Raw genomic sequence first — 140,533 nt, forward strand, 5'->3', positions numbered from 1 at the left:
CATCTTTTCCTCAGCACAGAGTTGTATCCAGCTCCAAAATTCCATTTATTCCCATCAGGAAGCAGAGAAATCCTAGAACATCCCTCAGTTAATAAAATCAACATTTAGAATATCGGGATTTTATTCCCTTTTCCTCCTATCCAAGCAGATATTTGGAGTCATTTCATGGAAAAGCTGCCGTGATTCCAATCGATCCCGGCCCCCTTTCCAGCAGAACCCACAGAATTTAAAACACTTCCAGCTCTGCCTTTCCCTCTGGAGGAAGATGGGAATAAATCCTGGGAGCTGGCCATAAATCAAAAATTAATCTCCCCGAAGCGCCCGGCCTGTCCCGATCCCTCAAACAACAAAACAGCGGGAATTTATCATGGGAATTCATCCCGGTGCCTGCCAGGGGAGGATGGATGAGGGTGGAAGAGCAGGGAGTTAAAAAACATGGAAAAAACCCATGGAAATCCTGGATTTTCCAAGGAAAATCTGTCCAGATTTTTGTTTGGATGGGAACAACTCCGCAGTGAGCAGAGCTCCAAGGAATCCTTGGATTTTGTGATGTGGGAATTTCATGGGAAGGGGCAAAAGGGGAACAAAGAGCTCCATGAATTTCCCAAGGGTCTCCAAGGGTTCACATTTATTTTTCCAGAGTGGGAAGCAGAGGAGAACCCCAGGAGCAGCTCCGGAGCTGCACCTTCCTCATTCCCACATCCCAAATCCCAACGGATCCAACCCAAACTCCGGCAATTTTTAAGCTGATTCCTCTGAATCCCAAAATAGCTTTTCCCTCCCCACAATTCCCAGCCTTTTTCGCTGCTTTTCCTGCAAAAAATTCCTTTTGATCTTTATTTTTCCCCTCCGTCTCTTCAACAAACGAAGCCCACACTCAGCAGCAGGAATAATTCCCGCTGGAATTACTCTGGGAACCTCTGGATAAGGATGGAGTTGTTCCATCTCCTAAAAAATAAAAAAGATGGATGAAGGAATTAAAGGAATTTGTTTAAATAATTCCCTGGAAGTGGCTTTGGAGTCCCTTGGAGCATTTGGTGACAGCTCAGACACTTCTCCCCCAAATTTGACTTTTATTGGAGATTCTCCTCCTGTTTGGAGATGGGATTTTTTGGGATGTTGCTCCCAAATACTGGAATATTTTAAGGAATGGGATTTAGAAAGTGTCGGGGCTCCGAGGCTGCCTGGGTCATTTCCAAAGGATCCATCCAGTGCTTCCATTTCCTTCTTTCCCACCCCAATTCCCACCAATTCCCATCCTAATTCCCATTCCTTCCCACTCATTCCCACTCCTTCCTGCCCATTCCACTCCTTCCCACCCTAATTCCCACTCCTTTCCACCCTAATTCCCACTCCTTCCTGCCCATTCCCACTCATTCCCTACACAAATTCCGACTCATTCCCACCCCAATTCCCACCCATTCCCACCCTAATTCCCACCCATTCCCACCCTAATTCCCACTCTTTCCCACTCATTCCCATTCCTTCCTGTTCATTCCCACTCATTTCCATCCCTTCCCTTCCTTTCCACCAATTCCCATCTCTATTCCCACCCCAATTCCCACCCATTCCCACCCCAATTCCCAACTCTTCCCACCCCAATTCCCACTCACTCCCATCCATTCCCACCCCAATTCCCATCTCTATTCCCACTCCAACTCCCACCCATTCCCACCCCAATTCCAAACTCTTCCCACCCCAATTCCCACTCCCACCCATTCCCACCCCAATTCCCACTCCCATCTATTCCCACCCCAGTTCCCACCCATTCCCACCCCAATTCCCATCTCTATTCCCACCCCAACTCCTACCCATTCCCACCCCAATTCCCATTCCCTCACACCCATTCCCACCCCAATTCCCACTCCCATCCATTCCCACCCCAATTCCCACCCCAATTCCCACCCATTCCCACCCCAATTCCCATTCCCTCCCATCCATTCCCACCCCAATTCCCATCTCTATTCCCACCCTAATTCCCAACTCTTCCCACCCCAATTCCCCCCCATTCCCACCCCAATTCCCATCTCTATTCCCACCCCAATTCCCACCCATTCCCACCCCAATTCCCATCTCTATTCCCACCCCAATTCCCACCCATTCCCACCCCAATTCCCATCTCTATTCCCACCCCAATTCCCACCCATTCCCACCCCAATTCCCCTTCCCTCCCATCCATTCCCACCCCAATTCCCACTCCTTCCCTTTCATTCCCACCCCAATTCCCATCTCTATTCCCACCCCAATTCCCATCCATTCCCACCCCAATTCCCAACTCTTCCCACCCCAATTCCCACCCATTCCCACCCCAATTCCCACTCCTTCCCTTTCATTCCCACCCTTTCCTACCCCCATTCCCAAGGATTTCCGCGCCACCATCCCACATTAACCCTCGGAGCCCGGCACGTTCCTTTGCTGGATGCACAAACACGAACTCATTAGCAGCGCTAATTAGCAGCTCTAATTAGCGCGATGCTCCAAAGGGAAGGGAAATGAAGGAGAGGCGAAGGAAGAGACGGAGCAGAGGGGGGAGGGATTGGGAAGGGGGGAAAAAACGGGAATACAAAAGAGAAAAGGTCGGGATGAAAATAGAACCGGGGTTGTTCCCTGGTTCTGCTCAGCCGGGAACAGCTCCAGGAAGGATTCCTGATATTCCCAATATTCCTGATATTCCCAATATTCCCAATATTACAAATATTCCCAATATTACAAATATTCCAAATATTCCCAAGTCCCAGCTGGAGCTCAGCATTCCAGGGAATTCAAACTACCAAAGAGGAGTGACAGAGAAATCCTTCCTCTCCCTCCTTCCTTCATCTTCATCCTCCTTTCTCCTCTTCCTCCTCTTCCTCCTCCTCCAGGTACAATAATCTGGAGTTTACAGGATCCAAATTCCAGCCGGGATGGGTTGGGATGGGAATGGGATCCATGGGATGGAGTGGGATGGGATCAATAGGATGGGATGGGACTCATAAATTATGGGGTTGATGTTTTCCCTGTTTTTTTTCCCTGTTTTTTCTTTTTGTCCTTGTCCCTGTTCTTTTTCTGCTGTTTTCCCTGGTTTTTTTCCCCTGTTTTTACCCCATTTTCCCTGGGTTTTTTTCCCCTGTCCTCATGCTAGAGCTGCTCCGACAAAACCACTGGAATGACAAACGCTGCCCTCGCCTGCGATTCCGCTCACGGCGCACGCGAAGGATTCCTGACCTCAGGGCCCTTTTTGAAGGCATAAAAATCTTTATTTCCATCCCTCCCGATGACTCCACAGCCATCAGGGCTGTTAATTGCCGAAACATTCCAAAGGTTGACAGAAAATTGCTGGAATATTCCAAAGGTTGACGGAAAATTGTGGATCAACGGCTTCTCCCGCCTCGCCAGAGGAATAATTGGGGACCTGGAGGTTGCCCCACGTGTCCCAGCCCAGCTCATCTTTCTGGATTTGGTGGCTCGGTGTCACAATGAGAATGTGGATATAAATCAGTGGGAATGAGGCAGGGAATGGGAAAGTTGGGATTTGGGGATTTACGGCATGCTCTGTGATGTCCACAGGGGTTTGGGATGATCCATATGGACACAGATCCAAACGAAACCATTCCTGTGGCTTTATTCCCAATTAAAAAGCCTCATGATGAGCTCCATTCCCATCAGGTGGGCAGGAAAGTGGGATTTTCCCGTGCTCCAGACCCTAAATTGGTAAAAAAAATCCCATTTTGGGGGGGAAATTGGTTGGGACTTAATTAGGGAGAAAAATTGTGTTAATAAATCCAACATTTCATCCTGGAAATGCCTCTCCTGTAGGATCTGGGCTCTCTCCTGCCTTTCCTGTAGGACTGGGATTTTTTTCCTGCATTTCCCATAGGATCAGGGCTCTTTTCCTGCTTTTTCCAGAGCCCCCAGCAGGCCTGGAGTGAGGATTTGATTCCCAGCCGGAATCTGAGCAGCAGCAAATCAAGGATTAATCAGGTGCTATAAATATCAGCGTCCCTCTCCCATTCCCTTCCAGCAAACCTCAGGATCTGTGCATTCCCAAAAATCCCCTCAGATCCCTCCCTTTATCCACCTTTTCTCATTCCACATTTTTCACAGCTCGTCCAAATCGCAGCCACAGGAAGAGAGGGGAATTTCAATTCCCAATTCCTGGGCACTGCGTGTTTAACAGGTGGATGAACTTCCAAGGATCCTCCAGGTGGATGAACTTCCTGAGGATATTCCAGAGCCCTCCATCATCCTGGAATTCCTGGTTTCCTGCATCCAGGAGCCCCCGGCGTGGCCATGGCAACTGGTTTTGCTTAAGTGCAGCTCGAGAGCGGAGTTAATTTTAGATGAAGTGAGGAGGGAGCTGCTGCAATCCTTGGATTTCTCCTCCCAGAATGATTCCCAGGAATTCCTGCACCACGGCAGCCGCCTAAACTTCATTATCCAGGGAATAATTCATTATCCGTGGAATTACAATGAGCTTTGGGTTGGGAGGGGCCTTAAAGATCACGTTCCCACCCCAAATTATTTAATTCTGACTGATCTGTGGAGTTGATCCTGAGGAAAGGGAATTATCTGTTATTCCCTCAGTTCAGGAGGACATTTTGGGGCTGGAGCGTGTCCAGAGAAGGCAATGGAGCTGGGAAAGGGTCTGGAGAATCCTGAGGGAGCTGGGGAGGGGCTCAGCCTGGAGAAAAGGAGGCTCAAGGGGGAATTTCTGGCTCCCAGCATTTCCCAATGTCTGAATTCCCAACATTTCCCAATGTCTGAATTCCCAACATTTCCCATTTCTCAGAGCCTGAATTCCCAACATTTCCCAGTTTTCAGTCACCAATCCCCACAAAGGAGCCAAATTTCTCCTCCGTGAGCTCCTCCAACTCCGTTTTTTTCCATTAATATTTTGCTGATGGATTTCTTGGCTCCCGTGCTGGAGCCAAGAGCCAAATCCAAAGGAACTTTTGGAGAGAGCTTTCCAGAAAGTGCATCCAGAGCTGCCCATCCCCAGCAATCCCAGAGCCATCCCGCTGGGAAGGGGAAGGGACGGAAGGAAAATGGAGCCAGAGCTCGGAGTTCATCCCAAAAAATCTCCTCCCATGCATCTGCTGCAGGAGTCATTCCATCATTTATTTTTAAAATCCAAAGCTGCTCACAAGGAAATTTTCCAGGTCAAGTTTGTCCATGGAATTATTTTCTGGGAGGAACTGTCTCTGTTCCAGCCGTGCCCCAACAAATCCGAGCCGGTGCTCGGGGTAATTCCATGGGAATAATTCCATCCTGAATGGTTTGGGAGCATCTCCAAGGATTTTCCATGAGTCCTGAGCTTCCCAAAAACCCCAGGGTGTCGTTGGATGCATGGAGCTGTCTCTTCCCAAAGAACACTCTGCAGGATTTGCCCTCATTAATCCTCACCCTGTCATTAACCACAGCATTTAATTAATAAATTAGCATCTGGTTAGGCACGGACAGGACGTGGATCAGCAGGAATGTGTCTCCTGAGGCCGTGGATCTGCTGCAGTGTTGGGAATACTGGGCAAGGACAGGAAAATCCCATGGGAAGCGGCGTGAGATGGATCTGGGATGGTTCCACTGTGGTCATCAGCCAGGATAATTCCTGGGTTCCGGAAAAGGAATCTTCACCAGGAGCTGAAGCACCAGGACACAAGGAATATCCTCCCACTGCCAGAGGGAAGGGATAGATGGGATATTGGGAAAGAATTCCAGGCTGTGAGGGGCTGGGATGGAACTCCCTGAGGAGCTGTGGCTGCCCATGGATCCCTGGAATGTCCAAGGCCTGGTTGGATGGAGCTTGGAGCAGCTTGGGACAGTGGGAGGTGTTGGGGGAGGAATAGGATGAGTTTTTGGGATCCTTCCTGCCCAACCCATCCGGGGTTAATGCCATTCCAGCCGGGAAAGGAGCCTGGATGCATCCCAGTTCCAGCAGCAACATTCCCATGCTTCCATCCCATTCCAGAGCTGTTCCCTCTTTCCTGAGACCTCAGGATGATCCCAGCCAGGATCCCAACCCTATCCCGGATTTGGGATTAGCAAACAGGGGATTTGGGATTTATCCCTCTCCCTGCTCCATTTACAGCTCATTTCCCTTTCACCTCCGGCTTTCCTGGGAATGCTCTGCCGGTGTTACAAAACCCAGGATTTATTATTCAAGGGAAGGAGTGGGAGAGAGGCTCGAGATGCGAAGCGCGGGAGCGATCCTTAATCATCCCCATCATTAGCTAATTGCCGGAGCCGAGTCCATTCCGAGGAGAACATGGAATGCTAAATTTAGACGGAGCATCGGGATCTATTCTGGGGGATTCGTGCTCTCCCCGCCGCGGATTCTGCCTCCTGCTATTCCCAGGAATGTCAACACCGGGGACTGGAGGAGCAGCGCCAGCCTCGCCTCCCGTGGGCTCCCGGCAGGAGTTCCTGGGAATGCGGGAATGCGGCAGGGCCTGGGAAATGGGTGGAAGAGGATCCTGATGGATCCTGCACGTGGATTTTTTGGGGAAAAACATGTTCCATACACGGTTCTGATGGTGCCGTGTCCAAAAGCACCTTGGGATGGGATGGGATCCATCGGATCGATGGGATGGCATCCATGGGATGGAATCCATGAGATGGGATGGAATGGGATGGGATGGGATGGGATGGGATGGGATGGGATGGGATGGGATGGGATGGGATGGGATCCATGGGATGGGATGGGATGGGATGGGATGGGATGGGATGGGATGGGATGGGATGGGATCCATGGGATGGGATGGGATTCATGGGATGGGATGGGATGGGATGGGATGGGATCCATGGGATGGGATCCATGGGATGGGATGGGATGGGATGGGATGGGATGGGATGGGATGGGATGGGATCCATGGGATGGGATGGGATTCATGGGATGGGCAGGACAGAATCCTGCCCAGTGCTCCACTGGAGAGGAAAATATGGATCCATTTTCCTCCATTTCTGGGGTCCCAGCCTGCTAAAACTCCTTCTTCTCCTCATTCCCTGCTCCCCATTTTCAGAGCCGTTTTCTAGGTCCTCCTGGAGACTTTCAGATGGAGCTCCATCAGCAGGGCTGGGATTCTCCCACACCCATCCCAGATTCCCATTTTTTCTATCATTTTTTCCTATCATTTTTTCCTCCAAAGGGCAGCAAAGCCTTTCGGAGAGGAAAGGCCAAGGAAAGGGAAATGAGGGGGAATGAGCTGTAAATGGAGCAGGGAGAGGGATATCCCCCATTTGCTTATCCCAAATCTGGGGTGGGGTAGCAGGAAAAGCAGCAAAGCCCTTTGGAGAGGAGGTCAAAGCAGGATCTCCCACCTTGATCCCTGATTCCCATTTTTTTCCATCGGCAGGGCTGAGATCTCCCACACCCATCCCTGATTCCCGTTTTCCTCCCAAAAATTTGCCTCTGTGGCCACGCCCCCTCCTCTCCCTGTTCCCCCACCTTAACCCACACATTCCAAATTTTTTGGGAGCCTCGCAGGAGCTGTGCCGCCCCTTCCCCTCACACCTCCCATCCCTTTGGATGCTACAATTCCCGGGAAAACTGACGGCATTGGGGGGGAGGGGAAAAGTCAAAACTTAATAAGACATTAAGACAACAGATTCATTAAAAAGTCGTTAATCCCTGTCAGGAGCAGCTTTAATTAACAAATGCCAGGAACTGCGGCACTGCCACCGCTCCTGTGACCACCTGAGTGCCGCTAATTAAATGCCAGTTAAAATTCCCCGGAATCTGGCAGCGCGTTTTCTGCCCGCTGCCAAGATTTTCTCCGCAGCCTCCGAGTTCACCTCATTTGTCATTGTCCTCCCCGTGCTGGAGCACGGGGGTTCTTGGAAAACATTCCCAGCTTTCTCCTCCCCTTCCCAAGAAAGGCTGTTTGCTTCTCCACGTGTTTTTTTTTGCCAAATTTCAGTTTCTTCCTGGATTTTTGGAGCTGTGGGAGTGTTGGCTGTGCTGTTTCCCATGGAATATCATCCTCCTGGTGCTGGGATAAGGTTTAACAGGAGATGTCCCTGCTCAGGGGCTCAATGACCTCCCTTCCAAACCATTCCATGATTTTGGGAAGATTTTCTTCATCCATGGCTCCTTCAGCATCCACAGCCAGGAAAAATCCTCATTCCTCCTCCTGCCCGTGGGTGACAGCTCTGGTGGGACCCTCATTCCCTGACAATGCTCCTTGGCCTTCCCAAAAATCCCTTGGGGAGGAAATGGGGTACATCTGCCCCGCTGGGAATGTTGGGATTCCCTTCCCTTCCCTTCCCTTCCCTTCCCTTCCCTTCCCTTCCCTTCCCTTCCCTTCCCTTCCCTTCCCTTCCCTTCCCTTCCCTTCCCTTCCCTTCCCTTCCCTTCCCTTCCCTTCCCTTCCCTTCCCTTCCCTTTTTTCCCCCTTTTCCCCTTTTCTTCCTTTTTCCCTTTTCTGTTTTCCTTTCCCCCATTTTTTCCCTTTTCCCTTTCCCCTCCCCTTTCCCCTCTTTTCCTCCTCTGAAAACATTCCCAGAATAACGATATTTTTTTTCTTTCCCCATTTCCAGCCTCCTCCCCACTTCCCCGCCGACCTCTGTTGGCAAAATCAAACGGAATCGATTTTTCCACAGGGCTCCCGATTTCCCGGAGTCATTTTCCCTCGCCCTTTGATGTGATGATCCAAGGTGTCCCCTCAGCTGCACAAACTCCTCATCCATAAAATCCACGGCATTCCCACGCTGGGATTTACATAACAGGGACACTGGAGGCATCAAAAGGAATTGGAGATGAGGTTTAGGAGCAATTACAGATCCCGTGGAAAGGAGGGAGCGGGAAGGGTGGACACGGCAAACACTGGGATGTTCCTGTCTCTCTCGGTGAATTTCTCCTGTTTTACCCCAAAATTCCAGCTCCAAACACCCCAAAGTGTCCCAGTTTTCCCTGGGAGTGGCAGCAGATGTGCAGGGACACATCTGGAAGGAGCATCCTGGAAGAATTCCTGGAATGTCACCAACCCGGCACAGTCGGCTGAGCCCCAAAGAGGGGACAGGACCCAGGGTGGTTCTTCCCGAGGGGATTTGCAGCTGGATACAGCTGGAAGCACCTGGGATGCTCCAGTGCTCCAGGAAGGGAATGAGGTGATGTTTAATCCCAGAAATCAGAGGATCACTCCATCAAGCTCCTCTGGAATTTAGGAAATGAGTTTGGAAAGCGTTCCCAGCATCCAGTACCAGGGCCTGATCCAAATCCATCCACACACCCAAATGATTCCAAATAAAGCCTGGATGCCATGGGCCAGATCCCACAATGGAAATCCGGGGCAGATTTGGGATCACAGGATCCCTGAGAGGGAAAATTCCCCATAAACCATCCCAAACTCCCCGTTTTTTGCTGCTCCAGAGGTGGAGCTGAGCCCCAGAGCTGGAATTTTAGGGTTTCTCCTCTAGGATCAGAATTCCTGGACTCCCACACTCCTCTTCCTCACACCCCAACCCTCTCCCCACCCTCAAGGCTTTCCCTCAGCCTAAACAAACCCGGGGATAAATAATCCTGAGGATTTGGAGATGCTCAATCGCCATGGCAACCCTGCAGGCCTCCTCCTCCTCCTCTTCCTCCTCCTCCTCCTCCTTTTCCAGCCAGGAGCATTCCCAATCTCCCGCCACCTTTCTGGGAACTGGGACAAACTGGGAGCAAAACCTCGTCCTGCCCAGTCTGAGCCTCATCAGCCCCCCCAGGATGTGCCAAAGCTGTGGAAAAACATTTCCGTGCCCCCCAAAAAAGCACATCCCAGGATTTTCTCCCATTTTTTTTTGGAAATCCCAGTAATAAGCCATTCCCTGGTAAGCTGGGGCAGTGCCAGGATGGGAAGAGCAGAGCCAGGGAATGTGAGTGAGGAGGAATAAATAAATTTGGGGGTTTGTAAACACGGTTTTGGCCTGGTTTAGTTGGGATTTATCCCTGTCCAGCCTCCAGCGGGGGTTTGTGAGGAGCCAGAGGAGCCTGGAACTCCGGGATGGGTGAGAAGGGCTGGGAAAAGGAGAGGGAGGGAAGCTTCAAGAATGGGAATGGGTTGGACTGGAAGGGGCCTAAAATTCCAGTTTTAGGATTTCCAATGATCCCATTTCATGGGCAGGGACGTTTCCACCATCCCAGGTTTTTCCAGCCTGGCCTTGGACAATCCCAGGGATGGAGGCAGCTCCGGATCCTCTGAGAATTCCGTCCCAGCCCCTCTCCAGGGAGGAATTCCTTCCCAAATCCCACCCGGGTTTGTGACACTCAGGTGTGTCCCACAGCCAGGAGAGAGGGACGAGGTGGCTCCCGTTGCCATGGGAATGGTGGCACCGCCAGCGCGGGCTCTGCCACCCACCCGGAATGTCCCCAGGGGGAAAAATGTCCCTGAGCAGAGCCCCGGGGGAAGGGAGGGAAAACAGGGCTGGGGTGAGGGGATCCCTGGGACGGTGACACCCCCGTGATGGTGACAGCGACACCCCATTGTCCTGTGTGACAGTGACACCCCCATGATGGTGACAGTGACACCCCATTGTCCTCTGTGATGGTGAAACCCGTGATGGTGACAGTGACACCCCATTGTCCTCTGTGATGGTGACACCCGTGATGGTGATGGTGACACCCCCATGATGGTGACAGTGATGCCCCATTGTCCCTTGTGACAGTGACATCCCCATGACAGTGAGAGTGACACCCTCATGATAGTGACACCCCCGTGATGGTGACAGCGACACCCCATTGTCCCGTGTGACAGTGACATCCCCATGATGGTGAGAGTGACACCCTCATGATAGTGACACCCCCATGATGGTGACAGTGACACCCCATTGTCCTCTGTGATGGTGACACCCGTGATGGTGACGGTGACACCCCCGTGATGGTGACAATGACATCCCATTGTCCTCTGTGATGGTGACACCCGTGATGATGACGGTGACACCCCGGTGATGGTGACAGTGACACCCCATTGTCCCCTGTGACAGTGACATCCCCATGATGGTGAGAGTGACACCCTCATGATAGTGACACCCCCGTGATGGTGACAGTGACACCCCATTGTCCCCTGTGACAGTGACATCCCCATGACGGTGAGAGTGACACCCTCATGATAGTGACACCCCCGTGATGGTGACAGTGACACCCCATTGTCCCCTGTGACAGTGACATCCCATTGTCCCCCATGATGGTGACAGTGACACCCCACTGTCCCCTGTAATGGTGACACCCCTATGATGGTGACAGTGACACCGCATGATGGTGAGAGTGACACCCAGCTGTCCCCTGTGACAGTGACACTCCTATGATGGTGACAGTGACACCCAACTGTCCTCTGTAATGGTGACACCCCCACGATGGTGACATCCCATGGCCCCTGTGACAGTGACTCCACACTGTCCATTAATAGAATCCCCCACATTATCCATAAAAATCCCCAATTTATCCATTAAAAATCCCATGTCATCCATTTAAAATTGCCCCCCGTTATCCATCAAAAATTCCCCTTCATTATCCATTAAAAACCCCCCAAGCTGTCCATAAAAAAACCTCATTATGCATTAAAAAAATCCATGTTATCCATAAAAAAATGCCATGTTATCCATAAATACCCCCATGTTATCCATAAAAACCCTCATTATTCATAAAAAACCCCCCATGTTATCCATTTAAAAAATCCCATGTTATCCATAAAAACCCCCATATTTTCCATTAAAAATCCCATGTTATCCATAAAAAACTTTCATTATCCATAAAAAGACCCCCCCATGCTATCCATTAAAAAACCCCCATGTTATCCATTAAAAAAATCCCATGTTATCCATAAGAAGCCATCCTATCCATAAAAAAATCCCATGTTTTCCATAAGAAGCCATCCTATCCATAAAAAAATCCCATGTTTTCCATCAAAAATCCCATGTTATCCATAAAAAATTCTCATTATCCATAAAAAATTCCCCCCCCCAAGGTTATCCATTAAAAAATCCCATGTTCTCCATAAAAAAAACCCATAAATGGGAGACCCTACCAGGTGTGCTCACCCTGGAATTTCCTCCCAAGGTGGGCCTGAAGATGTCTGAGAATGAGGAAAGGATAAATCCCAGCCCTGGCAGAGGGAGCCGCTCCCATCTGGGCTCTAATTCCACTTTTTCCCGGTTTTTATGGGATCGGCCCTGATTTATGGGCAGCTTTTATGGCAGCCATAAAGCAGCCCCAAAATGCAGAGAATAAAAGGAGCGGAGGAACATTTCCCATTCCTGGATCATGGAAATTCCAGAGGATTCCAGGATCTTTCCATGGGGGAGGTGGGGATTTGGGGAGGCTGCTGTGATTTGGGATTGGGGTTAAAAGTGGGATTTGGGAAGGGGAAAAAAGGAGGGGAATTCTTGGGATGTGGGAAGAGAAAGGGACAGGATTTGGGAATTCATCTCCACCTTGGGAAAGGGGACGGGATCCCACTCCCACCCCTGCCACAGGGGTGACCTTGGCTCACCCCAAATTTATGGCAATTAAATTTGGGATGGGGGAGCAGAATTAAAAACGGGATTTGGGATGCCTGCAGGGTCCCTCCATCCATGGGGTTTCCCTGATCCAGAAGGGAATAAAAGGTGCTGGAGGCCTTTTGTTCATCCAGGTCTGGTAGAGCTGAGCTTGGCTGAGCTTGGCTTAACCCCCTAAATCCCGTGGTTCTCCAGGAAAATTCCTCAGTGCACTCCCCCAGGACCTCACCTCACGTCCTAAGGGATAAAAGAACGGGAATGTCACGACCCCACAAGCGTGAAAGGGAAAAACCCGCTCCAGACTCCGAGATTTTATTTTTTTCCTGGTTTTGAGGAACATTTTTAACCCTTTCCCAGGGAATATTCCCCAGGTGGAACCCGGAGCCGGCCGGGGGAGAAGCGCTGTCGCAGCAGGGAGGATAAATCAGAGCCATCTCGGCTGCAATCCCACGCAATTAAAACCTGGATCGGGATGTGCTCGGCAGCCTGAGGAGCATCTCGGGAGCCTCGGGAATTACTCAGCCTCTGCAGCAGCGCGGCAGGAGCGGGGCGAGGCCGGATGGGGCACGGGCAGGGATCCGGGACACCTGGGAGCGGCTTCTCCATCCCTGGGAAAGCCTGGAGCAGCCAAAATCCGCCTGGAGCATTCGAAATCCACCTGGGAGGGCTTTTCCAGGAGCTCCACAGAGCCTTCCATAGGAATTTGGGAAATTTCAAAGGGAATTTCCCTGCCAGCCCCACAGCACAGGGGGCTGCAAACCAACCCCTGCTCCCGGGCATGGGCACAAAATCCACCCGGAAAGGCTTTCCCAGCCCTCCAAATCCACATGAAAGGGCTTTTCCAGCCCTCCAAATCCACCTGGAAGGGCTTTTCCAGGAGTTCCACAGGGATTTGGGACATTCCAAGGGGCATTTCCCTGCCCGCCCCACAGCACAGGGGGCTGCAAACCAAACCAACCCCTGCTCCAGGTGCCCCCAGCCCTGGCAGCGGGAACGGGCACAAAATCCCCCTGGAAATGTTTTCCCAGCCCTCCAAATCCCACTGGAGGGGCTTTCCCAGCCCACCCGGAGCTCCTCAGCAGTTTCCACAGGATGCTAACAGGATCTGGGAGAAATAAATGGGAATTTCCTCCCGTGACCCAGCCCCGATTTTTCCTTTTGCTGTTGGACAATCCTGGAGGGGCCGGTGCAGCTGAGGCTCCCCTGACCTCAGGGACGCTCTAAAGCAAAGCCCGGCTTTAGTGAGGCTGAACCCGAGCCCAGCTCGCGTTAGGCGCCTGCGGAAGGGCTCTGCCGAGGGGGGCGGGCAGGGACTCGATGCCATTGAAGCGCTGCCAATTAAATCAGGTCACTCCGAGCGCTCTGCGAGCTCTGCTCGGCGTGTGCGCGGCCCCGCTCCAGCCCCGAGCTCCAGCCCCGAGCTCCAGCCCCGAGCTCCAGCCCTCATCCAGCCCTGATCCAGACCCCAGCCCTGCTCCAGACCCAAATTCCAGCCCCGAGTTCCAACCCTGACCCAGCCCCCAGCCCCGCTCCCGCCCCAGATTCCAACCCTGACTCAGCCCCCAGCCCTGATCCAGCCCCAAATTCCAACCCTGATCCAGATCCCAGCCCCACTCCAGCCCCAAATTCCAACCCTGATCCAGACTCCAGCCCTGATCCAGCCCCAAATTCCAGTCCTGAGCTCCAGCCTCGAGTTCCAACCCTGATCCAGACCCCAGCCCCACTCCAGCCCCAAATTCCAGTCCTGAGCTCCAGCCTCGAGTTCCAACCCTGATCCAGCCCCCAACCCAGCTTCAGCCCCGCTTCAGCCCCAAATTCCAATCCTGATCCAGCCCCCAGCCCTGCTCCAGCCTCGAATTCCAGCCCTGAGCTCCAGCCCCGAGTTCCAATCCTGATTCAGCCCCAGCCCCACTCCAGACCCAAATTCCAGCCCCACTCCAGCCCCGAGTTCCAGCCCTGATTCAGCCCCAGCCCCGAGCTCCAACCCCGAGCTCCGGCCCCGCTCCTGTCCCAGCCCCGTTCCAGTCCCACTCCAGCCCCAAATTCCAGCCCCGAGTTCCAACCCTAATCCAGCCCCCAGCCCCTCTCCAGCCCCGCTCCGTCCCCAGCCCCGGGCTGGAGCCAAGCCCCGGCTTCGCTCTCCAAACCGAGCATGAAACGGGCACTCGATGGCCGCTGTCACCTCCCCCCTCCCAGGGCCCTCTGTCCCTCCCCGGGGCTGGGAAAAGCTTTTCTGGGATGCAAAAATAAATCTGGGGGTGCTCTGCTGCCCGCACCCCAAATCCTGCCCTTGTCCCAGCCCCACAGCTGCCGGTGACAGGTCCTTGTCCCCGTGTCACGCTGGGTGTCACCGTGGGTGGGGTCTGTGTCACCCCTCTGGGTAACACAGCTGGGCAAAATGCAGATCTTCCCCAGTTTTTTCCCAAGGTTAAGATTTCCCTGAAAATGGCTTTTTTGGGAAAACGAGCCCCGGGCAGCGCGCCCTGCTTGGGGACAGAGCCGGGAAACCCGCGGGGTGGCCTCGCTGTCCCCTCGGCAGGGACACGGGGCTGGCGGGGTCATCTTTGGAAATGTCGAGAAATCCCGATGGACAGAAGGAGATCTGGGACACAAATCCCAAATTTGGGACACAAATCCCAAATCCACCGAGCGTCCCCTTCCCCTCGCACCCACCGCCGCAGCCCCCGGGCTGGGCGACCCCCGTGTGCGGGGAGGGGGCGGCGGTGGCGCAGCGGGAGCGCTGCGGATGCCGAGGGCCGGCTCAGCATCTCCGGGAGAGCCTTCATCCCTCGGCATCATCCCCCGGGAGAGCCTTCATCCCTCGGGAACATCCCCCGGGAGAGGCCGGAGCCGCAGGGGTTAAGGCAGGAGCTGCCTCGGGTGGGTGGCACGCCGTGGCGACAAGGCTGGAGTGAGGAGGAGGAGGAGGATTGGGGAGGGAGGGGAGAAGGAGGAGAGGGAGGAGGAGGAGGAGGAGGAGGAGGAGGAGGAGGAGGGGGAGCGGGGACTGTGCGGCTGCGAAGGCGCCGGGCGAGCGAAGGGTGAGGAGCTCTCCCCGCCGCCTCCAGCCCTGAGGGTGGCCGGAGGGTCCTGCTGGCCCTGTCGCCGTCCTCAGCGACAAGGACAGACCCCGCCAGCGGTGACAGCTCCGGAGCCAGCCGGCCTTTTGTCTGCCAGATGCGCGGGCAGCTGTGGCGGGGGGTGGCAGGCGGTGACAGCGGCGCCGGGGGACGGGGACACGCTCGGAGGGTGAGTTGGGGGCCACCGCTGTGGTTTTGGGGTTTTGGGGCCGGGGGTGACTTTGAGGGGGGCTCCTGCGCTCTGCAGCAGCGAGCCGGCGCCTCCAGCTCGCTCGGGGTTGTTTTTTTTTGCCATTCCAGAGCTTTGCTTTCCCTGCTCGATGCTGGGTTTGAGGAGAAATGGTGCGTTTGGAAATAAACGGGGTGGGGAAAAAAAAAACAAAAACAGGGAACGGATGGAGAGCGGCGCTCCGGGAGGGGATGAAGGGACGGGAGGAAGGCAGGGATGGCTCCCAGGTACCGCGGGGTGGGAGCCGCATTCCCGCTCCTGGAAACTCCTCCGGGATCCGGCGGATCCTCGGCCCGGCGCGGGTGGGAGCGGGGGGTGAGGGCGGCGGGGCCGGGGGTGATGCGCTGGTCACGGAGCCGCCGGCGGGGCCGGGATCCAGGGATGCTGCCAGGATGCGATCCGGGCGGGAGCGGCGCTTCCCGGGCGTTAACCCCTGGGTGCCCGAGCGACGCGGAAAATGTGACGGGAGGGACGTTGGGTGTGAAATAGAGGAACAACGCGGTCCTTGGGGCTCCTGGCCAGCCCTCCTCCACCTGGGGACAGCCGGCCGAGGAGGGGGGGGACAGCAAAGGTGATGGCAAAGGACGCGTCGGGAACAGTCATTTTGGTGTCATTTTAATGTAATTTTCCTGCTTTCTGTGCCGGTGCCGTGTTTACCTCCCCCCGCTGCCCAGCCCTGCCCCTCCCTGCCGCGGCTGCACCCGCCCGCAGTGCCCGGGTCCCTGTGCCAGCGCCCAGCCCTGCCCGTGGCCGTGCCCAGCCCTGCCCTGCCCGGGTCCCTGTGCCAGCCCTGCCCGGGGCCGTGCCCAGCCCTGCCCGGGGCCGTGCCCAGCCCTGCCCTGCCCGGGTCCCTGTGCCAGCCCTGCCCGGGTCCCTGTGCCAGCCCTGCCCGGGGCCGTGCCCAGCCCTGCCCGGGGCCGTACCCAGCCCTGCCCTGCCCGGGGCCGTACCCAGCCCTGCCCGGGTCCCTGCGCCAGCGCCCAGACCTGCCCAGGGCCGTGCCCAGCTCTGCCCTGCCCGGGGCCGTGCCCAGCCAGCCCGGAGACCCCCGGGCTGATCCCCAGAGCCGCTCCGGGAAAGGGCTCGGGGCCGGCAGGGACCCCGCGCTCCGTGTGCGGCCGATCCAGCCCTGCCCTCGCCTCTCCTGGTGCTCAGCCCGGCCCTGGTTTCTCCCAGAGCCTGGAGAAAGGGATGGGAGCGCCCAGGAGGAGCGGGAGAAGCCCTGGACACGCAGGGCCGGTCCTGGTGGGAGCTCGGAGGAGCCGCCGGGAGCGGCGTTCCCGGGGATGCTGTGGCTGGAGCTGCAGGTGGGCGCTGCCGTCGGGATCCGCTCCCTCCAGCCTGGATGTGCCGGGGCTGTGGCAGCTCCGGAGCCACGCGCGGGTGTCACCTCTGTCCCCTCCCTGTCCCCTGTGTGTCCCCTCCCTGTCCCCTCCTCGCTGGTGCCGAGCCAGGACCCAGCCCTGCCTTTCCCGGGCACAGCCCCTGGAGAAGCCGGGATGGGAATGGCTCATCCCGGCCCCCCTCATCCCGAGCCTGAGGTGGCTCCGGACACGATTCCCTGTCCTGGGGATTGTCCCGGGATGTCCCTCAGGTCACTCCAGGGACACGGGGCAGCATCTCCCGGCTCCAGACCGGGCTCGCTGTGCTGCAGGATCCCGATCCCGCCCTGCTGAGGCTTTTCCTGGCATTCCCGGCTCTCTGTGTCCCCTCTGCGGGCAGCAGGAGTGGCTTTGTCACCTGCTGGCATCCCTGGAAGTGGCAGAGCAGGATCGGGATCTGAGGGCTCTGCTCCTCGGCCATTCCCAACCCTTTTATTTGGCTGGGATCTCCCTTCCCATTCCCAACCCTTTTATTTAGATGGGATCTCTCCTCCCATTCCCAACCCTTTTCTTTGGCAGGGATCTCTCTTTCCAATCCCAACCTTTCTCTTTGGCTGGCATCTCTCTTCCCATTCCCGTTCCCATTCCCATTCCCATTCCCATTCCCAACCCTTCCCTTTGGATGGGATTTCTCTTCTCATCCACAGAGGAAAACCAGGAGCTGAGCCGTGCCCAGAGCCCCGGCAGAGCCCTTGGGATCCCTCTGGCACAGGGAAAAGGGCCAGGAATTCTGCAGGACCCCGATCCAACCCCATCCCGGCCCCATCCCGACCCCATCCAGCCTCAGCGGGGCTGCAGGAATTCCCTTTTCCCAAAACCGCGGGTATTGAGCTGGAATTGCCCCCTCGGGGGTTCAGAGGAGCCGTTCCCATTCCCATGGAATCTCAGATTCCCACGGAATTCCGGTTTCAATCCCAGAGCACTCCCGCCGCCCTGCCCAGCCACAGCTCCTTCTCCTGAAGCCCAGAGATCGTCCCTGCTCCAGCTTTCAGCTGGAAAAACACTTCCCCGCCGTTCTGGGATGTGATCCTGGATTTCCTGGCTAGGACAGGGATTGGGGGGATGCTGGGAATGCCCAGAGCTGGTGCAGGGGAGTTTGGGAGTGTCACCTGTGCAGGTGAACCCCAAACACGAGGCTCTGCCCCTTTATTCCCAGATTTCCTCCTGGATCACCCTGGTCATTAATGCTTCTTCCCTTCCCTGGGAGACTCCATGGAATGACATTCCCCATGTCCCACCCCTTTTTTGCTCCCAAATCCCTTTTCCAGGACATGAAGCAGCTGTTCCCACTGTCTGTTCCCAATCCCAAGCCCCTAGAGTGAGGGCTGGGATGTCTCTCTCCCCCATGACTTTGGTTTTATGGGATTATTCCCAAGGGAATAATTCCCAGCTTGGAAAGGAGAATCCCAATCCCAGTTGCTGCTTCCTGCCAGGGCACCGGGATAAGCAGGAAAATGGGATGAATTCAAAATTCCTGAAATTTGGGTGCGTTTCCCTGTGGATAAAACCCCACGCTGGGATTTTGGGGTGGAATTTTGGGATCGGGATCGCCGCTCCTGAGTCGGGGGATAAACCTGGATAAACCTGGCAACTTCCAGCATCCATTTATCCAGGACTCAGGTAGCCTCTGGAATTCCCAGCAGCATTCCAGGCCATCCATTTATTTATGGAAAGCTTTGGAAAATGCGGATCCAGCAGCTGAATTTTAGGATTTTTTTGGGAAAATCACCTCGGGAGCCTTTGCTGTCCCCTCTCCATCCAGCCAGGAGTTCTTGGGGATCATTCCCATGAAAATTCCCACAGGTTCCAAGGTGGGATAGGGGCTGGAAAACCCCCTCCAAATGCTGGCAGTGGGAGCTGTTTGCAAACACTCGGGGAAAGCAGGAATTGCGCGGCGGCTCCGTTTGGAGCGCGATCCCGGGGAACAAATAAATATGGGAAAAATTGGGATCCATTCCCAGACAATTCACAAAGGCCTTAATTGGGACTGAAGTCTGGGGCTCCTCTCACCCAGACTAGATCCATCAATTATTCGGGAATAAATGATTTGGGATAAATTATTCGGGATCAGTTATTCACCAGCTCTGCTTGGAATTAAGGCTGGGTTTTCCCCTCCAGGAATGATCCTGGATTTTCCTGACCCTCTCCAGGCTCCAGAGTCTCCCAATCTCTGTTAAAAATCCCATTTTTAATGGAATTTATAACGATCTTAACAAAAATAATCAATCCCAGGTGAAATTTGAGGGTTGGTGCTTTGTCCTTCCCAGTGGACAAAATGAGGAGAATCCAGGCTGGGAAAAAAATTGGGATTTTTGGGGAAGAGAGAGGCTTTAATAAGGAATTTTAAATGAGGAATTTGGAATCAGCAGGAAAAGGGGTTTTGCATCTTAACCATCTTTTCCCAAAGGATCAGAGCAGCCAGCTCCAGATCTTTTTTAGGAAGGAAAAGCAGCAGCTTCGCTTCCCTGATTCCCAGCAGGACCTTTGGGAATAACGATGGGGGAAAAGCATTAAAAATACGAATTATACCTGGAAAAAAAAGGGGATTTTTCCAATTTATGATCCTTAAAAAAATGCAATTTGGTTTGTGCCATTCCGAAGCTTTTCCATCATTTGGTTGTCGACCTTTCCAGGACGATCCTTAAATTTCAAGGAATATTTTGGCTGCTCCAAGCGGCATTTGACGCCTCATCAAAGCCTCTCCCTTGCCTTGAAATCCCCCAAAAAAAAAGGAAATGGGGTGGAAGCTTTGATCCCGATTTGAAAATTGCTGCAGAGCCCGTTTTTCCCAGGAATGTTTGGATTCCCATGGAAAATTTTGAGCTCGGTCCCATTTCTGAGTCACTTTTCCCAACTCCCACGAGCTCCTGGGATTGGTTGTCCCAGTCCTGGCTCTGGGGAGCTCCGGCATTCCTGAATTCCTGGAGTTTGGTGGGATCCATCCCTTTGGAAGCACCCAGGGCCAGTCCTTCAGAATTCCAGGTCCCCGAATTTCCATCCACACTGGAATTCCCTTTCCATGGAATTCTTGTTTAAAAAAAAGGGGATTTCAGGGGCATTTTCCAGCTGTTTTTATGGCTCTTTAATAATTCCTTGGCTCGTTTTTTTCCCAGTAAAATCCTCTTGGGCAGGGTTGTCCTCCCTGGCTTGGCCATGGATTTTCCCAGTTTTCCTGGAATTGTCAGGATGCTGAAAAGATGGGAGAGCAGGGATTTGGGAGATGGATTTGGGAAAGGGACTTGGGAAGTGGATTTGGAAATGGATTTGGGAGATGGATTCATAAAAAGGGATTGGGAAATCGACTTGGAGAAGGGATTTGGGAAATGGATTGGGAAATGGTTTTGGGAGATGGATTTGGTTCCATCAGCAGCCCTCGAGGTCTGTCGGGACAGGGATCAGCTTTTCCTGCTGCATTTTCCAGGTTTTCCCATTTCCTACTGCAGAATCCCTGGAAACTGAGGGATTTTTCCATGGGAATGAGGGGGATGAGCAGCTGGGATGTTCCTTGGCTCTCCAAATCTTTTCCTTCCTGCTCCAGAGCCATTCCAGCTCCAGCTCCAAGCCCAGCGGTGTTTGAGCTCATCCCAGTTTTTCCCTCCATGGATTAATCCCCTTTTCCCTCCTCTCCCAGCTCTCAGCAGGATGATTTCATTCCAGATAAGCTGGAAACGGAATTTACCGGGAATCAGGGAGGGATTTTCCACCCGGTGGGCGCAGCATCCACATCCCGCTGGAAAATCCCTCTCGGGGAGCGGCTCAGCCCCCAAAACCCCATCAAAGCAGCGCTGCTCCATCCCCTCCCCGGCTCCCCGAGCCTTTCCAGAGGGATTTGCCTCCATCCCACGGATCCGCTCCGTGCCCGGGGAGGGGGTGAGGCAGCCCCGCAGCCCTGCCTGCCAGTTGCCATGGCAACCGTAGGTTTTCCTTAGGATTCCTAATGACTCCTTGGCATCCGCACCGATCCGCGGCTTCTCTTGGGGATGCTGGGGGTTGTTCCCTTTCCTTGGCGGGGCTGGATCCGCTGGAAAAGCCTGGGTTTGATATTTTCCTGGGTTTTTTACTGCTGGAGCTCCCCTCCTTTCCGCCCTGACCTGCAGCCAGCGATTCCAGACTTGGAATTTGTTGGGAATTGGGAGCCGGGGCACCTTGGGTTGTCCCCTGGCAGCAGGACCTCGTGTCGTTGTGGAATTCCAGAGTCCTAGTGGAATTCCAGAGTCCTTGTGGAATTCCAGAGTCCTTGTGGAATTCCAGAGTCTTTGTGGAATTCCAGAGTCCTTGTGGAATTCCAGAGTCTTTGTGGAATTCCAGAGCCCTGATGGAATTCCAGAGCCCTGATGGAATTCCAGAGTCTTTGTGGAATTCCAGAGCCCTGATGGAATTCCAGACTCCTTGTGGAATTCCAGAGTCCTGATGGAATTCCAGAGTTCTGATGGAATTCCAGAGTCCTGATGGAATTTCAGAGTCTTTGTGGAATTCCAGAGTCCTGATGGAATTCCAGAGCCCTGATGGAATTTCAGAGTCTTTGTGGAATTCCAGAGCCCTGATGGAATTCCAGAGTCCTTGTGGAATTCCAGAGCCCTGATGGAATTCCAGAGTCCTTGTGGAATTCCAGAGTCCTAGTGGAATTCCAGAGTCTTTGTGGAATTCCAGAGCCCTGATGGAATTCCAGAGTCCTGATGGAATTCCAGAGGCATCCTGGCCCTGGAGGGATCCCAAGGGTGGGATTGGCTCCTCAAGGAGAATCCTGGATCCTGCAGACATGGCTGGGATGTGATTCCAAGGGTTTTGGTCATTCCAGGCCTTTCTGGCATCCAAGGAGGCCAGAATGCTCCAGGAGAAAAACAGGGAGAGGCTTCCCTGGGATTGGGAATGGCTTTGATCCCACGGGTGCCGCCCTGAGCTGGAATTCCGTGGGAGCAGCCCTGGAATTCAAACCCTTTGACATTCCCAGGAACTCAAACCCTTTGACATTCCCAGGAATTCAAATCCTTTGACATTCCCAGGAACTCAAACCCTTTGACATTCCCAGGAACTCAAATCCTTTGACATTCCCTGGAGCTCAAACTCTTTGACATTCCCAGACATTCCTGTCCTTGGAGGGGGAAGGGAAAAGGGGGAGGTCTGGGGGGAGCTGCTCTGCAAATGAGGCGGCGTTAATGAGGAATTAATTATCGATCTTTCCCCATCCGCTGGGAAGGTCACAGGGAATGACACAGCAGCGTCCCTGCTGTGGCCTGCATGGAGCAGCGCTCCAAAATTCCAATTTTATGGAATTTTGGGGGGCTGAGCCCTTCCCTGGGCTCCCAGAGAGGGATTTTCCAGCGGGATGTGGATGCTGAGCATTCCCACTGCACCCACGGGATGGAAAAACCCGGCCTGATCCTGGCAAAATCCCACAGCTCCTTTAGGGAATGGGATGGGATGGGATGGGATGGGATGGGATGGGATGGGATGGGATGGGATGGGATGGGATGGGATGGGATGGGGCAGGAATGCTGGGGGCTCCCAGCTCCCCACAGTTCCCAGTGACTGGAGCAGTACTGATCACAGAATTCCCCAAAATCTGGAAGCAAATTCCACTTGGAAGCTTTCCCTGGAACCCTCAGCGACAGCTTCCAGAGGCTGAAGGGCTCTAAATTATCTCTTGGGAAGGAGATCCTGGGGATGGCTCAGGAAAAACCAGGCGGGAACAGCCAGGAAGGGCGTGGGGCAGGAGGGGAATATTTGGGATATTCTGGGAATGCACCTGTGACCTCCCTGCCTGCATAGGAAGGGGCTGGATTGGGAAATTCCACGGAATTCTGTGTGGGAGGAAAAACGAGCCAAGACTCTGCAAATCATAAAAAAAAAAAAATAAAAGAGGTGTCAGGGTGACAAATACCCAAAAATCAGATTTTTCGTCCTTCCCCACGTCCTTTCTTCCTAGAATGTTCTTATTTGCCGTTGGAAATGTGGGATTTGGGAGCGGGGATCCGCAGGCACAGCCGGAGTTCAGCTCCTGCTGCAGCCCGGAGCCGCTGCCAGGAGCTGGAGCTGCTCCCAAAAACGCAGAGAGCTGCAGCCCAGCACGGCTCAGGGGGGGTGAAAAACATGGATCTTCCACAGGGAAGGACAATCCAGCTGAAATTCCATCTCCACAGTCCTGGATCTCTCCAGGGGAAGAGCTCAGCCAGCTTTTTCCCCCCCATGGAATTTGGGCAATTCCAAATGCTCCAGGTTAACACCATGGCCTGAGGATCAGCGATAAAACGAGGTGGTCCAGGGGCTGAAAATCATGGATTTGAGACTTCTGGGCTGAAAATCATGGATTTGAGGCTTTCTGGGCTGAAAATCATGGATTTGAGGCTTTCTGGCTGAAAATCATGGAATTGAGGCTTTCTGGGCTGAAAATCATGGAATTGAGGCTTTCTGGTTGAAAATCATGGAATTGAGGCTTCTGGGCTGAAAATCATGGATTTGAGGCTTTCTGGGCTGAAAATCATGGAATTGAGGCTTTCTGGGCTGAAAATCATGGAATTGAGGCTTTCTGGTTGAAAATCATGGAATTGAGGCTTCTGGGCTGAAAATCATGGATTTGAGGCTTTCTGGCTGAAAATCATGGAATTGAGGCTTTCTGGTTGAAAATCATGGAATTGAGGCTTCTGGGCTGAAAATCATGGAATTGAGGCTTTCTGGCTGAAAATCATGGAATTGAGGCTTTCTGGGCTGAAAATCATGGAATTGAGGCTTCTGGGCTGAAAATCATGGATTTGAGGCTTTCTGGCTGAAAATCATGGAATTGAGGCTTCCTGGTTGAAAATCAGGAAAATCCTCCTGGTTGGAAATCATGGATTTGAGGCTTCTTGGCTGAAAATCATAGATTTGAGGTTTCCTCGTTGAAAATAATGGATTTGAGTCTTCTTGTCTGAAAATCCCTGGGGATTTATGAACTTTTGGAAAGGCCAAACTCCAAAAGCTGAATTTTGGAGAAGGGACCCCCAGCCCAGGGACCTGAGCATCTCCAAAGCTCCCTTGGGATGGGATGTGCGATCTTTAGGGAATGACTGAGGCATCCAAACTCCTCTGGAATGTGCAGTTTGAGGCCGAGAGGGCCAAATTCTGCCCCTTTTTCCAGGCTGGAAGCTGAGCCTGGATTGGGGATGCCACAGGAACCTGTGGGAGTGTTTGGAGGGGGAAAACCACAAACAAAGCAATTCCAGAGACAATTCCATAGCTGAGACAACAATTCCAGAGGCGAGACAACAATTCCAGAGGTGAGACAATTCCAGAGGTAAAACAATTTCAGAGGCAAAACAATTCCAGAGTCAAGACAACAATTCCAGAACCGAGACAACAATTCCAGAGCCGAGACAACAATTCCAGAGCCGAGACAACAATTCCAGAACCAAGACAACAATTCCAGAGCCGAGACAATTCCAGAGCCAAGACAACAATCCCAAGCCCTGGAGCACCCGGATGAGCACACCAGGCTGATTTCCCAGCCCTCCTCATTAAAATCCAGCCAGAGACAGGCAGAGAAGCACCGAGATAAGAGATAAGAGGCAGCTGCTGCCCCCGGGTTCCCGAGGTCTTTGCGGCTCCCGGCTGCGTTTTTATCTCCTGGCTGCCTCCCAGACTAGCAGGAATAACAGGAATCACGTTATCGCCCTCTCCCTGCCTGCCGAGATGCAGGAGGATGCGAAAAAAAAATAAAAATCCCATCCTTGTGCATAAAACAATGATTGAGAGGAGAAATCGCTGGAAAAGGGGCTTTGGAGCGGATTCTGCCCATCCTGGTGGCTCCAAACCCTGTCCAGCTTGGCCGTGGACACTTCCAGAGGTGGGGAAAGCTGTGCCAGGGCCTCGCTGCCCTCATGGGGAAGGATTTCTTCCCAAAATCCCATCTAAACCCACCCTCCTTCTGCTGGGAAAAGCTCCAAGGAAACGCTTCCAAAGCCGCTTTTCCCGAGCAAAATTCCCGGCTCAGACCTCAGCAGGGACTTTGCCTGGTGTTCCCCAACTCCTGGAAATGGTTTTTTTAGGGAATAACATCCCGAAATGGCAGCTGGAGGCTGCTGTGAGGGACACAGGATGGCACACGATGGGGACACGTGTGGGGACATCACTGTCCCATGCTGTGTCACCTCGGGGGTGGTGTTGGGTTTAGGGGGGTGAAGCTGCTGGAAAAGGGGGTGGGAATGGCCTGGTATCCCAGGAAAACCTTCCCATCCCAGGAACAGTCTCATAATTCCAGAAAAACCCTCGTAATTCCAGGGAAACTCTCATATTCCAGGAGCAGCCTCGTATCTCAGGAAAACCTTCCCATCCCAGGAAAACTTTCATATTTAAGGAACATCTTCCCATCCCGGAGAAACTTTGTATTCCAGGAAAACCATCCCATCCCAGGAAAACTCTCCCATCCCAGGAACAGCCTGGTATCCCAAGAAAAACCCTCATATTCCAGGAAAACCCTCCCATCCCAAGAAAACTTCCATAAGGAACACCTTCCCATCCCGGGAAAAATTTTGTATTCCAGGAAAACCATCCCATCCCAGGAAGAGCCTCGTATCCCAAGAAAAACCCTCATATTCCAGGAAAACTCATTTCCCAGGAAAACCTTTCCACCCCAGGAAAACCCTCCCATCCTGGCATTATCCACCTCAGGAACACGCACCCCTCAACTGCCGAGCGCCAAAACCCCCTGGAATTTCTGAAAAGGCCCCAAAGCCACCAAGTTTTCCCAGCGGCAGCTCCTCAATCCCATCTCCCATCTCCAGGCTGGGGTTCCGGGAGCTCGGGGTTTCCATGGAGCCGCGGCGGCCGCGGGGCTCAGCCCGGGCATACAGATGAGGGGCGAGGGGGGGCGGTTGCCACGGAGCCGGCGACACTCGGGGCCCTTTGTCCCTCTATTTATTTCTCCTTTGTCCCTTATTTCTCCTTCGTCCCTTCATTTATTTCTCCTTCGTCCCTTCATTTATTTCTCCTTCGTCCCTTCATTTATTTCTCCTTCGTCCCTTCATTTATTTCTCCTTCGTCCCTTCATTTATTTCTTCTTCGTCCCTTCATTTATTTCTCCTTCGTCCCTTTATTTATTTCTCCTTCGTCCCTTCATTTATTTCTCCTTCGTCCCTTCATTTATTTCTCCTTCGTCCCTTTATTTATTTCTCCTTTGTCCTTTTATTTATTTCTTCTGTTAAAAATAGGTTAGAAAACTAACAGTACATGCTTAACAGTTATCAACTACTTCACAATGGTTTCTAACCTATTTTTAACACTTCTTCGTGCCTCTATTTATTTCTCCTTCATCCCTTTATTTATTTCTTCTTTCTTAATTTATTTCTTCTTGTTCCTTAATATCTTCTTTGTCCCTCTATTTATTTCTTCTTTCTTCATTTATTTCTTCTTGTCGCTTAATTTCTTCTTTGTCCTTTTATTTATTTCTCCTTTTCCTTTGTATTTCTCCTTTGTCCTTTTTTATTTCTCATTTTTGTCCCTTCATTTCTCTTTTGCCCCTTCATTTTCTCCTTTCCCCCTGTGTTTCTCTTTTTTCGTGCATTTCTCCTTTATCTCAGTATTTCTCCCCCTTTCCTGTATTTATTTCTTCTTCCTCTTCATTAATTTCTTATTCATTTCTTCTTCAGTTTGCTCCTTTCCATTAATTTTAGTCCCAAGTTTCCCCAAATCCACCATTTTCCCTCAACTTCCCATCCTGTGACTCGCACAAACCCCTGGATTATCCCACATCCAGGATTTCTCCCAGCCATCCGTGCTGCAACCCTGCCCTGCGCTGGGAAAAACGGGATAAAATCCAATTATGGATGAAACCAGCAGAGCCGGGGGGGTTTTCCCTGGAAAACCAGGGTTTGAACCAGGTGCCTTTCCCAGGATTTTCCCCCCTCACTGCTAATGCTCTTCCTTTTCTCCCAGTTTGTTCCTTTCCATGAATTTTGGTCCCAACTTTTCCCAAATCCGCCATTTTTCCACAAGTTCCCATCCCATGACTCACACAAACTCCTGGATTATCTCATATCAAAGATTTCTCCCTGCAACCCTGCCCTGTGCTGGGAAAAACGGGATAAAATCCAATTATGGATGAAACCAGCAGAGCTGGGGAGGTTTTCCCTGGAAAACCAGGGTTGGAACCAAGCGCCTTCTCCAGCGTTTCCTTCACACCTCAAAGAAAATAAATAAACCCCCCCAAATTCCTCCAAATTATTTATTTTAAGGAGAAAAGATTCGAGAGATATTTGAACAGCAGGAGACTTTTACAGACCTGAAAACGCCGGAGCACTTGAAAGGAAAGGTGTGGATCCATCAGAGGGAAGCGGGAATCGATGGATCCATCCTTTCCTTTCATGCTGGTTCTGCAGGAGCTGCTTTAAAAGCAGCGGGGAAGGAGGGAAAAGAGCGGAGATCGATCCGGGAGGAGCTGATGTGGAATAAACTCGGCTCAGGAGCCCTTTCCAGGGAGAGCACGGCGGGGATAAAACTGAAACTTCGCTTTTCCCACTCTTTTAATGGTTTTTTTGTTGTTTTTTCCCCTGCTGGGTGAGAGGCTTTTAAGGGAAGAAAAGGTTGGATTGGGGTCAGCATGGGGTGGGAGAGCTGGAGGAAATAATGGAATCAAAGGCTGGACTGGGAGAGGGGCAGGAGGTGCTGGGGGTTCAAACCTATCCCAGATTCCCCCAGAGCATTCCTGATGTTTGGGGGATGTTATTCCCTAAGGAATATCCCATTGGAGGACCCCAAATGGGGCTGGAGCTTCTGGATGGGGGAATTTGGAGCTGGGGAGGATGAGGAGCAGGAAGCAGAGCCCACAGGAGGATGATTCCCATGGATAATTATTCCCACGGAAATTTATTCCCAACTCTTGCAGCTCTGGCTCTGCTCAGCCACAGATCCAGGGGGGGCCTGAGCAGACTCCATGGGATAATTCCACCAGATTCTCTGGGATGAGAAGGCACAGAAAATGCCATGGATATAGAATGGAATTCATGGATTTGTTTCGGGAATCCTGGGAAGATTCCATGGCATAATTCCACCCAGATCCTGTGGGATGGGAGGACACAGTTCAATCATGGATATAAAGCAGAATTCATGGATTTGTTTGGAGGGTCCTGGGCAGATTCCAGGAGATAATTCCAGCCAGATTTTCTGGGATGGGAAGGCACAGAAAATGCCATGGATATAAAATGGAATTCATGGATTTGATTTGGGAAGATTCTATGGGATAATTCCACACAGATCCTGTGGGATAGGAGGGCACAGTGAATGCTACGGATACAAAATGGAATTCATGGATTTGCTGGGCAGTTTTGAGGGCACTGGGGGTGTGCCATCCTCAGATTTTTACCTCCCCAACCTGTCCTCTGTCCCTGTCCCTTGTTCCCCACAAGCCCAAACCCTCCTCTAACCCAACTTTGCTGTTTTTCCAGGAATGACCTCAAGGAGAAGCCCGGAAGATGCAGCCAAGCAGGGCAACAACTCCTCTGGGGAGGAAGAAGAGGCCCAGCTCTGACTGAGGTGCCCCCAGCACTTTGAGCTCCCATTTTGGGGGCGCCAGGCAGGGGCCGACCCTTCCAGGGGCTCGCATGGAGCATCTCCCGCCACGGGCGCCGTCCCCACCTCGCCGTCACCGCTGTCACCCTGTGGCCAGCTCTGGATGCTCCCTGTGACCTTCAGCAGCCCAAAATGAGAGGCCTCCAGCCCAGCTGCCTCCTGCTGTGCGTGGTGGCCGCCAGCGCCATGCCCACGGTGCCCTGGCGGGTGGCGTGTCCCCCGCGCTGCGTGTGCCAGATCCGGCCCTGGTACACGCCCCGCTCCGCCTACCGCGAGGCGGCCACGGTGGACTGCAACGACCTCTTCATCACCTCGGTGCCCCCGGAGCTGCCCGAGGGCACGCAGACCCTGCTGCTGCAGAGCAACAACATCGCCAGGCTGGAGCAGGGCGAGCTGGGCTACCTGCGGAACCTGTCGGAGCTGGATCTGTCGCAGAACAGCTTCTCTGACGTCTGGGATTTTGGGCTCACGAACATGCCCCAGCTGCTGAGCCTGCACCTGGAGGAGAATCAGCTCTCTGATCTGCCCGACAGCAGCTTCCCGGGCTTGGGGAACCTTCAGGAGCTCTACCTGAACCACAACCGGCTCCGCAGCATCGCCCCCCGCGCCTTCGCCGGCCTGGGCAGCCTCCTGCGGCTCCACCTCAACTCCAACCTGCTGAGGACGCTGGACAGCCGTTGGTTCCAGATGCTGCCCAGCCTGGAGATCCTCATGGTTGGGGGGAACAAGGTGGACGCCATCCTGGACATGAATTTCCGGCCCCTGGGCAACCTGAGGAGTTTGGTGCTGGCTGGGATGCAGCTGCGGGAGATCTCGGATTACGCCCTGGAAGGGCTGAGGAGCCTGGAGAGCCTGTCCTTCTACGACAACAAGCTGGCAGATGTCCCCAAGAGGGCCCTGCAGCAGGTGCCCGGCCTGAAATTCCTGGATCTGAACAAGAACCCGCTGCAGAGGGTCAAGCAGAGCGACTTCACCAACATGCTGCACCTCAAGGAGCTGGGCCTCAACAACATGGACGAGCTGGTGTCCATCGACCAGTTCGCCCTCATCAACCTCCCCGAGCTGACCAAGCTGGACGTCACCAACAACCCCAAGCTGTCCTTCATCCACCCCAAGGCCTTCCAGCACCTTCCGCAGCTGGAGACGCTGATGCTCAACAACAACGCCCTAAGTGCCTTGCACCGGCAGACGGTGGAGTCGCTGCCCAACCTGCAGGAGATCAGCATCCACGGCAACCCGCTGCGCTGCGACTGCGTCATCCGCTGGGTCAACAGCACCCGGCCCCGCGTGCGCTTCATCGAGCCGCAGTCCACGCTGTGCGCCGAGCCCCCCGACCTCCAGCGCCGCCACATCCGCGACGTCCCGTTCCGGGAGATGACGGAGCAGTGCCTGCCGCTCATCTCCGCCCGCAGCATCCCGGCGCGCCTGGACGCCCAGGTAGGTGACGACGTGGCCCTGCACTGCCGGGCGCTGGCGGAGCCGGAGCCGGAGATTTACTGGGTGACGCCGGCCGGGGTGAAGCTGCTGCCGTTTGGGGACGACGGGAAGTTCAAGGTGCACTCGGAGGGGACGCTGGAGATCCGCGGCATCGCGGCGGGCGAGGCCGGGCTCTACACGTGCGTGGCTCACAACCTGCTGGGCGCCGACACCCGCGGCGTCCGCGTGCTGGTCAACCGCTCCTTCCCGCTGGGCCAGGCCGAGCTGGAGCTGCTGGTGGTGGATGTCCAACCCCACCACGTCCTGCTGGCCTGGCGGCCGTGCCTCAACGCCGTCTCCTCCAACCTCACCTGGGCCAGCTCGGCGCTGGGCGCGGCGCTGGGCTCGGCGCGGATCCCGGCGGGCACCCACAGCTTCAACATCACCCGGCTGCGCCCCGACACCGAGTACCGGGCATGTCTGCACGTCACCTTGGTGGCATCGCCGCTCAGGGTGGCCTGTGTGAGCGCCAGGACTAAAGAGGCCAGGCAGGGCATGCCGTGGGGACAGGGGACGCTGGTGACGGCGCTGCTGCTGTGCCTGCTGCTCCTGGCGGTGGCGGTGAGCGGCGGATCACGGCGGGAATCGCTCCGTGGCGCCGGGGCCGTGCGCGTGGTTTATCCTGTGCAGCCCCGGGGACACCTCCTGGCCGTGGAGGTGCAGGCGGCGCCCCTGGAGTGCTGAGGGAGGATGGATTTTGGGGAGGTTCGGTGGGGTTTTGGGGTGGGTGGGGAGGGGGAAAGGTTTTTTTACCAAAAAAAAAAAGACAAATGCTGGGAAAAAACTGGATTTTGTGGACATGACCTTGAGGAGCCTCAGGAGCCATGGGAGAGGAGCCTCTGGTGGTCCTGGATTCGTGTGGAGGGGCTGGATTTGGCCGTGGATCCCAAAAAAACCCCGCTGGGAAGATGGGAGGGGATGGAGAACGCTGTGGGGACGATGCCCCGAGTGGGTGAAGAGCCATAAAAGGAACCCCAAAACTGCGTCCCCCTGGCACCAGGGACACCCCAGAGGTGTCACCTCCTTCGCTGGACAGTCCCTGCTTTGGAAATACAGAAAAACCCTAAAAACCCCGTAAAAAAAGAGGTTTCTTCCTTTGGGATCTGTGTTGGGTCTGGGGTTTCTTTATTGGGGTTTTTTGGAGCCTTGGGATCATCAAACAAAGCAACCCCAATGTCACCTCCCTCACTGGATAGTCCCTGCTTTGGAAATACAAGAAAAACCTTAAAAAACCTAAAACAAAAAGGTTTTTTTCCTTCGGGATCCATGTGGGGTTTGGGGTTATTTTGGGATTTTTTTGGAGCGTTGGGATCATCAAATCAAGTGTCACCCCCTGATCTGTCACTGCTGTCACCTGGGGGGAAGCAGGGAGGGAGGATTTGGGACAGAAGAATGGGAAAGAAATGGTGATGGTGACACTTCCCTGTGGGGCTGGATGGATCCTGGATGCCACAAGATCCCAGAACTTTTGTGGATAAAGGGAAAAAAACAGGAAAAAGAAAAGAAAAATAGAAAAAAAAAGAGGGGAGGAAGAAGGAAAAAATCCTGGGAATGCTGAAATGCATCTGGAGGGGTGCAAGGGGCATCACTGGGATTTGGGACAGCGGGAAAACTTGGATTTGTGGGTTTGGGAAATCAGGAAAACCAACTCCCAGTCATGGGAAGGTGTCCCTGAGCATCTTTTCCAGCCGGGAATGTGGATCCTGGAATGAGGGAGAGCAGCAGGAGCTGGGTGTGGGTGCCCTCTAGTGAGCTCTGCCTTCTCCGGGAGTGCTGATCCCAAACAACAGCTGGAAAAGGGAGAAAAACTCCACTGGGAACTGCCACAGGGATGGGGTGGGGTGGGTGATCCCATGGGAATGTCAGGAAATGGGACTGGAAATGGGCTGGAGAACAAAGGTTCACATCCAGAGGATTTGCCGCTGCCATTCCTGAGGGACTCAGCAAACATTGGATGGGGAAAAAATTTCCTAAAAAGGGGGAAAAGTCTGCCTGGAAAGGAGGAAAATATCTGTCTGAAAAGAGGGGAAAATCTGCCTGGAAAAAGGAAAACATGTATTTGAAAAGGGGAAAAATCTGCCTGAAAAGGGGGAAAATTTTTGCCTGGAAATGGGAAAAAATTGCTTGGAAAGAGGGAAAAATGCTTGGAAAGGGGGAAAAAAATCTGCCTCAAAAGAGGGAAAAAAATCTGCCTCAAAAGGGTGCAAATGGGGCTTTAAAGGAATTATTTTATCCCTCAAAACAATGTGTTTAATTTTTAAGCCAGTTTTCAAATCACTCAAAAATGATGATTGTTTTAGCCTAAAGGATGGGTGAGGGCAGGTGGAACATCCCAAAATATCCCAAAGCTGCTGGAATTGAATCCTGCTGGACAGAGGTGACACAGAATAGATTTAAGTATACAAAAAAGAGAAGAAATAGAAAATAAGGAGCCCAAAAAGAAAGAAAAATATAACATTATTATTATTATTACATCTCATTTGTGACCTGAGAGGTGTGGATTATAAACATAGATTTATTTCCCATCTGCAAGCAAGGAATTCTTCACCCTGCCGACCTTAATAAAAAAATTAGGAATAAAGTTCTTCTTCTTCTTCTCTCCAAAACAAATCCCCTGGCCACCCACCATAAATATTTATTTCTGTTTTTAACTCTCAGTTCCAAAGGAATTGCACAAGTCGGGATTTATGGGGAAATAAAACATTCCAAAGGTTTCATTTTTTCCCAAATCTGCTGTTCTTGGTCAGGAGAAAGAATCCCAATGGGAAATGGGGAAAATTTCCAAGCTGGGGTTTTGATCTCGAGGTGAATTCCATGGAAAAGTGGATCCTGAAGAGGATTCTTGGTGGGATTAAATCTTGGTACTCTTTGGTTTCACTGGCTGAGCTCTGGAATCGGGGTTTGAGTGCAAAAATCTTCATTTTGGGGTTATTTTAGGTGCACAAGGTCCTGCTATCCCATAAAGATCCTGATGGCCATCTTGATCCTGCAGACCAAACTCTGGAATTGGGGTTTTTGTGCAAAAACACCTACTTTTGGGGTTATTTTAATACTAGAAGGTCCTGCTAGGCCATGAAGATCCCGATGGCCATCCTGATCTCCTTTCTGCACACACTGAAACTGGGATTTGAGTGCAAAAATCCAAATTTTGGGGTTATTTTAAGAAGATCCTGATGACCATCACGATCTCCTTTCTGCACACACTGAAATTGGGATTTGAGTGCAAAAATCCAGATTTTGGTGTTATGAAGATCTTGATGACCATCGTGATCTCCTTCCTGCACATGCCGTAATAGAGGTTTGAGTGCAAAAATCCAGATTTTGGGGTTATTTCATGAAGATCCTGATGACCATCATGATCTCCTTTCTGCACACACTTAAATGGGGATTTGAGTGCAAAAATTCCAGATTTTGGGGTTACTTTAGGGGCAGAAATCCTCCCTACCCCATGAAGATCCTGATGACCATCTTGATCTCCTTCCTGCACACAGGACACGGCGATCTCTTCTTCTTCAGCATCCTGGCACACCTGAAGCAGGCCACCAGGTGAGCAGTCCTTCCGTGGACAATATTCCCATCCCGAGGCCTGTGCTGGCACAGGAAGCAGGGATTCAGCAGGGTTTTGATGCTCTCCAAAGATTCCACCTCCTCCTCTTTCTTCAGCTTGGCAAAATCCCGATTTTTCCCCTCCTGTGCCAAATCCAAGCACTCGATGGAGCCGCCTGGATCCACGTGGGGTTTGTTTTCTCCCAGGAAAACGTGTTTGGGTTGGCCAGCCGGGGCTGAGATCGTCCTCCTGCAGTCTGGGACGTCCATCCCTTCATCCTGCTCCTGGCTTTCCATGGAACTGATGTTGGAAAGGGACAGGGAATGGGGCAGTTTGGGGCAGTCCCTGTACCAGTCCTTGCGCAGGGCCCAGCAGCGGAAGCAGTACCTTTTTCCCGGGGAGTTAAATTTCCTGCACTTGGAGCATTGCCAGCAATCCTGAGGGATTTAAGGCAAAGAATTCCAGCAAAAAATCAATTTATTTTTTGGGTATTCCTCATTTTAGCCATGTGGGAAAAGTAGCAAGGAAGTCTCGTTAAAAAAAATTTATTTATGAGTGATTTATAAGCTGGAAAATCAACATTTTGTGGCTTGGGATTGATTCATCCCAGATCTGTCCCTCGTGAATTCCTCTCCTTCCTCTCTCCCAGCCCTCTGGAAGAATCTAAGTTGGGGCAGCTTATTTTTATTTAATTTTAAAAGAATTTTAAATATTTTGCTCAAAATTCAAGGGGAGAGCTCCTGGAATATGGTATGAATTTATTTTCCAGGCTCACTCATCACTTACCAGCTTTAAATCTGCACAATTAATGGATTAATTAATTAATTACCTCACAGAAAAGGGCAGGACAAGTGCGCAAGCGCAGAGCCAGGACTCAGCTGTCCAAAGTCAGGGACACGCCCATTTATTCCAGGCTGGAAAATTCTGCTAAAACCATTACAATTCTGCTAAAAACCATTAAAATTCTGACTTTTTGAGTGACTATAAAGTGCTACTTGAGATTTCTAAGTTCCTTCCAAGGACAATCCTCCAGATTTCCATCCAGAGGACAACATGCAATTAAAATCTTATTAAATCATGCCTGGGTATCAACATAACTTCACCCAGCCACTTTTTCTTTTTGGAAACCCACAAGAAAATCAGCTTTTCCCACCCCAAAACCAGCAGCAGATGTGGGATGAGCCCTTCCAGCCCCAGGTGATCCCAAGGAATTCCCACCTCAGAAGCAGCCTCTGTGTCCGTGTCATCACTCAGGCACTGGGAATCCTCCAGCTCATCCAAGCACACATCCTCAGGTACCTGGAAATCCAGGAAAGCATTGTCAGAGGTGGAAATGTTGGAATATTCCCTATTTATAATTTGCCTGGTGCTGCAATTCCCAAATAAATGATTACAGCATCACCCTGCTCATTAAATCACTTCTAAAAGTGAATTAAAAACTGTTTTTGCAATGGTTCTTTTGCATAATGTTGGTAACTTTTGGTGGTTTACCATGATCAGATTCTCCTCTTTGAGTCTTTAGCTGGACTCAATTTTTAAAAGCCTTTTCTAAACTTAATTCCATGGTTTTTGATTTATAACTCTTGCAGATATTGGTTAGAAACCCACTTAAGTCGCTGCGAGAAGTTTAACTCATTTTCAATTGATTTTATGCCTTGAAAAATTGAATTTAAACCAAAACCCAAGCAGGAAAACCATCAAACACATGAGGAATGGTGACAGCCTTTTCTAAACAGGATTTAGCCTTTCCAAGGGCAGCATGAGATGAATTAAAACAGAGAAAACTGTGCCAGAGGTACCTTGGTGTCACCTTCTGTGACCTCCTCACAGTCCAACACTTCCACCTTGAGCCCAGCAGTGCCCTGGTCCAGGGGACACTCATTGAGGAACCACAGGTCATCAGTGGTGTCTGAAACTATGGCAGTGTCGATGTCCTGAGGGGAAAAAAACCAGGAAAAATCATTTAGGAGCAGCTCCACATCCCTGTCCCATTTTCCTCTCCAACAACCTCCAAAACCCCAGGCACCTCACTGCCCTCAGACATTCGTTCTGAAAATTTCTGCCTCACAGGTCCCCTTTTTCTCAATTTCCACTTCACAGGCCTCCATTTTTAAAATTTTCCCCTCACAGATTCCCTTTTTTCCAATTTCTACCTCAGAAGTTCCTTCTTTCTCCCTCACCAACTCAGTTTTTCCCAATTTCCACCTCACAAGTTCCCCTTTCTCCAATTTCCACCTCAAAGGCTTCTCTTCTTCCAATTACTTTCTCACAGGCCCTCCTTTTCCTAATTCCCACCTCAGGTTTCCATTTTTAAAATTTTCACCTCACAGATTCTCTTTTGTCCAAATCCCACCTAACAGGCTCCCCTTTTGCAACCTTTCCTCAATTTCCACCACGTAAGTTCCCTCTTTTTCCAATTTCCTCCTCACATGTTTCTATTTTAAAGATTTTCACCTCATAGATTGCAATTTTTTCCAATTTCCACCTCCCAGGCCCTCCTTTTCCCAATTCACACCTTAAAAGCTTCCATTTTTAAAATTTTCCCCTCACAGATTCCCCTTTTTTTCAATTTCCACCTCACAGGCTTCTCTTTTTCCAATTTCCACCTCTCAAGTTCCCCCCTTTTCCAATTTCCACCTCACAAGTTCCCCTTTTCCCAATCTTTTCCCAATTTCTACCTCACAAGCTTTCATTTTTTAAATTTTTACCTCACAGATTCCTGTTTTTCCAATTCCCCCCTAAGAGGCCCTCCTTTTCCCAATTCACACCTCACAGGCTTCCATTTTTAAAATTTTCCCCTCACAGATTCCCCTTTTTTTCCAATTTCCACCTCACAAGTTCCCCTTTTCCCAATCTTTTCCCAATTTCCACCTCACAGGATTCCATTTTTAAAATTTTCACCTCAGATTCCCTTTTCCCAATTTCCACCTCACCATTTTCCCTTTTTCCAATTTCCACCTCTTCCAGCTCAGCCACCACCCTACAATGTTCCAATTTCCACCTCACAAGTTCCCCTTTTCCCAATCTTTTCCCAACTTCCACCTCACAGGTTTCCATTTTTAAAATTTTCACCTCACAGATTCCCTTTTCCCAATTTTCACCTCACAAATTTTCCTTTTCCCAACCTTTTCCCAATTTCCACCTCACCATTTTCCTTTTTTCCAACTTCCACCTCTTCCAGCTCAGCCACCACCCTACAACGTTCACCCCAATAAAAAAAGGGGCAACTCCTGAAATCCAGGCACCTCTGAGGGCCCTGAGAAAAGAGTTTAGTTGATTTAAAAAACATAAAATTCACCAACCACCCAATGGGAAAGGCCCAGAGTGGGGAAAAAGGCTGGAAATCCTGGAGTGGGAAGGGAAAAGGGAGAAAAAACCTGAATATTTTATTTCCTTGACAGCCGAAAGAGGAGATAAAGAAGACAATCTTTTTACACACCTGGTTAGTCTGAATATCCGTGGATCCATTACTCCTGGATTTGTAATTGCTTCTGAGATTCCCCAAAAACCACCATGGCAGCCCAGCCACATCCCACTCCTCAAAAACCAGGTCCAGCTTGGGCTTTTTGCTTTTGGAGAGGTTTTCTATCAAATCACTGTCTGCAAGAGCCAAGCACAGTCCAAGTCATTGGGTAAGAGACACCAGCAGAGACAAAAATTGGGCTGAAATCTGAATTTTTTACTTTTTGCATCAGGCTGAGAGCTCTGGGGTTTGGATCCTGGGATCCCAAACTGAGCATTCCAGGATCACCTTGGATCACCCTCCCTCCCTCCAGTGCCTGGAGTTTCCAAGGCACAGCCAAGGCTGGTTTGTAAATCCAGAGAATTTTCCAAGGGTTTCCAAGGCTGGTTTGTAAATCCAGGGAATTTTCCAAGGCTGGTTTGTAAATTCAGGGAATTTCCAGCTCTCCCATTTGAGCTGGAAACAAGGAGCTGCTTTTCCAACTGAGGTTCATTGAAAAGAGAGAATAAAAAGTAGAAAACCAGGAAAATTGCTCCCAAAATTTGTGAACTCTCCACAAGTGATGCAACAAAAAAGTCCCATGGGGAAAATGTCAAAATATGACAGATCCACCCAAAAATTCCCATTTTTATTCAGTTCCCTGCTTGGTTTGCAGGGAATGACTGCAGCCAGCCCAGCCCGGGTTCTGTGAGCTCAGGAGCCTCCCTTGGGAAGGGGGATGGATCCAAAGATAAATTCCAGCATTTTAAACACCCTCCAGCAAGGTCTGGAAGATTTTTTTCTCATGACATTACTCAGTGAGAGATGGGATTTGGGGGCTTAACCTGCCACTGCATTCAGAGCATTTATTTATGACCAGACATTAAGAAAATACTTGTGGTGAACTTTGAAATTTCTCAGTTTTCAGCAGAGAGATTTTTAATTATTCTATTCCAAACCAGAAGTTTTTTGAGTCCCTCCTCCAGCATTCTGCTGTTGTGTGTCCCACACAGGTGGCTTGTAAGTGCTGTGATAATGCAGAAATTTGTCCCTCACCTTCACAAGTGTCACATTTGGGCTCTGAGGTAGCAGGAGCCGAGGTTTTGCTGTCACTCCACCATCCCAGAGCCCCAATTTTTAGCACCAAGATTTTTAATGATTCTATTCCAAACCAGGGGTTTTTTCAGTCTCCCAACTCCCTCCTCCAGCATTTCGCTGCTGTGCGTGCCACACGTCTGCAAACATTGTGATAATGCAGAAATTTGTCCCTCACCTTCACAAGCGTCACATTTGGGCTCTAAGGTAGCAGGAGCTGAGGTTCTCCTGTCACTCCACCATCCCAGAGCCCCAAACTTTAGCACCAAAATTTTTAATGATTCTATTCCAAACCAGGGGTTTTTTGAGTCTCCCAACTCCCTCCTCCAGCATTTTGCTGCTGTGCGTGCCACACGTCTGCAAACATTGTGATAATGCAGAAATTTGTCCCTCACCTTCACAAGTGTCACATTTGGGCTCTGAGGTAGCAGGAGCCGAGGTTTTGCTGTCACCCTCCAGGATCCCAGAGTCAGATCCTTCCTCCTGGCTGAGCTGCAGGAAGGAAAATGCAGGAATGAGCCCAGCAGAGCTTGCAGGGACAAGGGGATGCAGCACTTCCATCCCCAGGCACCAGCTGCAGGATGAGACCAAGCAGGTAGGAAGAGGAAATAATTCGGAATAAAAACTACAAACTATTTTATTTCTCTTTAAAGCCTCTGGAATCAGCAGGAACAACCAAGGAAAAATCTTCAGCTTGGCAAAAATCCTAAAGTTGGTGTTTTTCATGCAGTAAAAGTTGATTTTGTGACTCTCTGACACCTCCCAGCCTTCATCACACCCCAAACCACACCTGGAAAAAAACTTTGGAGACACCAAGATTTTTCCTCGGTTTTCACCTCTGCCTGAAAAGCTGCTGGAAACAAATCCTAACTAGGCACAGTGAATTATTTCATTGGCAATTCCTAGTGGGACGAAAAGAGGGGGGGGAAAAGCAGGAAAAAAACCAGGGCTGGAGAAGCTGAGGGCTGGAAGTGCTGCACCCCAGAACAACACGCTCAGAGACTGGCACTCTGTCACGAGGAGAGAACAGAGAAGGGTGGCTCTGTCCCTGCTCTGTGGATTCCAGAACTTTTTACATTTTGGGGGATTTCTTTTTTTTTTCAGGAAAAAAAAAGGTGAGGAGCAGCACAACAACAAAAAAAAAACCAACCAAAAAGTTCTGGCAGTCCACCATGCAGAGGTACAGAGAAGGGGCGGCTCTGTACAAGAAAAGAACCCACTGGGCAGTGGGGTTTACCTGCAGCTGGTCTGGGCTGGGCTTAGCGACGCTCTGCTCCTTTGGGAGAGTCTGTGCAGCATCTGCAGATGGCAGGCAAAACACAAGGAAAAGCCTTCCCTGGGAATTCCCACTCTCACAGCACACAGGGGCTGGGCCAGGCACACAACCAGGCGGGCTGGGCACTGCTGGGGGCTCTGCACGTCAGGCTGGGCTGCTCGGGGGGATGGGGGAATGTGGGGAGAAGCAGATGGAGGAAAATTCACTATATTCTTCCCAAAGGGAAAAAGTATTCTTCTTGCTATGGCCAAATTCACAATTCTTCTCTAAGGGAAAAACGATTTTTTTTGCTATGGCCAAATTCACAACATTCTTCCCTAAGGGAAAAAGTATTCTTCTTGCTATACCCAAATTCAGAATATTATTCCCTAAGGGAAAAACGATTCTATTAGCTATGGCCAAATTCACAATATTCTTCCCAAAGGGAAAAAGTATTCTTCTTGCTATGGCCAAATTCACAATTCTTCTCTAAGGGAAAAAGTATTCTTCTTGCTATGGCCAAATTCAGAATTCTTCTCAAAGGGAAAAACGATTTTTTTTGCTATGGCCAAATTCACAACATTCTTCCCTAAGGGAAAAAGTATTCTTCTTGCTATGGCCGAATTCAGAATTCTTCCCTAAGGGAAAAAGTATTCTTCTTGCTATACCCAAATTCAGAATATTATTGCCTAAGGGAAAAACGATTCCATTAGCTATAGCCAAATTCACAATATTCTTCCCAAAGGGAAAAAGTATTCTTCTTGCTATGGCCAAATTCAGAATTCTTCCCAAAGGGAAAAGTTATTATTTTTGCTCTAGCCAAATTCACAATATTCTTCCCAAAGGGAAATATTATTCTTCTTGCTATGGCCGAATTCAGAATATTATTCCCTAAGGGAAACACGATTCTATTAGCTATAGCCAAATTCAGAATATTCTTCCCAAAGGGAAAAGTTATTATTTTTGTTCTAGCCAAATTCACAACATTCTTCCCTAAAGGAAAAGGTATTCTTCTTGCTATGGCCAAATTCAGAATATTATTCCCTAAGGGAAAAACGATTCTATTAGCTATAGCCAAATTCAGAATATTCTTCCCAAAAGGAAATATTATTCTTCTTGCTATGGCCGAATTCAGAATTCTTCCCTAAGGGAAAAAGTATTCTTCTTGCTATACCCAAATTCAGAATATTATTGCCTAAGGGAAAAACGATTCCATTAGCTATAGCCAAATTCAGAATATTCTTCCCAAAGGGAAAAATTATTCCTCTTGCTATGGCCAAATTCAGAATTCTTCCCAAAGGGAAAAGTTATTATTTTTGCTCTAGCCAAATTCACAACATTCTTCCCTAAGGGAAAAAGTATTCTTCTTGCTATACCCAAATTCACAATATTCTTCCCAAAGGGAAATATTATTCTTCTTGCTATACCCAAATTCAGAATATTATTCCCTAAGGGAAAAACGATTCTATTAGCTATGGCCAAATTCACAATATTCTTCCCAAAGGGAAAAAGTATTCTTCTTGCTATGGCCAAATTCACAATTCTTCTCTAAGGGAAAAAGTATTCTTCTTGCTATGGCCAAATTCAGAATATTCTTCCCAAAGGGAAAAGGTATTCTTCTTGCTATGGCCAAATTCAGAATATTATTCCCTAAGGGAAAAACGATTCTATTAGCTATAGCCAAATTCAGAATATTCTTCCCTAAGGGAAAAACGATTTTTTTTTGCTATGGCCAAATTCACAATATTCTTCCCTAAGGGAAAAATTATTCCTCTTGCTATGGCCAAATTCAGAACTCTTCTCTAAGGGAAAAACAAATTTTTTTTGCTATGGCCAAATTCACAATATTCTTCCCTAAGGGAAAAAGTATTCTTCTTGCTATACCCAAATTCAGAATATTCTTCCCAAAGCGAAACATTATTCCTTTTGTTATAGCCATCCCAAATTCAGAATATTCTTCCCACAGGGAAAAGTTATTCTTATTCCTACAGCCAAATTCAGAATATTCTTCCCAAAGGGAAAAATTATTCCTCTTGCTATGGCCAAATTCAGAATTCTTCCCAAAGGGAAAAATTATTATTTTTGCTATAGCCAAATTCAGAATATTATTCCCTAAGGGAAAAGTTATTCTTATTCTTACAGCCAAATATTCAGAATATTCTTCCTAAAGGGATAAAAGTATTCTTCTTCATACAGTCAAATTCAGAATACTTTTCCCAAAGGGAAAAATGATTTTTTTTTTGCTATAGCTAAATTCAGAATATTCTTCCCAAAGGGAAATATTATTTTTTTGCTATAGCCAAATTCAGAATATTTTTCCCTAAGGGAATAAAAAGTGGAAAATCAGGAAAATTGATTCTGAAATCTCCATGGGTTTCCCAGCAAGAAACCCCATGGGGGAAATGTCAAAATATGACAGATCCACCCCAAAAAAAAAAAAAATCCCATTTTTGTTCAGTTCCCTGCTTGGTTTGCCAGGAAAATCCCATCTGGAAGGTAAAAAGGGATTTTTTGGGGGAATTTCTGAGCATTTTTTGCTCTTTTTGAAAAAGGGATTTTTGGGGGGGAATTTCTGAGGATTTCTTGCTCTTTTGGAAAAAGGGATTTTTGGGGGAATTTCTGAGCATTTCTTGATCTTTTTGAAAGGTTTGGGCATGAGGATAAAAAACAGATCCACACTAAAAAAAATCCCATTTTTGTTCAGTTCCCTGCTTGGTTTGCCAGGAAATCCCACCTGGAAGGTGAAAAGGGATTTTTTTTTTGGGAATTTCTGTGGATTTCTTGCTCTTTTTGAAAAAGGGATTTTTTGGGGGAATTTCTGAGCATTTCTTGCTCTTTTTGAAAAAGGGATTTTTGGGGGAATTTCTGAGCATTTCTTGCTCTTTTTGAAAAAGGGATTTTTTGGGAGGAATTTCTGAGGATTTCTTGCTCTTTTTGAAAGGTTTGGGCATGAGGATAAAAACCAGATCCACCCCAAAAAAAATCCCATTTTTGTTCAGTTCCCTGCTTGGTTTGCCAGGAAATCCCACCTGGAAGGTAAAAAGGGATTTTTTGGGGGGAATTTCTTGCTCTTTTTGAAAGGTTTGGGCATGAGGATAAAGAGCAAAAAAAGGAAAATTCCATGCACAGGGCTGGACACAGCTGGATCCAGCTGCTCCCAAGAGTTAATTAATTAAAAGGCTGAGCTAAATTAACAAAAATCCAATTAGCAGGGATCTTTGTGAGCCTGGCTTTGAGCAGAGAGAACAAAAATTGCCAGGAAGGCTCTGTGGAACAGGAAAATTCAAAATTCCCTTTGGATGAGGCTGAGTCCCAGCAGGAATCACATCTGGATAGGGAAGATCTGAAAATGGCAGAAATTCCACCTAAAAATGGCCTTTAAATGGAGCAAAATTCAGAATTTTCTGCTTTTTTTTCATCCTTGCAGCTGCTGGGGTTTAATTGCTGATGGAAAACAGGAGCCAGGATCTGCAGGGAGATGGGAACAGGGAGAAATCCTTTCCAAAATCTGATTTTTAGGGAGTGGAAAATTCCAGAAAAACCTGATTGAAGTGAGGAATCTTAAATGCAGACTTGGGGAAAGTGACCAAGGAAAAGGGGGGAAAATAAAGAATTAGAAAAGGGAGAAAAAATGAGAATAGGGGGTAAAAAATTAGAGAAGGGGAAAAAAATGGAAAATAAAAGGGGGAAATTAGGAAAGAAAAAGGGGGAAAGAATTAGAAAATAAAAGGGAGAAAAAAATTAGAAAAGGGGAAAAGAAAATAGGCAGGGAAAAGAAGGGAAAGGTCTGGGAAAGGAAGGGGAATGTGGGGGAAAGAAGGAAAATGGGCAGAAAAGAAGGAAAATGGGAGGGAAAGGAACAAAAAGAGCCAGGAAAGGAAGGAAAACGGGCGGGAAATGAAGGAAAATGAGGAGAAAAGGAAGGAAAATAGGGAGGGAAAGATCCAGGAAAGGCAGGAAAATTGAGAGAAAAAGAAGGAAAAGAGGTGGGGAAGGAAGGAAGGCAGGAAGGAAGGCAGGAAGGAAGGCAGGAAGGAAGGAAGGAAGGAAGGCAGGAAGGCAGGAAGGCAGGAAGGAAGGAAGGAAGGAAGGAAGGAAGGAAGGAAGGAAGGAAGGAAGGAAGGAAGGAAGGAAGGAAGGAAGGAAGGAGGGAGGAAAAAGAAGGAAAAGAGGTGAGAAAAGATGGAAAATGGGAGGGAAAGGAATGAAAAGATCCAGGAAAGGAACGAAAATGTGAGGGAAAGAAGGAAAATAGGGGGGGGAAAAGGCGGGAAAATGGGTGGAAAAAGAAGGAAAAGAGGTGGAAAAAGAAGGAAAATAGGGGGAAAAGAAGGAAAATGGGAGGGAAAAGAAGGAAAATGGGAGGGAAATGAGGGAACCGAGCCTGAGGCCTCTCCCTGCCCAGCCTGCTCTGGGTCCCTCACACTCAGCTGGGAGCAGCACCCACACATCTCCTACAGCCAAAACCCCACATGGAGCTCAAAATTCTTCTGCAAAATAAATCTAAATTAAAAAAAGAATAGTCTGTAAAAAAATCCAAGGTAGAAACGGCCACGGTTTCGATTTGAATTGAATTTCATTTTTAATTTTTCCACACGTGGCTGAGCCCTCCTAAAGGTTTAAATGCTCTTTTAAAAATGGGAAATGTGGCACCAAGTTCCACAGTTGGGAATTAAATCCAATTTACCTGTTGAAAAAATGGAAAATGTGGCAAAAAATTCCACATCTGTTGATCAAATCCATTTTAGATGTTTAAAAAATGGGAAATGTGGCACCAAGTTCCACAGTTGTAGATTAAAACCATTTTATGTGTTTAAAAAATGGGAAATGTGGCACAAAATTCCACATTTGTGGATTAAATTCATTTTACCTGTGAAAAATTGAAGATATAGCACAAAATTCCACAGTTGGGAATTAAATCCAATTTACCTGTTGAAAAAATGGAAAATGTGGCAAAAAATTCCACATCTGTTGATCAAATCCATTTTAGATGTTTAAAAAATGGGAAATGTGGCACCAAGTTCCACAGTTGGGAATTAAATCCATTTTACCTGTTTAAAAAAATTGAAGATATGGCATAAAATTCCACAGCTTAAATCCTTTAAATTGAAATTAAATCCTTTCTTTTTGTTTTAAAAAATGGGAAATGTGGCACAAAATTCCACAGTTGTAGATTAAAACGATTTTATGTGTTTAAAAAACGGGAAATGCGGCCACAAAATTCCACATTTCCCATTTTTTAAAACAGATCCCAGCTGTGGAATCAAACCCATTTTATCTGTTTAAAAAACTGAAAATATGGCACAAAATTCCACATAAAAGCTTTCTTTTTGTTTTAAAAAATGGAAATTTGGCACAAAATTCCCCAGCTCAGGCAGTGGAGTTGATTTTTTGGGAATAAATTCCCATTTTAATTTGAGTTTAATTGAATTCCCCTCATGAGCTGGGGAAGGTTCAATTGCAGAATTTTTAGAAATTATCAAAATATTAAAAAAAATGAGGTGAGAGCAAAAAAATTGCAGCTCTGAGGGTGAAAAAAAATCAAAATATTGTTTCCAGTCAAGGGGGGGATTTCACGATTCAAAAATCCTTTCTTTTTGGTTTAAAAAATGGGAAATGTGGCACAAAATTCCACAACTGTGGATTAAATTAATTTTATTTGTTTAAATAACTGAAGATATGGCATAAAATTCCGTATTTTAATTTAATCTACAGCTGTAGATTAAATCCTTTCTTTTTGGTTTAAAAAATGGGAAATGTGGTACAAAATTCCACAACTGTGGATCAAATCCTTTTTATCTGTTTAAAAAGTGAAAATATGGCCCAAAATTCCATAGTTGGGAATTAAATCCCTTTTATTTGTTTAAAAAAAATGGGAAATGTGGCACAGCTCAGCCAGTGGAGTTGATTTTTTTGGCAATTAATTCCCATTTTGATTGGAGTTTAATTGAATTCCCCTCATGAGCTGGGGAAGGTTCAATTGCAGAATTTTTAGCACTTTTAGAAATGCTCAAAATATTAAAAAAATGAGGTGAGAGCAAAAAAATTGCAGCTCTGAAGGTGAAAAAAAATCAAAATATTGATTCCAGTCAAGGGGGGGATTTAAGGATTGAAATTTGGGGTTTTGGGCAGCACTCAAACAACTCCTGGCACACAGAGACGACACAAACTCAAAGAGATTTTCTTGAAAAAGCTTTTTCAGAGAAGTTTATTCCTCCTGGATTTGGGATTTTTTTTGGATTTTTGGTGATTTTTTGTTGTTTTTTGGTACTTACCAGGTGAGAGCAACATTTGTGGAATGGAATCCAACCTACCTGGGAGGGCAGCAGGGCTCAGGTTCCTCTTCAGCATCTCGTACACGGGGCTGGGGAAGGCAAAAAAATCCAAAAAATCCCTTTAAAGGTCACAGAAACCCCCAAAAAAACCCCAAAAGTTTTTGTGATTTATGAATTTCATTATTCATTCTTAGGGGAAAATTCTTTTCTTACAGATCCCAGAAAAAACCAGAGGGTTTTCTTCAAGAGACCTCAAAAATCAGTGGTGTTTTTACTAGAGAGAGCCCAAAAAATGGGTTTTTTCCCTAGAAAAATCCCAAAAAATCACAAGGAATTCTACCCTACAGACCCCAAAATGGCAAATTTTTTTCACTTTCCCAGCTAAAAATGTGATTTTTTTTTTTTTTACTTTTCCAGTTAAAAATGTGATTTTTCTTTCAGCATTTCCAGATAAAAATGTGAATTTTTTTCACCATTTTCAGCTAAAAATGTGGATTTTTTCCCACCGTTTTCAGCTAAAAATGTGGATTTTTCACCTTTTGTGGATAATTTTTTTTTTTTTCCCCTACCTGGGGTCCTTGACTGAGAAGCTCTGGATAAAAATCACAATTTTTTCCAGGTTTTCTGGATAAAACTTTGATTTTTTTTTTCACTTTCCAGCTAAAAATGTGAATTTTTTCAGCTAAAAATGTGATTTTTCTTTCACCGTTCCCAGCTAAAAATGTGAATTTTTTCACCATTTCCAGCTAAAAAAGTGAATTTTTTCCCACCGTTTTCAGCTAAAAATGTGATTTTTTTTTCCACCGTTTCCAGCTAAAAATGTGATTTTTTTCACAGTTTTCAGCTAAAATTGTGAATTTTTTCAGTGTTTTCACCTAAAAATGTGGATTTTTCACCTTTTGTGGATAAAATTTTTTTGTTTTGTTTTTTCCCTACCTGGGGTCCTTGACAGAGAAGCTCTGGATAAAAATCACAATTTTTTCCAGATTTTCCGGATAAAAATTTGATTTTATTTTTCACTTTCCCAGCTAAAAATGTGAATTTTTTCAGCTAAAAATGTGATTTTTTTCCCACCATTTTCAGCTAAAAATGTGAATTTTTTCCGACCGTTTTCAGCTAAAAATGTGAATTTTTTCAGTGTTTTCAGCTAAAAATGTGGATTTTTCACCTTTTGTGGATAAGTTTTTTTTTTTTTTCCCCTACCTGGGGTCCTTGACAGAGAAGCTCTGCAGTCCCAGCAGCTCTCCCAGCTGGTCTCCCCCGCAGTGCACCAGGTGCTGCTGCCTCTTGTCGTAGAGCTGCCTGGCCATGATGTACTGGCCCAGGAAATGCATCACCTGTGGGGCAGCAGTGGCTGGGAAATCATTTCCTGCCTTTTGGGGGGCTGGCAGGGGAATGAGAGGGAGATTTGGGGGGTTGGAGTAAAGGTTTGGGGGTGGGGGGGTTGTGAGGAGGATGGAAATGGTTCAAAATGGGGTTATCCCGGTTCAAAATGGGGTTATTCCCAGTGACCCCAAAGTTTCTCCAAAAGTGACCCTGAAGTGTCGCCAAAATGTGACCAAGTGTCCTCACAATGACCTTGAAGTGTTCCCAAAAACTGACCCTGAAGCATCCCCAAAAAGTGACTCAAATGTCCCTAAAGTGTCCCCAAAAACTGACCCTGAAGTGTTCCCAAAACCTGACCCCAAAGTGTCCTCAAAGTGACCCTGAAGTGTCCCTAAAGAGTCTCCAAAAACCGAGCTTGAAGTGTCCTCAAAGTGATCCTGAAATGACCCCAAAAAGTGACCCTGAAGTGTCCCCACAATGACCCTGAAGCGTCCCCAAAATGTGACCAAGTGTCCTCACAGTGACCTTGAAGTGTTCCCAAAAACCGACCCTGAAGCGTCCTCAAAAACTGACCCTCAAATGTCCCCAAAATGTCTCCAAAAACTGACCCCAAAGTGTCCTCAAAGTGACCCTGAAGTGTCCCTAAAGAGTCTCCAAAAACCGAGCTTGAAGTGTCCTCAAAGTGATCCTGAAGTGACCCCAACAAGTGACCCTGAAGTGTCCCCATAATGACACTGAAGCGTCCCCAAAGTGATACTGGCCCAGGAAATGCATCACCTGTGGGGTCAGCAGTGGCTGGGAAATCATTTCCTGCCTTTTGGGGGGCTGGCAGGGGAATGAGAGGGAGATTTGGGGTGTTGGAGTAAAGGTTTGGGGGTGGGGGGGGTTGTGAGGAGGATGGAAATGAACTGGTTCAAATGGGGTGATCCCAGTTCAAAATGGGGTTATTCCCAGTGACCCCAAAGTTTCTCCAAAAGTGACCCTGAAGTGTCCCCACAATGACCCTGAAACGTCGCCAAAAAGTGACCTCAAATGTCCCTAAAATGTTCCCAAAAACTGACCCCAAAGTGTCCTCAAAGTGATCCTGAAATGACCCCAAAAAGTGACCCTGAAGTGTCCCCACAATGGCCCTGAAGCGTCCCCAAAAAGTGACTCAAATGTCCCTAAAATGTTCCCAAAAACTGACCCTGAATTGTTCCCAAAATCTGACCCCAAAGTGTCCTCAAAGTGACCCTGAAGTGTCCACAAAAACTGACCCTGAAGTGTCTTCAAACAGTGACCCCAAATGTCCCTAAAGAGTCTCCAAAAACCGAGCTTGAAGTGTCCTCAAAGTGATCCTGAAGTGACCCCAAAAAGTGACCCTGAAGTGTCCCCACAATGACCCTGAAGCGTCCCCAAAAAGTGACCCTCAAATGTCCCCAAAGTGTTCCCAAAAACTGACCCTGAAGTGTTCCCAAAAACTGACCCCAAAGTGTCCTCAAAGTGACCCTGAAGTGTCCCTAAATAGTCTCCAAAAACCGAGCTTGAAGTGTCCTCAAAGTGATCCTGAAGTGACCCCAAAAAGCGACCCTGAAGTGTCCCCACAATGACCCTGAAGCGTCCCCAAAGTGATACTGGCCCAGGAAATGCATCACCTGTGGGGGCAGCAGTGGCTGGGAAATCATTTCCTGCCTTTTGGGGGGCTGGCAGGGGAATGAGAGGGAGATTTGGGGGGTTGGAGTAAAGGTTTGGGGGTGGGGGGGGTTGTGAAGAGGATGGAAATGAACTGGTTCAAATGGGGTGATTCCAGTTCAAAATGGGGTTATTCCCATTGACCCCAAAGTTTCTCCAAAAGTGACCCTGAAGTGTCCCCACAATGACCCTGAAACGTCGCCAAAAAGTGACCTCAAATGTCCCTAAAATGTTCCCAAAAACTGACCCCAAAGTGTCCTCAAAGTGATCCTGAAATGACCCCAAAAAGTGACCCTGAAGTGTCCCCACAATGGCCCTGAAGCGTCCCCAAAAAGTGACTCAAATGTCCCTAAAATGTTCCCAAAAACTGACCCTGAATTGTTCCCAAAATCTGACCCCAAAGTGTCCTCAAAGTGACCCTGAAGTGTCCACAAAAACTGACCCTGAAGTGTCTTCAAACAGTGACCCCAAATGTCCCTAAAGAGTCTCCAAAAACCGAGCTTGAAGTGTCCTCAAAGTGATCCTGAAGTGACCCCAAAAAGTGACCCTGAAGTGTCCCCACAATGACCCTGAAGCGTCCCCAAAAAGTGACCCTCAAATGTCCCCAAAGTGTTCCCAAAAACTGACCCTGAAGTGTTCCCAAGAACTGACCCCAAAGTGTCCTCAAAGTGACCCTGAAGTGTCCCTAAATAGTCTCCAAAAACCGAGCTTGAAGTGTCCTCAAAGTGATCCTGAAGTGACCCCAACAAGTGACCCTGAAGTGTCCCCACAATGACCCTGAAGCGTCCCCAAAGTGATACTGGCCCAGGAAATGCATCACCTGTGGGGCAGCAGTGGCTGGGAAATCATTTCCTGCCTTTTGGGGGGCTGGCAGGGGAATGAGAGGGAGATTTGGGGTGTTGGAGTAAAGGTTTGGGGGTGGGGGGGTTGTGAGGAGGATGGAAATGAACTGGTTCAAAATGGGGTGATCCCAGTTCAAACTGCATTGTTCCCAGTTCAAATGGGGTTATTCCAGTTCAAAATGGGGTTATTCCCAGTGACCCCAAAGTTTCTCCAAAAGTGACCCTGAAGCGTCCCCACAATGACCCTGAAGGGTCCCCAAAAAGTGACCTCAAAGTGACCCTGAAGTGTTCCCAAAAACTGACCCCAAAGTGTCCTCAAAGTGACCCTGAAGTGCCCCAAAAGTGACACTGATGTGGCCCTAAAATCTGACCCCAAAGTGATCCCCAAGTGTCTCCAAAGCGCCCCATAAAGTGACCCCAAAGTGCCCCATAAAGTGACCCCAAAGTGCCCGCACAGGTGAAATGGGGCCATTTCCCAGGGCCTGAAGGAGTGAACCCCAAACCCCAAACCCCAAATCCCAAACCCCAAATCCCAAACCCCAAATCCCAAACCCCAAACCCCAAATCCCAAACCCCCCAGGCCAGCCCTGGGGGTGCCCCCACCTCTTTGAGTGTGAAGGAGTCGCCCTGGGCGCCCCCAGCCCGCAGGATCCTCAGCAGGGGCAGCGTGGGAAGCACCTGCAAACACCAACGTTCAATGGGAATATTCATCAATACAGTCATGATAAATAAAGAAAAATTGATAAATAGTATTTATAGAAAAAATACTAAATGGTAAATATGGGATAAATACAAGAATTATAAAGATTTCCCCACTATTTAGCAATACTAAATGGTAAATATTTGATAAATATCTGCAAACATCAACGTTCAATGGGAAATATTGATCAATACAGTCATGATAAATAAATAAAAATTTATAAATAGTCTTTATAGAAAAAATACTAAATGGTAAATATGGGATAAATACAGAAATGAGAAATATTTCCCCACTATTTAGCAATACTAAATGGTCAATATTTGATAAATATAGAAATGATAAATATCTGCAAACACCAACATTCAGTGGGAAATATTCATCAATACAGTCATGATAAATAAAGAAAAATTTATAAATAATATTTATAGAAAAAATACCAAATGGTAAATATGGGATAAATACAGAAATGAGAAATATTTCCCCACTATTTATCAATATTTTCCCACTATTTAGCAATACTAAATGGTCAATATTTGATAAATACAGAAATGATAAATATCTGCAAACACCAACATTCAATGGAAATATTGATCAATATAGTCATGATAAGTAAAGAAAAATTTATAAATAATATTTATAGAAAAAATACTAAATGGTAAATATGGGATAAATACAAAAATTATAAAGATTTCCCCACTATTTATTTGATAAATATAGAAATGATAAATATCTGCAAACACCAACATTCAATGGGAAATATCTGATCAATACAGTCATGATAAATAAAGAAAAATTGATAAATAATATTTATAGAAAAAATACTAAATGGTAAATATGGGATAAATACAAAAATTATAAAGATTTCCCCACTATTTAGCAATACTAAATGGTAAATATTTGATAAATATAGAAATATAGAAATATATAGAAATGATAAATATTTCCCCACTATTTACCAATACTAAGTGGTAAATATTTGATAAATATATAAATTATAAATATTTCCCCACTAATTATCAATATTTCCCCACTATTTACCAATACCAAATGGTAAATATTTGATAAATACATAAATATAAATATATATATAAATCATAAATACTTTCCCACTATTTAGCAATATTTCCCCACTACTTACCAATACTAAATGGTAAATATTTGATAAATGTAGAAATTACATATATATATAAATAATAAAATATATAAAAATATATAAATATATAAAAATGATCAATATTTTCCCACCATCAATACTAACAATATTTTCCCACTATTTAACAATATTTTCCCACTAATTTATCAATATTAGCAATACTTCCCCACTATTTATCAATATTATCAATATTTCCCCAATACTGTCCCACTATTTATCAATATTATCAATATTTCCCCATTATTTCTCAATATTATCAGTATTTTCCTACAATTTATTCATTTTTTTTCTGGATTTGGTTCCAATTCCAAGCTCCTAAATTTTCCTCCAATGGAAAATCCAAATTTAGTCCCCCTCCCACCACATTTTCCCTGATATTAGAAGGATTTTTTTCCCCAAGAAATTGGAAGTTTGAATTTTTGATTTTTGGAATCCAGACCCAAGATTTTTTTCTAGATCAGGAAAAAAAAAAAAAAAACCTAGAATATTTTAATACCAAAATATCAATAATTCCACATTTTTATGTCCTTTTTAATCTATATTTTCCCTTGAAAATATTCCTAAATCATGGATGTGAAAGAGAACAAATTCCTTGAGATAAATCCCAATTTTTTTAGGATAAATCCCAATTTTTTTTTAGGATAAATCCTCCAAATTTAAACATATTTTAAATTTCATAAAAATCACTGCTTCGAGGAGGAAATAACACAGATAAATGATCAAGTGAGGGGTAATTAATTGATAATTAATTGCTAATTACCTGATTGGCTTGGCCCAGGGGGATCCTGCTGGAATTTGGGAAGCTCATCCTGGCAGTGAGGAGCTGTTCAAGCACCGACCTGCAAATGGATTTGGGATTAAAATCAACCTTAAAATTTTATTTTTAATCCTGACCCGGGTCTCTCCCACTTTGTGCTGCCCCAGGGGAAGGAGGGGAAAAAAGGGAAAAAAAAAAAATAAAAGGAAAAAATATTTGGGAAGGGTTGGTCCAAGCACATCAAATATTCAAATTTCTAAATTATAATTCAGATTATAACAGCTTTGATCCCTTCCCAGTTCATATCTCCCTAAATTTTAACCAATTTCTGAGGGAAAAAATGAAAATATTGACCACAAACAACTTTAAAAAGAGCTGGACAGGGTAGACTCAAAATTATAAAATATTTAAATATGTGAGGAACATCAACAGTGACCTGGAATAATTCAGATTATAACAGCTTTGATCCCTTCCCAGTTCATATTTCCTTAAATTTTAACTGATTTCTGAGGGGAAAAAATTAAAATATTGACCACAAACAACTTTAAGTGAGCTGAACAGGGTTGAGTCAAACTTAGTAAATATTTAAATTTGTGAAGAGCATCGACAATTAACTGGAATAATTCAGATTATAACAGATTTAATCCCTTCCCTAGTTAATATTTCCCTAAATTTTAACCAATTTCTGAGGGGAAAAAAATTAAAATATTGACCACAAACAACTTTAAAAAGAGCTAGACAGGGTAGACTCAAACTTAATAAATATTTAAGTTTGTGAAAAGCATAGAAAGTGACCTGGAATAATTCAGATTATAACAGCTTCAATCCCTTCACCAGTTCATATTTCCTTAAATTTTAATCGATTTCTGAGGGAAAAATACCAAAATATTGACCACAAACACCCTGAAAATGACCTGGACAGGGTTGAGTGAAACTTAGTGAATATTTAAATTTGTGAGGGACATCGACAGTGACCTGGAATAATTTAAATTATAACAGCTTCCCTCCCTTCACCAGTTCGTATTTCCCTAATTTTTAACCGATTTCTGAGGGGAAAAAATGAAAATATTGACCACAAACCCCTTTAAAATGAGCTGGACTTACCCACCTTGACTTTTTGTGCCTGGCAGGAATATTCTGGGATTATTTTCCCGGGATTTTACAGCGGGATAATTCCCGAGTTTTTACAAAATTCGCTTTTTTCAAACCTCGCCCTCCCGAGGGAGGGACACGGGGAGGGACCGATAACGGCTGGGCTAAAAATCGGCTCAAAAAAAAAGGAAAAAATTCGGATTTTATCTCCCTCCCCTTTTCCTGGAAAGAAATTCAGGGCTGAGGGCGGTGAATTTTAACCATTTCAGCGCTGATTTGATCACTCAAAACCTCCGGGTTTTGCATAAAAATTAATTTTTTTTTTAGGTAGTCTGCTTCTCATTAATATTCGTATTTAATCAGAGATTAATTTTGGCGTTAATTAAGGTTTTGTTCACGAGTTTTAAAATATTTTCGGGAGAAAATATAATGAAATTTAGGGGTAAAGCCCCATTGAAAAGCTCCCACGTGGTGGAAATTCCTAAAAAATACATGGAATTTTGTGCTTGGCCAGCTCAGAAATTTGGGATATTTCCAATCCTAAATTTGGGATAATTTCAATACTAAGTGTGGGATAATTTCAATCCCCAAATTTGGGATAATTTCACCTCCAAATCCCCATCCAAAAAGGGATTTCCGGAGATTTTTAGGTGCTGAAAATCTCGAGAGGAAATCGTGAATCACCCCCGAGTCATAAGCTGAGCAAATTTTCCACTCCAAAATTTCACCCCAGACAGAGGAAAGACTCATTTGCCTCTTTCATGACTAAAAAAAAAAAATGCCTTTTATATGACTAAAAATTCCTTTTTTTGAGTCACCAAAAACCCCCCAAGAAACCGCAGCTTTTTTAAAAACTGAAAATCTCAACGGGCTGAAAAGTCAAATTAAAATTTATTCGAGCTTTGATGGTTTTTTTATTAACGTCTAAATTGAATTTTAAAAATTCGTTTTTAAATTCCATTTAAAGTAGAAAACAGCAGGGGTTGGGGTTCAGGTGACAGCGATTTTTCCAGCTTTTAAATAAAGTAAAATATTGAAAATAAAGTTGGGATTTTCGGGAATTTTAGGTAAAACAGCCCTGAAGGGGAGGATTTAAACAGGCACTGATGCAATCATGAAGTCACTGATAAATTAATTAAATTTGTCCTCATCAGTCCCTGAGGGGTTTCATACCTTAAATTTCACCCTTTTAGTTTAAAATAAACTTCAAAAATTCTGATTTGTACCCGAGTTTTGTGGCTAGCACGATGAATTTGGAATTTTGGGCAAATTTGGGGGATTTTACCCCAAAAATTCCACCAAAACCTTGGATAAATAAAAGATAAATCGAGAAAACATTGTGCAATTGCTGCTTTGGTTGTGAAATGTTGCAAAAGCCGGGAGGAAAACCAAAAGTGATGAATTAAAATGACAAAAAAAGCGAATTTCCCTACAAATCTCCCTAAATCCCCACAGGAATTTGGGATAAGGAAACACTTCCACCACCTTGAATGTTCCTGATTTGTGGCTATTTTTATTTTTAAAGGAAAAAATTGGCTTTTCTTGGGGTTTTCCCACAATAGTTGAGGCAGCTTAACCCAACAAAACAAAAGAAAATTTGTGGGATCAATCCCTCAGCTTTTGTGGGGTGAAATCCTGGAAAAAATGGAATTCCAGAGCGGTTTGGGATGGAAAAAAACTAAAAATTTATCCCATTCCATGGGTAGTGACAGTCCAAAATCGCAGGTTTTTCCAACTTGCTTCCAGGGATGGGGCAGCCACGGATTCTCTGGGAATTCTATCCCAGGGAAGGATTCATTCCCAAAATCCCGATTTATTCCCATATCGCGGTGTGAGCCCGCAGCCATTCCCCTTTCTCCTATCACTCCAGGCCTTTGGGATCATTCCCCATCCATCTTCCTTGATCGGCTCATAATTAAATCACCCCGAAGTTTCCCTTCTCCAGGCGGGACAATCGCAATTATCTCAGGATTCCGCGGGAAGAGATAAAAATTCAGGGACGCTCCCGCCGCCCCAGGCCCCTCCCGCCGGCACCGCCTCCCGCCCCCCTTCAGCCTCCCCGGGATCCCCGCGCTCCCCTCAGCGCCCTGCTCACCCTACAGCCGCTCCATGGGCTCCGGGCAGGGGGCTGGGGAGGGGAAGGAGCCCCTACACCCCCGGAGGGCTCCGCGCCTCCATTTTAGCGGCGTCCCGGCCGCCGCTTCCCTCCCCGGCCAACATGGCGGCGGGGTCATAGAGAGGAGAGGGATGTGCGGCTGGACGGGACGTGGGGATGGCGGGGGTGGGTGGCGCCCCCTAGCGGGTTGGAGGACCAAGGGGGGTGTGCCCTCAGCCCTCATGGAAAACGGAAATAAAAATAAATAAATACACATAAATTTTCAAATAAAAGTAAATGTAAAATATAAATGTAGATATAAATATCAGGAGGACCACGGGGGTGTGCCCTCAGCCCTCATGGAAAACGGAAATAAAAATAAATAAATACACATAAATTTTCAAATAAAAGTAAATGTAAAATATAAATGTAGATATAAATATCAGAAGGACCACGGGGGGTGTGCCCTCAGCCCTCATGGAAAACGGAAATAAAAATAAATAAATACACATAAATTTTCAAATAAAAGTAAATGTAAAATATAAATGTAGATATAAATATCAGGAGGACCACGGGGGGTGTGCCCTCAGCCCTCATGGAAAACAGAAATAAAAATAAATAAATAAATGAAAATTTTCAAATAAAAGTAAATGTAAAATATAAATGTAGATATAAATATCAGGAGGACCACGGAGGTGTGCCCTCAGCCCTCATGGAAAACAGAAATAAAAAGAAATAAATACAAATAAATTTTCAAATAAAAGTAAATGTAAAATATAAATGTAGATATAAATATCAGGAGGACCACGGGGGGTGTGCCCTCAGCCCTCATGGAAAACAGAAATAAAAATAAATAAATACAAATAAATTTTCAAATAAAAGTAAATGTAAAATATAAATGTAGATATAAATATCAATACAAAAATAAATATAGATATAGATATATAGATATAGATATAGATATAGATATAGATATAGATATAGATATAGGTATAGATATATAGATATAGATATAAAAGTAAATGCAAATATAAACGTCTATAAATATAGATATTAAAATATAAATATAGATTATAGATATAAATATAAATATGGATTATCATAAAATAAGCATATACATTTTAAATATAAATATGAATATATAAACATGAAATTTATCTAAACTTATATCGTTTATTCATGTATAAACTTACATAAAAATTTATAAAATTAGGTTAATAAATTGAATCAAGAATTAAAATTTTAAAAATTGAAAATAAAAAAATTAAAAATAAAAATAAAATAATTAAAAAATAAAAAATTAAAATTTAAAATTAAAGTGGAATAAAACTTTAATTTAAAAATACTTCAAAATAATAATAATAAATGCATAAAATAGTACAAAACGATACATACACAATAAATGTTTTGTATTATATATCTTATGCAATGTAACAACATTTAATAAATTAAAAAATCAATAATAATTAGTGATAAATATTAATGAAAATAATAAGAAATGCCTGGGAAAAGAAAACACTATCTCAGCCATTATCTCATTATTTTTGATGCAAATCTTTGTATATTTTCAGGTCTAATCAGCAAGAAAGGAGAGCTCAGTGGAGCAGGAACATCCCTGGCTCAAGGACACCCTGGAATTATCAAGCCTTAAGGATGGAATAAATCAAAATGTCAGTGAGGGTCTGTGCAGACATCGCTGACCTGGCAAAAAATTCAAGGTCTCTGTGTCCTAGAGCTGAGTTATCTTCATTTTAATTCCCACCTGGACTTTGGAGATTCCCCTGGACATTATAACATCCACTAGAATATCCACCTGGATATCAGAATATTCACTTGGATATCGGAATATCCGGGATATTACAATATTCTGGATATCAGAATATCCACCTATATCCATTTAAAACCCCAAACTTTCCTTTGTCACCTGCTCCAGGTCACCCTGCCTTGTCACGGGCGTGGACTGAATTATTTCCACAGCTCCTTTCCAAGCTGGGAATATTTTCCACGTGTTTGGAAAATTCCGAATTAATCCAGCACCGGGTCAGGGCTTGGGAACGGCTGGGTGCCGACAGCGATGGGCTGGGCTTGTGGCCGGCTCGGACAGAAATAATTAGAATACTTTGAGAAATAGCAATAATATTTTAAAGAATAATTAGAATATTTTGAGAAATTATCAGAATATTTTGTCTAATGATGTGTTTGGGCCGGGGGAGGGAGCCGCACACCAGGAACGAATCCCAGTTTCTGGAAAAACCGGGAGAATCATCCCCGCTGTATGCTCATAAGAGCTTTGACCAGCCAGGGACCCCAGAGCCCGGATAGCTCAGTCGGTAGAGCATCAGACTTTTAATCTGAGGGTCCAGGGTTCAAGTCCCTGTTCGGGCGATCGTTCTTTTTCCATATAATATTTTTTTTTTTTTTTTTTCATTCCTGCCACGATTCCCCCCAGGGGCAGCCAGGACTCTCCGGCGGGCAGCGCTGGTCGTGTCGCAGGTGTAAAAAAAGGATTTTTTGGGGAAAAAAAATAATTATGCGGTGAAAAAATGAGGAAAAGGCAACTCGCCCGAACAGGGACTTGAACCCTGGACCCTCAGATTAAAAGTCTGATGCTCTACCGACTGAGCTATCCGGGCTCTGTCGTCGACGGTGGCGCTGCTGGAATATCCCCGTGTAAAGGAACTGCGCGGCTACCGGGACTTGTGTTTCAGTCTGCACCCCACTATCTGCACCCCGGTCTGCACCCCCTAACTGACCCCTTCTGCCTGTACCCCACTGCCTGCACCCCCACTGCACCTCAAGATCTGCACCTCATTGCCTGCACCTTCCCTCCTGCACCCCCCAACTGACGGCAGCATCCCGGGGGTTCCATGGGGCAGCCGGAGCGTGCTGGGGACACGGGGGGACTCTGGGAGACACTCGGGGACACGGCGAGGGGTCAGCCCGTGCTCTGTGCAATGCGGAGGGACAGCGGGAACACCCCGGGGACATTCAGGGGGACGCTGGGGGACACCAGCCGGGGCTCTGAACATCTCGGGGACATTCAGGGGGACACCAAGGGACAACAGCCGGGGCTATGGCCAATGAAGAACATCTCGGGGACATTCAGGGGGACACCGGGTGACACCAGCCGGGGCTCTGAACATCTCGGGGACATTCAGAGGGACACCAGCCCGAGCTCTGGGCAATAAGCAGCACCCCAGGGACATTCAGGGGGACACCGGGGGCCACCAGCCGGGGCTCTGAACACCCCGAGGGCATTCAGGGGGACACTAAGGGACACCAGCCGGGGCTCTGAACACCCCGAGGGCATTCAGGGGGACACTAAGGGACACCAGCCGGGGCTCTGAACACCCCGAGGGCATTCAGGGGGACACTAAGGGACACCAGCCGGGGCTCTGAACACCCCGAGGGCATTCAGGGGGACACTAAGGGACACCAGCCGGGGCTCTGAACACCCCGAGGGCATTCAGGGGGACACTAAGGGACACCAGCCGGGGCTCTGTGCAATGCGGAGCGCGGCCGGGAGATGGCCCCGCACGGCCCCGCGCTGTGCCCGCCATTGTCCGCCGCCTCCGCCGCGGAGCTCCCGCCTCCCTCCGGCTCCTCCCGCATCCTCCCGGCTCCTCCCGCATCCCCCCGGCTCCTCCCGCAACCCCGGCCCCGCCGCCGCCGCCGCAGCCGCTCGGAGCAGGTAGGGCCGCGGAGGGAGCGGGGGGCTCCGCTCGGCTCGTCCCGGGGTTTCCCCGCTAAAAATTGATATTTTCTATTTAAACGGAGCTCTGTGCATCCGTAATTTTCACCTCCCGGGGATGATGCGGGTCCCGGAGCTTCCCAAGAGCTGCGGCTCATCTTGGGAACCCCGAAAGGGAACGCGGGGGGAATGCGGGGCTGCCCCTTCCCAGGGCACGCGGAGGGGTCGGGGGTCTCCCCTCGGGAATTTGGGGGGTTTGGAACAATGAGATGGTGCCCGAGGAGCGGCCAAGTTGGGCAAAGGGGGCGGGGTGGGTCGGGGTCTTGTCCCCTCCCCACAGGGACAGCGATGGGGACAGGGGTGGGGACAGAGATAGGGAAGGGATGGGGACGGGGATCACGGAATCGTGGGGCGGTTTTACTCTTGGTTTTTGGTTTTGGACCCTCTGGTCCCCACCCCCTGCCCTGGGCAGGGATGGCACCCTTTGGATCAGTGGCTGGGGACAGGGACAGGGACAGGGACAGGGACAGGGACAGGGACAGGGACAGGGACAGGGACAGCCCAGCAGTGCTGAGAGGCCGAGCAGGATCAGCTCCATCCCAGCCCTAAAACCGCACGGATTTCGGGGCAGGAGGCTCCGGTGAGGATGCTGGTGGAATCCCTGCTCTCCTGCCGATCCCAGCCCTGCGGGAATCTCGTGGATCAGAATTCCAGAGGTTCGGGAGCTGCTCCCGCTGGATGAGGGAGCTCCGGGGGCTCCCTGCTCGTGTGTGCGAGGCCGAGCACGGCTGGGATTGTTCCCGGCGCCTGGGCCCGGCTCCATGAGCACCAGCGTGACCGGGAAAATCAATCCTTCCTTCCCGGAGCGGCAGGGATGGGAGCTGCTAGCGAGGGAATGCTCCTGGAGCCTGGATCTCCCAGGAAAATCAATCCTTCCTTCCCGGAGCGGCAGGGATGGGAGCTGGGGCTGAGGGAGCCTGCCTGGAGCCTGGTATTCCCAGGAAAATCCATCCTTCCTTCCCGGAGCGGCAGGGATGGGAGCTGCCGGTGACGGAATGCTCCCGGAGCCTGGTATTCCCAGAAAAATCAGTTCTACCTTCCCAGAGCTGCAGGAATGGGGTAACAGGGAGCTGGGGGGGTGAGGGAATGCTCCTGGAGTCCAGGTTTCCCAGGAAAATCCATCCTTCCTTCCCAGAGCAGCAGGGATGGGATAACAGGGAGCTGGGGGTGAGGGAACCTGCCTGGAGCCTGGTATTCCCAGGAAAATTCATCTCTTTTCTCTCGGAGTGGGAGGAATGGGGTAACAGGGAGCTGTGGGATGGGGAAACCTGCCTGGAGCCTGGTATTCCCAGGAAAATTAGTCCTTCCTTCCCAGAGCAGCAGGGATGGGATAACAGGGAGCTCTGGGGTGAGGGAATGATCCTGGATCTCCCAGGAAAATCCACCCTTCCTTCCCAGAGGGGCAGGGACGGGATAACAGGGAGATGTGGGTAAGGGAGCATTCGGAGAGCCTGGTATTCCCAGGAAAACCCACCCTTCCTTCCCAGAGCTGCAGGGGCGGGTAACAGGGAGCTGGGGGTGAGGGAATGATCCTGGATCTCCCAGGAAAATCGATCCTTCCTTCCCAGCGCAACAGGGACGGGATAACAGGGAGCTGGGGGTGAGGGAACCTGCCTGGAGCCCGGATTTCCCAGGAAAATCCATCCTTCCTTCCCAGAGCAGCAGGCATGGGATAACAGGGAGCTGGGGGATGAGGGAACGTCCTGGAGCCCAGATTTTCCAGGAAAATCCATCCTTTCCTTTGCAAAATGAGAGGAATGGGGTAACAGGGAGCTGTGGGATGGGGAAACCTGCCTGGAGCCTGGTATTCCCAGAAAAATCAATCCTTCCTTCCCAGAGCAGCAGGGATGGGATAACAGGGAGCTGGGGGTGAGGGAATGTTTCTGGAGCCCGGTATTCCCAGAAAAATCAATCCTTCCTTCCCAGAGCAGCAGGGATGGGATAACAGGGAGCTCTGGATTAAGGGAACCTGCCCAGAGCCTGGATTTCCCAGGAAAACCGATCCTTTCCCTCTCAAAGTGGGAGGGATTGGGATAGCCGGGAGCTCTGGGCTGAGGAACCCGCCTGTCCCGGGTTTCCTGGGGTAACCGCCCTGGCCAGGCACCTGCCCCACCTCGGAGCACAGCCCCAAATTCCAGAGCATCCGGAGGATCGGCCCTTCCAGCCCTGCAGCCGGGAATTCCTGGCCTGCTGCAGTGGGAGCAGGTGCTGCGTGTGGGAGCGGGGCTGGGATGGACTGGGATGCGCCAGAATGGACTGGGATTGACTGGGATTTACAGGGGTTCACCAGGATTGACTGGGATGTACTGGGATTGACTGGGGTTTACCAGGATTCACCAGGATGCACTGGGATTCACTGGGATGTACTGGGATGCACTGGGGGATGTATTGGGAGGTACTGGGGTTGACTGGGGTTCACTGGGATTCACCAGGATGCACTGGGGTTCACTGGGATTCACTGGGATGTACTGGGATGCACTGGGGGGTGTATTGGGAGGTACTGGGGTTGACTGGGGTTCACTGGGATTCACCAGGATTCACTGGGATGCACTGGGATTGACTGGGATGCACTGGGACTCACTGGGGTTCACTGGATTCACCAGGATGTACTGGGATTGACTGGGATGCACTGGGACTCACTGGGGTTCACTGGATTCACCAGGATTCACTGGGATTGACTGGGATTGACTGGGATTCACTGGGGTTTACCAGGATTCACCAGGATGCACTGGGATTCACTGGGATTTACTGGGATGCACTGGGGGATGTATTGGGAGGTACTGGGGTTGACTGGGGTTCACTGGGATTCACCAGGATGCACTGGGGTTCACTGAGATGAACTGGGATGCACTGGGATTCACCAGGATTCACTGGGATGTACTGGGATTGACTGGGATGCGCTGGGACTCACTGGGGTTCACTGGATTCACTGGGATGCACTGGGATTGACTGGGATGCACTGGGGTTTACCAGGATTCACTGGGATGTACTGGGATTGACTGGGATGCACTGGGACTCACTGGGGTTCACTGGATTCACCAGGATTCACTGGGATGCACTGGGATTGACTGGGATGCACTGGGACTCACCCTGGGATGATCCCAATCCTCCCCACATCCCTGGGATGACGCTCCCAGTCCTCCCCGCATCCCTTTTTTCCTTCCAGACTGTTGGATTTGCTGGATTTGGGATCGATGGATCCATTTGTGGCTCCAAAAGTGTTTTGGGGTGTTTCTGTGGTGTTTTGGGGTGTTTCTGTGGTGCTTTTGGGTGTTTCTGTGATGTTTTTGGGATGTTTTTAGGCCACCACCCCCTCCTGTCCCCACTGCCCCTCCTGTCCCCAGGTGGGTGGCAGGAGGAAGCCGAGATTTGCATAGGACACGGGTGGTGGCATCGGGGACAGCGTGACACCACCTCCAGCATCCCCCGGGGGTGGCCTTGACCCCCGAAACCCCGACCCTGGGGGCTTTGGGAAATTCCCAAAGTCTGGGTGTGGGTGTGACACGGGGACAGGAGGTGGCTCTAGGTGGGGTCTGGAGCTACTTGGGGACACCTTGGGGACATCTTGGGGACATCATGGGGTCCCATGGGGACAGGAGTCAGGATCTCTTTAAAAGGGGGGGTCTCAGGTGGGATCCTGAGAGGGGGAAGGGAGGATGGGGATGCTCAAGGAGCCCCCAGGATCCCATTCCTGGGCGTGGGAAGCCAGGGATCTGCCACGGGATCCTGCCAGGTTTTCTGAGTTCAGGGAGGCTCCAGAGGCCCCTTTAACCATGGCACCATTAAAATTCCCATTAAAATTCCCACTAAAATTCCCATTAAAATCCCCATTAAAATCAGCCCCTGGGATTCCATCCCTGGGCACGGGGAGCCAGGGATCTGCCACGGGATCCTGCCAGGTTTCCTGGGATCAGGGAGGCTCCCTTTAACCATGGGACCATTAAAATCCCCTTCAAATCCCCTTTAAAATTCCCACTAAAACCCCCATTAAATTCCCATTAAATTCCCCATTAAATTCCCAATAAATCCCTGCATCATTCCCTGACCCAGCATCATTTCCAGCTCCTGGACCAGCACTTAGGGGCTTTTCCATGGGATTATTTTGCTCCTTTTGGGAAGGGAAGGGGCTGAGCCACCTGCTCAGTGTCCCCAACCCAAGTGATTGGTTAAAATTCCCACTAAAATTCCCATTAAATTCCCATTAAATTCCCATTAAAATCCCCATTAAAATTCCCAATAAATCCCTGTATCAAGAGGCTCTGACCCAGCATCACTTCCTGCACTTAGAGGACGATTTTGGGGCTTTTCCATGGGATTTTTTTGCTCCTTTTGGGAAGAGAAGGGGCTGAGCCACCTGCTCAGTGTCCCTAAACCAAGTGATTGGTTAAAATTCCCACTAAAATTCCCATTAAATTCCCATTAAAATTCCCAATAAAATTACCAATAAATTCCTATTAAATTCCCATTAAATCCCAGTATCAAGAGGCTCCGACCCAACATCAATTCCTGCTCCTGGACCAGCACTTAGAGGGCGGTTTTGGGGCTTTTCCATGGGATTTTTTTGCTCCTTTTGGTCAAACCCCATTCCCGTGGCAATCCCAGCCCCACACACTGGAAGGGAAATGCAGATGTTTGTTTTGGAGAGCAGCACGGAGCTGTGGCTTCGTCAGCCACAAAACTCAGCCGGGATTTTGTTGCTTTTGGGTTAAAAGCAGATTTTCCCCTCTGTTCGCCTTCCAGCTTTTGGGATTTCTGCTTTTCCAGGAAAAAGCCACAGCTGCCAGCAGAGCCCTGAAATGCCAGGGGAAGGGAACATTCCCAACCTCTCTTTTCTAGCTGGAAAGCACCAAAATCCCTGGGGGCTGGGAAAGCCCAATTCCCAAACCCAGTGGGAATTGTGGAGCTCATTGGGAACCATCTGGTCCTGCAGAGCTCGGGGTCAGGAGGACAAAAACCCCCCAGGAGCAGCCTGAGGACACCCTGGGATGGACAGGACGCTGGGGTGGGGTGTGGGGGCCACTTTTGTGGTCCCCTGGCCTCTCCTGGGTCCGGTGGTTTGGGATTTAGGATTTTCCTGCTTTCCCCCAAAATGGGCATGGTGATGGCCAGGGGTCTCCCAGTAAAATATTTGTTGTTATTGGGAAGGGGGAGTGGCTCCTTTTGACCCTAAATTGGGGCATCAGCAGAGCAGAGGAGAGCCTGGGGGGGCAGTGGAGCCAAACCCATCCAAACCCCCCAAAACTGGAGGGCCCATGAACCAAACCCATCCAAAACCCCAAAAAATAGGAAGTCCCATAACCAAATCCATCCCAAACCCCAAAAATGGGAGGTCCCATGTGCCAGATCTGCCCAGAACCCCAAAACCTGGAGGTCCCATGAGCCAAACCTGTCCAAAACCCCCAAAAATAGGAAATCCCCTGAGCCAAACCCTTGGAAAACCCCAAAACCAGGAGGTCCCATGACCCAAACCTGTCCAAAACCCCAAAACTGTAGGTCTCATTAGCCAAACCCATCCAAAACCCCAAAAACTGGAAGTGCCATGAACCAGATCTGCCCATAACTCCAAAACCTGGAGGTCCCTGCTGGTGATTTTCAGAGCTGAGCAGTGCCTGGGTGGGTGCTGGGGAATTTCTGTGAGATCCAGAAATCTCCTGCCTTTTCCAGGCCGTTCCCAGTTCCCTCTGCTGAAATGAGAGATGGGAGCTGCCCCCTCAGCACCCTCATCCCGTTCTGCCTTAAAATTCCCTGGATTTGCTCCCAGGGGTTGATTTTTCCCTCAAATCATTGGGCACCCATCCATCAATCCCTCACCTTTCCCCACTCCCAGCATCAGTCCCTCACCTTTCCCTATTTCCAGCCATCCATGGGTGCCATCCATCAATTCCTCACTTTCCCCCGTTCCCAGCATCAATCCCACACCCTTCCCGACCCCCAACATCAATCCCTCACCTCTCCCCACTCCTCATTAACCCCTTAACCATTTCCTCTCCCAGGAGCAGCACGATGCCGTTCTCCTGACGCCGGTGCCGCTCTCCGGACCCCGATCCCGGCAGGAGGATCCCGGCAGGATCCCGGCAGGAGGATCCCGGCAGCAGGATGTCCATGTCGCGCCGCCGCGGCCCCGGCGAGCAGTGGCCGGCGCTGGAGTCGGTGGGGCTGAGCCGCAAGGAGCTGGCGCTGGCCGAGGCGCTGCAGATGGAGTACGATGCTTTATCCCGCCTCCGCCAGGACAAGGAGGAGAGCCGGGCCAGGAAGGAGCAGCTCCAGGAGCGCTCCCTCATCTCCTGGGACGACCCCGCGGACAGGAGCGCCATCAAAGCCGCGCGGGGGCTCTCCGGCTCCGACCCCGCGCTCAGCCACGCCGTCCCCAATGTCCCCGAGGGTCCCCAAGTGCCGCCCGGGCCCAGCACGCCCCGGGTGGAGCCACAGCCCTGGAAGGGCCCGCTGAGCGGGGATTACCTGCTCATCTTCGAGGGTTCCCAGCGGGATTTCCTTGGGGAGCCCCTCAACGGCTCCGAGCCCCGCGAGGGTGGCGGATCCCCCAAAAAGCTTTCGCCGCCCCCTCTGCCCCCACGTCACCCGCTGTGGGGCTGTCCCGAGGGTGGCCAGCTCTCAGGAAAGGCATCCCCGCTGTCCCCCAAGAGCCAGGCCCAGCCCAGGGACATCAACATGTTCTCGGTGGCCCAGGACAAGCTTGTGGGGCGCCGCATCTCGCAGGAGGATCCCTACGGCGTGGACGCCATCACCTGCCTCAACCTCAAGTCCACCTACGAGTCCGAGGCGCTGAGGGAAGGCTCCCGGGGATGGAAGGAAGGAAGGAGCATCCTGGAGAAGGAATCCAGCGGGAAGCCGGTGGCACGGAGCAAGACCATGCCCCCACAGGTGCCCCCGCGCACCTACGGAGCCCGGGCGGGCGGGAGGAAGAACCTGGCGGCCAACAGGAACCGCAGGATCTCCGTGGAGCCGGTGAGGGCTGGGAATGGGAATGGGAATGGGAATTGGGGAGGGATGGAGGTGGGAATTTGGAGCTGGGATGTCCCCAAGATGGGTGTGCTTCTGGGTGGGTTCTCCTTGTGAGGGCGTCGCGGCTCCTTGGAATGGGATGTGGGATGTGGGGAGAGGCGTCTGAGTGTGGGGATGTCCCATGAGGCAGCCATGCCCAGGGCACCAAAAACTGAGCCAGACCTGTCCAAAACCCCAAAACTGAAGGGTCTCACGAGCCAGACCTGTCCAAAACCCCAAAACTGAAGGTCCTGTAAGTCAGACCTGCCCACAACCCCAAAACTGAAGGGTCCCGCGAACCAGACCTGTCCAAAACCCCAAAAACTGAGACAGATGTTCAAAACCCCAAAACTGAAGGTTCCCATGAGCAAGACTTGCCCAAACCCCCAAAACTGAAGGTTCTGTGAGCCAAACTTGCCCAAAACCCCAAAAGTGAAGGTCCCATGAGGCAGACCTGCCCAAAACCCCAAAACTGAAGGGTCCCATGAGCTGTCACAACAGTGCCACCTTCCCTGTTGGGGACATCAGTGGGCAGTGTCCCCTGCAGCACCTCCACAGCCTGGGGACACTCCCTGCCGATCCTGCTGCTCCTCCCTGTGGGATATCCCTGGGAATGGCCACTTTTGGGGGGTCTCCAAGGCACGGGCAAGCCAAACCCCCCTGTGCTGGCTCAGAGCCCCCACACCACTGCGGGGCCACCTCTGTTCCCACCATGGTGGCCCTGGTGTGGCACAGGCTGTTCCAGGGGGGGTCTGGGGGTCCCCATGGGGGTGTGGGGTCCTGGGGGTGTCCCCCAGCTGATGGTCCCGTGTCCTGCCCCACAGGTGGCTCCCCGGCCCCACTCCCTGGCCAATGGCTATGAGCTCTTCGAGGTGTCCGAGGAGCGGGACGAGGAGGTGGCAGCGTTCTGTCACATGCTGGATGTGTGAGTACACAAAACGTCCCCAAAACAGCCCAAAGGGGCTTCAGGGCCACCCTGAGGGGCTTTAGGGCCACCAAGAGGGGTTTCATGGCCACTCCAAGGGGATTCAGGGCTATCCCAAGGGGATTCGGGGCCACCAAAAGGGGATTCAGAGTGACCCAGAGGGGATTGAGGGCCACCCCAAAGGGATTCAGAGCCACCAAAAGAGGCTTGAGGGCCACTCCAAGGGGATTCAGGGTTACCCCAAGTGGCTTCAGGGCCAGTCCAAGGGGATTCAGGGCCACCAAAAGTGGATTCAGGGCAACCCAGAAGGGATTCAGGGCCTCCAAGAGGGGTTCAAGGCCACCTCAAGGGGATTTAGGGCCACCAAAAGGGACTCAGGGCCACCCAAAGGGGCTGTTCCCAGGCGTGCTGAGCCCTTGTGGTGCCAAAAGGGGATTCCAGGCCGCCCCAGTGATTTTTGGGGTGTGGGACCCCCCCCAGCCCCAGCAGGCCCCTGATCCAGCCCTGCTCCCCAGGCTGCGCTCCAGCTGCGGCTCCAGGGGCTGCTCCGGCTCGGGGCTGGTGTGGAACGCGGTGAACGTGAGCCCCGAGCAGCCGGGCCACGGCGTCAGCCTGAAGGTGACGGTGCTGAGTGACAGCCTGAGGGAGCCGCTCACCTTCACCTGCGACTGTGAGTGCTGTCCCCAGGCCACATTCCCGCCGTTCCCGCCATTCCTGCTTTTCCTGCCATTCTTGCTGTTCTTGCTCTTCCCTCTGTTCCTGCCATTCCCGCTGTTCCCACTGTTCCACCATCCTCACCATTCTGCCATTCCATCCAGTCTACCATTCCCACTATTCCTGCTATTCTCACTGCTCCTCCATTCCCACCAATTCCACCAATCCCACCATTCCCACTAATTGCACCATTCCCACCATTCCCACCATCCCCACCATTCCACCATTCCCTCAATCCCTCCATCCCCACCATTCCAGCCATTCCTGCTATTCTCCCTGTTCCTGCCATTCCCAACATTCCCACCATTCTACCATTCCCCCATTCCCCCATTACCCCATCCCCTCCATCTCCTTCATCCCCTCCATCCCTACCAATCCCCCCACTCCTCCATTCTCCCAATCCCCGCATTCCCACTACCCCCACCATCCTCACCATTCCCACTAATTGCACCATCCCCACCAATCCCTCCATCTCCACTATCCCCACCAATCCCACCATTCCCATCATTCCCCCACTCCCCCATTCCCACCATCCCCACCATCCCCACTATCCCCACCATTCCCCCATTCCTCTCATTCCCACCATTCTCCCAGTCCCACCATCCCCACCATTCCCACCATTCCATAATTCCCTCAATCCCACCATTCCCACCATGCCCTCCATTCCCACCATCCCCTACGTCCCCATCAATCCCCCCATCCCCACCATTCCCACATCCCCACCATTGCCACCATTTCCCCAATCCCACCATCCCCACCATTCCCACCATTCATCCCCACCATTCCCACCATTCATTCCCACCATCCCCACCATTCCCACCATTCCCAAGGATTCAGGGGCCGTTCCTGTTCCCCCCAGGCTCCTCCACCGTGGACCTGCTCATCTACCAGGCCCTGTGCTACACCCATGACGAGCTCCACGCCGTGGACGTCGAGGATTTCCTGCTCAAAATCTGCGGCCTCGAGGAGTTCCTGCAGAAGTGAGTGGCTGTGGAAAAAACAGGGGGAAAAACAGAGAGGAAATGGGGAAAAATGGGGAAAAAACCAGGGGAAAATGAGGAAAAATTTGGGGGAAAAACGGGGAAAAAAACAGGAAAAAAATCCAGGGGAAAATGGGGGAAAACAGAGGGAAAAACAGGGGGCAAATGGAGTAAAATCAGGGGGAAAGCTGGGGAAAAAACAGAGGGAAAACCAGGGGAAATGAGGGAAAATCAGGGGGAAAAATGGGGAAAAAACAGGGAAAAAATGGGGGAAAAATGGGGGGGAAATGGGAGAAAAATGGGGAAAAACACAGAAAAACCAGGGAAAAGTGGGGGGGAAACAGGGGAAATACAGGGAAAAAACAGGGAAATAAATGGGGAAAATGGGGGGAAAATAGAAAAATGGAAAAAAATGGGAAAAACAGTGAAAACATGGGAAAGCCAGGGAAAAAACAGGGAACAGCCATGGCAGGAGCTCCAGGGTGTAATGAACACCCAGAGTTGATCTGGCACAGCAGGAGCACAGCAGGAGTTTCTCTTCTCCTTTTCCTGCCTCTGGAGCTGCTCCTGCCAAAAGCTGCATTGGGAATGTCTTGGGAATGTTGCTCCCAGCCAGGCTGAGCCCCAAACCCCTGGAAAACCAGCTGGGAGCTGCCAAAAATGCTTTTTGGAGGAGAATTCTGTAAAAGCCATGGCAGGGAGCGGAGAATGGATAAATCCCAGCCCTTGATAAATCCCAGCCCCGGGTAAATCCCAGCTCCAGAATTCCCCCTGTCATTCCCAGATCCAGATATCTCCCTGTCATTCGCAGCTCCAGAATTTCCCCTGTCACTCCCAGCTCCAGAATTCCCCCTGTCATTCCTAGCTCCAGAGTTTTCCTCGTCACTCCTGCTCCGGGGTTCTTTCTGTCATTCCCATCTCCAGAATTCTCCCTGTCATTCCCAGATCCATGGTTCCCCCCATCATTCTCAGCTCCAGATTTTCCCCTGTCATTCCCAGTTCCATAATTCCCCCTGTCATTCCCAGCTCCAGAATTCTCCCTGTCATTCCCTTCTCCAGAATTCCCCATCATTTCCAGCTCTAAAATTCCCTCTGTCATTCCCAACTCCACAATTCCCACTGTGATTCTCAACTCCAGAATTCCCCCTGTCATTCCCAACTCCAGAATTCTCCCTGTCATTCCTAGCTCCAGGGTTTTTCTTGCCATTCCCTTCTCCAGGGTTCTTCTTGTCATTCCCAGCTCCAGAATTCCCCATCATTCTCATTTCCAGGATTGCCCCTGTCACTCCCAGCTCCAGAATTCTTACTGTGATTCCCAGATCCATAATTCCCCATCACTCCCAGCTCCAGAATCCCCCCTGTCATTCCCAGCTCCAGAATTCCCCCTGTCATTCCCAGCTCCAGAATTCCCACTGTGATTCCCAGCTCCAGAATTCCCCCTGTCATTCCCAGCTCCAGAATTCCCACTGTGATTCCCAGCTCCAGAATTCCCACTGTGATTCCCAGCTCCAGAATTCCCCCTGTCATTCCCAGCTCCAGAATTCCCCCTGTCATTCCCAGTTCCAGAATTCCCCCTGTCATTCCCAGCTCCAGAATTCTCCCTCTCACTCCCAGCTCCAGAATTCCCTCCCAGTCCCAGTCTCAGATCCGTGCCCTGCTTCCCACGGATCCCTGGGCAGGTCCTGGCAGGCCGGGCCCGGCTCCGGAGGGGAAGGAGGGAGAACAATTCCTCATTCTCTGAATTTCCTGCTGCCACAAAGGTCCCTGTGCAGGCGGGGCGGCCACCCTGAGCCCCGGCCAAGGCTGCCTGGCTGGGGGATATCAGGGTGGGGCACTCCAGGTGGGATTTTGGGGCTCTCAGGTGGGATTTTGGGGCACCCGGATGAAATTTTGGGGTGTGAGATAAGTGTGCAGAGCTCTCCCTGCACATTTGGCAGGCACAAGTTCAGCCAGCCCTGCTGGAAGTCTGGTTTCACTGTGAATCTCAGCCAAGGCTGCCTGGCCAGGGGATTTTGGGGCTCTCAGGCAGGATTTTAGGGCTCTCAGGTGCGATTTTGGGGCAGCCAGGCAAAATTTTGAGGTGTGGGATGAGTGTGCAGAACTCTCCCTGCACATTTGGCAGGCACAAGTTCACCCAGCCCTGCAGGAAATGTGGTTTCATTGTGAACCCCAGCCAAGGCTGCCTGGCCAGGGGATTTTGGGGCACCCCAGATGGGATTTTGGGGCTCTCAGGTGCGATTTTGGGGCACCCAGGTGGGATTTTGGGGCGTGGGATGAGCCTGTGGCCCTGTCCCTTCATGCTGGGCAGCCACAAATTCACCCAGCCCTGATGAAAGTTCAGCCTCACTGTGAGCCCCAGCCAAGGCTGCCTGGCCAGGGGATTTTGGGGCTTCCAGGTGGGATTTTGGGGCACTCCAGGTGGGATTTTGGGGCAGACAGGCAGGGTTCTGGGGCATCCAGGTGGGATTTTGGGGCATTCCAGGTGGGATTTCAGGCCTCTCAGGTGGGATTTTGGGATACCCTAGGTGGGATTTTGGGGCTCTCAGGTGGGATTTTGGGGCTTTCAGGCAGGTTTTTGGGGTGTGGGGTGAGCCCATGGCCCTGTCCCCACAGCAAACACGCGCTGGGCAGCCACGAGCACATCCAGCACTGCAGGAAATTCGACATCGACATCCGGCTGCAGCTGCTCCGGAGGAAAGGGGTGCGCAACGACCTGGCCCGCACGGTGGGTGTCACCAGCCTGGGACACTGAGGGGTTGATGTGACCTCCCTGGGACACTGAAGGGGTCAGTGTCACTCCGAGGGGTCAGTGTCACCTCCTTGCAGCCCTGCTCAGCCTCTCTGTGTCCCCAGGCCAGCGATGACCAGAGCCCGTCCACCCTCAACCACCACATCCACCTGCAGGAGCGCCCCATCAAACAGACCATCAGCAGGTAGGGCTGGGGACACCCAGGGGGACACGGTGGCACTGTCACCATGTGTCCCCATGTGTCCCCTGGCTGGGCTGAGCGCTGTCCCCTATCCCCCAGGCAGGCCCTGAGTCTCCTCTTCGACACCTTCCACAACGAGGTGGACGCGTTCCTGGCGGCCGAGGTGAGGCCAGCGATGGTTTTGGGGGGATTTGGGGGGTTTTGGAAGTTTTGGGGGCTTTGGACCCTCTGGGAATGCAGTGGGCAATGGTGGTGCCCCAAAGCTCAGATTGGATCCAGGTAGGAATGTTTGGCTCCTCCCCTGGGCGGAGCATCTCCCCATGGGATGATGGAATTTTATCAGCCATGCGGGGACACTCATTGACTCATGGACAGAAAATAATTAATAATTAATGGCCCATTAAGACATTATATCTCCTGAAGGGAGGATGGAAGAAATAAAGAGATTAATATAATATAAAATCGTGCAATATAATGTACTGTAATGTAATATGTATAGATAGAGGATATAAAGAGATATAAATATAAATATAAAATATAAATAAATAGTATATTTTATTGTATTATATTTTAATAGTATATTTTATTTATATAAATATAAAGAAAATATACTTTTAAAATATATTATAATATACTATTAAAATATACTATACTGTACCATAACATAACATAGTATAGTATAATGTAATGCAGTGTAATGTAATATAATATAATTTTAATATAAAGAGATAACATATAAATAATATTACAAAAACAAATGTCCTATAAATATACTATAATATAATATAAATATACTATGATATATTTATCATCTCCAGAATTCCCCCTCTATAAATATAAGAGCTAAAGCGATAAAGAAATAAAGATAACAGCCCCACCTCTAACTGGTAACTAGAACTCACTCCCTCAGCCACACCTTGCGTTCCTCCTAATCCCAGCTGCCACCCCTGTCCCTGTCCCTGTCCCTGTCCCTGTCCCTGTCCCTGTCCCTGTCCCTGTCCTGTCCCTCAGGGCGATGTCCCCCTGAAGGCCGAGCGGGTGATCCAGTCGGTCATGGCCATCTGCAACGCCCTGGCGGCCGTGGAGTCCCAGGAGATCACGGCTGCCCTCAACCAGATGCCGCCCTGCCCGTCCCGCATGCAGCCCAAAATCCAGAAGGTGAGCCCTGGGGTGTCTTGATTTGGACAGGCAGGTTCTGCTCAGGGAGGCAGGAGCCTCCCCTGGTATGGAAAATTGTTGGTAAATTTTGAATTGAAATTTTGAATTGAAATTTGAATTTCGAAATTGAATTGAAAGTTTTTGGATGTCTTGGTTTAGACAGACAGGTTCTGCTGTGGAAGGCAGGAACCTCCCCTGAAATGGAAAATGTAAACCCCCTCCCTCCAAGCTATTATAATTTTAAAATTAAGAGGTTCTCAGGCAAAGATATTAGAATAGGAATAACAATTCTTTATTATCCTGAGCTGGAAGGGGATTTGTGGATGTCTTGGTTTGAACACACAGGTGTCTGCTAAGAAAGACAGGAAATAGGAAGTGTAAACCCCCTCCCTCCAAATTACTATAATTTTAAAATTAAGAAGTTCTCAGGCAAAGATATGGGAATAAGAGTAACAGTTCTTTATTATCCTGAGCTGGAAGATGATTTGTGGGTGTCTTGGTTTGGACAGACAGGTTCTGCTGAGGAAGGCAAGAGCCTCCCCTGAAATGGAAAATGTAAACTCCCTCCCTTCAAATCATTATAATTTTGAAATTAAGGGGCTCTCAGGCAAAGATATGGCAATAGGAATAACAGTTTTTTATTAGGAAAATTAAAAATACAAACGCAATAGCACAAAACAAAGCGCTGGAAGGGTCCAACCATGCCCTGCCCCCTGTGTGCCAGGGCGGTGCCCCAGCCCCACCCATGGGGGCTCAGCCCTCCTGCAGTGCCAGCTGCGGCTCTGCTGCAGCAGGGATCCTGCACAAGGGGGGAGTTTTCCTCTGCAGCTCCAGGGCTGCTGCAGATGGGCCTGGGCTCCCTCTGGCCATGCAGGGCAGCACAAAGCTGCTCCTCTGGGAACGCAGGGGGCAGAGGCTGCCGGGGTGCCCCAAAGCTCAGATTGGATCCAGGCAGGAATGCTTGGCTCCTCCCCTGGGCGGGGCATCTCCCCATGGGATGCTGGGATTGGATCAGCCCTGCAGGGACACTCGCTGGCTCATTAACAGCAGATAATTAATAATTAATGGCCCATTAACAGCAGAGAGCTCCTGGAGGGAGGATTGGTTGTAGAACAGATAAAGAAAAATGCCCATTGAAGAGAAGATAACTGCTCCACCTTTAACAGATCCACACTTATCTTGCAACCCGGGGGAACTTAGCCAGGAGTGGGAGGAGAAAAGAAAATTGTCACATCTGGCTCTTTTCCCTCCTTTCCACCACGTGGAAAATCCCTCAATAGCCGGGAGCAGCCTGGATCTGGCAGCCTGGGGTGATTACGTAAAATCTGCCTTGGCAGCACTTAGGGGTTTCTTCTTTTTTTTTTTTTTTTTGTGGTTTCTCTCCTTTTTTTTGTGGTTTCTTCTTTTTTTCTTTTTTTTTTTTTTGGTGGTTTCTCTCTTTTTGTTGGTCGTTTCTCAATTTTTTGGTGGTTTCTCAATTTTTTTCGTGTGTGTGTTTCTTTTTTTTTCCTTTCCCTCCACAGGATCCAAGTGTTCTGGCCAAGAGGGAAAATCGAGGTATTTCTCTTCTCCTGCTCTCCTTTCTGGGCTCAAGTTCGTGCCATGCCTTTCATCTTCAAACCCCTCCTCCCTCTTCAGTTCTCGAGGCCAAAAAACGGGTTGGAAACCAGTCTGGTTAAAAAAGGGGAAAAAAAAAAAGAGGATTTTGGGGGGTGTTGTTGCTCCCTGAGAGCTCCAAATGGAAAATTTGGAATTTCCCTTACTCCAAATGGGAATTTTGGAATTCCCCCGTCATTAATTCCTCCCTGAGTGGAGGGGAAGCAGCGTGGGGGGTCCCAAATCCAGATTTGAGGGATGGATCCCCGAGGGATTGATGGATCCATGAGGGATCGATGGATCCCTGTCCGTGTTTCCCTGAGGGATTGATGGATCCTTGAGGGATTGACGGATCTCAGAGGGATTCGTGGATTCCTAATGGATTGATGTATCCATGAACAATCAATGGATCCTTGAGGGATTCATGAATTCCTAAGGGATCAATGGATCCCTTCCCTTGTTTCCCTGAGGGACTGGCTGATCCCTGAGGGATTGATGGATCCCTTAGGGACTGACAGATGTTTCCCTGAGGGATTGATGGATCCTTGTCCATGGATTGATTGATCCCTGTCCGTGTTTCCCTGAGGGACTGACGGATCCCTGTCCGCGTTTCCCTGAGGGATCGATGAATCCATGAGGGATTGATGGATTCCCATCCACGTTTCCCTGAAGGATTGATGGATCCCTTTCCACATTTCCCTGAGGGATCAATGGATTCCTGTCCATGTTTCCATGAGGGATTGATGGATCCCTCTCCATGTTTTCCTGAGGGACTGACAGATCCCTGAGGGACTGATGGATCCCTGTCCACGTTTCCCTGAGGGATCGATGGATCCCTGTCCATGTTTCCCTGAGGGATCGATGGATCCCTGTCCATGTTTTCCTGAGGGACTGATGGATCCCTGTCCACGTTTCCCTGAGGGATCGATGGATCCCTGTCCATGTTTCCATGAGGGATTGATGGATCCCTTTCCACGTTTCCCTGAGGGATCGATGGATCTCTGTCCATGTTTCCCTGAGGGATCAATGGATCCCTGTACACGTTTCCCTGAGGGATCGATGGATCTCTGTCCATGTTTCCCTGAGGGATCGATGGATCCCTGTCCATGTTTCCCTGAGGGATCAATGGATCCCTGTCCATGTTTCCCTGAGGGATTGATGGATCCCTTTCCATGTTTTCCTGAGGGATCGTTGGATCCCTGCCCCTGTTTCTGAGGGATTGACGGATCCCCAAGGCACTGACAGTTCCCCATCCGTGTCTCCCACAGAGAAGATCGTGGAGAGCCTCACGGCCGCCATCCTCAACCTGGTGGAGCTCTACTGCAGCACCTTCAACGCCGACTTCCAGACGGCCGCGCCCGGGAGCCGCGAGCTGGGCGTGGCGCAGGAGGCGCGGCTGCTCACCTGCCCGCTGGCCTTCACCGTGTACGCCACGCACCGCATCCCCATCACCTGGGCCGCCAGGTAACGCCCTCACCTGCCACCCACCGCATCCCCATCACCTGGGCCGCCAGGTAACGCCCTCACCTGCCACCCACCACATCCCCATCACCTGGGCCGCCAGGTAAGGCGCTCACCTGCCACCCACCACATCCCCATCACCTGGGCCGCCAGGTAAGGCCTGAACCTGCCCCCTGCCCTTCACCCCATCACCTTGGCCGCCAGGTAACGCCCCCTCACCTGCCACCCACCACATCCCCATCACCTGGGCCGCCAGGTAAGGCCTGAACCTGCCCCCTGCCCTTCACCCCATCACCTTGGCCGCCAGGTAACGCCCCCTCACCTGCCACCAACAGCATCTCCATCACCTGGGCAGCCAGGTAATGACCCCTCACCGGCTTTGCAAAGCCAAGTGGCTGCTAAGGAAGGCAGGAACCTCCCCTGAAGTGGAAAATGTAAACCCTCTCCTTTAATCCTATAAACCCTATAATCTGAATTATTATAGTTTTGAAATTAAGGGGTTCGCAGGTAAAGATGTGGGGATAGGAATAACAGCTCTTTATTGAGGAAATTACAAATATAAATGCAATAGTGCAAAAAAAACACAAAAACCAAACCTGACAGAGTTAACAAAAAACAAAATGTTCCTGGCAATGCTGGCACTGGGACACCCCAAAATCCCAGCACACCTGAGGGTGTTGGCACTGGGACACCCCAAAAACCCAGCATATTCCTCGGATCGCTGGCACTGCGACACCCCAAAATCCCACCACGTTCTCAGGAACACTGGCACTGGGACACCCCAAAATCCCACAGTGTTTCTAGGACACCCCAAAATTCCAGCACACCTGAGAATGTTGACACTGGGACACCCCAAAATCCCACTGTATGTTCCTGGGAATGCTGGCACTGGGACACCCCAAAATCCCAGCATATTCCTGGGAACACTGGTACTGGTACACCCCATAATCCCACTATGTGCTCCTGGGAATGCTGGCACTGGGACACCCCAAAATCCCAGAGTGTGTTCCCAGGAATGCTCACACTATGATGCCCCAAAATCCCAGCACGTTCCTGGGAACACGGGCACTGGGACACCCCAAAATCCCAGCCTGTGTTCCTGGGAATGCTGGCACTGGGACACCCCAAAATCCCAGAGTGTGTTCCCAGGAATGCTCACACTATGATGCCCCAAAATCCCAGCACGTTCCTGGGAACCCTGGCACTGGGACACCCCAAAACCCCCGCCGTGTCCCCGGCATCGCTGGCACTGCCATCCAGGGCGCGATGTCGCCGCATCTCGGGCCGGGCTGGCTCATCCCGAGGCCACCCGGGGGAGGTGACAGATGGCCCCGCGCCCCGCGCCAGCGGCGTGGCCCCTTTTGTTCCGCTCCTCCGTGCCCGTGCCCGGCGCGGGGGGACCGGGAGGCGACCGGGAGGGGACCGGGGGGTGGCGGCAGCGGCGCCGGCAGAGCCGCCCCGCCGGGGACCCCTCGCCTTTGTCCTTGTCCTTAATGTATTCCCCTTGGTGAGTGGCTCCGAACAAAGCGGCGAGCCTGGGAAATGCCGGCAGCCCCTGACCCCCGCGCCCCGCAGCCCTGCCCGGATTGTCGCAGCCCTGCCCGGATTGTCGCAGCCCTGCCCGGATTGTCGCTCGGCACCTGCCACATGGCAGGGCCCCCCCCGTGTGCCGGAATGCGCCGTGCCATATGGTGCTGGGGACATCGGGAGGGGGAAATGGCCCCGTTCTGTCCCCGTTCTGTCCCCGTTCTGTCCCCGTTCTGTCCCCGTTCTGTCCCCGTTCTGTCCCCGTTCTGTCCCCCTTTCCCATCCTCGGGACAGGATTTAGGGGCTCTGGTGATCTGAGTAAAGCCTCACCCCTCTCTCCTCCTCGGGGACGGATTTAGGGGCTCTGATGGTCTGAGTTTTCCCATTATTGGGGCAGGATTTCAGGGTTCTGGTGGTCCAGGTAAAGCCCCACTCCTTTCCCACCCTTGGGGAAGGATTTAGATGTTCTGTGATCCAGGTTTTCCCTTCCTTGGGAAACAATTTAGGGGTTCTGGTGGCTTTGGAAAAGCCTCACCCCTTTTCCATCCTCAGGAGAGGATTTAGAGGTTCTGATGATCCAGGTTTTCCCATTCTTTGGGACTGGATTTAGGGGTTCTGGTGGCCCTGATAAAGCCCCACTCCATTCCCATCCTCAGGACAAGATTTAGACGTTCTGATAATCTGGGTTTTCCCATCCTTGGGGAAGGATTTAGAGGTTCTTGTGGCCTTGGAAAAGCCCCACTCCTTTCCCATCCTCGGGACAGGATTTAGGGGCTCTGGTGGTCTAGATTTTCCCATCCTTGGGGAAGGATTTAGGGATTCTGATGACTCAGGTAAAGCCCCACTCCTTTCCCATCCTCAGAATAGGATTTAGGGACTCTGATGGCCCTGGTAAAATCCCCTCCTCATTTCCCATCCTCGGGGCAGGATTTAGGGGCTCGGGTGGCCCAGGTAAAGCCCCACCTATTTTCCATCCTTGGGGCAGGATTTAGGGGCTCAGGTGGCCCCACATGTCTCATTGGGTGTTTCTCCCGCAGTTATGAAGATTTCTACCTCTCGTGCTCCCTCAGCCACGGCGGGAAGGAGCTGTGCAGCCCCCTGCTCACCAGGAAGGCCCACGTCTACAAATACCTCTTCCACCTCATCATTTGGGACCAGCAGTAAGGCCCCACCCACTCTACCTTCATCATCCTCACCATCATCCTCCCCTCCCTTGCTCCTCCTCTCCTCCTCGCCTTTCTTTTTGGGCGTTGGAAGTTTTTGTGTCATTGCCCGGAAATAGCAACGCCCGGGAAAGGGGATCTGCTCCCAAAATAGCGCCGGGAGCAGGCGGGGAGGCCGTGCTGATCCTTTGCCATGCCCGGCATCCAGAGTGGCACAGGAGGTGGGGATGGGACGGGATAATTTTAGACGGCGCCGGTGCCCCCAAGGACAGGGACGGTGGCGAGCGCGGCGATCCTGGGGATCCTTCCCAGGGGATCCTTCCCCGTCCGTCCTTCCCGCGGGATGTAGCTGCCACCCCCGGGAGCGGCGCAGAGGAATCCCAGCCCCGGGGGTCCCTCCTGGCTTGTGGGGCAAGGTCAGTGCCCGGCGGGGCTCCCCAAGGAGGGTCCTGGCCCTGCGTGGGGCAGAGAGGGCAGCCGGGGTTCCTGGAGCTCCAGCTGGCTGTGCCCAGACCTGCGGGGTGGCTGGGACTTCAGGGGCTTCAGGGGCTTCAGGGACTTCAGGAACTTCAGGGGCTTCAGGGGTTTTAGGGGTTTCAGGGACTTCAGGGACTTCAGAGGTTTTAGGGGTTTCAGGGACTTCAGGGATTTCGGGGATTTTCAGGGACTTCCAAGGACACCCTGGTGCCCACAGGAAAGGCAGCTCTAGGGCTGTGCTCTCCTGGGGCATCCCAAGGAGGGGACTGGGAGAGGCAGTCCCTGGCACCCTGAGCCCGTCTCTGGCACCCTGAGCCTGTCCCTGGCACCCTGATCTCATCCCCACCACCCAGAGCCCATCCCCTGCACCCTGAGCCTGTCCCCTGCACCCCATCCATCTCTGGCACCCTGAGCTGCTCCCTGGCATCCTGAGCCTGTCCCTGCCACCCTGAGCTCATCCCCAGCACCCTGAGCCCATCCCTGGCACCCCAAGCCCATCCCTGGCACCCTGAGCCCATTCCTAGCACCCTGAGCTGGTCCCTGACACCCTGAGCCTGTCCCTGGCACCTTGAGTCTGTGCCCAGCACCCTGAGCCCATCCCCTGCACCCTGGGCTTGTCCCTGGCACCCCGAGCCCATCCCCACCACCCTGAGCCCATCCCCTGCACTCCAAGCCCATCCCCTGCACTCCAAGCCCATCCCTGGCACCCTGAGCTGGTCCCTGGCACCCCGAGCTCATCCCCACCACCCTGAGCCCATCCCCAGCACCCTGAGCTGGTCCCTGGCACTCTGAGCCCATCCCCAACACCCTGAGCCCATCCCCTGCACCCTGAGCCCATCGCTGACACCTTGATCTGGTCCCTGGCACCCTGAGCCTATCTCTGGCACTCTGAGCTCATCCCTGACACCTTGAGCCAGTTCCTGGCACCCTGAACCCATTCCTGATACCCTGAACCCATCCTGGCACCCCAAGCCCATCCCCACCACCCTGAGCCCATCCCCAGCACCCCGTGCCCATCCTCTGCAGCCCATGCCCATCCCAGCACTCCATGCCCATCCCAGCACTCCATGCCCATCCCTGGCACCCTGATCCCATCTCCACCACCCCAAGCCCATCCCTGACACCCTGAGCCCATCCCAGCCCATCCCTGACATCCCGTGCCCATCCCTGGCACCCTGATCCATCCCCAGCACCCCATACCCATCTCCACCACCCCATGCCCATCCCTGGCACTCCGAGCCTACCCCCTCTCTCTCCTGCAGGATTTGCTTCCCGGTGCAGGTGAACCGGCTGCCCCGGGAGACCCTGCTCAGTGTCACCCTGTTCGCCGTGCCCGTGCCACCCCCGGGCGGCTCCTGTGACACCAACAAACAGCGGCGCGTCCCCGAGGCCCTGGGCTGGGTCACCACCCCCCTCTTCAACTTCAGGCAGTACGTGGGGCGTGCTGGGCATCCCTGGGGGCACAGGAGGGTCACCAGAGCATTGGGGTCCCCAGTGCCATGAGCACAGGGCTGGGCTGGCATCCCTGGGGGGCACAGCAGGGTACCCAGAACCTCGGGGTCCCCAGAACCTCAGGGTCCCCAGTGCCATGGGCACAGGGCTGGGCTGGCATCCCTGGGGGGGCAGGAGGGTACCCAGAACCTCAGGGTTCCCAGTTCCATGGGCACAGGGAGGGACTCGGCTGGCATCCTTGGAGGGCACAGGAGGGTCCCCAGTGCCATGGGGTCCCCAGAACATTGGGGTTCCCAGAACCTCGGGGTCACAGGTGCCATGGGGTCCCCAGCACCTTGGGCATGGCGAGTGGCTGGGCTGGCATCCCTGGGGGACACAGGAGGGTCCCCAGACTCATGGGGTCCCCAGAACCTCGGGGTCCCCAGTGCCACGGGTTTCTGTGCACCCTGGGCACAGGGAGGGATTGGGCTGACATCCCTGGGGGGCACAGGAGGGTCCCCAGTGCCATGGGGTCCCCAGAACCTTGGTGACCCCAGTTCAGTGGGGTCCCCAGCACTCTGTGCATGGCGAGGGGCTGGGCTGGCATCCCTGGGAGGCACAGGAGGGTCCCCAGTGCCATGAGATCCCTAAAAACCTCAGTGTCCCCAGCACCCTGGGGGTCCCCAGTGCCTGAGCTCAGCACCAGCAGCAGTGCCACCCCCGTGCCCAGCACAGTGCCCCCCCAGTGCCGCCCTTTGTCCCCCCAGGGTCCTGACCTGCGGGAGGAAGCTCCTTGGCCTGTGGCCGGCCACCCAGGACAACTCCAGGGCCAGGTCCAGCGCCCCAAACTTCAACCAGCCCGACAGCGTCATCCTGCAGGTTCGTGCTGGGGCACAGAGCCCCCCAAAACCCCTCTGGGGGTGCCCTTGTTAGAGCTCAGAATCACACAGTCATGAGAATGATCCTGTGCAGGTGCTTTCATTAAAGAGCTCTGGGTGTCAGGGGTACCAACCCAAATCTGGCTCCAACATGGGCTCGGGATGAACATGTTGTTGTATTTTATCATTATATAACTTCCATGTTAATTATTAAACTTATGTTGTTCTATTGTATGCACAGATTTCATCCAAGCATGGGCTCCTCGTGGCCCCCCCCAAACTTCTAACATGGTTCCTCATGATTCTTCCTATGATTAAACAATGATTATATTTATTAATAAATTATAATATAATGAATATTTATTATATTATATTATTATTATAATTATGTTTAATTACTAAACAATCATCACATCTAAATCTAACAATTATATAATTTATCATATACTGTTTACACAGGTGCAATTATTAATTATTAAACTTATATTGTTCTATTGTATACATAGATTTCATTCAAGCATGGGCTCCTTGTGGCCCCCCTCAAACTTCTAACATAGTTCCTCATGATTCTTCCTACGATTAAGCAGTAATTATATTTATTATATTATAGTATAATAAATGATGATATAATTAATATTTATTCTATTTATTATATTATATTATTATAATTATAATTGTAATATAATATAATATCATAATATTATAATATATTAAATTATATTTATAATATAATATAATATAATATAATATAATATAATATAATATAATACAATACAATATAATATAATATAATATCTGTTATATATTATATTATATTATATTATATTATATTATATTATATTATATTATATTATATATTTATTAGCTTTATTATATTATAAAATTATAATTATAATTATAATTATAATTATATTTAATTACTGAACAATCATCACATCTAACAATTATATCATTTATCACATACTGCTTACACAGGTGCAATTCCACCTGATGTGACAAACACAAAGCCTAACATTCTCAGAGTCTATTTAACATTTTTTTTTAACATTTTCAGAGTCTATTTTTAACATTTTTCCCCACTAAGCCTAGCTTCTTTCTAATTCCCCGAATTTTATGATTTTAAAACCCTTTACCCTCACCCTGTGCCTCTGCCCCAGATCGACTTCCCCACCTCAGCCTTCGAGGTGAAGTTCACCAGCCCGCCCGCGGCCGAGCCCAGCCCCAGCTACGACTTCGGCAGCCTGGGGGAGGAGGATCAGCGCCAGCTGCGGGAGGCCATGCAGAAAAAATCCCTTTATTGGTAAATAAACCCGGGGAGGGGACACTGGTGACACCCCTCAGGGGACACTGGTGACACCCCTCAGCACGCACAGGGGTGTCCCTCCCTGGGCGGGAGGCCATGCAGAAAAAATCCCTTTATTGGTAAATAAACCCGTGGAGGGGACGCTGGTGACACCCCTCAGCACGCACAGGGGTGTCCCTCCCTCCAGGGATGGGGATTTTGGAGCTGGGGGTTCTGCCCTCGCTGTTGTCCCCTCCTTGGGGACAGCTGATGGTGCCACGGCCAGGCTGGCACTGCCAGAGCTGTCCCAGGGGGATCGGGTGTCAGCAGCTGCCCAAAGGACAGCAGGGCTGGCTCGGGGGTCCCTGGGCATGGGGACAGGCAGGGACAGCTCAGTCCCCCCCTGGCATGGGGACAGGCAGGGACAGCTCAGTCCCCCCCTGGCATGGGGACAGGCAGGGACAGCTCAGTCCCCCCAGGCAGGGGATGCCTCCTCCCAGTCCTGCCAGCCCCATTCTCTCCATGCACAGTGGGGCACAAGGATGCCACCTCCCTGAGTTCCCACGTGTTTTGGGATCACAGGGATGCCACCTCCTCACCCTCCCACATGCTTTAGGGTCACAGGAATGTCACCTCCCCAACCTCCTTCATGTTTTGGGGTCACAGGGATGCCACCTCCCAATCCTGCCTGCGCCATTCTCTCCATGCACAGTGGGGCACAGGGATGCCACCTCCCCGACCTTCCATGTGTTTTGGGGTCACAGGGATGCCACGTCCTCACCCTCCCACATGTTTTGGGGTCACAGGAATGCCACCTCCCAATCCTGCCAGCCCCATTTAATCCATGCACAGTGCAGCAGAGGGATGCCACTTCCCTGACCTTCCAGCCCCATCCCATCCCCGTGTTTTGGGGTCACAGGAATGTCACCTCCCCAACCTCCTATGTATTTTGGGGGTCACAGGGACGCCACCTCCTCACCCTCCCACACATTTTGGGGTCACAGGGATGCCACCTCCTCCCCCTTTTCCCCCCCTGCCACCCCTGCCCCTCAGGCTGACGCTGTCCCCGTGTCCCCCCAGGCTGACGGACGCGGACCGGCAGCGGCTGTGGGAGAAGCGCTGCCACTGCCACGCGTCCCCCGGCGCGCTGCCCATGCTGCTGGCCAGTGCCCCCGGCTGGGACTGGGGCTGCCTGCCCGACATCTACGCCCTGCTCAGCCAGTGGAGCTCCATGAGCCACCAGGACGCCCTGGGGCTGCTGCACGCCACGTAAGGGGGCTGTGGGGACACTGTGGGGACACTTTGTGCCGTGTGGCGGTGGCAGGAGGTGTCACCTGTCCTAGTGAATGGATGCTGTGATGGTTTTTTGGGGTGATGTCAGGGTGCAAAAAAACCGACACGGTACAAGGGGGTTTGCAGTAATAATCAAAATAAATGCAGCTTTGTTGAGTGACCACAGCAAAATGTGATAGAGGGGTTAAGGGAGAGAAAAAGATAAAGAGAGAAAAGAGAGAGAGAGAAAGAGGGGGATATATCTACCAAACATACAGACAAAATCCTTTGGTCCAGTTGAGGATCCGCCTGTTACGCTGGGGAGATCTCAAAATCTCTTGCTAACTCAGAGGTTTTTATGATGATAATTCTATTGGAAATTGTGAGGGGGGAAACAGATACAATAAGGAACAGATGTAACAGGTAGTCCATGTTCTCAGCAGTAAACGAGAGCCATTGTTTTTGTGTCCAGTAGTCACACCTGCAGGCAAACATCTTGCTTTGGTCAGCTTTGGTCCCCCACACACCTGCCCCAGGCTGGAGGTTTCAGTCCCAGTCCTTGGAAGGAGCAGAGGGGCCTTTTCACATGGGGGTTCCATGTCTCAGTCCTTGATGGAGAGGAGCTTTTTCACATGGGGGTTCCATGTCTCAGTCCTTGATGGAGAGGAGCTTTTTCACATGGGGGTTCCATGTCTCAGTCCTTGATGGAGAGGAGCTTTTTCACATGGGGGTTCCACGTCTCAGTCCTTGATGGCTTATATCTCAGTCTGTCTGTCACTGTGGTTGTAAATGAGTGAGGGTCTTCTGTGGGAGACCACCTGAAACTCAGGAGAAGTCCAGCCAGGCCGAGAGGTGGGACAGCTCCCAAGGCTGTTGTTGCAAAAAGGGCACGGTGCCCCTTCTTAGCATACAGCAAACACACCTGTGAAAACAATAACTCAGCAATGCTCTCAGGTCTCATGGCCTTGTTGGCGTGTGTGACTTTCTCCTTCAGAGCCAGAGATTCTAGACGGGGGGGGGGGGGGGGGGGGGGGGGGTCGGGTCTTCTCTTCAGTGCTCCCCAAATGACGATTGTGAGGCAGATGAGGGAAAATTCAGACAGACTCTCACAGGAGGGCACTGTCACCCCATGGAACGTGTCCTGGCTGCAGGTTCCCTGACCAGGAGGTGAGGAGGACGGCCGTGCAGTGGATTGACTCCATCTCGGACACGGAGCTGCTGGATTACCTGCCCCAGCTGGTGCAGGTGCGTGGTGGCACCGGGATGTGCCACGGGGTGCCCGCCGGTGCCACCGTGCCCCTGTGACACTGTGACACTGTGACACTGTCCCTGTGCAGGCCTTGAAGTACGAGTGCTACCTGGACAGCCCCCTGGTGCGCTTCCTCATGAAGAGGGCCATCTGTGACCTGAAGATCACACACTACTTCTTCTGGTGGGTTTGGGGGGATCTGGGGGCACCCTGAGGCTGGGCTGACCCTGAGTGTCCCCAAGCTGGGTGGGACCCTGAGGCTGGCCTGATCCCACGTGTCCCCAAACCAGAGGGGACCCTGAGCCTGGCCTGACTCCACATGTTCTCAAACCAGAGCAGTCACTGAGGCTGGCCTGGCCCCAAGTATCTCCAGACCAATGGGGCACCTTGAGCCTGGCTTGACCCCACATGTCCCCAAACCAGATGGGACCCTGGCCTGACCCTGAGTGTCCCCAAACTGGGCAGGACCCTAAGGCTGGCCTGACCCCATATGTCCCCAAACCAGAGGGGACCCTGAGGCTCACCTGACCCTGCATGTCCCCAAACCAGAGCAGTCACTGGGCCTGGCCTGACCCTGCATGTCCCCAGTCTGGTTGGATTCCCAAGCCTGGCCTGTCCCCACGTGTCCCCAAACCAAAGGGGCACCTTGAGCCTGGCCTGTCCTCACATGTCCCCAAACCAGAGCAGTCACTGAGGCTGGCCTGACCCCAAATGTCCCCAGTCTGGTAGGGTCCCCAAGCTTGGGCTGAGCCTGCATGTCCCCAAGCTGGGCGGGACCCTGAGCCTGGCCTGATCCCATGTGTCCCCAAACCAGAAGGGCACCTTGAGCCTGGCCTGACCCCATGTGTCCCCAAGCTGGGTGGGACCTCGAGCCTGTCCTGACCCCTTGTGTCCCCAGCAGGCTGCTGAAGGACGGCCTCAAGGACTCGCAGTTCAGCATCCGGTACCAGTACCTGCTGGCAGCGCTGCTGTGCTGCTGCGGGAAGGGGCTGCGCGAGGAGTTTGACCGGCAGTGCCTGTTGGTCAGCACGCTGGCCAGGCTGGCACAGCAGGTCCGGGACGCCGCCCCATCCGCCCGCCAGGTGGGTGCTGGGTGCTGGCAGGGGTGCCAGGGTGATGGGAGGGGTGCAGGGGTGCTGGGTGCCAGCCCCCTGTCCCACACCTTGTCACCCCTCTTGTCTCATGCCTGCCTCATCCCGTCATGGTCCTACCCTATCCCACATCCACCCTGGGTTTTGCCTGCTATATTCCGTGCATACTCTGTCCCATGCTGACCCCTTCCCATGTCCACCCCTCTCTATCCCGTTTCTATCCCATGGTCACACTGTTCCTTGCTCATCCCATCCCATCCCATCCCCACCCTGTCCATGCCCGCCCTATTCTATGGTCACTCTATCCCTTGCCCACCCCATTCTATTTCCATCCCATCCCACCCTATCCCATGCCCATCCCATCCCATCCCATCCCATTCCCACCTTGTTCCTTGTCCATCCCATCCCATCACATTCCCATGGATTCCATCCCATCCCCATCCCATTCCAATGGATCTCATCCCATTTCCATCCCATCCCATCTATCCCATGCCCATCTTCCCCATCCCATTCCCACCTTGTTCCTTGCCCATCCCATGCCATCCCATCCCACCCCACCCCATTCCCATGGATCCCATCCCATCCCCACCCCATTGCCATGAATCCCACCCCATTCCCATGGATCTCATTCCCACGGATCCCACTTGTTCCCGCCCCCAGGCCATCCTGCGCGAGGGGCTGGAGGACGTGGCTCAGTTCTTCAAGGCCCACGGCTCGTGCCGGCTCCCGCTCAGCCCCAGCCTGCTGGTCAAGGGCATCGTGCCCCGGGTGAGTGCCCGCCTGTCCCAGGGGGCTCGGGGGGCTCCCTGCCCGCCCCCGGCTCGCCCTGACCTCCTTCCCATGGCAGGACTGCTCCTACTTCAACTCCAACGCCGTCCCGCTGAAGCTCTCCTTCCAGAACGTCGATCCGCTCGGGGAGAACATCCGCGTCATCTTCAAGGTCAGCCTGGCACCTTTGGGAGTGCCCAAATCCTGGCACAGCCCTCTGAGAATCCCCGTGCTCTGGGCTCTGAGGGTTCTGATGGCTCTGGTGGCTCCTCCCTGGCTCTGGTGGTTCTCCCTTTGTTCTGATGGCTCTGGTGGCTCTGGTGGCTCCTCCCTGGCTCTGGTGATTCTCCCTTGGTTCTGATGGCTCTGGTGGCCCCGATGGCTCTCCCCTGGCCCTGATGGTTCTCCCCTGGCCATGATGGCTCCAGTGGCTTTGGTGGCTCTGATGGTTCTCCCCTGACCCTGATGGTTCTCCCCTGGCTCTGGTGGTTCTCCCCTGGCTCTGATGGCTCTGATGGCTCTCCCCCTGGCCTGAGTGGTTCTCCCCTGGCTCTGATGGCTCTGGTGGCTTTGGTGGCCCTGATGGTTCTCCCCTGACCCTGATGGTTCTCCCCTGGCTCTGGTGGTTCTCCCCTGGCTCTGATGGTTTTCCCCTGGCTCTGAGGGCTCTGATGGTTCTCCCATGGCTCTGATGACTTTGGTGGCTTTGGTGGCCCTGATGATTCTCCCCTGGTCTTGATGGTTCTCCTCTGGCCCTGATGGTTCTGGTGGCTTTGGTGGCCCTGATGGTTCTCCCCTGGCCCTGATGACTCTGGTGGCTCCTCCCCTACCTCTGATGGTTCTCCCCTGGCTGTGATGGCTCTCCCCTGGCCCTGATGGCTCTGGTGGCTCTGGTGGCTCTGATGGTTCTCCCCTGGCTCTGGTGGCCCTGATGCTTCTCCCCTGACCCTGATGATTCTCCCCTGGCCCTGATGGCACTCTGATGGCTCTGGTGGCTCTTCCCCCGGCAGTGTGGCGATGACCTGCGGCAGGACATGCTGACGCTGCAGATGATCCGCATCATGAACAAGATCTGGGTGCAGGAGGGGCTGGACATGCGCATGGTCATCTTCCGCTGCTTCTCCACCGGCCGTGGGCGAGGTGAGATGGAGTTTGGGTGTCCCCAGGGGTCCCCGGTGGGGCTGGGGATGGCCCAAGACATCCTGGGGTCTGATCCCACCAGCCCATCCCTGTCACGCAGTGGTGACGGGTGAGGAGTGGTTGGGTTGGTGACAAGTGAGGAGCAGTTGGGTTGGTGACAAAGGGGGTCAAGGTCAGAGTTCTTGGGGCTGGAAGGGTCTCACCCCGCTGTCCCACCTGCCAGGCATGGTGGAGATGATCCCCAATGCCGAGACCCTGCGGAAGATCCAGGTGGAGCACGGTGTGACCGGCTCCTTCAAGGACCGGCCGCTGGCGGACTGGCTGCAGAAACACAACCCTGAGGAGGATGAGTATGAGAAGGTGAGGAAGAATCTCTGCTCCTCATGTCCCCCATTCCAGGGACCAACCATTTACTTCCATCATATCCATCCTTTCTCCTTGTCCTTCCCTCCTTCCTCACAGGCCGTGGAAAACTTCATCTACTCCTGCGCCGGCTGCTGCGTGGCCACCTACGTGCTGGGCATCTGCGACAGGCACAATGACAACATCATGCTCAAGACCACGGGCCACATGTTCCACATCGATTTCGGACGGTTCCTGGGCCACGCCCAGATGTTCGGCAACATCAAGAGGTGAGAGAGGCCCCTGGGACCTCCTGCCCTCATCCCTGCCGAGGGGGAAGCTCCCTGTCCTTGTCCTGGTGGTGGGTGACCTCTCTTTCTTCATGTCCTGGTGGTGGGTGACCTCTCTTTCTTCATGTCCTGGTGTTGGGTGATCTCTCCCTGTCATTGCAGTGGTGGCCACAGTGACCTCCCCTTTTCCTTGTCCTGGTAGAAGGTGACCTTTCCCTCTCCTTGTCCTGGTGGGAGATGACCTCCCCCTCTCCTCATCCTGGTGATCAGTGACCTTTCCCTCTTCTTGTCATGGTGATCAGTGACCTCTCCCTCTCCTCATGCTGGTGATCAGTGACCTCCTCCTCTCCGTGTCCTGGCAGTGGGTGACCTCTCCCTCTTCTCATCCTGCCCCCCACCCCAGCTCACTTTGTCCCTCCTGTCCCCCGGCGCAGGGACCGTGCGCCGTTTGTCTTCACCTCGGACATGGCGTATGTCATCAACGGCGGGGACAAACCCTCCAGCCGCTTCCACGACTTCGTGGACCTGTGCTGCCAGGCCTACAACCTGATCCGCAAGCACACCCACCTCTTCCTCAACCTGCTGGGGCTGGTGAGAGCCGGGGTGGGGCACAAAATTCCCCTCAGCGTGGCACGGGGGTCCCTTTGTCCCCTGTGCTCACCCCTGCCCTCCCTGCCAGATGCTGTCCTGCGGCATCCCCGAGCTCTCCGACCTGGAGGACCTCAAGTACGTCTACGACGCGCTGAGGCCGCAGGACTCTGATGCTGATGCCACCACCTACTTCACCAGGTAGGGGACACCAGGGTGGGGTGACACAAGCAGCAGCTGGAGGCTCCCTCGGATGGTGGTGTCACAGACGTGTTTTATGAAAAATCCTTTCCTTAGGATTTTTTCTCCTGAGAAGCTGAGAGGCCTCAAAACAAAATGCAAACAATGGTTATCTGCTGCTGTGGGATGCAACAGGTGCATCTGGGATTGGTCTCATGTGGTTGTTTCTAAGTAATGGCCAATAACAGCCCAGCTGTCTGGGACTCTCTGAGAGTCAGGAGATTTTGTTATTCATTCCATTTTTTTCCTTTGCTTGATTCTGATGAAATCCTTTCTTCTATTCTTTTAGTAAATATTTTATATTATATAAATATACTACATATAATATAATATAATATAATATAATATAATATAATATAATATAATATAATATATCTATACATATTATACATTATTATATATCATTATATATAATACATAATATATATCGTTACATATATAATATATTATATGTAGTATTATATATTATATATTATATATTATATATTATATATTATATCTATTACTATAAATATTATTAATAATATATATTTAAATCTATATAATATATATTATATACATAGATAATATAAATATACTATATTTTTAATATAATATATATCATAAAATAATAAATCGAGCATTCTGAAACATGGAGTCAGATCCTTGTCTCTCCCTTCTTCCTGGGACTCCTGTGAACACCTTCTGATGAAATCCTTTCTTCTATTCTTTTAGTATAGATTTTATATTATATATATATATATATATATATATATATATATATAAAAAATATAACATACAAATATAATATAATAATATATATTATTATATTATATATATTATTATATATAATAATTATATATAAAACATCTATTATTATATAATTTTATTGATATATTTAAATATTATATATATTGTATATAAATATATAATATAAATATATTTTTAATATAATATATATAATAAAATAATAAATAAGCCTTCTGAAACATGGAGTCAGATCCTCATCTCTCCCCTCTTCCTGGGACTCCTGTTAACCCAACCCCACGGTGGCACTGAGCGGGCGGTGGCCTCGTTGCAGGTTGATCGAGTCCAGCCTGGGCAGCGTGGCCACCAAGCTCAACTTCTTCATCCACAACCTGGCGCAGATGAAGTTCACAGGCTTGGAGGCGCGGCCCACGCTGTCCTTCGCGCCGCGCACGCACACCCTCAAAACGTCCGGCCGGATCCGCGACGTCTTCCTGTGCCGCCACGAGAGGGTCTTCAACCCCAGCAAGGGCTACGTGAGTGGGGACAGCTGGGGACAGGCCCAGGCTGGGCTCAGGGGACAGCTGGGGACAGGCCCAGGCTGGCCTCGGTGTGCCCCAGCTCCTCCATCCCACGTCTCGGTTCCTCCTCCCTGCAGACCTACGTGGTGAAGGTGCAGAGGGACAATCCCGGCGACGTCACCTTTGTGCAGCGCACCTTTGAGGAGTTCCAGGAGCTGCACAACAAGCTGCGCCTCCTCTTCCCCTCCTCGCTGCTGCCCAGGTAGCCCTGAAGCCCCTCAGGACACCCAGGGACTCCCCAAAACCCGCCGGGACCCTGCTGAGTGTCCGTCTGTCTGTCCCCAAAGCTTCCCCAGCAGGTTCGTCATCGGGCGCTCGCGGGGTGAGGCGGTGGCTGAGCGGCGCAAGGAGGAGCTCAACGGCTACATCTGGCACCTGATCCACGCTGCCCCCGAGGTGGCAGAGGTGGGGACATGGGGTGGGGGCTGCGGGGAGGTGGGGACAGCGCCAGGGCCACCAGAGAGGTGGGGAAACGCTTGGGGACAACGCAACTCATAGAGCATTGATGTGTGCACCATGTAGAGCATTGGTGCACACCCTGGTTTTGAATGGAGGGGTTGTTGTCACTGGCGTCACCACTAATGTCACCTCCTGACCTTGCAGTGTGACCTCATCTACACCTTCTTCCACCCCCTGCCCCGGGATGAGAAGGCGGCTGGAACCAACCCGACCCCAAAGCCAGCAGGTGGGGATGGGGTGATTTTTGGGGGTGATTTTGGGGGGCGATTTTGGGGGGTGATTTTGGGAGGGTGATTTTGGGGTGTGATTTTGGGGGTGATTTTTGGGGGGTGACTTTTGGGGGTTGATTTTTGCGGGGTGATTTTTGGGGGGTGATTTTGGGGGGCGATTTTGGGGCCTGATGGCAGGGGGTGACATCAGGAGTGTCCCATCCCTCCTGTCCCCCCTCTCCAGACGCCACGTGGGCTCGATCCCTGGGCAAGGTCGGCGGCGAGGTGAAACTCTCCATCTCCTACAAGAACAACAAGCTCTTCATCATGGTGATGCACATCCGAGGGCTGGTAGGACCCACGGCACCCACGGGAGCGGGCTTGGGGGGGCTGTCCCCTCCATGTGCTCACGGCCCGTCCCCAATCTGCCCCACAGCCACCCCTGCAGGACGGCAACGACCCCGACCCCTACGTCAAGACCTACCTGCTGCCCGACCCCCAAAAAACCACCAAGAGGAAAACCAAAGTGGCGCGAAAAACCTGCAACCCCACCTACAACGAGATGGTAGGAAGGGACAGGGACGGATTTGGGGCGTCCCCACGGGTGACCGTGGCTGAGAGGGTTTGTGCCCGTTGTGTCCCACAGCTGGTGTACGACGGGATCCCCCGGGGGGACCTGGAGCAGCGGGAGCTGCGGCTGAGCGTGCTGAGCGAGGAAGGATTTTGGGAGAACATCCTGCTCGGGGAGGTTGGGATTCGCCTCCGCGACCTGGACCTGGCCCAGGAGAAGATGGGCTGGTTCGCCCTGGGCTCCCGCGGCCACGGCACCCTCTGAGTCCCCAAAAGTGGCTTCTTTTTTTTAAGTTTACCTTGTGTCAAGGGAGCAATGCGGGGAGGGTGGGGCGTGGGGGCGGTTCGTGGGGTTATTTCTTCCTTTGGGATATGCGTATTTTAATTTTTTTTAATAACGAGTAGCGTGAGCACCGGGGCGGAGGGGATGGGGAGGGTTGGGGGGTGTGTGGACCCCTCCCCACCTCAGGAACTGGGCAATTCCCACCGCGGGGAATTCGCTCCCAAAGGAGAGCGGCGTGGCGAGTTGCCTGTCCCGTTGCTGTCCCCATGCGCTGGGGACATCTGTGTCCTTCCCGCCTGCCACCCGGCCCCGGGTGCGGGCTTGGTGCCTGTGGTGCTTTGTTTACAGCGACAGCTCCGTAAACGGACGAAATGTTTCTCAGGATCGAGAATAATTAACTTTAACCTTTATATTAAAAGTTTTAAATATTGGATCTGGTGGCTGTTGGGGTGTGGGGGGTGGTCTGGCTTCTCGAGGGTGAGGGAGTTGGGAATTTCCTGCCTTGGGACTGCCTGGAACATGGGAATGGGATCATAAAAAGGGGATGAAAGGAGGGGTGGCACATCTGCCCCACTGCTGCACATCTGGGCACACATCTGCCCACTGCACCCTCCAGAATGCCAAGCCCTAGGGGTCTGGGGTCTGCCCCTCTCAACCCCCATCATCCTCCAGCTGCTTTCCCAGTGCGCCCCTCACCCAGCGCTGTCCCTGGGGCTCACAAAGTGTCCCCAAAGTGTCCCCAGTGTGTCCCCTGACCAACCCCGGGTGGGCTCGGGGTCCCCCCGCTCCCCCCGTACCCCGCCGCTCCGCTAGGGGGCGCTGCCGTGCGCCGCGAACCGGCTGATGCAATCCCCGCGGGGCGTGGCCACACTGGGGGGTGGGCGTGGCATCTCCGACACCGCCCAATGGGAGGTATTGACGCGAAGTGGGCGGGGCAGATAGGGTGCCGCCCCGCCCCTCCCTTTGGGGGCGGGAAGCGCCGAGGCGGCGGCGCCGCCATTTTGTGCTGAAGCTGCCTCAGGATGGAGTCGAAACGCGAACCGGAGCTGCCCGCCGCCCGCCGAGCCTTCCGACTCACCGCCCCGCCACGGAGCGCCGCTCCGCACACCCCTCCGCACCGCTGGCAGCGCTGAGCGGCCTCATGGAGCACAGCGGACGCGAACGCGCCGGCCCCGGCTTGGGATGGGCCCGACTGGGCCTGGCCGGGGCCTGGCCGAAGCTGGCGGCGCCCAGCGCGGCGCCCGCCGGCGGCTCGTCCCAGGCGAGCCCGCCCTTCTCGTGGCTGCGCGTGGTGTCGCAGCTGCTGTCGCCGCTACCCGCCCTCCTGCAGCGGCTGCTGCCCGGCGCCGCGCTCAGCTCCGCGCTGTGCCCCGCCAAGGCACCGCCGCCGCTGGTGCTGCTGCCCAAGGCGGACACTTCGCTGGACTGGACCGAGGAGAAACTCCCGGAGAAGCGGCCGGAGCCGCCGGCGGGGCTGTGGGGAGCAGGGCTGGTGAGGAACAGCCTGGGAGCCCTTCCCATGGATTGGTACGCGCTGGGCTTGGAGCAGGGCAAGAGCCACCTGCCGCAGCCCCTGCGAGCCGAGGGCTTGCCCGAGGTTGAATTCCTGCGCAGCAAGCGCCTGGCGTTCCTCCAGCGCTGGCACCTGCCCGTGCCCGACCCCGACCACGGCTACCACAGCCTGGAGGAGGAGCAGCAGAACAGGGGTGTCTGCCTGGAAATTGGGGAGCAGCGCGGTAATAACGGGGATTTAGAGCAGGCCGAAGATGCGGGGATTCAGCCCGGCGGTGTCCCCGAGGAGCAGGAGGGGATCCGGGGTGCGGCTGAGGATGAGGAAGCCTTGGCTGGAGAGGAACGTGAGGACTCGGAAACCGAGCAAGACTTCCCGATTTCCACCAGACCTGTCTGTGCGAATAAATTAATCGATTATATCATCGGGGGAGTATCCAGCGGCGAGGAGAGTGAGGGTGAGGAGGACTGGGATGATGGCGATGATGATGAAGATGATGATGACGGGTTTGACAGCGAAGAGCTGCCCTCCGACTCAGACGCCGGCAGCCAGGACGGGGAGAGGCTTCACCTGTGGAATTCCTTCTACAGCTTGGATCCCTACAACCCTCAGAACTTCACGGCCACCATCCAGACGTCTTCCAGCGAGCCGGGAAAGGGAATGTCGGACATGGAGGAGGAGGAGGAGGAGGAGGAAGACTCATGGGCAGAGTCCTCTGAGGGCTCGCCTAGTTCCGATGAGGACGAGTGGGACTGTGAGAGCGTGGATGAGGCGGAGAGCTTGAAACTTTGGAACTCGTTCTGTAGCTCGGACGATCCCTATAACCCTTTAAACTTCACGGCGGCTTTTCAGCCCGCGGAGAAAAAAAAGGGGACGCCGGGTTTGCGAGGGGCAGAGAGGGCGAGTTGTGCCCCCTCGGAGCATTTCAGCGGGGTACAGCTGGAAAAACACAACTGCGGCAGCGCCGAGCTGGGCCAGAGCAGCGAGAAAACCGCGAGCTCCAAGCGGAAGAAGGTACGGATTTTATTCATATTTTTATATTTTAGGATTATAAAAACAAATAAACAGCCACACTGCGCCAAGTGGGGGTGAGGTCAGCGTTCCATATGTGCTGATAATTTCCTTGGAATGCTGAACCTCATCCTTGGCACGTGGTGGGAAATTCTGATTCTCGTTCCGAGACTCGCTGACAACAATATTTTTTCTCTAGATTCAAAAGTTCTCTTTCCGTTTGAAGTTGTAATTTCCTTTCTGTTTCTCTTGTGGTTTCGACGTCAGAGAAACTCCAGGCCTGGGGTGGAAATTTTTCCGTGAAAAACTCCATAGGGTTGTGAGGAATTTCCCTGAAAATCCCCAGTTTCTGTTAGAAGGAAGTTGTTTGAGACCTGAAACCGAGAGATTATTTTAGGATTTTTTTTTTTATAACACAGCTTGTTGAGTGCTCTGGAGTAAATTTGGGGTTCCCATATAAATTATCTCAAAATTCCCATTTCCGTTTGAGATACTATTAATTATTATTATTATTATTATTATTATTATTATTATTATTATTATTATTATTATTATTATTATATAGTATAAATATAATAATATATTGATATTATATATAGATATTATAAATATAATATAGTGATATATATAGATATTATATAAATATAATATTTATATTATAATTACGGGTTTGCTATTCATGGGATAGTTATTTATAGGAAGGATGTAATCAAAAACTGGACTTTTGAGCCTAAACAGAGTAATTTGGGAAATAATAATAATAACAAGAAGAAGAAGTGTATTATAATATATATTATAGATATATACTATATATAGTAAATTATTAATATTGTATATTAATATTATGTGTAATATATTATAAATATAATAAAATGTTAATATATATTAGTATAATATAAATATTTATATTATAATTATGGGTTTACTATTCATGGGATAGTTATTTATAGGAAGGATGTAATCAAAAACTGGACTTTTGAGTCTAAACAGAATAATTTGATTTTTTATAAGTAATTTGGGTAATAATAATAATAATAATGATGATGATGATGCCTGTGCTGGGATGCAGATAAACAGAAATTTATCCCAAATTTTGTGCTGCTGCAGATATTCAGGGTGTTTCCCTCAAACTTCTGGATGAGGAATAACCTTGAATACCAAATCCTTGAGCAACCCAGTGTTGGAACAAACCATACAAACAGCAAATATTTATAATTATTTCACATTTTCCCATCAGCTACATTTCTTTTTGGGTATTAATTTCCAGGAATAATTAATTTCGAGCACTCCCGAGTGCGATTGCAGCAGGAATTTTTGCCTCAGCTGGTGTAAGAGGGGATGAGGTGGCTGCAATATCCCAAATGATGTCAGAGCCGCGGGAATTGCGGCTCCGAGTGATGGAAAAAAGCTGCGAGGTGGGGAAGGGCTGATGGAAGAGCTCCCGAAGCTCTCCTGCAGGAGCCAGGCACATTCCTGAGGCTTTTTGGGGCAAAAATCCCAGGGGGTTTTGTTCCCAAATCCGTAAAATCCAGGGGTGTTGGTGCCGCTTTGGGCTCAGCTCTGGGAGGGCTCCTGGCGCTGCTCCCGGGGATTTTGGGATCTGGGAATTCCTTAAAACTCCCCTGCTGATTTTTGGGATCTGGGAATTCCTTCATCTTCCCCTGCTGATTTTTGGGATCAGGGAATTCCTTCATCCTGCCCTGCTGATTTTTGGGATCTGGGAATTCCTTCATCCTCCCCTGCTGATTTTTGGGATCTGGGAATTCCTTCATCCTGCCCTGCTGATTTTTGGGATCTGGGAATTCCTTAATCCTCCCCTGCTGATTTTTGGGATCTGGGAATTCCTTCATCCTGCCCTGCTGATTTTTGGGATCTGGGAATTCCTTCATCTTCCCCTGCTGATTTTTGGGATCAGGGAATTCCTTCATCCTGCCCTGCTGATTTTTGGGATCTGGGAATTCCTTAAAACTCCCCTGCTGATTTTTGGGATCTGGGAATTCCTTCATCCTGCCCTGCTGATTTTTGGGATCTGGGAATTCCTTCATCTTCCCCTGCTGATTTTTGGGATCAGGGAATTCCTTCATCCTGCCCTGCTGATTTTTGGGATCTGGGAATTCCTTAAAACTCCCCTGCTGATTTTTGGGATCAGGGAATTCCTTCATCCTGCCCTGCTGATTTTTGGGATCAGGGAATTCCTTCATCCTGCCCTGCTGATTTTTGGGATCAGGGAATTCCTTCATCCTGCCCTGCTGATTTTTGGGATCTGGGAATTCCTTAATCCTCCCCTGCTGATTTTTGGGATCTGGGAATTCCTTCATCGTGCCCTGCTGATTTTTGGGATCAGGGAATTCCTTCATCCTCCCCTGCTGATTTTTGGGATCTGGGAATTCCTTCATCCTGCCCTGCTGATTTTTGGCATCTGGGAATTCCTTCATCCTCCCCTGCTGATTTTTGGGAGCAGGGAATTCCTTCATCCTGCCCTGCTGATTTTTGGGATCTGGGAATTCCTTAAAACTCCCCTGCTGATTTTTGGGATCTGGGAATTCCTTCATCCTGCCCTGCTGATTTTTGGGATCTGGGAATTCCTTCATCCTCCCCTGCTGATTTTTGGGATCAGGGAATTCCTTCATCCTGCCCTGCTGATTTTTGGGATCAGGGAATTCCTTCATCCTGCCCTGCTGATTTTTGGGATCACCTCTTCATCCTGTCCTTGCACAAAACACCCCTGGGACGGTGGGAAATGTCCCTCGAGCAATGGGATCACCCAAACCCTTCTGGAATTCCAGGAAGCAATGGGAATTTTGGTATTTATATTTTTAATTTCATTACACAATTACCCTAACCCTGGAATTCCTGGAAGGAATGTGAATTTTGGTGTCTATATTTTTAATTTCATTACACAATTACCCTAACCCTGGAATTCCAGGAAGCAATGTGAATTTTGCTGTTTATATTTTTAATTTCATTACACAATTGCCCTAACCCTAACCCTGGAATTCCAGGAGGGATTGTGACAATTTTTGTGTATATTTTTAATTTCATTACACAATTACCCTAACCCTGGAATTCCAGGAAGGATTGTGACAATTTTTGTGTATATTTTTAATTTCATTACACAATTACCCTAACCCTGGAATTCCAGGAGGGATTGTGACAATTTTTGTGTGTATATTTTTAATTTCATTACACAAACTCCACCCCTGGAATCCCAGGAAGGATTATGACACTTTTTGTGTGTATATTTTTAATTTCCTTACACAAACTCCACCCCTACAATCCCAGGAAGGATTGTGACACTTTTTGTGTGTATATTTTTAATTTCATTACATGAACTCCACCCCTGGAGTTCCAGTAGGGATTGTGAATTTTGGTGTGTATATTTTTAATTAATTTCATTATGTGAACTCCACCCCCTAGGATTCTAGGAATGATTGTGACACTTTTGGTGTATATTTTTAATTTCATGACACAAACTCCACCCCTGGAATCCCAGGAGGGGCTGTGACACTTTTTGTGGATTTTAGGACTGGTTGTTCCGGTCACGTTGGGCTGACTGTTGTCCCCTGTCCCTCCTTATCTGTCCCCGTGGTGACTCACGGGGCTCTTGACTCAACAAAACCTCCTGGTTTTTTTTCCTTTTTGGCTTAGGTAATCCTCAGCAATCCCCAGTGCCAGCAAGGACCCCACAATCCCATCAGGGACCCCAAAATCCCATCAGGAACCCCAAAATCCCATCAGGGACCCCAAAATCCCATCAGGGACCCCACAGTCCCATCAGGAACCCCAAAATCCCATCAGGGACCCCACAGTCCCATCAGGAACCCCAAAATCCCATCAGGAACCCCAAAATCCCATCAGGGACCCCACAGTCCCATCAGGAACCCCAAAATCCCATCAGGGACCCCACAGTCCCATCAGGGACCCCAAAATCCCATCAGGGACCCCAAAATCCCATCAGGGACCCCACAGTCCCAGCAGGGATCCACAGTCCCAACAGGAATCCCACATTACTTTAATAATATTCTGTTTATTTTTATACTATTTTAAATCCATTTTTAAAAATCCATTTTAATCCATATTTTATTTATTTTTAGCTATTTTTTGCCAATTTTTATCCCCTTTTTTTCCCAGCCTGAGTTTTGACACTCCCAGGGATGGAGCAGCCACAGCTCCTCTGGCAATTCCACCATTCCAATCCCAGTCATGATTCCTTTCCCAACACCCCTCAGAAAAAATTCCCAATCTTTTCACCACTCAACAACTTTGACTCAAACCACTTTAAACTTGGATTTGCTGAGAATTCCTGCCTGAAATTCTGCTTTTTGCAGGTGACATTCCATTAAAATCTGGTGTATGATGGAATATTACATCAGCAGTTAAGAGGACATGAAAGGGCCTCATAGTCTATTTATTGTTACAGTATTTTAAACTCATATTTTGAAGGTATATTTTACTTATTTTTATCTATTTTTTTAATATTTTTTACCCACTTTCCAGCCTGACTTGGGACACTCCCAGGGATGGAGCAGCCACAGCTCCTCTGGCAGTTCCACCATTCCAATCCCAGTCAGGAATCCCTTCCCAACACCCCTCAGAAAAAATTCCCAACCCTTTCACCACTCAACAAATTGAACCTAAAACACAAAACCACCACTTTAAACTTCATTTACTGAGAATTCCTGCCTGAGTCCCTTCTTTTTGCAGGTGACATTCCAGGAGGAGGTGACAGAGCATTGCATCAGCAGTGAGGAGGACCAGAAAGGGCCTCATAGTCTGTTTATTTCTATAACATTTTGAAGCCATATTCTTAATCCATTTTTATCCATATTATACTTATTTTTATCTATTTTTTGCCATTTTTTATCCATTCTTCAGCCTGACTTTGGACACTCCCAGGGATGGAGCAGCCACAGCTCCTCTGGCAATTCCTTCCCAGTCAGGAATCCCTTCCCAACACCCCTCATAAAAAATCCCCAATCTTTTCACCACTCAACAACTTTGACTCAAACCACTTTAAACTTGGATTTGCTGAGAATTCCTGAGTGAAACTCTGCTTTTTGCAGGTGACATTCCACGAGGAGGTGACAGAGTACTACAGAGTATTACAAACAGCGAGGAGGATCGCAAGGGGCCTCATATTCTATTAATTTCTATAATATTTTAAAGCCATATATTTAATCAGTAAATTATTTATTTTTATGGGGTTTTTGTTATTTTTTACCCACTTTCCAGCCTGAGTTTAGGCACTCCCAGGGATGGAGCAGCCACAGCTCCTTTGCGAGTTCCACCATTCCAATCCCAGTCAGGAATCCCTTCCCAGCACCCCTCAGAAAAAATCCCCAATCTTTTCACTATTCAACAATTGACTCAAACCACTTTAAACTTGGATTTGCTGAGAATTCCTGAGTGAAACTCTGCTTTTTGCAGGTGACATTCCACGAGGAGGTGACAGAGTATTACAGAGTATTACAAACAGTGAGGAGGACTACAAGGGGCCTCATAGCCTATTTATTGTTATAGTATTTTAAACTCATATTTTCAAGCTATATTTTACTTATTTTTATCTATTTTTTTTCTATTTTTTACCCACTATCCTGCCTGAGTTTAGGCACTCCCAGGGATGGAGCAGCCACAGCTCCTTTGCGAGTTCCACCATTCCAATCCCAGTCAGGAATCCTTTCCCAACACCCCTCAGAAAAATTTCCCAACTCTTTCACCTCTCAACAACTTTGACTCAAACCACTTTAAACTTGGATTTGCTGAGAATTCCTGAGTGAAACTCTGCTTTTTGCAGGTGACATTCCACGAGGAGGTGACAGAGTACTACATCAGCAGCGAGGGGCCTCATAGTCTATTTATTGTCATAGTATTTTAAACTCATATTTTGTAGCTATATTTTACTTATTTTTATCTATTTTTTTATATTTTTTACCCACTATCCTGCCTGACTTGGGACACTCCCAGGGATGGAGCAGCCACAGCTCCTCTGCCCATTCCTTCCCAGTCAGGAATCCCTTCCCAACACCCCTCAGAAAAATTTCCCAGCTCTTTCACCACTCAACAACTTTGACTCAAACCACTTTACACTTGGATTTACTGAGAATTCCTGCCTGAAATTCTGCTTTATTTTTTATTTTTTATCCACTTTTAAGCCTGACTTTGGACCCTCCCAGGGATGGAGCAGCCACAGCTCCTCTGGCAATTCCACCATTCCAATCCCAGTCACGATTCCTTTCCCAACACCCCTCAGAAAAATTTCCCAACTCTTTCACCTCTCAACAACTTTGACTCAAACCACTTTACACTTGGATTTGCTGAGAATTCCTGAGTGAAACTCTGCTTTTTGCAGGTGACATTCCACGAGGAGGTGACAGAGTACTACATCAGCAGCGAGGAGGATCGCAGGGGGCCCTGGGAGGAGCTGGCTCGCGACGGCTGCCGCTTCCAGAGACGCATCCAGGAGACCGAGGCGGCCATCGGCTTCTGCCTGAGCCCCGAGCACAGGCTGAGGGTGCTGCGGAGGCTCCAGGAATCCCAACCCCACAGGACCGAGCCCTTCTAGAACCTTCCACCTCCTGCAGTTCGCCTCACCCTTCAGTTCGTCAAATCTCGACCGCACGTGGCAGCTGCGTGTGCTGAAACGGGGAGAAAAATGGAGAAAAATGGGAATTTTTTTCCCCTTTTTTTTTTCCCTGCATGTGCTGAAACGGGGAGAAAAATGGGATTTTTTTTCCCCCCCGGTTTGATACTCAGAAATTGTTGTCTGGCAGCTGCATGTGCTGAAACGGGGAGAAAAATGGAGAAAAATGGGAATTTTTTTCCCCTTTTTTTTTCCCTGCATGTGCTGAAATGGGGAGAAAAATGGGATTTTTTTTTTCCTTTTTTTCCCCCCCTCCAGTTTGATATTCAGAAATTGTTGTCTGGCAGCTGCATGTGCTGAAACGGGGAGAAAAATGGAGAAAAATGGGATTTTTTTTTTCCCTTTTTCTTCCCCTGCATGTGCTGAAACAGGGAGAAAAATGGAGAAAAATGGGATTTTTTTTTTCCCTTTTTTTTTCCCTGCTTGTGCTGAAACGGGGAGAAAAATGGGATTTTTTTTTCCTTTTTTTTTCCCTGCATGTGCTGAAACAGGGAGAAAAATGGGATTTTTTTTCCCTTTTTTCCCCCCTCCAGTTTGATATTCAGAAATTGTTATCTGGCAGCTGCATGTGCAGAAATGGGGAGAAAAATTGGATTTTTTTTTCATTTTTTCCCCCTGGTTTGATATTGAGAAATTGTTGTTTTGATAGCCTGGAGCTCCCTGGTGGGCTGCTCTAATTGCATTCCTGTTAATTAGCATTGACACACAACCAGCCTGCTCGGGGTTCAATCCATTCCCAGAAATTGCCTTTTCCTGCCATCCCTTGGGAAGTGTGGGGCCTGTTCCTTTGGATTTTTGCACTTTGGAAAACAAAAAAAAACAAAAAAACACAAAAAAAAAACAAAGCAAAACCTATTTTGAAGGAAATATTTATGGCAATTGCAGTTTTGATTTCAAATTCCCTGAGGGATGTGCAGCTGAAGGGGTTTTATTTTTGTGTTTCTCTATTTTTCCAGCTTCTCCAAAAGCCTCATTTCTAAAAATTCCTTCCTTTAAAGGATTTTTTTTCCACTTATTTTTTGCTTGGAATAATCCATTTCTAAAAATTCCTTCCTTTAAGGGATTTTTTTCCACTTATTTTTTGCTTGGAATAATCCATTTCTAAAAATTCCTTCCTTTAAGAGATTTTTTTTTCCTTTTTTTTTTGATTGGAATAATCAATTTTTAAAAATTTCTTCCTTTAAAGGATTTTTTTCCATTTATTTTTTGCTTGGAATAATCCATTTCTAAAAATTCCTTCCTTTAAGAGATTTTTTTTCCTTTTTTTTTTTGATTGGAATAATCCATTTTTAAAAATTTCTTCCTTTAAAGGATTTTTTTCCCTTTTTTTTTTCCTTGGAATAATCCATTTCTAAAAATTCCTTCCTTTAAGGGATTTTTTTTTCCTTTTTTTTTGCTTGGAATAATAATTTATTTTTAAAAATTTCTTCCTTTAAAGGATTTTTTTCCCTTTATTTTGCTTGGAATAATCCATTTCTAAAAATTCCTTCCTTTAAAGGATTTTTTTTCCACTTATTTTTTGCTTGGAATAATCCATTTCTAAAAATTCCTTCCTTTAAGAGATTTTTTTTCCTTTTTTTTTTGCTTGGAATAATAATTTATTTTTAAAAATTCCTTCCTTTAAGAGATTTTTTCCCTTTTTTTTTTTTTTGCTTGGAATAATCCATTTCTAAAAATTCCTTCTTTTAAAAGGATTTTTCCCCACTTTTTTTTTTTTTTTGCTTGGAATAATCCATTTATAAATTTCCTTCCTTTAAAGGATTTTTTTCCCTTTTTTTTTTCCTTGGAATAATCCATTTCTAAAAATTCCTTCCTTTAAGGGATTTTTTTTTCCTTTTTTTTTGCTTGGAATAATAATTTATTTTTAAAAATTCCTTCCTTTAAAGGATTTTTTTCCCTTTATTTTGCTTGGAATAATCCATTTCTAAAAATTCCTTCCTTTAAAGGATTTTTTTTCCACTTATTTTTTGCTTGGAATAATAATTTATTTTTAAAAATTCCTTCCTTTAAGAGATTTTTTCCCTTTTTTTTTTGCTTGGAATAATCCATTTCTAAAAATTCCTTCTTTTAAAAGGATTTTTTCCCCACTTTTTTTTTTTTTTTTGCTTGGAATAATCCATTTCTAAAAATTCCTTCCTTTAAGGGATTTTTTTTCCACTTATTTTTTGCTTGGAATAATCCATTTCTAAAAATTCCTTCCTTTAAGGGATTTTTTTTTCCTTTTTTTTTGCTTGGAATAATAATTTATTTTTAAAAATTTCTTCCTTTAAAGGATTTTTTCCACTTATTTTTTGCTTGGAATAATCCATTTCTAAAAATTCCTTCCTTTAAGAGATTTTTTTTTCCTTTTTTTTTTGCTTGGAATAATCAATTTTTAAAAATTTCTTCCTTTAAAGGATTTTTTTCCATTTATTTTTTGCTTGGAATAATCCATTTCTAAAAATTCCTTCCTTTAAGGGATTTTTTTTTCCTTTTTTTTTGCTTGGAATAATAATTTATTTTTAAAAATTCCTTCCTTTAAAGGATTTTTTTCCCTTTTTTTTTTCCTTGGAATAATCCATTTCTAAAAATTCCTTCCTTTAAGGGATTTTTTTTCCACTTATTTATTTTTTGCTTGGAATAATCCATTTCTAAAAATTCCTTCCTTTAAGGGATTTTTTTTTCCTTTTTTTTTGCTTGGAATAATAATTTATTTTTAAAAATTTCTTCCTTTAAAGGATTTTTTTCCCTTTATTTTGCTTGGAATAATCCATTTCTAAAAATTCCTTCCTTTAAAGGATTTTTTTTCCACTTATTTTTTGCTTGGAATAATCCATTTCTAAAAATTCCTTCCTTTAAGGGATTTTTTTTCCATTTTTTTTTTGCTTGGAATAATAATTTATTTTTAAAAATTCCTTCCTTTAAGAGATTTTTTCCCTTTTTTTTTTTTTTTTGCTTGGAATAATCCATTTCTAAAAATTCCTTCTTTTAAAAGGATTTTTTCCCCACTTTTTTTTTTTTTTGCTTGGAATAATCCATTTATAAATTTCCTTCCTTTAAAGGATTTTTTTTCCACTTATTTTTTACTTGGAATAATCCATTTCTAAAAATTCCTTCCTTTAAGGGATTTTTTTCCCTTTTTTTTTTGCTTGGAATAATAATTTATTTTTAAAAATTCCTTCCTTTAAAAGGATTTTTTTTCCCTTTTTTTTTTGCTTGGAATAATCCATTTCTAAAAATTCCTTCCTTTAAAGGATTTTTTTTCCTTTTTTTTTTTTTGGCTTGAAATAATCCATTTCTAAAAATTCCTTCCTTTAAAGGATTTTTTTTCCTTTTTTTTTTTTTTTGCTTGGAATAATAATTTATTTTTAAAAATTCCTTCCTTTAAAAGGATTTTTTCCCCACTTTTTTCTTTTTGCTTGGAATAATCCAATATTTGAATTTTTCTGGAGCTTTTTAAGGTTTGAATATTCCAGCCAAGCTTTGGTTTCAATAATTCCCTTTTCCAGGATTATTCCAAAAGGTTCTGGCTTCTTGTCCAACAAATTTCCTGAATTTCTTCCTCCTAATTAATAATTCAAAATTAATGAGGCTGTGGATGATGCTTGAATTTAGGGAGCAAAATTCCTGAATTATTTAATTCATCTTTGCTGTAATTCTGCTTTGGGAGAGGGATTGAAGTGAATTTTTATTTCCAATCTGCTTCTCCTGATAATTTTCTGGAATTTAAGGAAATTATCTTGAATTTAAAGAAATTTAAAGACAAAAATTCCTGATTTTCTTTCCTAAAAAATCAGTATTAACTCTTTATGTCTGCACTGGGGTCACCAAAAAACATTTCAGTGAGAGGACAAAACTCTATTTATATTTTAATTTAAAATCTTACATTATTTAATCAAAATCCTTGAGGGAAAAAGGGGTTTGGAGCTGGAGGTTGCAGTGGGAATTTTCCAAGCAGGGAAAATAAAAATGGAAAAATTCCAATGTTTGCACAAAGTTGGGTCAATAAATCAATTATTTGTTCAGCTGGCCAGAATAATTTCCATTTGGTAGAAGAAAAACTTTATTAAAGTGCTTTAAATTTATCCTTAATTTTCATTTTAATCCAGTTTTTAATTTGGAAGAAAATTGTTTATTCCTGCTTTATCCTAATAGAAAATCCCAGAATTTTTGGATTTTTCCTTTATTTTTTTGCAGGAAATCCTTCTTGAAATTAAAAAATCCTTTTTTTTTTTTTTTTTTGTTGTGCAATTAGAAAATTTAGGAGATTAATTAAATTAAAGCTGTGTTAATTCAAATGCCAACAGTTTGCCATCCTAAAAATTTGATTTTTTTCCCTCAAAAAAAAATTATAAATTTCTCAAATCCTGAGGAATCCACTTGGAATTTTTGATTTTTTTTTTGAGGATTTTACTCACACCGGATTTGCTTTCTAAAAACCAACAAAAATTGGAATTCCAAGAAGAAAAAAATGTGAATTTCTGATCATTCCAAGGCAAAAACACAACAAGAATTTTCCCATGGATCTCCCAGTTGGTTTTTCCCATGGATCTCCCGAATTTTGGGATTTATTTATTTTTGGGATTTATTTTTGGGGTTTATTTTTGGGGTTTATTTTTGGGATTTATTTTTGGGATTTATTTTTGGGATTTATTTTTGGGGTTTATTTTTGGGATTTATTTTTGGGGTTTATTTTTGGGGTTTATTTTTGGGGTTTATTTTTGGGATTTATTTTTGGGGTTTATTTTTGGGATTTATTTTTGGGATTTATTTTTGGGGTTTATTTTTGGGGTTTATTTTTGGGATTTATTTTTGGGGTTTATTTTTGGGGTTTATTTTTGGGGTTTATTTTTGGGATTGTGGTGCTTCAGTTCTTTGTGGACAACTCGAATTTCTTGGTGCTCAGGAGAACCTTGGGAATGCTGGGAATCCAAAACTGCTTGGAAAAAATTGGGATTTAATGAAGGAACTTGAAAGGGTTTCAAGTTCCAAAGGGTCCAAACCTTGGGAAAAATTTCAATTTTTTAAATCAAAATTCCCATGGATGAGTTTCCCACTCCTCCAACCTCATTTTTTTCCAGCTGTTCCATCAGAAAATTGAATTTAATTACCACCAAACCCATCCTTAAACACCTCAGAATTCCTTTTTTCCCTCTAAAATTCCTTTAAAAATATATTAGAAGTAAAACTTGGAGGGAATTAAATCAAAACTGTGATGTTGCAGATTTTTATTTTTGTATCATTTTGGGGGGGGAAAAAAGTTTGGATTTGGCTTTCTATGGATTTTCTTTGATTTGTGGCTGCTTTGTTGGGTTTTTTCTACCTAAAAAAAAAAGAAAAATTCTATTTCTGTACATAAGAAAACTATTCAGGACTAATCTGTGTGTTGTAATAAAGAGATTTGCAAGATAAAATTGGGGGAAAATTTGGGGAAAATCCAATTTTGGGTTGGATTTCTGGGTGGTGTTTGTGATTCCTGGGATTTAGGGCAGGGAATTCCTGACAGGAGCTGGGAATTATCCCCAAACTGGGCTGGAGGAATAATTTGGATTTTTCCAGGGATTCTCAAAGGATGGGATGAGGAATTTTTGGGATTTAATTTTGGCCTGCTGGGCTCTGAGTGGGGTTTAACCCAAGGTTTATTCTGATTATTTTGGAGGGGATAAAGGAATTTAAATTGGGAAAAAAGGATTGGAGCTGCCCTTGGGATAAAAGCTCTGCCTTCCTTCCTGGCCTGGGGTTTCGGGATTCCTTCCTTCCTTCCTTCCTTCCTTCCTTCCTTCCTTCCTTCCTTCCTTCCTTCCTTCCTTCCTTCCTTCCTTCCTTCCTTCCTTCCTTCCTTCCTTCCTTCCTTCCTTCCTTCCTTCCTTCCTTCCTTCCTTCCTTCCTTCCTTCCTTCCTTCCTTCCTTCCTTCCTTCCTTCCTTCCTTCCTTCCTTCCTTCCTTCCTTCCTTCCTTCCTTCCTTCCTTCCTCTTTCTTTTCCCTTTTTTCCTTCTCCTTTTTCTTTTCCCTTTTCCCTTTTTTTCCCTTCTCCTTTTCCCTTTTCCCTTTCTTCCTTCTCACTTTCCCTTTTCTTTCCCCATTTTCCTATCCTTTCCCCCTTTCCCCATTTTCCTATCCTTTTCCTTTTCCCTTTCTCCTTTTCCCTTTCTCCTTTCCCCCTTTTCCTTCTCCTTTTCCATCTCTCCTTCCCCTTTTCTTTCCTCCTTTTCCCTTTCCCCCTTTTTCCCATCCTTTTCCCTTTTCCTTCCCTCTTTTTCCTTCTCCTTTTTCCTTTCCCCTTTTCCTTTCCCATCCCTGCTCCTCCCTCCCCTGTCCCACCAAAAACGCTCCCCAGGATCCCTGACTCGGTGCCAGCTGTGCCCTCTGTGCATGCCAGGCACATCCCCGGCTCTGGCGCGTTGGCACTGTGGGATCTGTGCCAGGCAGGAGAAAAGCCCAGCAGAACGTTTGGGTTCAGCTCCTGGGATAATCCAGGTTGGGTTTGGGGTGGAACGAGGAGCTGGCAAAGAGGGGAGAGCAAATCCAGGAGGAAAAACATTCCCAGAGCTGCAAGGAAGATTCCAGATGCCAGGGGCACACCTCGAGTGCCAGGGGCACACCTCGAGTGCCAGGGGCACACCCGCAGAGCCAGGGGCACACCCGCAGAGCCAGGGGCACACCCGCAGAGCCAGGGGCAAACCTGGAGTGCCAGGGACACACCCGGAGTGCCAGGGACACACCTGGAGTGTCAGGGTCACACCCACAGTGCCAGGGACACACTTGGGACACACCCGCAGTGCCAAGGACACACCCACAGTGCCAGGGGCACAACCAGGGACACACTTGGAGTGCCAGGGGCACAACCAGGGACACACTTGGAGTGCCAGGGACACGCTGGTGACGCCACCCTGGCACAGAATCCCCACAGAACCCGCGGCTGCTCCATGCCAGGAAGTGCCCAAGGGCCACCTGGCGCACGCTGGGACACCGGAATTGTCCCTTCCGTCCCTAAATCCTCCAGTCCTCCCCATGCCGGGCATTCCGCGGTTCCAGCGCGGAGGGGACATCGCTTGGGGACAGTGCCAGCCCCGCGTCCCTGGGACATCGCTTGGCGACAGTGCCAGCCCCGCGTCCCTGGGACGTCGCTTGGGGACAGTGCCAGCCCCGCGTCCCTGGGACATCGCTTGGGGACAGTGCCAACCCCGCGTCCCTCGCGGAGGGGACATCGCTTGGGGACAGTGCCAGCCCCGCGTCCCTGGGACGTCGCTTGGGGACAGTGCCAACCCCGCGTCCCTGGGACGTCGCTTGGGGACAGTGCCAGCCCCGCGTCCCTCGCTCCCGGTTTGTTTGCCCGGGAATGTTTTGTCCAGAAGGTGGTGCCAGAACCGTGCGGGACGCGCCGCCAGCGCCGAGGCCACCGCCCCCTCTGGGGTTGTCCCCAGTTGTCACCTCCCCCTCTGAGGTTGTCCCCAAGATGCCACAACCTCCTCTGAGGTTGTCCCCAATTGCCACCGCCCGGGAATGTGTTGTCCAGAAGGCGGTGCCACCGCCCCCTCTGAGGCTGTCCCCAAGGTGCCACCGCCCCCTCTGAGGCTGTCCCCAAGGTGCCACCGCCCCCTCTAAGGTTGTCCCTAAAGTGTCACGGCCCCCTCTTAGGTGGTCCCCGAGGTGCCACCGCCCCCTTTGAGGCTGTCCCCAAGGTGCCACCGCCTCCTCTGAGGTTGTCTCTGAGGTGCCACCGCCCCCTCTGGGGTTGTCCCTAAAGTGTCGCCGCCCCCTCTTAGGTGGTCCCTGAGGTGCCACCGCCTCCTCTGAGGTTGTCCCCACTTGCCACCGCGCCCACTGAGGTTGTCCCCGAGGTGCCACCGCCCCCTTGAGGTTACAATTGCCACCGTCCCCTCTGAGATTGTCCCCGAGGCCACCGCCCCCTCTGAGGTTGTCCCCAAGGTGCCACCACCCACACCATCCTCTGGATGAGTTTTGGGACAGGAAAATCCAGGGCGGGAGCAGCAGCCGCCCCTGAGCGCGGGGCAGCGCCCGGTTCTGTGACATTCCTGGAGCCTGAGCCACCGGAGCCAGCAGGAAATGTCCCCAGCCGGGCTCTGTGTCACCCAGCGGGGTCACCGCGGGCTCGGTGTCCTCCCTGCCGGGGTGACAGCGCTGTCACCTCGCCGCACATCCCTTCTCCAGCTGCTTCCCTCCCTTTGTTCCCTGGTCCCAGCGTGGTTGGGAGGCTGGGGGTGGTGGGGAGGAGGTGACAGCTGGTGGCTTCTCCTTGGGGACATCGGGGCTGGGAGGGAAGAAGGAGAAGGGAAAGGAAAGGAAAGGAAAATAGGAAAGGAAAGGAAAGGAAAGGAAAGGAAAGGAAAGGAAAGGAAAGGAAAGGAAAGGAAAATTGGAAAGGAAAGGAAAGGAAAGGAAAGGAAAGGAAAGGAAAGGAAAGGAAAGGAAAGGAAAGGAAAGGAAAGGAAAATTGGAAAGGAAAGGAAAGGAAAGGAAAGGAAAGGAAAATTGGAAAGGAAAGGAAAATTGGAAAGGAAAATTGGAAAGGAAAGGAAAATTGGAAAGGAAAGGAAAATTGGAAAGGAAAGGAAAGGAAAGGAAAGGAAAGGAAAGGAAAATTGGAAAGGAAAGGAGAAACGGAAAAGGAAAGGGAAAGGATGAGAGGGAAAAGGAAAATCAGGGAATGGAATGAGAAAAGGAAATCTTCATCCCTCAAACCAGCATCCCTGTCCAAGGCCAGGATCTTCCCACATTCCCTCTCATCCCGCTGTCCCCTTCCCATTCCTGGTGTCCCCAAGGCTTTGTTATCCCAGGAAAAGGCAGCAAATCCGCCTGGTTTGGGAGGGAATGGGATTTGGGAGTCACCACAGCCCTGAACCAGCCCCAGCCTGAGCTCCTGATTGATTTCCCTCAATCCCAGATCCCTCCACTTCTCTGTCTTGCTGCTTCTTTGGGGGAAAAATGAGGAATTTGGTCATGGATGGATGGGGAGTGTGGGAGTTTGGGATCATGTTGGGAACATGGCAGAGTCACATCCCTGTGGGTAACACTGGAAATCCACCCCTGGAAATGTCCAGGACGGAGCTTGGATTAACCTGGGATAAGGAAATGTCCCTGGCTTTGGCACTGGAGGAGCTTTAAAGTCTCTCCCAACCCAAACAAGTCCGGGATTGCATGGAAACAAAAAGCCCTGCTGGTGTTCCCAGGTTCCCCTGGAATGGAGATTTTCCTGGTGAAACAATTGAAATAAAGGTTTTCCAGGTGAAACAGTGCCCAGGGAATTGAACTTTTCCAGGTGAAAAGGTGAACTTTTCCAGGTGAAACAATGCCCATGGAATGGAGTTTTCCAGGTGAAACAATTGGAATAAAGGTTTTCCAGGTGAAACAATTGGAATAGAGATTTTCCAGGTGAAACAATGCCCAGGAAATGGAACTTTTCCAGGTGAAACAATGCCCAGGGAATGGAGTTTTCCAGGTGAAACAATTGGAATAAAGGTTTTCCAGGTGAAACAATTGGAATAAAGCTTTTCCAGGTGAAACAGTGCCCAGGGAATTGAACTTTTCCAGGTGAAAAGGTGAACTTTTCCAGGTGAAACAATGCCCATGGAATGGAGTTTTCCAGGTGAAACAATTGGAATAGAGATTTTCCAGGTGAAACAATGCCCAGGAAATGGAACTTTTCCAGGTGAAACAATGCCCATGGAATGGAGTTTTCCAGGTGAAACAATGCCCATGGAATGGAGTTTTCCAGGTGAAACAATTGGAATAGAGGTTTTCCAGGTGAAACAATGCTCAGGGAATGGAGCTTTTCCAGGTGAAAAGGTGAATTTTCCCGGTGAAACAATGCCCATGGAATGAAGTTTTCCAGGTGAAATAATGCCCAGGAAATGGAGTTTTCCTGGTGAAGCAGTGCCCAGGACGGTGCCATCAGCTGCTCTCCCAAAGGCACCAACCAGACGTGTTTTTCTCACCCAGCGGTTCAAAGAACACCAGGAAAAGCTTTCGGGGAACTGGTTTCCCCAAATCCCAGCTCTGATGTGGGGACTGAGCAGGAAAAACCCCAAAACGCTTCAGCAGCCGTGGTGGTGCTCAGTTAAACATTCAGCTCGATTTTGGAAGTCTCTTCCAACTTTAATAATCTTAAACCTGTGCTTTGAGAATCAGGGAGTTTTTGGGAACCAGGAAATTTTATTTTTTTCCTTCTTTTCCACGTATGGGGCCTCTCCCGAGCCAGCATCTCCCTGCTGGTGCCACGAGCAGCTTTACAAAGGCGCAAAGCTGAGACAGGAGGGCAAATTGGCTCCTTCAATCAGCGGCCCAGGTGCCTCCCAGACCCCACCTTTGGCCTTGAAAGACTTTTAATTGAGGGCTGCGAGAGAAAACCCCCGGTGGGCAGCCCCAGGAGCACCGCAGATAATCATCACGGTGCCCTACATTCGGCTTGGCTGCGACATCAGACGGGCCCGCAAGAATCCGACATTGTTCCAAACGAGCAGGAGAGGGAAGTAACAACTCCATAATTACTCACCTCGAGTTAATGGGTGGTAATTACAGCGAGCAGGCGCTGGAGGAAGCAGCGACGAGCTGGCCCTGGAGAGTCACGGGGAGCGCGCGGCTCTGAAGGGGTTAAACTCCATGGGTTTGGCCGGGAATTTTTTTTTTTTTTTTTTTTTGCTTTTGCTTTTCCCTCCCTGCCGGGTTATTCAGAGCAAACAGAGCCGGGCTGGTGGTGGAAGAAGGGCTGAGCTGAGCCTTTGCTCCCGGGGCCAGCCCGGGACTCGCTGCCCGGCGCTGCCCGGGTGAGGCGGGCGCTGTCCGTGCCCGTGCCCACCGTGCCACCCCCATGGGCGATGACATCGACTGGCTGGACCTGCCGGGCAGGTGGACCTACGGCGTCTGTGGGGACGGCAGGATCTTCTTCATCAAGTACGGAGCCGGCCTGGGCTGGGGAGGGGGCTCTGCTGGGGCTGGGGGGCTGCAAAGGATGGGGGGCTCGGTTTGGGGTCCCTGTGCTGTCCCGTGTCACAGCCACCTTTGCTGTCACAGTTTCCCCTCTAAAACCCACTCGAGAAGTCCCCCGTGGTGGTGCCCAGAGATGGGGAAGGGGCTGCCGAGCCCCCCCCGGAGGTGCTGACAGCCCCCTCTTGTCCTTGTCCCTCGCAGCGACGACACCAAATCCACCAGCTGGGTGCACCCGGGCTCGGGCTACGCCGTCCAGAGCGGGCACTTCTCCTGCACAGGTGAGCCTGGGCCTGGCATTGGGAAATGTGCACTGAAATGCCCCGGGGGTGCAGAGGAGACCCCCCAAAAATGAGCCAGCAGGAGCTGCTCGCACCTGGGGGGAACTGGGGGGTTGTACGAGGTGATGCTGATTCTGCCCAGCGTGGGTTTTCCTGGTGGATTTTCCCCTCTTTTCTGTGGTCTCTGATGAGGAGGGGCCTCAAACTCCTCCAAAAATGCAGTTTGAGCCTGGTGAGAGCGGCACAAAGTGTCACCATCACCCCTCAATCCCTGCCCTCGCCCTCCTGGAGGGGACAGCGAGGGTGACCCCGCTCCTGCCTGTCCCCGCAGGGCTGCCCCGAGGCTGGGAGGTGGACACCACCATGCACGGCGGCCTCTACTTCATCAAGTAAGTGAGGAAGGGCCGAGGGAGAAGTTTTTGCAGCCCGGGATGATCCTTGGATGAGGCAGGAACAGCCCTGCACCTGCAGCTCCTGCTCCAAACGCCCATCCCAGATGCAAAATTCCTCCTCGGAGATGCTCCGGGGTGGGGTGGGCGAGGCAGCCACCCCCTTCCCCGCGTCATCCCGCAGGAAAATGTTCCTCCGGCGATTCCTGCAGCTCTGGGATGCTGTGCGGAGGAGCGCAGGGTCCCCGGGGCACGGAGCTGGCTGTGCTGGCAGCAGCAGCTCGGTGAGGCTCCAGCCCGAGGCGCTGCTCCCGGTTCATCCCACCGGGAGTGTTCCCCATTCCCTCTCGCCCCTTTTTTGCCTCCAGTGCTGGGACTGGGGCCGCGGCGAGGCGATTTTGGCGTCTAGACAGGCTGGGAGCTGCAGGCTGCGCCTCGCCTGGCGCGGTGAGGCCGCTCCAGACGGGATCGTCGGGTCCGTCCCTCTCTGGCTCCCGGAGCTCTCCCTGTGTGCCCAGACAGCCATAAAAGCCCGGCGAAGGGAGCAAAGATCCCCGGCGGGCCGGGGCAAAGCGCCGGCATCAACCGCTCTAATCTGGGCCGTGGCCTTGAGGCAGCTCCAGACAGAGCCGGGAGTGGGGCTGGGGCTGCTCCGGGAGCCTCCAGTGGGGCTGGAGCTGGGACCTCGGGAACCTTCCTGAGTGTGCTGGGAGCTGGGAATGTCACAGCGGGGCAGGGAATGGGATTGGGGCTGCCCTGGGAGCTTCCTGGTGGGGTTGGAGCTGTGACCCCAGAGGCATGGAGCATGTTCCTGTGTGTGCTGGGACCTGGGAATGTCACAGCGGGGCAGGGAATGGGATTGGGGCTGCTCCGGGAGCCTCCAGTGGGGCTGGAGCTGGGACCTCCGGAACCGCCTTGTGTGTGCTGGGATCCGGGAATGTCACAGCGGGGCAGGGAATGGGATTGGGACTGCCCTCGGAGCCTCTAAGTAGGGTAGGAGTTGTGACACTGGGGACCTTCCTGTGTGTGCTGGGATCCAGGAATGTCACAGCAGGGCAGGGAAAGGAATTGGGGCTGCCCTGGGAGTCTCCAGTGGGGCTGGAGCTGGGACCTCGGGAACCGCCCTGTGTGTGCTGGGAGCTGGGAATGTCACAGCGGGGCAGGGAGTGGGATTGGGGCTGCCCTGGGAGCCTCTAAGTAGGGTAGGAGTTGTGACACTGGGGACCTTCCTGTGAGTGCTGGGATCCAGGAATGTCACAGCAGGGCAGGGAAAGGAATTGGGGCTGCTCCGGGAGCCTCCAGTGGGGTTGGAGCTGGGACCTCAGGAACCTTCCTGTGTGTCCTGGGAATGCCATAATGGGGTCTGCTCCAGGAGCTTCCTGGGGGGGTTGGGTTTGTGGGTCTTGGGACCTGGGAATGTCGCAGTGGGGCAGGGAATGGGATTGGCACTGTTCCAGGAGCTTCCAAGTAGGGTTGGAACTGTGACCCTGGGGACAAGGACCACCGTCCTGTGTGTCGTGGGAGCTGGGAATGTCACAGCAGAGCAGGGAATGGGATTTGGGCTGCTCTGGGAGCGTCCAGGAGGGCTTGGAGCTGTGACCCTGTGTGTCCTGGGAGCTGGGAATGTCACAGTGGGGCAGGGGATGGGATTGGGGCTGCCCTGGGAGCTTCCTGGTGGGGTTGGAGCTGTGACCCCAGAGGCATGGAGCATGTTCCTGTGTGTCCTGAGACCTGGGAATGTCACAGTGGGGCAGGGGATGGGATTGGGGATTGGGGCTGCTCCAGGGATGGGATTGGGGGTGCTCCAGGAGCTTCCTGGTGGGGTTGGAGCTGTGACCTCGGGAACCTTCCTGTATGTCCTGGGATCCAGGAATGTCACAGCAGAGTAGGGAATGAGACTGGGGCTGCTCCAGGAGCCTCCTGGTGGGATTTGAGTTGTGACCTGAGGAACCACCTGGGAATGTCACAGTGGGACAGGGAATGGGACTGGGGCTGCCCTGGGAGTCTCCAAGTAGGGTTGGAGCTGTGACCCCAGGAACCACCTTCCTTTATGTCCTGGGACCCAGGAATGTCACAGCAGAGCAGGGAATGGGATTGGGGCTCTTCCAGGAGCTTCCAAGGGAGGTTGGAGCTGCGATCTGAGGAACCACCTTCCTGTGTGTCCTGGGAATGCCATAGTGGGGTTGCTCCAGGAGCCTCCTGGGGGGGTTGGAGCTGTGACCCCAGCACTTTCCCTGCGTGTCCTGGGAGCTGGGAATGCCAGAGTGGAGCAGGGAATGGGATTGGGGCTGCTCCAGGAGCCTCCTTGTCAGTCTGGAGGTGTGACCCCAGAAGCAGGGACCACCTTCCCTGTGTGTCCTGGGACCTGGGGGTGTCACAGCGGGGCAGGGAATGGGACTGGGGCTGCTCCAGGAGTCTCCAAGTAGGGTTGGAGTTGTGGCCTCGGAAGCCTTCCTATGTGTCCTGGGACCTGGGAATGCCACAACAGGGACTGCTCCAGGAGCCTTCTGGTGGGGTCGGAGTTGTGACCTCAGGAATCACTTTCTTGTGTGTGCTGGAACCTGGGAATGTCACAAGGGAACAGGGAATGGGACTGGGACTGTCCTGGGAGCCTCTAATTAGGAGTTATGACCTCAGGAACACCTTCCTGTGTGCTCCAGGACCTGGGAATGTCACAGTGGAGCAGGGAATGGGACTGGGGCTGCTCCAGGAGCCTCCTTGTCAGTCTGGAGGTGTGACCCCAGAAGCAGGGACCACCTTGCCTGTGTGTCCTGGGACCTGGGGGTGTCACAGCAGAGCAGGGAATGGGACTGGGGCTGCTCCAGGAGCCTTCTGGTCAGGCTGGAGCTGTGACCCCAGGGGCAGGGAGCGCCTTCCCTGTGAGCCCCAGGACCTGGGAATGTCACAGCAGGGCAGGCAATGGGGTTGGGAGGTGGTGGCCACCTGGGGAAGGGTCCTGCCAGCCCCACCTGTGCCCCAGGGCACCGAGCGGTGGCCGTTGTCCTCCAGAGGTGGCACCAGGCCCAGCTGTGCAGAAGGGAAGCTCCAGGGCATGCCAGGCACCCCCAGCCCGGAGCGTGGCTGGGCAGCACCCAGTGCCCTATCTTGGTTCTCCCACCCAAAATTTGGGATTTTTCATCCCAATCCTGTCCCCAGCTCGGCCTGCAGGCCCTGCTGTGCCCATGACTTTGGGATGGGGCACCTCCTGGTGTGCCATAAAGGGAGCAGGGAATAACCAGACGCCAAACTGGGGTGCTCAGCCTGCCTGGGGGCTCCCCTGAGAGCTCCCCAATTCCTCCTGGGCTCTTTTTGGGGAGCAGGGGCACAGTGGGAGGTGGAGCAGCCCCTGTGGATCCCCCTGTGCCTGCAGGGTGGGGACAATGCGATTTTGGGGTCCTGCTGTGTGCTGGCAGGGAGGCACAGTGTCCCCCACGCTGTGGGGACACGGGAGGCAGCAGATCAGTGAAAGCCACCCCGGTGCCAGCCCCTAAAGCCCTGTGGCTAATGGGGGATTATAGGATCAGAGGCAGCCGCTGGTTTTCCCTTCCTGGAGTGTCCTGGCTGTCCCCAGGTCTGGGATGGGAGGTCCCTGTGGGCTCTGGGTGCCACCAGGGTGCCATCAAGGTGCCACCAGGGTGCCAGCATGGTGTCACCACGGGCCTGGCAGGCGTGACAGGCAGAATGAGGCAGTGCCATGGATTGGGGCACGGTGCCCTGGCTGTCCCCAGGTCTGGGATGGGAGGTCGCTGTGGGCTCTGGGTGCCGTCAGGGTGCCACCAGGGTGTCATCAGGGTGCCACCAGGGTGTCATCAGGGTGCCACCACGGGCCTGGCAGCTGTGACAGGCAGAATGAGGGCAGTGCCATGGATTGGGGCACGGTGCCCTGGCTGTAGGGCTGCAATCTGCAGGGTTGGTGCCTCCATGCCCAGATCCAGGAGCCACCAGGCTGGGCTGAGGGCATGGGCAGCCCCACTTGAGCCATCCTGGCCACCAGCTCAGCTGTTGGGGGCTGTCCTGCCACCCTCCCTTCCCCGTGGGTGACAATCCTGGGGTGCAGATCCCACCCTGCTCCAGAGGGTCCCACACCTGCCTGGCAACAAAGGGGCTCCCCTGCCCTGCCAGGTGCAGGATCCCGAGGGATGCACGGTGCCAGGGATGGGGAGGAATCCAAGGGACCTCTCTGCCCCCGCCCCAGTGCTGGGGTGCCTGGGGAGTGTGTCCAATGCTGGGGTGCAGGGTCTGGGATGTTGGGATGTGGGAAAGGGAGCAGGGTCCCCAACACGGGGGTGTGCAGGGGAGCTCAGTCCAGGCTGTGCCCAGGTTTTGGGGTACAGGTCCCTGCTGTGTCCAGGTGCTGAAATTAGGGTCCAGGCTGTGCCCAAGTTCTGGGATGCAGGTTCAGGCTGTGCCCAGGCTCTGGAATTCGAGTCCAGGCTGTGCCCAGATTTTGGGTGAAGGTCCCTGCTGTGCCCAGGTTCTGGAATTTGGTCCAGGATATGCCCAGGGTCTGGGATGTGGGTCCAGGCTGTGCCCAGGTTCTGGAATTCATGTGCAGGCTGTACCCAGGTTTTGGGGTGCAGGTCCAGGCTGCCCCCAGGCTCTAGGGTGCAGGTCCAGGCTGTGCCCAGGTTCTGGAATTCAGGTCCAGGCTGTGCCCAGGCTCTGGAATTTGGGTCCATGATATGCCCAAGTTCTGAGATGTGGGTCCAGGCTGCGCCCAGGTTTTGGGGTGCAGGTCCCTGATGTGCCCAACCTTTGGGATGTGGGTTCAGGCTGTGCCCAGGCTCTGGAATTCACGTCCAGTTTGTGCCCAGGCTCTGGAATTCGGGTCCACACTATGCCCAGGTTTTGGGGTGCAGGTCCAGGCTGTCTCCAGGTTCTGGAATTCGGGTGCAGGCTCTGGCATGAGAGTCCACACTGTGCCCAGGTTTTGGGGTGCAGGTCCAGGCTGCCCCCCAGTCTCTGTCATTCGTGTCCAGCGGATCCCGGCTGTTCCCGCGGGGTGCGGGGCTGTGCTCGGGGTGTGCATCGCTCTCCATCCCCTCGCAGGGTCCCGGATCCCCCCGGCGCGGCCCGGGGGGGGCTCAGCGCGGTCCCCGCGGTCCCCGCGGGGGCGGGGGGCGGTGGGGGCGGCGCGGCCCCCCCGCCCCGCTCGGTGCCAGCCCGGCGTCACGTGCCGCTCGGTGGCCCCCGAGCATGCCCAGCTCCGGCTCCGGCTGCGGCTCCGGCTCCCGCTCCGGCTCGGGCTCCCGCTCGGGCTGGGGGCGGCCGGGGGGATGCTGCGCCCGTAGCAGCGCGGGGGGGACCGGCCGCTGCCCGCCCCGCACGGTCACGGTGAGTGCCTGCGGCGCGGCTCCTTCCTCCTCCTCCTCCTCCTCCTCCTCCTCCTCCTCCTCCTCCTCCGCTCTTCCTCCTCCTCCTCTTCCTCAGCGGGCGCGGAGCGGCAGCGCAGCCCCTCAGGGTGCTGGGGGGGCTCTTTTAGGGAAGCGGAGGGGGCTGCGCTCCCGTCCCCAGGGCGCACTATGGGGGCCGGCACCCCCCGTTTGCCCGAGGGGCTCCCCCTGCACCCCCTGCCCATCGTGCCGAGCTTTGGCCCCCCGAGCTGTCCCCGCCGTGTGTTTATGGGCTGCGAGCTGGTTTGTGCCCCCAACACCCCAAATGCTGCGGGCTGGGACCCCCTGGGTTCGGACCCCCTGGGTTTGAACCCCCCGACTCCGTGCAGGGGCAGAGCAGCGCCGAGGTTTTGGCTCAGCACCCCCAAACCCCATCCTGGTGAAGGGGAGGGACTCGGGGGGGCCGGACCCCCCAGCACCCCCAAACCCCATCCTGGTGAATGGGGGGGGGGGGCTCGGAGGGGCCGGACCCCAGCGCTGGGTATGGGATGTGATGGATGGGGCTGAGCGATGTCGTCTGGCGCTTCCCAGGAAAGCGAGACCTTCCCTTGGCTCCGCGGCTCGTTTCGCTGCCTGCTGCGAGCGGAGCGCCATCCTCCTCCTCCTCCTCCTCAGGGCCGGGAGGAAGGGCAGCGCCGCCGCTCCGGGCCCCCCCTGCACCGGGGGGTGTCTGGCGGTGCCGCTGCTCCGAGCCCTCCATCCTCAATCGCAGCTTTGTTGCGCCGCTCGCAGGGAAGCAGCCTCTGGTTCATCACATGATGGGGATGTTCATACGCCACGAGTCCATTAAACCCCAGCGGAAGGGGCCGGACCGGCCTCTCCCCCCGGGACCCCCGTGCTGACCGCGGGCTTGGGGTGTCCGGGCACTCCGGTACCTCCGTGCGGGTCTGGCTCATCTCCGAGGGCTCCGAGCAGCACCTGGCGCTGCCATCCCGCGGGGCAGGGGGGTAGAAGGGGGTAGGGGGGCGCCCCCCGCTCCAGATGGCCGCGGGAGCCGCTCCGTTAATCCCGGCGTGCGGGGAGGGGGAGCGGTGCAGGGAGCCGGGGCTGGCGGGTGCTGCAGGATCCGGCGCTCGCTCCGGGCTGAGCTGCGGCGCTGCGGGCGGCTCTGCAGCCGGGCATCGGCAGCACCCCGCGGCTTGCTCCCACTCCTGTGAATGCGGGAGCGCCTGCAGCCCACCGTGAGCCCGCGGTGCAGCCCTGCATAAATCCTTCCAGGAATCCCACCGTGATTCCACTGTGAATTCATCCCTCCATGAATCCCACTGTGATCCTGCTATGAATCCCTCCATGGATCCCACTGTGATCCCTCCATGGATCCCACTGTGATCCCTCCGTGAATCCCACTGTGATCCCTCCGTGAATCCCTCCATGAAGCCCTCCATGAATCCCTCTGTGATCCCCCTGTGCATCCCTCCATGAATCCCACTGTGATCCTGCTATGAATCCCTCCATGAATCTCACTGTGATCCCTCCATGGGTCCCACCCTGATCCCTCCATGGATCCCACTGTGATCCCTCTGTGATCCCTCCATAAATCCCACCATGAGTCCCGCCTTGAATCCCTCTGTGACCCCACCATGAATCCTGTTCTGAATCCCACTGTGATCCCTCCATGATCCCTCTATGAATCCTGTGATCCCTCCATGAATCCTGTTGTGAATCTCACTGTGATCCCTCCATGAATCCCATTGTGAATCTCACTGTGATCCCTCCATGAATCCCACCTTGATCCCTCCATTAATCCCTCCATGAATCTCTCTGTGAATCCCGCTCTGCACCGAGCTCATCCCGGGGTGCCCAGGGCTCGGTGTGTGCATGGGGCTGCTCCAGATCCTTCCTCTGGGTCCTGCTGGCATCTCCTCATGGGAAAGGAGAGCTCCTGAAGCTCCTGTCCTGCTCAGACCTGTCCCCGTCCCTCTTGTCCCCTTCCCTTTGCCAGGAGACCCTTCCCAAGCCAGCTCCTTCCTCTTTGGCCTGGCTGGGGACACCTGGGCCTGTCACCCACCCTAAGCCAACCCCCATGGGGACACAGAGCCAGGATTAGGATCCCAGAGAGGGGATGGCTGAGGAATTACAATTCCTGAGCTAAAAATCCCATGGGAAGCACAAAATCCTGCCTTTATGGACTTTGGTGTTTGCAGGGGACCCCAAGCCCACCCTGGGGACCCCTGGCACCCATCCTGCTGTGCTGGGCCACCAGGGCCACCCCACAGGGACAGGGGCTGTGGCTGGGAGACACCTGGGCCTGTCACCCACCTGAGCCACAGGATTATGATCCCAGAGAGGGGATGGCTGAGGAATTACAATTCCAGAGCTAAAATCCCATGGGAAGCACAAAATCCTGCACTTAATGGACTTCGGTGTTTTTGGGGGACCCCCTGGCACCCATCCTGCTGCGCTGGGCCACCAGGGCCACCCCACAGGGACAGGGGCAGTGGCGAGGGGTGCCCAGAGGTGGCCGTGGCGGAGGCGGTGCCAGGGTGACAGCGGCTGGCACCGGGCTGGCGCTGCAAGCCGCGTTTTCCTGCCGAGTTCCCATAGAAACCGGCGGGAGCAGCCGCGGGGCTGGCGAGGACGAGGCAGAGGAGGGACGGGCAGGAGGGTGAGGGACATGGCTGGCACTGCCAGGGCGATGCCACAGTGCCAACGCCTCGAGGGCATCGCTGAGCAGCGGCTGCTCCATTCCCTGGGGACGGGACAAGGGACAACAGCCGTGTGTCACCGTGACACGGGTGAGTGTGCCCACGTGTGTGTGTGTGTGTGTTGTGGTGCCCACATCCCCCACGCCACTGGGCACCAAACCCACCCCAGATGGGCACTGAGGGGGTTTTAATCCCCCCGAGGCCTCCTGAGCCAGCCAGGCAGGGCCGGGGTTGTTTTCTGCTCCATCTGTGCCCCTGGGAATCGGCCGGGCTGGGGATTTCTCCCAGAGCTGGGCTGGGGGTTTCTCCTTAAACCGGGCTGGGGGTTTCTCCCAAAACTGGGCTGGGGGTTTCTCCTAAAGCCGCGCTGGGGGTTTCTCCTAAAGCCGGGCTGGGGGTTTCTCCCAAGGCCGGGCTGGGGGTTTCTCCTGAAGCCGGGCTGGGGGTTTCTCCCAAAGCCGGGCTGGGGGTTTCTCCTGAAGCCGGGCTGGGGGTTTCTCCCAAAGCTGGGCTGGGGGTTTCTCCTAAAGCCGGGCTGGGGGTTTCTCCCAAGGCCGGGCTGGGGGTTTCTCCTGAAGCCGGGCTGGGGGTTTCTCCCAAAGCTGGGCTGGGGGTTTCTCCTAAAGCTGGCCTGGGGGTTTCTCCTAAAGCCGGGCTGGGGATTTCTCCTTAAACCGGGCTGGGGGTTTCTCCCAGAGCTGGGCTGGGGGTTTCTCCTAAAGCCGGGCTGGGGGTTTCTCCCAAAGCTGGGCTGGGGGTTTCTCCCAAAGCTGGGCAGGAAGGGGCTGCGTGGCTCCGTTGCTGCTCCTCTCCTCTCTCTTTCTCGCTCCCAGGATTTGGTAGTAGCATCCCCCACTCCTGTTTTCCTGGGCAAACACACCATCATCCGCAGCAGCAGCAGCAGCAGGCAGGAACAGCGCCTGGAGGAGCGCGCTGCTGCCTCCTCTCCATCCCCCTTCCTTCCTCCGCAGCGTTCGCAGCTCCCCGCCCACCCAGGGGAGTCCTGCCCCGCCGAAAGCCCCTTCCCACTGCCCCGAGGGGAGGTGATGATCCAAAACATCCATCCCTGATGATCCAAAACATCCATCCCTGATGATCCAAAACATCCATCCCTGCTTCTCTCGGCATGGTGATGATCCAAAACATCAATCCCTGATGATCCAAAACATCCCTGCTTCTCCCGGCATGGTGATGACCCCAAACATCCATCCCTGCTTCTCCTGGCACGGGGGGATTGAAGGAAACCTGCAGGCAGAAGGAGGGAGAGAGGGGGCACGTGTGGACCCCCCCTTCCAGCCCTGCCTGCTCCTTCCACCATCCCAAGCTGGAAAATCCTCCAGGACTGGGGTGTTCTGGGCGGGCAGTGCTGCTTTTCAGCGTGGATTTGGTTTGATTCTGGTTTGATTCAGCACAGGGAGCCCTTCCAGGGCCTGTCCAGAGCTCCAGAGCCAGGCTGGAGCAGGGAAAAATCTCCAGAGCAGCGGCTGCTGGGTGAGGTGGCCCCGGCATGCAGGGAGTGAGGCTGGATGGTGACAAGGACCGAGGCTGGATGGTGACAGGGAGCAAAGCTGGATGGTGGCAATGAGGCTGGATGGTGGCAGTGAGGTTGGATGGTGGCAGGGAGGGAGGCTGGATGGTGGCAGTGAGGTTGGATGGTGGCAGTGAGGGAGGATGGTGACAAGGAACAAGGCTGGATGGTGGCAGTGAGGGAGGATGGTGACAAGGAACAAGGCTGGATGGTGACAGTGAGGGAGGATGGTGGCAGGGAATGAAGCTGGATGGTGGCAGTGAGGCTGGATGGTGGCAGTGAGGGAGGATGGTGACAAGGAACAAGGCTGGATGGTGGCAGTGAGGGACGATGGTGACAAGGAACAAGGCTGGACGGTGGCAGCGGCCGGGCTGTGCCCTTAATCTGCGAATCCACTAAAGCTCTTTAATAAAGATTCCAAGTCACCAAGTTCTCAATTAAGGGATGAGGCAGCTCTTGATCCGCGTTTCTGGGTCAGCCGGAGAAAGGCCATTTAGGACCTTTGATGTTTGCAGGGAATGAACACCTGGCCGGGCAGGACCCGAGCTGCTCCTGACTCATGGGCTCCTTTTGGGGAAAGTGGAGCTGCTGGAGCCTGTCCAGAGGTCACGGAGATGCTCCGAGGGCTGGAGCATCCCTGCTTGGAGCCAGGATGGGAGAGGAGGCTCCAGGGAGAGCTCAGAGCCTCTCCCAGCGCCTGAAGGGACTCCAGGAGAGCTGAAGAGGGATTTGGAACAAGGGATGGAGGGACAGGAAGCAGGAATGGCTCCCGCTGCCAGAGGGCAGGGATGGATGGGATTTGGGAAGGAATTCCTCCCTGTGAGGGTGGCGACGCCCTGGGATGGATTTCCCAGATAAGCTGTGGCTGTTCCGTCCCTGGAAGCGTCCAAGGCCGGGTTTATGGGGTTTGGAGCCGCCTGGGCTGGGGAAGGTGTCCCTGTTCCCTGCCCAGCTCTCCCGGAGGAACCGGAGGGCTCTGGAGTTCAGTGGGACCCTCTGGGCTCATGGGTGGTCCCCACCCCGCCGGGGCCCCCCGGCTCTCCAGGGCTCTTCAAACCCTCTGTTTACCTCAACAGCAGCCGCCTGCACGGGTGTTAATTGCAGGAGCCGGCGAGGCACTAATTAGGGGATAATGAGACGCCTTTGTGCGTGTTTGGCAGCCCGGCGACAGACGCCCTGCTCCGAGCAGCCGCGGGCCGGGGATGGGCCGGGGCCTTGGGCAGAGGCCGTGTCCGTGATTCCCCCACGCTGTGTCCGTGATTCTGGGCCGTGTCCGTGATCCTGGGCCGTGTCCGTGTTTCTGGATAATGTCCCTGACCGTGGATCGTGTCCCTGATCCTGGATCGTGTCCGTGATACCCTCACGTTGTTTCCACAATTCCCGTGCTGTATCCATGATCCCTGTGCCGTGTCCGTGATACCCCCGTGCCGTGATCCCCCCCACGCCGCGTCCATGACCCGCGGATCGTGTCCATGATCCTGGGCTGTGTCTATGATCTCCCCCCATGCCGTGTCTGTGATCCTGAGTCGTGTCTGTGATCCCCCCTACACTGTTTCCGCAATTCCCATGCCTTGTCCACAACTCCTGTACCATGTCCGTGATCCCCCCACACTGTTTCCCTGTTTCCCATCCTGTATCCATAATTCCCATGCCGTGTCCATGACCTCCGTGCCATGTCCATGATCCTGGGCTGTGTCCCTGATCCCCACACGCCGTGTCCGTGATTCCCCAGTGCTGTGTCCATGATTCCTCGTGCCATCATGGCGTGTCCGTGATCCCCCCACATTGTTTCCCTAATTCCCATCCTGTGTCCATCCTGTGCCATGTCCATGATCCCCGTGCCGTGTCCATGACTCTGTGCCACGTCCATGATCCGTCACACCGTGTCTGTGATCTCCTCATGCTGTGTTCATGATCCCGTGCCGTGTCCGTGATCCTGGATCGTATCCCCGATCCCTTCATGCTGTGTCCGTGATCCCCCCGTGTTCATGATCCCCCCGTGTCCGTGATCCCCCTGTGTTCGTGATCCTGGATCGTATCCCTGATCCCTTCATGCTGTGTCCATGATCCCCCCGTGTCTGTGATCCCCCCGTGTCCATGATCCTGGCTCGTATCCCCGATCCCTTCATGCTGTGTCCATGATCCCCCCGTGTCCATGATCCCCCCGTGTCCGTGATCCCCCCATGTCCGTGATCCCCCTGTGCCATGTCCGTGATCCTGGATCATATCCCTGATCCCTTCATGCTGTGTCCATGATCCCCCCGTGTCCATGATCCCCCCGTGTCCATGATCCCCCCGTGTCCATGATCCCCCCGTGTCCATGATCCCTCCATGTCCATGATCCCCCCGTGTCCATGATCTGCCCGTGTCTGTGATCCCCCCGTGTCCATGATCCCCCCATGTCTGTGATCCCCCCGTGTCCATGATCCCCCCGTGTCTGTGATCCCCCCGTGCCATGTCTGTGATCCTGGATCGCGTCTGTGATCCCCCCGTGCCATGTCCATGCTCCCCCCGCACTGTTTCCATATTTCCCACACTGTGTCCATGCCCCCGTGCCATGTCCGTGATCCTAGGCCACGTCCCTGACCCCTCATGCCACGTCTGCGATCCCCCTGTGCCGTATCCGTGCTCCCCTCACCCTGTTTCCATAATTCCCTCACCGTGTCCATGATCCCCCCATGCCGTGTCCGTGCTCCCGTCCCTCCGTGTCCCCCCATCCCCTCTCCCGCGTTCATTCAAACCCCAGCCCCGCTGTGACCCCGCAGCTGCTCCCGAATCCCACCGGAGCCTTCCCGAGCATCCATCCCTGCCTTTGTTCTGGGAGCGGGGGCAGGACGCGGTGCGGCCATCCCGGTGCCATCCCGGTGCCATCCTGGTGCGGGCATCCCGGTGCCATCCTGGTGCTATCCCGGTGCCGTCCCGGTGCCATCCTGGTGCCATCCCGATGCCGTCCCAGTGCGGGCATCCCGGTGCCATCCTGGTGCCATCCCGGTGCCATCCTGGTGCCATCCCGGTGCCGTCCCGGTGCGGGCATCCCAGTGCCATCCCGGTGCCATCCCGGTGCATCCCGGTGCCATCCCGGTGCCGTCCCGGTGCGGGCATCCCAGTGCCATCCCGGTGCCATCCCGGTGCCATCCCGGTGCATCCCGGTGCCATCCCGGTGCCGCCCCGGTGCGGGCATCCCGGTGCCATCCCGGTGCCCTCTGCCATCCCGGTGCGGGCATCCCGGTGCCCTCCGCCATCCCCGGGACCGTCCCTCGCCTCCTCGGGGCGTCCCCATTCCTGGGGGCTGGAACCGGGACTTGTCCTGGCGAACATTCCGCATCCTCCGGCATCCTCCCGCTTCTCCCCGGTTCTCCCGCACCCCCGTTCCTCCTCTCCCGCCGTTTCGTCCCTCCCCTCCCGCCGCAGCCACCGGGAGCCGCCGTTTTCCCCCTCCCGAGCTTTCCTTACGTAACGGAGCCGCTGCCGGCAGCTCCTCGGTGACACCGAGGCCCGGGCGTCGCATCCAGGTGGAAAAAAACCCGGGATTGTGGATGCTGGGGTTCTCCAGGATGGGGTGGAAGATCCCTCTGCATGGGCAGGTGGGCTGGGAGCGGAGCTGGGAGGGATTTGGAGCTCCTGGAGCTTTCAGAGAGACCCCCAGGAGGGTTTGGAGAGACCCTCAGAAGGGATTTTGGGATCCAGGAGCGTTTGGAGAGACCCCCCAGGAGGGATTTGGAGGTCCTGGAGGATTTTTAGGGACCCCCAGGAGGGTTTTGGAGAGCTAGGAGGGTTTGGAGAGATTCCCCAGGACGGTTTTGGTGGTCCAGGAGGGTTTGGAGAGACCTTCAGAAGGGATTTTGGGATCCAGGAGCATTTGGAGAGACCCCCCAGGAGGGATTTGGAGGTCCTAGAGGGTTTGGGAGAGACCCTCAGGAGGGTTTTGAAGGTGTAGGAGGATTTTTAGGGACCCCCAGGAGGGTTTTGGAGAGCTAGGAGGGTTTGGAGAGATTCCCCAGGATGGTTTTGGTGGTCCAGGAGGGTTTGGAGAGACCCTCAGGGGAGTTTTGAAGTCTAAGAGGGGTTGGAGAGACCCCCAGGAGCATTTTGAAGGTCCAAGAGGGGTTGGAGAGACCCTCAGGAGGGTTTTGAAGGTCCACAAGGATTTTTTGGAATATCCAGGAGGGATTTGGAGGTCCAGGACTGTTTGTAGGGAACTCCTGGAGGGTTTTGGAGGTCCCAGGAGCATTTGAAGGGACAACCAGGAGGATTTTGAAGGTCCAGGACTGTTTGGAGGGACCTCCAGGAGGGTTTTGAAGGTCTAGCAGGACTTCTAGGGACCCACAGGAGAGTTTTGGATGATGCAGGAGTATTTGGAGGGACCCCCAGGAGGGCTTTGCAGGCCCAGGAGGATTTTTAGGGACCCCCAAGAGGGTTTTGGAGCATTTGGAGAGACCCTCAGGAAGGTTTTGGAGGTCCAGGACTGTTTGGAGGGACGCCCAGGAGAGTTTTGAAGGTCTAGGAGGACTTGTTGGGAGGACCCACAGGAGAGTTTTGGAGGTTCAAAAGGGTTTGAGGAGACCCTCATGGGAGCTTTGGAGGTCCAAGAGGGTTTGTAGGGACCCCCAGGAGGGTTTTGAAGGTCCAGGGGAGTTTGGAGGGACACCCAGGAGGCCCAGGAGGATTTTTAGGGACCCCCAGGAGGGTTTTGGAGCATTTGGAGAGACCCTCAGGAAGGTTTTGGAGGTCCAGGATTGTTTGTAGGAACCCCCAGGAGGGTTTGGAGACCGAGGAGGGTTTTGGAGAGATTCCCCAGGAGGGTTTTGAAGGTCTAGGAGGACTTTTAGAGACCCACAGGAGGATTCCAGGAGGGTTTGGAGAGACCCTCAGATGGGTTTTGGAGGCTCAGGACTATTTGTAGGGACCCCCAGGAGGATTTTGAAGGTCCAGGATTGTTTGGAGGGACACCCAGGAGGTCTAGGAAGATTTTTAGGGACCCCCGGGAGGGTTTTGGAGCATTTGGAGAGACCCTCAGGAGGGATTTGGAGATCCAGGAGGACTTTTAGGGACCCACAGGAGGGTCCAAGAGGGTTTGGAGAGACTCCCGGAAGGGTTTTGGAGGTTCAGGAGGATTTTTAGGAATTCCCAGGAAGTTTTTGGAGGCCTAGGAGGATTTTTAGGGATCCCCAGGAGGATTTTGGAGATCCTAGAGGGTATGGAGAGGCCCCCAGAAAGTTTTTGGAGACCTCAGAAGGTTTTTAGGGACACTCAGGTGGGTTTTGGAGATCCTAGAGGGTATGGAGAGACACCCAGGAAGTTTTTGGAGACCTCGGAAGGTTTTTAGGGACACTCAGGTGGGTTTTGGAGATCCTAGAGGGTATGGAGAGACACCCAGGAAGTTTTTTGGAGGCCTAGGAGGATTTTTAGGGATCCCCAGGAGGATTTTGGAGATCCTAGAGGGTATAGAGAGGCCCCCAGAAAGTTTTTGGAGACCTGGGAAGGTTTTTAGGGACACTCAGGTGGGTTTTGGAGATACTAGAAGGTGTGGAGAGACACCCAGGAAGTTTTTTGGAGGATTTTTAGGGACACTCAGGTGGGTTTTGGAGATCCTAGAGGGTATGGAGAGACACCCAGGAAGTTTTTTGGAGGATTTTTAGGGACACTCAGGTGGGTTTTGGAGATCTTGGAGGACTTTTAGGGACCCCCACGCAGATTTTGGATGCCCAGGACGGTGGGTGCTGAGCCTCAGCTGATCTGGGGGATGAGGTGCTGATGATCCACGGGGATCATGGGGACAACCATGACCAAGCAGCTCCACGGTCGGTCCCGGGTGGCTCCGCGGGGCTGTCCCGGAGCCCCGGGGGTGCCGCGCCGTGCTCGGGCTCCGGTGGAACAGCCGGGACCGGTCGGGCAGCCCCGGGCGCCTCCCCGCCCTGCCCGGCCGGTCCCGCCGAGCTCGGCAGCGCCTCCCGGAGCCGCGGAACGCCCGGCGGGGCTGCGGGGCACGGGGGAGGCTGGGCAGGGGCCGTGCCCACGGCAGAGCCCTGGCGCTGCGTGCCAGCCTGCGCGGGACGGCTGGAAAACGCCGTGGCGCTGGCACTGCCAGCCGGAACATCGTACCCACGGCTGGGCTGGGCACTGGGAGGCGGTGGAGGGACCTCCAGGAGAGTTTTGGTTTCCCAGAAGGATTTACAAGGACCCCAGGAGGGTTTTGAAGGGACCTTCAGAAGGGTTTTGGAGGTCTTGGAGAGACCCTTAAAAGGGTTTTGGAGATCCAGAAGGGACCCTCAGAAGGGTTTTGGAGACCCAGAAGGGACCCTCAGAAGGGTTTTTGAGGTCTTGGAGAGACCCTTAAAAGGGTTTTGGAGATCCAGAAGGGACCCTCAGAAGGGGTTTGGAGGTTCAAGAGGGTTTGGGGAGACTCCCAGGAGGATTTTGGAGGTCCAGGCCTGTGTGGAGGGACTCCCAGGACAGTTTTGGAGGTCTAGAAGGATTTACAAGGACCCCAGGAGGGTTTTGGAGATCTTGGAGGGACCCTCAGAAGAGTTTTGGAGGTCTTGGAGGGATCCCCAGGAAGATTTTGGAGGTCCAGGAGGATTTGGAGGGACCTCCAGGAGGATTTTAGAGGTCCAGGACTGTTTGGAGAGACTCCCGGGAAGATTTTGGAGGTCCAGGAATGTTTAGAGGGAGCTCCAGGAGGATTTTGGAGGTCCAGGAGGGTTTGGAGGGACCCTCAGAAGAGTTTTGGAGGCCCAGGAGGGTTTGGAGAGACTCCCAGGACTGTCTGGGACCTCCAGAAGTGTTTTAGAGGTCTTGGAGGAACCTCCAGGAGGGTTTGGAGGGACCCTCAGAAGAGTTTTGGAGGTCTTGGAGGGACTCAGAAGGGTTTTGGAGGTTCAGGAGTGTTTAGAGGGATCTCCAGGAGGATTTTGGAGCTTCAAGAGGGTTTGGAGGGACCCCGGGAGGGTTTTAGAGGGACCCCCAAGAGGATTTTGGAGGTCTAGGAGTATTTGGAGAGACTCCCAGGACTGTCTGGGACCCCCCAGAAGTGTTTTGGAGGTCTTGGAGGGACCCTCAGAAGGGTTTTGGAGGTTCAAGAGGGTTTGAAGGGACCTCCAGAAGGATTTTGGTGGCCCAGGACTGTTTGGAGAGATCCCCAGGAGGGTTTTGGAGGTCTTGGAGGATCCTCCAGGACGGTTTTGCAGGTCGCAGAGTGTTGGCAGAGCGCACTGCTGTCGGGCTGTCCCCTTGCCCGGTGTCCTTGGTGTCCTTGGTGTCCTTGGTGTCCTCGCTGTCCCGTGGCCGTGGCCGGCGCGCCCAGATAAGCGGGATCCCGCAGGAATGCGACTGACGGGGCCAAAGTTCAGCTGCCCTGTGCAGCCGCGGCCCCGGGCTGCGGGATGGCCGAGAGTGGCACCGCAGGGACAGGGTGGTGCCAGGTGCCACCAAGCCCCGGGGTGGCAGCAGGGACACAGGGACAGCACCAACCCCATTCCCGTTCCTATGGGAGGGGGTCCGCGGGATTGGGGCGCTGCCCACCGGGGCAGAAGCACCGCGGGTGATTTTGGGGCGCTGGGGCTGTGGGGTGCCTCGGGGGCGAGGCTGGGAGCAGAATGCACCCCCTTAACTGGGGAAACTGAGGCACGGAGCCACCCAGCCGTGTCCCATCCCCGCTCCAGCGTGCCGTGTCCCATCCACCGCTGTGGGGTGCCTCAGGGGCGAGGCTGGGAACAGAATGCACCCCCTTAACCAGGGAAACTGAGGCACGGGGCCACCCAGCCGTGTCCCATCCACCGCTGTCGGTGCCTCAGGGGCGAGGCTGGGAGCAGAATGCGCCCCCTTAACCAGGGAAACTGAGGCACGGAGCCACCCAGCCGTGTCCCGTCCCCGCTCCGGAGGGTTTTTTGGGGTGGGATGTGTGGGATGTGCGCGCCCGTGGGCACCCAGCAGCCCCAGTTCCCATTTCCCGATCGGCTTTGGGCGTTGCCACGCCGTAATTAGCGGTAATTGCTCTCTAATGAGGCGGCAATCCTGCGGCTTCCCCCGCCCCGGGCCGTGCCCCCGCCGCTGCTGGGGCACCTCCCGGGGAGGTTTGGGGACATCCGGACACGGGGGTGGCTCCCTGCTGGCGCTGGGGACAGCGGGCGGTGGCGCGGCCCCGCAGTGCCCGTGCCAGGCCGGCAGCGCGCCCCGCCTGCCCCGGGCACCGCTGGCACCGCCGGGCACTTCCTCTGCCTCGCCCCCGCTGCTGGTGCCACCCCTGGGGCGGTGTCACCCCATTGACAGTATCACCCTTCTGTGACAGCGTCACCCCGCTGTGGTAGTGCCACCCTGCTGTCGGTGTCACTGCCGTGGCGGTGCCACCCCTCTGGCAGTGTCACCCCGCTGTGGCAGTGTCACCCCGCTGTGGCAGTGTCACCCCCTCTGTGGCAGGGTCACGCCGCTGTCGGTGTCACCGTGTTGACAATGCCACCCCTCTGTGGCAGGGTCACCTCGCTGACAGTGTCACCCCCACCGTGGCAAGGTCGCCCCACTGGCGGTGCCACTCCACTGACAGTGTCACCCCTCCATGGCAGCGTCACCTCTCCAGTGGTGCCACCCTTCTGGCGGGGTCACCCCGCTGGCAGTGTCGCCATCCTGACAATGCCACCCCACTGTGGCAGTGCCACCCTGCTGGCAGGGTCACCCCACTGTGGCAGTGCCACCCGTCCGGCAGTGTCACCCCACTGTGGCAAGGTCACCCTGCTGACAGTGTCACCTCGTTGGCATTACCACCCCACCCTGGGTCACCCCGCGGTCGGTGCCACTCCTCTGGCATTGTCACCCCGCTGTGGCAGTGTCACCCTGCTGGCAAGGTCACCTCACTGACAGTGCCACCCCGCTGCGGCAAGGTCACCCTGTGGTCGGTGCCACCTCTCTGGCAGTGTCACCCCTCTGGCAGTGCCACCTCTCTGGCGGTGCCACCCCACCCTGGGTCACCCCGCGGGCGGTGCCACCCTTCTGGCATTGTCACCCTGCTGGCCCTGTCCCCTTTCCCCGCCCCACCCTGCCCAGAGGAAAAGCCACCTTACAGCAGCCCCGTGTCCCCGCAGTGCCACCAGGCGTGTCCCTGCCCCTGTCCCTTCGTGCCACCCTCTGTGGGCCAACGGGTGCCGGGTGTGGGCAGCCTGGCACGGGTGCCAGGGGGACATTTTGGGTTTTTTCCTTTTAATTCTCCAATTTAAGCCCCAGGCGGGGATCCCAGGCTGGGCAGATCCCGAGAGTGGCACCGAAGGTGCCAACGCTGCCACTGGGACGGGGTGGGCACCGGGGTTTGGCACAGCTTTTGGGAGCCTCTCCCCCCTCTCCGGGATCGATTTCCCTCCTGTTTTTCCTCTGGGGATTCTCAGCCCAGTGAGGAGGAGGAGGAGGAGGAAGGCTCAGGTGTGTGCCAGCCCCAGGTATGTGCCACAGCCCTAGGTGTGTGCCAGCCCCGGGTGTGTGCCACAGCCCCAGGTGTGTGCCAGCCCCGGGTGTGTGCCACAGCCCCAGGTGTGTGCCACAGCCCCAGGTGTGTGCCAGCCCCAGGTGTGTGCCACAGCCCCAGGTGTGTGCCAACCCCAGGTGTGTGCCACAGCCCCAGGTGTGTGCCAGCCCCAGGTGTGTGCCACAGCCCCAGGTGTGTGCCACAGCCCCGGGTGTGTGCCACAGCCCCGGGTGTGTGCCAACCCCAGGTGTGTGCCAGCCCCAGGTGTGTGCCAGCCCCGGGTGTGTGCCAGCCCCAGGTGTGTGCCAGCCCCAGGTGTGTGCCACAGCCCCAGGTGTGTGCCAGCCCCGGGTGTGTGCCACAGCCCCAGGTGTGTGCCAGCCCCAGGTGTGTGCCACAGCCCCAGGTGTGTGCCAGCCCCAGGTGTGTGCCACAGCCCCAGGTGTGTGCCAGCCCCAGGTGTGTGCCACAGCCCCGGGTGTGTGCCAGCCCCAGGTGTGTGCCAGCCCCAGGTGTGTGCCACAGCCCCAGGTGTGTGCCAGCCCCAGGTGTGTGCCACAGCCCCAGGTGTGTGCCAACCCCAGGTGTGTGCCAGCGCTCCCCGTGCCCCTCGCGGCTTTGCTTTTGTGTTTTTGTGTTTTCCTCGCTCTCCTTTCAGCCCGGCTGAGCAGCGATGATGATTTGATGATTTGCAATTCCGGTTTTCGTGGCAGCGCCTGATGGGGCCGGGCTGGGTGTGGCCCCCCCCGGCGCCGTCAGGGGAACCCTGACACGTTATTTGCTCTGCTCTGTGATTTATTTGTTATTTTGATTGCGTGGTTTTTTATTTTTAATTCATTTTTCCCCTGAACCTACGCTTTGCTTGATTAGGAAACAACCTCGGGGGAATGGGATGGAAGTTTGAAATCTCATCCCAGCCAGAGGATGATGAGGGAGATGTTTGGGGGGTGTTTGGGGGTGTTGGACCCCTCAACCTTGGGAACCCTGACACGTTATTTGCTCTGCTTTGTGATTTATTTGTTATTTTGATTGCGTTATTTTTGGACTTTTAAAATTTTTAATTCAAATTTTCCCCTTTCCCCTGAACCAACGCTTTGCTTGATTGTGAAACAGCAACCACAGGGGAATGGGGTGGAAGTTTGAAATCTCGTCCAAGCCAGAGGATGATGAGGGAGATGTTTGGGGGGTGCTGGACCCCTCAGCCTTGGGGTGCAGGGCTGGAGGAAGGGCTGCTGATAGCGCCGAGGCTGCCCAGCCTTATCTCATCCCCTCTTATCAGCAGACATGCTTGAGCTGCAGATAAGCGGGACCTTGGGTTCAGGCTCGGGTTGCTGGAGCAGGGGGGGGATTGCTCCGTGTCCCGGCGGGGTGGGAGGTGTTTGGGGGGCTGAACCCCCCGTTTGGGAGTGGGGGATCCCCCCAAAAGCTCCGTGTGGGGTTTGGGGTCACAGAGTGACCATGGTGAGTGGAGGCTTCGCCTTTCCTTGTGTGGATGAGGCAGGGAACGGCCTGGGGAGGGTTGGCTCTGCTCCTTCTTCTCTTGAAGCGAAAGAAACTGAAGAAAAAAATTCATATTTGGGGCCAGTTTGATGATTGTGCATTCAAAACACCCATGGGGCTCCTATTTCTCCTCCATCTCCCCCAAATCTCTCTCTGTGCTGGCAGGAGCCCCAACCTGTGCAGGAGATTCTCTGCTCCATCCCCGGGGATTTTTGATGGAGGTTCTCTGCTCCATCCCCGGGGATTTTTGATGGAGATTCTCTGCTCCATCCCCAGGGATTTTTGCTGGAAGTTCTCTGCTCCATCTCCGGGGATTTTTGGGGGTGCTGGAAGGTGATTTGGGTGCTGCCAGGCCTTGTGATCACTGCTGAGAAGGGATTTTCATACCAGGGACACGGTGAGTGCCATCCCAAGGAGCCAAAACCCTCGGGGTGGCCTTGGGGAGGAAATCCTCACCCCACTTTTGATGGGGTTTTGCTTTTCCAAATTTTGCTTTTCCAAAATTTCATTTCCAAAATTGCTTTTCCAAAACACCTTTGGGGGATGCTGAGGCTCAGGGCGCTGCACCCCTTGTACTGGGGAGCGTCCCCATGTCCTGTGCGTGTCCCTGGGGGCTCTGGGGACAGCTGGTGGCCCTGTCTGACCATTTGAGGGTGGATCCAGGAGCTCCAGCTCTTCCTGCCGGGGCTCTGGGAGCCGGGGAAACAGCAGCAGGTGGCTGGGATGGTAAACAGGGCTGGGATTGTCGCTGCTGCCGTGCCCCCGGGGCCGCTTGTGCAACCGGGGCGGGGAGCTGGCTCCGAGCTCCGCGCCTGATTTCCACAATTCCAGCCCCGATCAGCCTTGGGAGAGCAGGGAATGAGAGCTGCACCTTCCCAAAGGCAGCTCTGTGACACAGAGCTGTCAGTGTCCCCAGATGTGCCACAGAGAGGCTTCACCCGCCGCTGGCAGAGCTCCTGGGATGCCCTTTTTGGATAATTATTTGCATAATTAATTAATTCCCAGATGATCCCAGGACACCCTGCCTGGCCCAGCTCACCCCATGGTATGTGACCGTCACAATTTGGGGCTGAGCCTGGAGAACTGGGGGAAAACAGGGCAGGGTTTTGTCTTCTGGAGGGTTTTGCCCCTTTGGCATTCTCTTTTTGGATAAATAAATAATTCCCAGATGATCCCAGGACACCCTGCCTGGCCCAGCCTCACCCGTGCTATGTGATCATCACAGTTTGGGGCTGAGCTTGAAGAATTGGGGAAAAACAAGGCAGGGTTTTGTCCTCCGGAGGGTTTTGGCCCTCTGACATTCCCTTTTTTGCATAATTATTTGGATAATTTGGATAATTGCCAGGAGATCCCAGGACACCCTGCCTGGCCCAGCCTCACCTGTGCTATGTGACCGTCCCATTTTGGGGCTGAGCTTGAAAAACTGGGGCAAAACAGGGCCGGGTTTGTGCTCCAGAGGGTTTTGTCCCTCTGGCATTCCCTTTTTGGACAAATAAATAATTCCCAGATGATCCCAGGACACCCTGCCTGGCCCAGCCTCACCCGCGCTGTGTGACCGTCCCAGTTTGGGGCTGAGCCTGAAGAATTGGGGCAAAACAGGGCCGGGTTTGTGCTCCTGAGTTTTGTCCTCTGCAGGAAGGGCGGGAGTTGCTCCCGCACAAGGAAGTGCCGCGGTGCTGGCACAAGGAAGTTTGGCAGTGGCACGGTGTGGCCACGTCCTGCCCATCCGCCACCGTGTCCCCAACGAGCCCAGGGTCCCCCCAGGGTGTCACACCGGGTGTCACCTCTGAGGACGGGGACATTTCCCACGGGTGCCCCATCACCTGACCGCGCTCAGCCCCTCCCACCCGCATTTTTAAGGCTAAACCCCGCGGTTTTCGCTTTTCCCACGCTGTTTCTCCCCGCGTTCCCAGCGTGGCAGTGCCCACCTTGTGCCCACCCGTCCCTTTCCCAAACCCCAAACCCCAAACCGCGCTCGCAGCGCCCCGAGCGCACCTGAAGCGCCACCCCAAAACCAGCGAGAGGCTCCACCTCGAGCACGGGGGAGGGACGGAGGGCGACACCGGGCTCGGGCAGCGTGGCTGTCGCTGTCGCTGTCGCTGTCGCAGCGGGGGTGGCAGCGGGGTGTTTATATAGCAAAGAGCCAAAGCTGCCGGTTCGGATTTCAGCCCTCGCTTATCGGCCGGGCTGTTCCTGCCGTGCCGGCTCCCGGAGGCCACCGAGGCTTTTCCCGTCCCATCCCGGCCATCCCGGGGCTCCTCCGCACCTGGAGCAGGTAACCGAGGCGGCTGCGTCCTCACTGCCCCGCTTTGGAAGGGTTAAAAACGGTGTTGGGGCGATGGAGGGAAACTCCGACGGTTAAAGACGGGATTGAGGCGATGGAGGGAAACTCCGAGGGTTAAACACGGGATTGGGGCGATGGAGGGAAACTCCGAGGGTTAAACACGGGGTTGAGGCGATGGAGGGAAACTCGGAGGGATGGAGGGGTTGCGGGAGCCAAAAATGCTGTTTGGGGCATCTCATGGGGAGGGGACACAGCCCTGATGTCACACGGGGACAGTGGGACGGCGGGCACAGCGGGCACAGCGGGCACAGCGGGCACAGCGGGCACAGCGGGCACGGGCCAGGCCGTGCTGAGCCGTGCCAGGGGTTAATTCCGTGCCGGAGCTGCGGGGAAGGTGTGGCAGCAGGATAAGGCTGGCACAGCCCGGAGCGGGGCAGGGACAGCTGGTGCTGCACAGGGATCTGAATCCTGCTGGGATTTGGGGGGATCCTGCCCGGTTTTGGGGGATCCTGCCTGGCTTTGGGGGTGATCTTGCCCAGCTTGGGGGGATCCTGCCTGCTTTTGGGGGATCCTGTCTGGCTTTGGGGGATCCTGCCCTGTTGGAAGGGGATCCTGCCTGGTTTTGGGGGATCCTGCCGGGCTTTGGGGGATCCTGCCCAGCTCAGGGGGTCTCTCCTTTGCCATGGGCTGGGCCCCTGTTTGACAGCACCGTGTGGGTGTGCTGGGATTCCCTGGCCTGCTGTGGGATTTGGGATTTCCCTGTCCTGATGTGGGATTTGGGATGCCTGTGGTGGGATTTCCCTGCCCTGATGTGGGATTTGGGATTTCCTGGCCTGCTGTGGAATGTGGGATTTGGGATGTGGAATTTGGCATGTCTGTGGTGGGATTTCCCTGCCCTGCTGTGGGATTTGGGATGTCTGTGGTGGGTGGGATTCCCTGGCCTGCGTTGGGAGGTGAGATTTGGGATGTCTGTGGTGGGATTTCCCTGTCCTGATGTGGGATTTGGGATTTCCTGGCCTGCTGTGGGATATGGGCTGGCTGTGGTGAGATTTCCCTGCCTTGCTGTGGGCTGTGGGCTGTGGGCTGGCTGTGGTTTCCATCCCATGGCTCCCAGCCATCCCTGGCATGCCCAGGAGCTGGGAATGAGCTCTCCAGCCCTGGCAGGGGTGGGTTTGGAGCTGCAGGCACCTGCTGGAGTGATCCCCAGCTGAATCCACCTGCGATCCCCCACTGGATCCCCCCTGTGATCCCCCCCAGATCCACCCATGATCCCCTCTGAATCCACCCGTGATCCCCCCCAGATCCACCTGTGATCCCCTCTGGATCCACCTGTGACCCCCCCAGATCCACCTGTGACCCCCCCAGATCCACCTGTGATCCTCTCTGGATCCCCCCTGTGATCCCCTCTGAATCCACCCGTGATCCCCCCCAGATCCACCTGTGACCCCCCCAGATCCACCTGTGATCCCCTCTGGATCCACCTGTGACCCCCCCAGATCCACCTGTGATCCCCCCAGATCCACCTGTGATCCCCTCAGGATCCATCTGTGATCCCCCCCAGATCCACCTGTGATCCCCTCTGCATCCACCTGTGATCCCCTCTGGATCCACTCGTGATCCCCCCCAGATCCACCTCTGATCCCCTCTGGATCCACCTGTGACCCCCCCAGATCCACCTGTGACCCCCCCAGATCCACCTGTGCTCCCCCCCAGATCCACCTGTGATCCCCTCTGGATCCCCCCTGTGATCCCCTCTGGATCCACCTGTGACCCCCCCCAGATCCACCTGTGATCCCCTCTGGATCCCCCCTGTGATCTCCTCTGGATCCACCTGTGACCCCCCCCAGATCCACCTGTGATCCCCTCTGGATCCATCTGTGATCCCCCCCAGATCCACCTGTGATCCCCTCTGGATCCCCCCCGTGATCCCCTCCAGATCCACCTGTGATCCCATCTGGATCCACCTGTGATCCCCCCAGATCCACCTGTGATTCCCCCCCAGATCCACCTGTGATCCCCTCTGGATCCACCTGTGATCCCCTCTGGATCCACCTGTGACCCCCCCCAGATCCACCTGTGATCCCCTCAGGATCCATCTGTGATCCCCCCCAGATCCACCTGTGATCCCCTCAGGATCCATCTGTGATCCCCCCCAGATCCACCTGTGCTCCCCCAGATCCACCTGTGACCCCCCCAGATCCACCAGTGATCCCCTCTGCATCCACCTGTGATCCCCTCTGAATCCACCCGTGATTCCCCCCAGATCCACCTGTGATCCCCCCCAGATCCACCCGTGATCCCCCCAGATCCACCCGTGCTCCCCCAGCTCCCTCCTCAGCCCTGCTGCTCTTCCCCCGCTTTCATCCCAGCTGTGCCCTCCGGGAATGTGGGACGGCCTCGGGCTCTTCCCAGGGCTCAGCAAACCCATCCCAGCTCCTTGGGCTGCTCCGCTCCTCGGTCCCAGCTGCTCGTGAGGACCCTTGGAGGGATCCTGGGACAGTTTTGGAAGGGATCCTGTGACATTTTTGGAGTGATTCTGTGGCGCTTTTGGGAGGGATCCCGTAGGCATTCCAAGGTGGGCATCCTGTGATATTTTTGGAGGGATCCAGTGTCCGGTGAGCATCCCAAGAGGGAATCCCGTGGGCAATCCAAGAGGGGATCCTGTGACATTTTGGGAGGGATCCTGTGGCACTTTTGGAGGGATCCTGTGACATTTTGGAAGGGATCCTGTGAAATTTTGGGCGGGACCCTGTGACATTTTTGGGAGGGATTCTGTGGCACTTTTGGGAGGGATCCTGTGGGCATTCCAAGCTGGGGATCTTGTGATATTTTTGGTGGGATCCTGTGACAGTTTTAGTGGTATCCTGTGGCACTTTTGGGAGGGATCCTGTGACAGTTTTGGAAGGGATCCTGTGACATTTTTGGAGGGATCCTATGGCACTTTTAGGGGAGATCCTCTGACACCCTGGGAGGGATCCTGTAGGCATTTCAAGGTGGGGATCCCGTGACATTTTTTGAGGGATCCTGTGGCACTTTTGGAGGGATCCTGTGACATTTTTGGAGTGATTCTGTGGCACTTTTGGGAGAGATCCTTTGGGCATTCCCAGGTGGACATCCTGTGACAGTTTTGGAAGGGATCCTGTGAAATTTTGGGTGGGACCCCGTGACATTTTTGTAGTGATTCTGTGGCACTTTTGGGAGGGATCCTTTCGGCATTCCAAGGTGGGGATCTTGTGACATTTTTGGAAGGATCCTGTGAAATTTTTTGAGGGATCCTGTGACATTTTTTGAGACCCTGCGAGCGCTCCAAGGAGGAATCCCCTGACATCCCAAGGTGCTCATCCCAAGCTGCTCCCCTGCCCCCAAGGCCCCTCCGAGGGCTCTCCCCAGCCCGGGCCTGGCCCGGTTCCAGCCCGGCTCAGCCCGGCTCAGCCATCCCGTCCTTCCAGCTCCCTCCCGGCTCGGGGCCGCTCCTCCCCGCGGGGCCGCGTTTATTTGTGGGGGAGAAGGAAGGGGGACCTGGCACCGCGCTCCGGCGCTGATGGGATTTCTGGGAAGCGGCGCTGCTGGATTTGTCCCGATTCCCAACTGGGAGCATCCCAGGGTGACCAAACCAGAGCCCGACCCGCCCTGGTGGCGCTGCGGAGGTGGCGCTGGGAGGGTGACAAGCGACACAGCCAAGGCGGTTTGGTGACACAATTTGGTGACACAGAGGTCTGTCCTTGTCCCCGCCTCGCCTGGGACACTCCCAGGGTTTGCTTTTCGGCTCTGGGTGTTTTTCCCCCTGCAGATTCCCGGCTTTTCCCCCGGGGCTGCTCCGGGCTTGGGGCGCTGATGAGGACGCGGTTGGGAAGCCGGGGATGAGCTGTGATTCACCGCGAAGCCGTTCCCGGGTGTGGTGGGCTGGAGGTGACACTAAATCGGGGCTGTCACATCCGAGGACAGCGAGGGGAAAGCTGCGATTCCCCCGAGGGAATTTCCAGGGGAAATCCTGGGAAAAGCTGCAAATCCTGAGCCTGGGATTTGGGGAACCCCGAGTGGTTCTTTTAGACCTTTTTGCTTCAGATAAACCCGATTTGGGGGACTTTTGGCTCTTTTGTGCAAGAGATTGGTGAGGTGGGCACGTGCCCGTTTTTTGGAGGGGCTGGAGTTGCTGTGCCATCCCTGTGTGCCAGGCTTGGCTCCACGATGGCTTTTCCCAGGCATTTGGGAATACTTTTGGCTGCTCCACACATTTCCTGGCACCCATTCTGTGATCCCAGGGCTGTGGGATGTGCCACAGATGGGTTTGGGCACAGAGAACCACTGTGGCCAGCCTGGAGCCAGCGTTTTTGGAGGGGCTGGAGTTGCTGTGCCATCCCTGTGTGCCAGGCTTGGCTCCACAGTGCCTCTTCCCAGGCACTCAGGAATGCCTTTGGCTGCTCCACACATTTCCTGGCATCCATGCCATGATCCCGGGCTGCTCCCAGGGCCGTGGGATGGGCCACAGATGGGT

General features: G+C 52.0%; 4 protein-coding genes and 2 non-coding genes across 6 annotated transcripts; 4 read left to right on the top strand and 2 right to left on the bottom strand.

Annotated features, from left to right (window-relative positions):
- The first annotated feature begins 15,643 nt into the window (after nt 1-15,643).
- Nucleotides 15,644-30,836, top strand: LRRN2 (leucine rich repeat neuronal 2). The gene is made up of 2 exons (XM_058819448.1): nt 15,644-15,696; nt 28,553-30,836. Exon 2 carries the CDS (start codon nt 28,809-28,811, stop codon nt 30,834-30,836), a length of 2,028 nt encoding a protein of 675 aa, XP_058675431.1. The 5' UTR covers nt 15,644-15,696; nt 28,553-28,808.
- A 1,756-nt stretch (nt 30,837-32,592) lies between these two features.
- On the bottom strand, nt 32,593-55,518 carry MDM4 (MDM4 regulator of p53). Its single transcript, XM_058819300.1, has 11 exons — nt 55,403-55,518; nt 52,219-52,297; nt 50,209-50,283; nt 46,970-47,103; nt 45,806-45,855; nt 39,474-39,535; nt 38,632-38,728; nt 37,139-37,299; nt 35,499-35,633; nt 34,918-34,998; nt 32,593-34,136 (listed from the first exon to the last, which is right to left on the bottom strand). The coding sequence occupies exons 2-11, from the start codon at nt 52,264-52,266 to the stop codon at nt 33,594-33,596; spliced, it is 1,386 nt and encodes a 461-aa protein (XP_058675283.1). The 5' UTR covers nt 52,267-52,297; nt 55,403-55,518; the 3' UTR covers nt 32,593-33,593.
- Nucleotides 55,519-57,714: 2,196 nt separating this feature from the next.
- Nucleotides 57,715-57,787, top strand: TRNAK-UUU (transfer RNA lysine (anticodon UUU)). Its single transcript has one exon. It is a non-coding gene; the product is annotated as a tRNA-Lys (tRNA).
- A 175-nt stretch (nt 57,788-57,962) lies between these two features.
- TRNAK-UUU (transfer RNA lysine (anticodon UUU)) lies at nt 57,963-58,035 on the bottom strand. Its single transcript has one exon. It is a non-coding gene; the product is annotated as a tRNA-Lys (tRNA).
- Nucleotides 58,036-65,249: 7,214 nt separating this feature from the next.
- PIK3C2B (phosphatidylinositol-4-phosphate 3-kinase catalytic subunit type 2 beta) lies at nt 65,250-92,517 on the top strand. Its single transcript, XM_058819338.1, has 32 exons — nt 65,250-66,119; nt 66,980-67,080; nt 67,596-67,750; nt 68,654-68,774; nt 71,388-71,499; nt 71,628-71,707; nt 71,804-71,867; nt 72,716-72,862; nt 74,386-74,419; nt 75,727-75,922; nt 78,484-78,606; nt 80,349-80,516; nt 81,285-81,396; nt 82,553-82,695; nt 83,758-83,946; nt 85,101-85,194; nt 85,287-85,381; nt 86,100-86,280; nt 86,950-87,057; nt 87,137-87,229; nt 88,068-88,197; nt 88,421-88,557; nt 88,660-88,829; nt 89,264-89,420; nt 89,509-89,618; nt 90,718-90,919; nt 91,042-91,166; nt 91,252-91,369; nt 91,568-91,649; nt 91,877-91,983; nt 92,069-92,197; nt 92,279-92,517. The coding sequence occupies exons 1-32, from the start codon at nt 65,250-65,252 to the stop codon at nt 92,465-92,467; spliced, it is 4,842 nt and encodes a 1,613-aa protein (XP_058675321.1). The 3' UTR covers nt 92,468-92,517.
- Nucleotides 92,518-93,626: 1,109 nt separating this feature from the next.
- On the top strand, nt 93,627-101,898 carry PPP1R15B (protein phosphatase 1 regulatory subunit 15B). Its single transcript, XM_058819230.1, has 2 exons — nt 93,627-95,009; nt 101,356-101,898. The coding sequence occupies exons 1-2, from the start codon at nt 93,627-93,629 to the stop codon at nt 101,566-101,568; spliced, it is 1,596 nt and encodes a 531-aa protein (XP_058675213.1). The 3' UTR covers nt 101,569-101,898.
- The last annotated feature ends 38,635 nt before the right edge of the window (nt 101,899-140,533 follow it).

This window comes from Ammospiza caudacuta, chromosome 24, assembly GCF_027887145.1.
Source record: "Ammospiza caudacuta isolate bAmmCau1 chromosome 24, bAmmCau1.pri, whole genome shotgun sequence".
Taxonomy (NCBI): domain Eukaryota; kingdom Metazoa; phylum Chordata; class Aves; order Passeriformes; family Passerellidae; genus Ammospiza; species Ammospiza caudacuta.

Bases quoted from the DNA above. Each gene is read 5' to 3' on its own strand.
- LRRN2 (XM_058819448.1), top strand. From the start codon at position 28,809: ATGAGAGGCCTCCAGCCCAGCTGCCTCCTGCTGTGCGTGGTGGCCGCC.
- MDM4 (XM_058819300.1), bottom strand. From the start codon at position 52,266: ATGAGCTTCCCAAATTCCAGCAGGATCCCCCTGGGCCAAGCCAATCAG. The intron at 47,104-50,208 runs GTGGGGGCACCC...GCTGCCCCACAG, and splicing joins ACTCCTTCACACTCAAAGAG to GTGATGCATTTCCTGGGCCA. The intron at 45,856-46,969 runs GTAGGGGAAAAA...TGCCTTCCCCAG, and splicing joins TTCTCTGTCAAGGACCCCAG to CCCCGTGTACGAGATGCTGA.
- PIK3C2B (XM_058819338.1), top strand. From the start codon at position 65,250: ATGTCCATGTCGCGCCGCCGCGGCCCCGGCGAGCAGTGGCCGGCGCTG. The intron at 68,775-71,387 runs GTGAGTGGCTGT...CTGTCCCCACAG, and splicing joins CTCGAGGAGTTCCTGCAGAA to CAAACACGCGCTGGGCAGCC. The intron at 72,863-74,385 runs GTGAGCCCTGGG...TTCCCTCCACAG, and splicing joins TGCAGCCCAAAATCCAGAAG to GATCCAAGTGTTCTGGCCAA.
- PPP1R15B (XM_058819230.1), top strand. From the start codon at position 93,627: ATGGAGCACAGCGGACGCGAACGCGCCGGCCCCGGCTTGGGATGGGCC. The intron at 95,010-101,355 runs GTACGGATTTTA...TGCTTTTTGCAG, and splicing joins CGAGCTCCAAGCGGAAGAAG to GTGACATTCCACGAGGAGGT.